The 121,896-nt window shown below is 40.9% G+C and overlaps 5 protein-coding genes across 8 annotated transcripts; 2 read left to right on the top strand and 3 right to left on the bottom strand.

Moving 5' to 3' along the window:
- Nucleotides 1–1,464: 1,464 nt before the first annotated feature.
- tmem236 (transmembrane protein 236) lies at nucleotides 1,465–6,508 on the bottom strand. Its single transcript, XM_054768293.1, has 4 exons — nucleotides 6,255–6,508; nucleotides 4,576–4,648; nucleotides 3,041–3,164; nucleotides 1,465–2,164 (listed from the first exon to the last, which is right to left on the bottom strand). The coding sequence occupies exons 1-4, from the start codon at nucleotides 6,506–6,508 to the stop codon at nucleotides 1,527–1,529; spliced, it is 1,089 nt and encodes a 362-aa protein (XP_054624268.1). The 3' UTR covers nucleotides 1,465–1,526.
- A 2,375-nt stretch (nucleotides 6,509–8,883) lies between these two features.
- On the bottom strand, nucleotides 8,884–51,314 carry LOC129177597 (collectin-12-like). The gene is made up of 23 exons (XM_054768891.1): nucleotides 50,981–51,314; nucleotides 49,292–49,342; nucleotides 34,716–34,838; nucleotides 30,732–30,818; nucleotides 29,206–30,249; nucleotides 28,319–28,822; nucleotides 25,531–25,673; nucleotides 25,345–25,454; nucleotides 25,119–25,261; nucleotides 22,018–22,089; nucleotides 18,807–18,891; nucleotides 18,634–18,709; nucleotides 16,916–17,011; nucleotides 16,694–16,840; nucleotides 16,546–16,636; nucleotides 15,675–15,870; nucleotides 15,516–15,610; nucleotides 15,170–15,258; nucleotides 13,532–13,619; nucleotides 10,983–11,037; nucleotides 10,728–10,881; nucleotides 10,544–10,662; nucleotides 8,884–10,114 (listed from the first exon to the last, which is right to left on the bottom strand). Exons 1-23 carry the CDS (start codon nucleotides 50,985–50,987, stop codon nucleotides 9,877–9,879), a joined length of 3,813 nt encoding a protein of 1,270 aa, XP_054624866.1. The 5' UTR covers nucleotides 50,988–51,314; the 3' UTR covers nucleotides 8,884–9,876.
- A 4,500-nt stretch (nucleotides 51,315–55,814) lies between these two features.
- clul1 (clusterin-like 1 (retinal)) lies at nucleotides 55,815–63,948 on the top strand. Of its 2 annotated transcripts, none has more exons than XM_054758179.1 (9): nucleotides 55,815–55,964; nucleotides 56,984–57,093; nucleotides 58,811–58,959; nucleotides 59,031–59,201; nucleotides 59,270–59,711; nucleotides 60,525–60,644; nucleotides 60,711–60,925; nucleotides 62,883–63,058; nucleotides 63,144–63,948. In XM_054758179.1, exons 2-9 carry the CDS (start codon nucleotides 56,997–56,999, stop codon nucleotides 63,163–63,165), a joined length of 1,392 nt encoding a protein of 463 aa, XP_054614154.1. In that variant the 5' UTR covers nucleotides 55,815–55,964; nucleotides 56,984–56,996; the 3' UTR covers nucleotides 63,166–63,948. The 2 variants fall into 2 exon arrangements, with proteins under 2 accessions (XP_054614154.1, XP_054614143.1); XM_054758168.1 differs by having other exon boundaries at nucleotides 60,498–60,644.
- yes1 (YES proto-oncogene 1, Src family tyrosine kinase) lies at nucleotides 63,308–97,732 on the bottom strand. 2 transcript variants are annotated; one of them, XM_054758146.1, is made up of 12 exons: nucleotides 97,399–97,732; nucleotides 84,396–84,701; nucleotides 81,691–81,790; nucleotides 81,297–81,395; nucleotides 80,614–80,717; nucleotides 79,698–79,847; nucleotides 77,995–78,150; nucleotides 73,275–73,454; nucleotides 73,077–73,153; nucleotides 71,520–71,673; nucleotides 69,717–69,848; nucleotides 63,308–64,577 (listed from the first exon to the last, which is right to left on the bottom strand). In XM_054758146.1, exons 2-12 carry the CDS (start codon nucleotides 84,694–84,696, stop codon nucleotides 64,369–64,371), a joined length of 1,662 nt encoding a protein of 553 aa, XP_054614121.1. In that variant the 5' UTR covers nucleotides 84,697–84,701; nucleotides 97,399–97,732; the 3' UTR covers nucleotides 63,308–64,368. The 2 variants fall into 2 exon arrangements, with proteins under 2 accessions (XP_054614121.1, XP_054614130.1); XM_054758155.1 differs by lacking the exon at nucleotides 97,399–97,732 and adding an exon at nucleotides 89,252–97,358.
- A 6,431-nt stretch (nucleotides 97,733–104,163) lies between these two features.
- Nucleotides 104,164–106,614, top strand: adcyap1b (adenylate cyclase activating polypeptide 1b). Of its 2 annotated transcripts, XM_054769290.1 has the most exons (5): nucleotides 104,164–104,453; nucleotides 104,750–104,854; nucleotides 105,433–105,567; nucleotides 105,804–105,908; nucleotides 106,262–106,614. In XM_054769290.1, exons 2-5 carry the CDS (start codon nucleotides 104,751–104,753, stop codon nucleotides 106,443–106,445), a joined length of 528 nt encoding a protein of 175 aa, XP_054625265.1. In that variant the 5' UTR covers nucleotides 104,164–104,453; nucleotide 104,750; the 3' UTR covers nucleotides 106,446–106,614. The 2 variants fall into 2 exon arrangements, with proteins under 2 accessions (XP_054625265.1, XP_054625266.1); XM_054769291.1 differs by lacking the exon at nucleotides 105,804–105,908 and having other exon boundaries at nucleotides 104,166–104,453.
- The last annotated feature ends 15,282 nt before the right edge of the window (nucleotides 106,615–121,896 follow it).

The raw sequence follows: 121,896 nt of genomic DNA, 5'->3' as shown, positions 1-121,896 counted from the left end.
CTGGGGCAGCCTGACATCTCGGTGGGAGTTGCTGTGGAAGGTATTGTAGTGCAGCTGAGAACTGTGACCAATGCGCTGGCCCCCATGAGAGGATAGCTGCCCTTGCCCTTCAAGATAGCTGTGATGGAAGCCTGTTATGGGTGCACTGGCTCAGGCCTCTAGGGTGTCTCCATCACCGAAGTGGCCTGAGCCAGTGGCAGTCACTGGCAGAGCTACTACGGGGGCCAGCAGCGCAGAGATTTAGAAGATTTCTGCCGCTGCTGTGATGCCTGCTAGGCATAAAATAGCGAGGTTGGAGGTGCTCAGTGAAGCGTTTAAACCCGACATTACTCACCACTGACAAGGCTGGCTCTTTTCTGTTATAGCTAATGACTTTTTGCCGTTCTGTGGGAGAATCCCGTGTGATGCCGCTTCATATTCATGATGAGGTTGGTCGTATTAAACTTCCCCAGTTCTGTGCCAACACGGGAAACTTGTGCATGACAATTTTTGCAGTTAGCTGCAACGTCATTTTACTGGCAGACAGCTGACATCACCCCTCCGCCTTGCTACTTTGTTAGTGTAACCAATGAGTAATTCAGACAGAGTCCTGATAGCAGTTTACTATCAATCCAGGTTTCATTATTTGCTGGACTGAAATGCATCTCTTCTCTTTCCTCACAAACTGACACTAACAACATGAATGGAAAAAAACATTTAGATAAAACACACAAAGAAACAATATGTATATATATATATATATATATAATGATGAATGTCCCTTAAATTGCCCTGAGCACAATTTAAGATTTGCTGGCCAGCATACGAAAATAAAGAGTCTACAGAGCTTTACTGTATGTATGGGCGTTGTATGAAAGAGTGAGTGTGTGCTGAGGTGCCTGGGATGCTCCAGCAGCGGCAGGATGATGACGATGATGAGGAGGTAGATGGTGTCCTCCTCCTCCACTATGGCCAACAAGGAGAAGCAACAGACAGAGTCTGGAATCCACTGATTGTATCGGAGTGCCAATACCAGAGATTTGAGACGCAGGCCAATATAAACCGATATTATTTTTTTTGCTGATCGGAGTCACATCCGTCAAAAATGCATCATGAAGAGGAAAAAACACATATACCGTACGTCACACTGGACTATAAGTCACATTTATATAGAAAGAACAGACATTTCATGTGGAAAGGCAAGTTATTCAACTACACGATAACACACAGAAAAACTGGCTGAATAGGTGTCCGGTATTTTAACGTAACATTCAGCTACACAATAACATAAAGAACATACCTGGGAGGCTGAATAGGCTAAATGAACATAACATGCCAGCGAGTCCAACAATCAAGTTACAGATCAGCAAGTTCACTCAGCTCCCGATCTCATTCCACATCACTGAATATATCGAATTCTTCACAAGCCTATATACCTGACTGCAAGTCGCACGACCAGCCAAATTATCAAAAAAATGTGACATATAGTATTGGCCAATCATTTCAATATTTACACTTTAAGGTTCTACTCCTCCTCCGCGTCCTGATCAAAACATGCTCCGCCTCTTAAACAACTTCATCTTAGTCATGAAGATGAAGTAGAAGAAGGCCAGGCTGACCAGGGCGTTCTTCAGCAGGTACAAGATGGGCGTGACCAGTCCAAAAACCGCCATAAGGGCCACACGCAGAATGAAGAAGGGCACGTCCTGCAGGGCCACACCAGCTGAGGATAACCAGGGGCTGTGAGGGGCCAGGACCATGCGTAGGGTGGACAGGAAGGCCAGAATGAAGATGGGGTACACCCAAGGTGAGTAGAAGACCTCCGGCTTGCCGGACACTCGCACTATCTCCACGGTATCGAACCAGAACAAGAAACAATCCATAAACACCTCTGACCTCCTGTCCCTCCTCCCCAGGAAGCCCAGTGGGTGCGAGAAGTGACGTGAGGACGAGGAGGAGTACAAGTAGGCTACGCTAGACGCTCTGGAGCTGAGTGGCGTGGAGCGGCCAGCCACGTCATGCCCCCTGCGGGGGGCGACGGTCTTGTTCCCGGGCTCCGCTTGTCTCGCTGGGGCGCCATTCTGCTGGGCTTCATCAGAGGGCAGCTGGCTGGAGACGGAGCTGACTGCTTCCAGGTGGGTCAAGACTGGACCTGGCAGGTCAAAGTTCAGGTCCACGCTGTCTGCTTCTAATGACAGCAGATATACGCACTCATCATCAAACTATTGGTTGTCTTTGTCAACATTATTAACAACAAAAGAAGCTTTTTATGCCAAGTGTATTTGTTGCATCATTTGTCATTATCATTACTGATGTACTGATTGGCTGTGCAACATCACATAATTGTAACAGTCAAGGTTTTATTTTATTTCTTACTTTTGTGCCTTTAAATTGTTTTCATCATTATATTTAATAATAATAATAATAATAATTTAGCAATAATTATATAACAGTATAAATAATGTATTTTTTCTAATTATTTTCCTCTTTTCCTTTGTTAAAATTCTATTTATTAGAATGATATGTCAGTGTGGGGCCGCACGGTGGCCTTGTGGTTAGCACACAGTCACAGTCAGGAGATCGGGAAGACCTTGATTTGAATCTCCGTTGGGCATTTCTGTGTGTAGTTTGCATGTTCTCTTCTTCTGCGTGTGTGGGTTTTCTCCGGGTACTCCGGTTTCCTCCCACATTCCAAAAACATGCATGTTAGGTTAATTGGTGACTCTAAATTGTCCATAGGTACGAATGTGAGTGTGAATGGTTGTTTGTCTATATGTGCCCTGCAATTGGCTGGCGACCAGTCCAGGGTGTACCCAGCATACCCCCGCGACCCTAATGAGGATAAGCGGCATAAAGAATGGATGGATGGATATGTCAGTGTAAAGAACTTATTTTTCATTAGCTTTCATGATCATGATCTACTTGCTGATTGGCTGGGAGAAATCACATGATGGCAAATAACAATTATTGACTGTAGCCATTTCACAATTACCCAATCATTTGGACTGCGCTATATTGACATGATATTAGAATCATAATGAAGTGCATGATAATATATGACCTTGTCCGAGCAGCCTGCAGGGTCGTATCCTTTCCACCAGGTCCACACAGATGAGGGAGAACATCACCAAGGAGACGGGCAGCTCATCAAAGTGATCGAGTCTCATGCCCGAGTTGACTTGTACCTGAGATTCAAGAGGAAAGAGAGGTATTTATTATTAGAAATTATGTTTTTAAGCTATGGGTGTGCAAAGTGCAGTCCGGGGGCCATCTGCAGACCACGGCTATTTTTTTATTGGCCCATTCTAAAAATATAATTTAACAAGAAAAAAAAAAGACAGAATTTTATGACAATAACATCATTTTAGTCGCATAAATCTGAAATATTAAAGAAAATCGATGTTTTTTGAAGTCATAATATTATGGGGAAACAAACAAAACAAACATTTCTGGAAAGCTTGCTTGTGGAAAAAGTAATGAGAATAAAGTCAAAATGTTATGACAATAAAGACATGATTACCAGAATAAAATTCATAAGAACTAGGCGGAATTAAAAAAACAAACAAACAAACAAACCCAAAAAAACAGCAGAAGTGGAAAAAACAACTGTAATTGTGCAATAATAAAGATAATAAGAATAACAACAATACTAACAGAAAAAAGTTGTACTCTAACGAGGAAAAAAGTTGCAATTTTATAAGTAAAAACTTGTAATATTATGAGGAAAAATAATAGTAGTAGCATACAATTGAAATTGTAAAAAAATATATAATTTTTTTAAGTCATAAAATATGAGACACAGACAAAACACAATAAAGTTGTAATTTTTAGAAATGTAGGCTGGGGATAGTTATAATATTATAATATTATATTATAATATTATATATAATATTATTATAATATTATAATATTATGGGAATAAAGCCTATATTGTATGGGAATAAAATCATAATAACTATGAGAAGAAAATTTACAAAAATTATTTAAGAAGAAAGAAAATAAAAAAAAAACAGCAAAATGGGAAAAAAGAGAAAATTGAGAAGCTCATACAAATAATAGGGTTTTTCACCTATACCACAAAGCTGAGATGCGTTTTTTTTCTTGAAACATAAATAACTTCTTGGCATATCTACACGTCTCTTTACAAAATAGCACAGTGGCCCTTGCATACTTTCTTTTTCAGTGTGTGGCCCTCGCTGGAAAAAGTTCGGACACCCCTGCTTTAAGCAGTGGAGGCCAAATGCAGTGCAGCCCAGTACTGCACTCCATGGAAAGCTGAGCTCCATCCGTACGCACCTCCAGGCAGCATGAAAGAATAAATATGAATGTAATATGAACTGATGAAGGAAATGTACATGTACCTACATGTAAGATGTGTGAATGACAACAAGTGTGTATGTGCTAAAGTTAATGGACAACATGTCACATGACTTGGTTACTGAATACCTCGCGCAGTCTTGTGACAACTGACTTTCACTTCAAAACGTGACTAAAGTCCTTCTTCCAATGTAAGAAGTGTTAAAGAAGTAGTGACAACTTGTGATGCGGCCAGTGAATCAGCTGTCAAACGTGGACCACTTAAACGGTAAACGTTACCTGTGAGCTGGCTATTAAAATAGCGAAGCACGGTAGTGTGCACAAGATGACATACGCCAGCGCTGTTGGTCTCCTGGTGGACACAAAAATGAAATTGTCAATTCTGTTGTATTTTTTTTTTTAAACATTACCATAGATGAGCTTATAATTACTAATAACTACAGTCGTCCTTTGCCAATTAGTGCTTCAAATTGCGTAGCTTGACTTGTGATTTTTCAAAAATATATGAATAAATCATCCTGTTTTGTGGTTGAATTAGTAAAAGCAAATTTGATGAATATTTTGCCTAAATTAAGCATTTTCAAGCATAAAAATTGATAAATGAAATAAAATACAATATAAGGCATTCAGAAGATGCATTCAAAGATGTTGGGATGACATGTAGTATTCTACAGTGGTCACTAGGTGTCAGTAATGTTACTGTAATGTTTGGTGAGAGACACAAGCACCAGAGTCGATCGCCGGAACAACAGGCTTATATTGCAAATTTGAATTATCTCACAACGGGCACAATAATCCCTAACACAAGCTACTGTTGCAGACGTAACCCACACCAAGCTAAAACTCGACTCTGAACTCTCGACGTCACTTCCTGTCTGTGCCATCTGAACACATTTAAAGCAACACACATGAGTACAAATCTTATTTACAGTATGTCTTCAATGTCTTATTTTCTCTGATTGGGTAATACGAGTGTAAAGGTGACTATATGGGTGATATGCCATGTCTAGAGGGCTCTACTAATGTTAAAAAGTGTATTTAGAAGGTTGTAAACAGGGATTCTAGGCTCTGCTATGAAAATATTCCATTTATAAAAAAGGAATCCTACTTTGCAGAAATTCACTTATCACGGTTGGGTCACACAGTATATACACACACACATTTAATGTTATAAGGCCAGGAACCATATTTGGTAAACATTTGTTTACATTTCTGACACCACAAGCTCACTATCTATGCCGCTTATCCTCGCTAGGGCCGCGGGGAGTCGCCAGCCAATGGCACACACATAGACAAACAACCATTCACACTCACATTCATACCTATGGACAATTTAGAGTCACCAATTAACCTAACATGCATGTTTTTGGAATGTGGGAGGAAACCGGAGTACCCGGAGAAAACCCACACACGCACGGGGAGAACATGCAAACTCCACACAGAAATGCCCGGCGGACATTCGAACCCCATCTCCAGGACTGTGTGGCCTGTGTGCTAACCACTAGACCACCATGCAGCCCACAACAAACCATTATAACATGTACTTTGTATTTTTATTTTTCAAAAATGTACATATATGACACGTTCTCTGAACCAGCTGTGGAATTTAAAGTTGATATGCACTCAAAACACGCTTCTTTTTTGCAGTCTTCAATAACCGCCACATCATAATAAACATGTAAATAAAGATAACTGTACAATGTTAAGCTCATTAAAAATAGTGGCAAATATATCCTCACACTCACCGAAATATATGTCAGTGGTAACATTCGTGATGATTTGTACACCACATGATTTATACATAATCCATAATTAATTTAATAAGGTTTTATTTACGTGGAGTCATAACTAATAGCCTAGTAATTATCTTTTTTCTTTTGTAAAATACATTTCTTAGAAAGTTGTGTGTGTGCTGATAGAAGTACTAACTGCTGTGTCGTCATTTCTTGCGTCCTCACCAGTGTGTGATTTTGTCCGTCAGTCTCCTCCTCTTCAGGATTTGGTACTTGAGGGGCACCCACACAAGCAAGGTCGCAGAGGTCACATAGGCGACCGAGACAGCCACCACCAGCCAGTAGGCCGTGCTGTCGCAGCCTTCCACGTTGCTTATGAGGCGGGCGAACCTCTCCATGATAACGAGCACGGTGGCACAAAGGCCCGTGAACTGCAGCAGCTCGTAGACGGCCAGCTTCAGCGTCTTCCCTGAGGCCATGACGACTGGAGGAGGAGGAAGTGATGGAGGTGATTCTCTCAGCTTGGAGGTCTGACACTCATCGCCCATTCAAGGATCGGGTTAGTGGACTCTGACACTCACACTGCTTACTCTGCATGCAGCAATTCCTGCAATTCTATTGCTTTATGGTTGGACACGCTCACTTTTTATGAGCTCACAAAGACTTCTCTCATCCCATCAGTTCAAAATCTGCATCGAAACAAGCACAAAAACATTTATTCCCTGCAAAGACTTTCAGTCTAAAAAAATGGACATTTCAGATGTTAAATGTCCTTCATGGATTTTTTACACGTAAATGTCGCCATCTAGTGGTAGCTCCGACAACTGCAACTCTAGTGAGAACGCTGTCAAATTACTTCGACTTTTAAAAGCAAATGTTTATCATTATTATCTTTATTTGAATGTAATTCTTCTGTATGGATACAATTTCATTGTTAAATATATTTGTATCATGAAGTTTAAATATCTTTTATAAATTTAATCCATTATATTTTTTTATTTTTACATACACATATACATTTTTCCAAACTGAAAAAAAGTATATTTAAAAAAAAAATTGAAAATAAAACCCCACTGAATACATTCGTATACGTATTTACACGGTATGTTTATGTACTTTAAATAATAAATGTATTTTTTAAATAAGCGTTAATCTACATCTACTAATTTTAAATGACAAACTAAGACCCCACCAAATATATTTTTATACTTATGTATTTCTACTGTATGTCATTTAAAAAAATAAATTCAATACATGTAAAACATTCCGTCAAATTTGACTTTTTTCAACCTATTTTAGAATATAATGTTGAAAACAAGCATCACATGACTGGACGTGTATTCATCAAAGAGTATGACAATTCCTATGATGATTATGATGCTAAAATGCGTGCCTTTCAAATCCTTGATACAGTTTGATACCCTATGTGACACCTACATGACACACCTACAACATGCATTATGTGATGCTAGGTGGTTGTACCGTGTAGACAACGGAAACTAGTACGCGAGTGTCATTGGAACAGGAGAGAAACCCGGAGGGACCATTGGTACGTAACATCTATTGTTGTTCCTCGGATACAACTGTGGTTAGTCGTGAGTAGGAATTTGATGCTATTTGTATTTAATTCAAAGGTTATCAACCTAACCTGACAAGCTCCTGGAAATAGTTGAAGTGCGAAATAAAATGTACTGGAGTTGAGTTGATAAAGTGTCCTCGACGACCTTGTCGGCCTTTTAAAGATTCAAGAGTTTGAACAGCACAACAGGTAGTTATACTACGCAATGAAATTCTTATTCTGTTAATTCTCCCTAAAAAAAAGAAAACACAAGAAAATGAATAAGAACAGAAGAAACATTAATACCAATAAATATTTTAAATAAAGGGCTATGAGTGTGTGCGTGTGTTGCGTGCGGCGTGTGTGAGTGCTTCGTTGAGAAGCCTGATGGCCTGTGGGTAAAAGCTGTTCGCCATCCCTGTGGTCCTCAAACTCCTGTAGCGTCTGCCTGACGGTAGGAGTGTGAATAATGAGTGTTGTGGATGTGTGCTGTCCTTGATGAGGTTGTGTGTTCTTCGTAGGACTCTAGTTTTATAAATGTCTTGCAGTGAGGGGAGGGCTGCCCCAACAATGTTCTGTGAGGTCTTGATCACCCGCTGGAGTGCCTTCCTATCACGTGTTGTACAGTTACCGTACCAAACAGTGATGGAGGCGGTAAGGACACTTTCGATAGTGCATCTGTAGAAGCAACTCAGGATTGTGGTGGGCATGCCAAATTTCCTCAGTCTTCTCAGGAAGTACAGTCTCCTTTGGGACTTCTTCAGAATTTGTTGGGTGTTGTGAGACCAGGTGAGGTCCACGCTGATGTGTGTGCCAAGAAACGAAGGTTTTCACCCTCTCCACCTCAGTCTCATCAATAAACAGGGGTCTATCCCTTGTTCTTGGGTCGATGATCATCTCTTTAGTCTTATCTGTATTGAGAAGGAGATTGTTATCACGACACCAAGCTATGAGGTCCGCCACCTCTCTTCTGTATGATGTTTCAACACCACCAGTGATCAGTCCGATGACTGTAGTGTCATCCGCAAATTTAATGATGCTGGTGTTGTTCTGGGAGGCCACGCAATCGTAGGCGATGAGCGTGTAGAGGAGCGGACTCAGCACACACCCCTGTGGGGTCCCAAAGTGCAGGCTTTCTTATGTCCAAAAGAACTGGTCAGCATTTATACAATTTAAGTTATATTCATAAATAAAATACATTTAAAACACAAGATTCATGAAATTTAAATTAAAAAAAATAAAGTTAATACAGTTCATGTTAAAACATTAGCTACTTAAATCAACGTTAAAAATAGTACGTTTTAAGTTGACAAAATAAGAGCCCAGCTGTGGACAGTTGACCTGTTTTACTTTTATTGTGAATACCAATTGATGATGAATCATGGTTAAAAGAAAGCATTACAAAGAGCAGGGTACACCTTTGAGAATCATGTAGTCAGCACCTTCCCTTGGGCCTTCAGTCCAACACCCCACGTCGCCAATTTGTTAGCCTTGAAAGAAACTTGCACAAACCAAACCAAGGAATGAAACGAAACTGATTTCAAATCATGTTAACGCAGCAAAAAGAAACTGTAGTCTTTCATGTAGTGTCCACTGGTGGAAGCTAACGACAAAGTGGTGTTGGATACACAGGAAGTGACAAAATGTGTCTTTAGAAGATGTTTAGTCAGACCAGGGCAGCTTTGAAATGCACAAGGGAGCTTTCATTTGGGGGTTGACCCTACAGTACCGACGAGCACGGAGAAAAAAGATGTACAACTGGCATCGTCCTCCGGAATACTTACACCCTGCCCTGCTTGTTTGTTTGTTTCAAACAGCAGAACAATTAAGACATACATTAAAATAATCTACAAAACATGAGATGCTTTTTGTTCTGGTTTGGCTCTTGTTGCCATGGTGTGCTCTTGCCCCCGTGAGGTCATCAGGTGGCCTTTATTACGACACACACAAGAGTCATGTGCATGCTTTGCATCCCAAAACAACAAAAAGTGGCGTCAGTTTTCAGTACTTCAACAAAAACAAAAGTTGTCTGCAGAATGTAGCGGACGTTCATTGGAGGTCCTTAAAGCAAGTAAGTCAATGCCACCCTTGTTTGACGTGGTTACACAGTAGTGAGGACAAAGCTGTTGCACGTTGGGAGTGTGTGCACACTGAGCTCATTTATACTTGACATGTTGCTCAACAACACAACAAAAAAGTGCAACTAAGTAAGGACTATTATTCCTTTTATGTTAGAGGCTGTAAAAAACAAAAAAAGAAATGTATGAGGTTGCAGTACTACTGTGTGTCCTATAGCAAGGCCTTCTCCGAGTAGGGGACCTGCGGGGGCGGGGGCTCTGCAGACGTCATCACACTCTGGCCAGAGGGGGCGCTGTAGCTGGGCGCCTGTGTCATGGAGGGTGGGTTCGTCGCATGGTGAGGGCCGGCCGTGCCACCCTGGTAAGTGTGAGCGTCTGCAGGGGCCATGCTGCCTGGGGCCGCGGGGGCAGTGTAGACGGGTGGCTGACCCATGAACATGTGTACATCGCTGCCATAAAGAACACCACAAATATATACATTACTAATATAAATGTACAGCCAATGCTAACGTATAATGCTAGCTAAGCTATATATTACCAATATAAACATACAACTAATGCTAATGTATAACTCTAGCTAAGCTACTTGACATAAGCAGACTGGTCACATCATTAGGTGCACCTGCACAATTTACTAACAGCATCAAAACAGTCAACTAGAAATGCATGGTTTGAGATGATGGCACTGTCCATCGTTAAGTTTAGTTGCTCTACCTAGTGGGCAAGAGTGAATTAGTTTGTTTCCTGTGAGACCAAGTATAAGCGAATGTAAATAAATGAATAAAAGTGAGCTTGCAGGTTTATAATGTTCATGTTTAGCTGAGGTATCTTGCCTTTGTCCATAGTGTATGTTGTTTGAGAGGAAGAAATGTTGTTACCTGGGGGCAGGTTGGCCAGGTATTGGGGTTCCAGCTTGCATCTGCTCCATGGAGATGCTGTAGCCTTGCACCGCGCTACCGCTCAATGCGTAAGAGCCCGATGCAGGACCAGGATACACCTGTGGTGTAACACCATGTACCATTTTTTAACAATTACAACGAATGTGCAATGTTAGCGAGCTACCTGCTGTGCCGAGGCGGGTGGCTGCGGCATGTAGTACTGCTGGCTCTGCAGCTTGGCGTACATGGCATAGACGGGGTCTTCGTTCATCAGCTTGGCGTACAACGACAGAGCTTCCATCACCTTCACGTTGAGCTCAGACAGCTCAGAGTGTTTCCTGTTGACAACATGTAGCGCACACAAACAATGACAATTCTGTGTGTGTGTGTGTGTGTGTGTGTGTGTGTGTGTGTGTGTGTGTTTGAGAGCAGGAAGTACCTGTCTATGTCCTCTAGTTTCTGGTCAATGAGGGGTCCCATTTGATTGCAGGCACCTGGTGCAGGAAAACACTGTACTTTACTCCTGTACTTTATTACTATATTTATCCCCTTCCTGTATTTGAGCATTACATTTATCTACTTGTTGTGTTTTATGTTTATATACACTATGTGTTTCATAATTATTCACTTCCTGTATTTTGTTATATTTATCCACCATTATATTGCATCCACATCCTGTATTTTATCATGTATCCACTTCCTTAACGTAATATTTACAGTGGGGCAAAAAAGTATTTAGTCAGCCACCAATTGCGCACGTTCTCACACTAAAAAGATGAGAGGTCTCCAATTTCCATCATTGTTATACCTCAACTACGAGAGACAAAATGAGAATAAAAAATCCAGAAAAACACATTGATTTTTAAATAATTTATTTGCCAATTATGGTGGAAAATATGTATTTGGTCAATAAGAAAAGTTCAGCTCAACACTTTGTTATATACCCTTTGTTGGCAAAGACAGAGGTCAAACGTTTTCTGTAAGTCTTCACAAGGTTTTCAGTGTTGCTGGTATTTTGGCCCATTCCTCCATGCAGATCTCCTCTAGAGCAGTGATGCTTTGGGGCTGTCGCTGGCAACACAGACTTTCAACTCCCTCCAAAGATTTTCTACAAGGTTGAGATCTGGAGCCTCCAGGCCACTCCAGGACCTTGAAATGCTTCTTACGAAGCCACTCCTTCGTTGCCCGGGCGGTGTGTTTGGGATCATTATCATGCTGAAAGACCCAGCCACGTTTCATCTTCAATGTCACTGCTGATGGAATGATGAGATGACTGACTCGTCCACACCGTGCTGCCGTCCTGCTGCCCGGTTCCCAAACTCTTCTGCATACGGGCGTTGTCCTAGCGGTGCACCGCTGAAGCCGGCGTTGCCTTAGCCGTGATTTAATGGTAGCGAATGTTGGTTTAGCGGTTACGCGAGCGGTGATAGAGTGGCGTTCTGCGCATGCGGCTCAGTTATCCATGTATTGTACATAACACAGCATTGCTTCAGTGTGAATTTGAATAAACTCCAACGTTGTATTGTATTTTACATTGGAAGCTTAGGTTAGCTTCAGTGTATACAGAGATCGTTTCACTGTGTGAAAATACAGACAGCCGTCAGATAAGTTAGTTGCATACACAAGCATTTTCAGCAACTGTACAGCAGAGGGCGGTAAAGTCAAAGCAACTGTCTGACCCACAAACGGCTATTCTAAAATGGTCTTGTAGTCAATTTCTGCATTTGGTCACAGACCTGTCATCGTGTATATACCGCACCCCGATTTTTTGCTTCTTACCAGTGGAAAAAAGTGTGGTTTATACACGGTGCTTTACGGTAGCCAACAGAGAATAACGTATCAAATCGTTTTTAAGGGACGAAGGTTGCATTACTTGAAGGAATGGGAGAATCTCCCCGCTTTTTAATTTAAAATATAGATGTTCTGCGAGCCTCTTCATCTGCTTTGTACACTATGTACGCTGTGTGAATGTAGTCTGCTACGTACGAGATGTGAGTGGTAAGATGGTGTCTCTGTGGCTTCAGCTGCTTGCACAGGCGCGTGCGACGTATGGTCTATCCAGATTTATTAGTACAGATCAGTGGTCCCTCTGTGTGGTTCTGGGATTTTTGCTCACCGTTCTCGTGATCATTTTGACCCCAGATCGAGGGAGATTATCAGTGGTCTTGTATGTCCTCCACTTTCTAATAATAGTTGACTTCTTCACACCAAAATGATTACCTATTGCAGATTCAGTCGTCCCAGCCTGGTGCAGGTCTACAATTTTGTTTCTGGTGTCCTTTGACATCTCTTTGGTCTTGGTCATAGTGGAGTTTGGAAGTCTGACTGTTTGAGGTTGTGGACAGGTGTCTTTTATACTGATGAGTTCAAATATGTGCCATTAATACAGGTAACGAGTGGAGGACAGAGAAACCTCTTGAAGTAGTTACAGATCGGTGACAGCCAGAAATCTTGCTTGTTTGTAGGTGACCAAATACTTATTATCCATCATAATTTGCAAATAAATTCTTTAAAAATCAGACACTGTGATTTCCTGGATTTTTTTTCTCATTTTGTCTGTCATAGTTGAGGTATACCTATGATAAAAACTGGAGAACTCTCATCTTTTAAGTGGGAGAACGTGTTCAATTGGTGGCTGAATACTTTTTTGCCCCACTGTATATCCACTTCGTGTATTATCATTTTGTATCCACTCCATGTAGTCCATCATTTATATTTTATCCACTTACTGTATTTTATCATGTATCCGCTTTATTCCTATATTTTATTTATAGCCACTTCCTGTATTTCATCATATTGATCCATTTCCTGTATTTCATATTTTGTATCTACTTCCTGTGTTTTATCATGTTTACACTTCCTGTATTTCATATTTTTTATCAAACCCTTGCATTTTATAATTAGATTTATCCACTTCCTGTATTTTATATCTCATACCCACTTTATATTTATCCACTTCGTGTTTGAGAATCCTTTTGCGATGTTTACCTTCCAGCTGCAGCAACTCTACAGCGTCTGACTGGTTGTCTGTGGGATCAGCACTCTGAATCATCTGCAGGAGCTGGTCCATTTTGTCCTGAACCATATGGAAATAACAATCAATGATACTACTACTTGCTCTGATGTTTTAATGACTTCATTGAGACATTGACATAGTAAAACAGTAAATAGCAGGAAAGTTAATTGGGGCTCTTTTACATTTAGCTTTCAGAGAAGTATTTTAAGCAGTGTTTCCCATGCATTGATTTACAGTGGTGTGAACAAGTATTTGCCCTCTTTCTGATTTATTTTATTGCATGTTACACTTTCAGATCATCAAATGTAAATATTAGACAATGACAACACAACTAAACACAAAATGCAGATTGAAATGAAACTATTAAGGGAGGAGGAAAATCCAAATCTACATGGGCCTGTATTGGTTCCAGCATGCCCCCACGACCCTAATGAGGAGAAGCGGCATAGGGGATGGATAGATGCCCCTGCGTGAAAGTGATTTCCCCCTAAACCTAATAACTGGTTGGGCCAGCCTTAGCAGCAACAACTGCAATCAAGCATTTGCAATAACTTGAAATGAGTCTCTTACAGAGGAATTTTAGACCACTCATCTTTGCAGAATTGTACTTCAGCCACATTGGAGGACGTTCGAGCATGAACGGCCTTTTTAAAAGGTCATACCACAGAATCAATATGATTCAGGGCAGGACTTTGACTAGGCCACACCAAAGTCTTCATTTTGTTTTTGTTCAGCCATTCAGAGATGGACTGGCTGGTGTGTTTGGCTCATTCTCCTGCTGCAGAACCCAAGTTGGTTTCAGCTTGAGGTCGCAGATGGACAGACATTCTTAAGGATTTTTGTAGTTAACAACAGAATTCATGGTTCCATTTATCACAGCAAGTCTTCCAGGTCCTGATTCAGCAAAACAGCCCCAGACTCACACCACCACATTTTACTGTTGGTATGATTTTCTGAAATGTGCCGTTTTACAACAGCTGTAATGGGACACACACCTTCCAAAAATTTCACCTTTGTATCGTCAGACCACAGTATTTTCCCGAAAGGTCTTGGGGATCATCAAGATATTTTCTGGCAAAACAGACCAGCCCTAATGTTTTGTTCAGCAGTGGGTTCTGCCATGCAGACCGTTTTTGCCCAGTGTCTTATTTATGGTGGAGTCAATAACAGTCCTTAACAAAGACAAGTGAGGCCTGCAGTTCTTTTGATGATGATGTCGGGTCTTTTGTGACCTCTTGGATGAGGAAATCATTTTTTTCCCCACACAGGGCCATGTAGGTTTGGATTTTTTTTCTCCCTTAAAAAGTTTCATTTAAAAACTGCACTTTGTGTTCCCTTGTGTTGCCATTGACTAATATTTTACATTAGTTTGATCTGAAATATTTGTGAAAAACAAGGAATCAGGAAGGGAGCAAACACTTTCACGCCACTGTGTGGCGGGCCACCACAAATACATGTGGCGCTATACCTGCTGGGCCTTGCTGAAAACACACAATGGGACCGTCTTTGAAAGTAGCTCTGTCCAGTAAATGGCATTGTAACTTTGCTTCTGAACACACCTCACACTCACCTGGTCTGCCAGAGAATACTAAGCTACCAGTTTGTCTTACCTCATCAATAAAAACTGGCTCCTGTTCAGGCTCAATGGTCTCCACCTGAATGTCCTCACTGAACTGCACCGTCTTCTTCTCAGTCTTCACTGTAACAGTCAACACGTGTTCAAAAGTACAATTCAGTTACACCTCAAGTGCCAAAATAGGAGATTTAAGGAGATTTGCATTTTCAGATTCTGGTCAAAGTGCTTCACAGGACAAATGAATATTGGTTAAATATTTTTTTTTAAATCCACAAAATCCAAGAGGTTACTAATATTTTACCACTTCTAGTTGTAGAAAAACAAGCAACAGTTTAACGGGAAACTTGAAGCTGAGCAGAAAAATGTGTGTGTGTACATACTCATCTCAGGCTCTGCGGTGAGATCAGCAGTAACAAAGTTGGAGGGAAACAACCCCACCCCCTGGTATGTCTCCCCCTTCCACCAGTTGGGGTCACTGAACAAAAAACGTTTTAGTCAGGTGACAACACATTGGTGCTTGTGTGTGTGTGTGTGTTAACCTGTCATCCAGGATGGTGATGATCTCCCCTGACTTGAAGGTGAGCTCGTTGTCCTCGGCAGCCTCAAAGTCATAGATGGCACGGACCTTCCTTCCGTCAGACTTGTGTGAGGACATTAGGCTGGAGGTGTTCGGGTAGAGGCTGGACAAGGACGTCTGGTTCTGTTGTCTCTGCTCCTTCAATGACAGCTCAATGGCTACATGTGGGTGGGGAGAGAAGACATGTCTTCTAAACAAATATAGCGCATACATCCTATTTATAAATTAACTCGTGATAACAATTTATGAATCTACAATTGTGAACAATTTATGAATCTACAATTGTGACCATAGAAGACTACTGCACATAGGATGAATACATACTATACGATACATACAAATGACTAAACATTGATACTGTTGTCCATTAAAAAGCGCTACAGGACGCCATAGTTAATGTGCATGATTACACTACATCTTTTTAAACCTTTTAATAACAGCACTTACAGGTGTTGGTTTTATTTCGTATGGCGGTATTTGTGCATGCGTGCACACGCACGGGTGTTTTGGGCTTGGATGTAAGTGATCGCTGCTAAAAAAAATAATGCACATGTACTAAACCATGATACTTGAACAGTTGCGTTCTAATGCGCGACCAAGTAGGCTGTGGTCAGTTTTTGAAGCTTCTGATTGAACCAAATGCACAGCTAGTGAATGTGCTTTTATGTGACTTGTTTTTTTTTAAAAACTCATTTGGATAGAAATTTTTTGTAACACCAGAGTGGGATACACATGTCTTTTTGAAAATATCTGGCCCACAGCAGGACTCGCTGCTCGTTGAGAAGAGAGACATGTTCTTTAATGTTAGTCTCCAAAGTGTCCCAATACTTAACCTTTGGCCAAGTCTTCTTCTTCTTTCTTGTTTGTGGAGGTTGCGGGATCCTTGGCCACTAGTGCAGGACTGGCTTTAGCTTGCTCTGCAGCCTGCAAGACAGTGATCATCATATACTGTCCACACCTATTATAATTTTTAAAACCTACCTGCGAGCCCACAGCGGGGAAAGTGACCCCTTGCTCGCGTAGATTTTTTATCATAGCGGAGATCAAACTGAGTTGGGGGTCATTGCGGAAATCCTCTGCCCACTCCACCATCAGTGCCTTCAGCTTCTCACACACTTTAGGATGGCCCTAACAACAAAATATTACAGCAACTTCATGGATTCGACAATAAGGTCACACACGAGTGTGGAGACGAGAGGCTACCTTGTTGAGGACGTTACTGACTTCACTGGCAAACTCTCTGGAGCATACCTCCAGGTGGAATATCTTGCCACAGTTGGAGACACATGCACCCAGAAGCTGCAAGGACACATGAATAGCGCTTGCTCTTTTATTCAGAAGACAAATGCATCAGTGTTTCCCGTACATTAATTTTGTTGTGGTGACCTTCGAATACATTTGGACTGGCAAACCACTGTTCACACTTGCTCATAAACACACATGCACATGGGGCCTCATTTACAAAAAAATTGGCATACGCCTGTTACCGCAAGCACTGGCATTTCCAGTCTCTGCAAATTTCGCCTTCTATAGAGTCACCATCTCCATCTTTCCACCATTTACTGCAGTTAAGATTTATAATGAGAAGACTGTGTACACATATGCACTGCATAGTGTTTTGGATCAGAGTATTTTCTTGCGCACGTAAATTCTGAGGTTTGAGTATTTTATGTTGTGGGCTGGAATCCACAGTTTTATAAATGAAGCCCCTGGTCTGCCAAAGAATGACCCCTCTTTAAAAAAAAAAACAAAAAAAAACATTTTGCACAAAACTAGGAAAAAGAGATTAAGCCGGGATATCTTGGTTAGCCTAGCTCAATTTATCCATGATCCAGTTGCACAAAAGTAGGATAAGGGAAAGTGGAATATGTTCTGACATAGGTTACCATGGAGATTTAGTCTGGAGTTAGCCTGCTCCAGACCAGGCTAAGGTCTAGGATCTGTTTCATCTCATCCCTTATGTCAATCAGTAGTCGCCATAAATGGAAACCAATAATTATTCCACTGCCCATTACACATTATCATATTCAACTACACACACTGTCATTATTACAACATTTGCCATCATTAATTTCAATCATTGAACATAAAGGGTTTTAGGTGATGCTGCAATCATTAGATCATTTACACATACTATACAGTATATAAAATACACATCCCATATAAATATCAATACACATCAAAGCAGTTATACAGTCTGATGGAGTTACACAATTTCACATCTGCACTCAATTTCACCTACAATTTAAACGGATTCATAGTCAGTGTGACTACGTTTTTGGAGATGTTACCCAGAAGCACTTGAGGGGAAACCGGAAGCGAGTAATGGTGATATGCTAATAAAACAAAGCGTTCATAGATGTTAGTGTACACCGCTGTTCTTGATTTGTTAAACAAGCAACAATCAACATGAACTATTTGGATTGTAATGATGATTTCAGTGGTGCAGTGAGTATTTGTGCACTACTTACACAGTATTGTACATAGTCTCTGCAATACTTTGCCATGCTTTCGCTTTGTTTTACGACCGTGGCAGTGTTGCCTCTCCTTTGTATTCCTCGTCAGCCTTCCATTGGGGAAAGTAAGCCGCTATCGTTGCCATGGTGAATCGGTGACACTGTGATCGATTGGCGGGGTCTATTTAAGGATGCCGTGTATGCGCACTGATTCGGGATTGGTTTCACCTAGCTTGAATAATCAGTGTCTACTCATCCTGGCTTGGGCTTTGTGCAACCAATTAAGCCTAGACGCTCTTGCTTTGGGTTGGTTGAGCTCAACTCAGTCATTTATCCTGGATTTCCGAATCCTAGTTTTGTGCAACAGGCCCTGGTCTTCACATGCAACCATGTATCGCTCTTCTCAGCAAGCAGCGGGTGCTATGTATGACAGTGCAGTTGTATGTTGACGACGTGCGTGCTTACAGTGAGCGCCTGCATGGCAACATGAGGGTCTTTGTGATTCACTCTTCTCATGATGGAGCGCAGACATTCTTTAGGCCTGTAACGCATACAATCAAACAATGCAACCATTCAGTACAGTATAAAGTCAAAGGTCATTTGTGGAGAAGCTATGATAAAAAGTATTTCAGACTAACCCTGTGCGCTGCTGTCCTATCTTATCACATATGTCCAAGATGAGGCCCCAGTCCTCGGCTGTGTTCATCTCACTGGTTGCTTTCTCTACAGGCGCAGAACAAATCAGAAGTAGGGAAAAAAATGAAAAGTGTGAGTGACTTAACTAATCACAGTATAAACCTGACATCCCAACTCAGCAAAAATGGAAAAAATAAGCAATAATTTTACAAGAATAAAGTCATATTAAGAGGAAAAAGTTATCTAACTAGAAAACAGTAATCTTACAAGAAAAACATTGTAATATTATTAGGAAGAATGTCATTTTAGTAGCATAGAGTTGAAATATGAAACAAAAAATATGGTAATTTTTTTTTAAGTTGCAATTATATATTAAACTACAAAGGTACTGTGAGAGCGCAAACCTCCGCGAAGCGCCATATTTCCCCCCCCCCCATATTATGGGAATAAAGTCATAATTATGAGAAGGAAATTTAAAATAAAGTTTAAATAGTTGGGGAAAAAAAATTGGAAAAAACAGCTGTTATTTTATAAAAGTCAAAGTATTACGAGAAAAAAAAGTTGTATACCAACAAGAAAAGTTGTAATACTATAAAACAAAATATGGTTGTGATGTTTGTAAAATTAGCCTGGCAAAAAGGTTAAAATATTTAAAATATTATGGGAATAAAAGTCAAAATATTACAAAAAGTAAATTTACAAAGACCTAATGAAAAAAAGTTTCAACATTTGAAAAAAACTGCTGTCACAATTTTACAAGAATAAACTCATAATATTATGAGGAAAATTCATGTCATTTTAGTAGCGCCGAGTTAAAATATTAAAGAAAAATTTCTTAAAAGTTGTAATACTATGACAAACAAAATAGTTTTCATTTTTGAAAAATTAGGTTGGGAAAAAGTTATAATATGGGCAAAAAGTCATATTACGAAAAAGTTTACAAAGATTATTTATGAAGAAAGTTGAAAAAATTTGGGGGAAAAAAAACAGGTGAAATAGAAAAAAGATACAATTTTATGACAAAGTCAAAACATTACAAGAAAAAAAGTTGTATTCTGAGAAAAAAGGATAAATTCTAAAGAATGTACTATTATGAGGAAAAATAATGTCATTTTAGCAGCGTAGCCTGAAAATATTTAGGAAAAATGTTTTTTAAAAGTTTAATATCATGAGAAACAAAACAAAATAAAGTTGTAATTTTTGGAAAATTAGGTTAGTGAAAGTCATAATATTACAAGAAGGAAATTTACTAAGATTATTGATGAAGAAAGTTTGAATATTTGGAAAACTAAAAAAAAAAAAAAAGCAAAAATGGTGGAAAAAAAGAGCTAAGTTCATACTAATATTACGCTTTTTTTTTTTTAAAACCAATATCACAAAGCTGAGATGTAGTTTTCTCTTGAAATATATAATTTCTTAGCATATCTACTGTACCTACATGCATTGCTTCACAAAATATCAAAGTAGGCATCCTTTCATTTTCAGTATGCGGCCCTCACTGGAAAATGAAAATTTGGACACCCCTTTCTGAAAGGAAAACTGCGCTTTTTGGGGAATTTTCCCATCATCTACAATCCTTATGTGAAACATGAGCACACGTCTGCATTCAAAAGAGAAAAAGAGTTTGCATGAGGGAGCTAACAGTGCATGTAATTTCGACTATAAAGCCCTCTAAAAAAACAAACCTTTTATCATTTTCTATACATGCTGTGCCCATGCACAGGTACATTGATGATAACATGCAATACTTACAGTATTTTGCTGTATTTTCATCATAAAAATACTGTATTTTGATCATTTTAGAACATTACCGGAACTTCTCTATTGGGCGCACCGATTCCGTCAACAACAGTAGCATGTCAAGCACGTGTCTGTTTATTACTACTAATCATGGCAGACTTTGTGAGAGCTGCTGCAGACGACGACTACTTTTGGATTAATGAGGATCCAGTACCTTACCTTTTTGCGCCTGAATATACGGAGGATGAGCTACAGGTTTTAGAAACTCAGCCTGCGAGAGAGCAAAACTTGAAAAGGTAGCAAATGAAGGGCAAGTCATTCCACAGGCATGACTTGGCATAAATGTGGAGCTTGTCAAGCCAGGCCCACAGAAATGGAGTGTGGAATACAGTGTTACCATCCATTTTTTCCACCTACCCAAAATAAACTGGAAAAGACACCAGACGGACAACTGTGATACAGGGAGCACATAGCACCCAACACAGTCCATCTAGCCGTGTATTAAAACATGGGCTAATACTTTACAAATAATTTGGTTGTCTATGCATAGTTGTTCATATGCTTGTTCTTGTTTCCAAGTCAGTACAGATTGGTGTCCGATCGCATTATTTTGTTTTAGGGATTTATAGTCAAAGTGCACCGTTGGCTCCCACATGCTAGAGTTTTTTGTTATCTTTAAAACGCACTGACAAGAGAAAGACGCGTGGTCATGTTTCACGTAAAGATTGTGGATGATGGGCAAAATTACAAAAAAGTGCGGTTCTCCTTGAAGAGGTGAATGGAAGACAAGAAGGCCAACGACCACGATGGCCACGACGTGATGTCTGCGTTCACCTTACGCGCAATTATGACCAACACTTGACCTCATTCAGAGCAAAAGTACATGGGTGCGTTTTAGGGGGTTCTAGACTTACAATCAAAATGTCTTTACTACAAAACACTCGCGAGCCAGCTAGCTTCGTTAGCATCACTGAGCAATCTGACCAAACAATCTTACAAGCAAATGTACACGCTCCAATACCACAGCGTGGTTTGTAAATAATACTTTTCATAGAGCGGCTTGAAGGACTGTTTTTGACTTATAGTCATCTGTGCTTTCAGCGGGCAATGTGTTCCTGAGACGTTATGTTTCAGCCGCAAAACAAACTTTTGATTCAAATGCGTCCTTTTTGAAAGGTGTATTTTGTCCGATTTGTTACCTTGTTACAGGTGCTTTCTACTTCGTCGTCATCATAAGGTGATGTGTACAGGTTGCTAGTTAGTTAGCGTCGTACGGTTAGCCAGCTAGGTCGTGTAACTTGCCGAGCTAACAGACGCGTGTGGTTGTTATCATTATTATATTGTGTTGAACGTGCCAACACATTTCAAGTGTAAGGTTAAAAAGTCACGATTGCCACACAAAAACAATGTTGTCAACACAGCACACAGATATTAGCCATGTTGTTAGCATGTAGACAGCTAGCAGCCACTCACCAACATCTTGGTCAAATGGGTTCGTCGTGAAGAGAGGCATCATTGGAGCACACGACACGACGAAAAATGTCACTTTTTATTTATAGCCGTCCCCTGCGCCTTATTTCATGCGATAAAAATGCATATTAGCGACACAATTGGAGACAGCGAACGCCAAACGAACCCGATTCTACACAGTCACTCCTTCGACGCGCAAGGCATGCCGGGTAAGCGAGTCAAAGTCCAGTTTGAGCTCGAAACAACAACCAACAGACTATAATCACTCTTGAATTGATTTCTTATATTCATTTGTAAAACGTGCTGATAGTCTATTAATAGATGACTCGTTCAGACGCTATGACGTAAGCATGGGTCGTCTACTGGCCTTGTCATAAAAATAAGTCATCGTCACATTCACGTGACGTCATTTTTCTCGGTAAAGCAATGCAAAAAAAAGTTTAAAATAATCCCAAACTATCGTTCATTAGGTATAATAATAATACGAAAGATACTAGTGATGTTTTGTTTGCTTTTAAAAAATAATTAAAAAAAACAAATTTACATAAAAGGAAAATTTAGCTGCGAACTAATTTCATAATTATGACAAACACATTTATTCAACTGCCCATTCATTGCATGAAATGGAGTATAGTTTTGCAGAACCAGTCGAGTCGTCCCCAGTGCCCTAAGAATCTTAAGGTAATCAAAAGTCAGTTTATTTATTATTGAAGACTCACACCTTAAAAGACTGTTTTATTGTAATCAATGGTGTGTCTCCCACAAAAAGAAAACAAATGACACAAATGAGCAAATATCAGTCATGCAAATAATAAGGCACTTGCCACATTTTATATGCTATATTTGTCATTGTGAATTCATCATCATATAAAAACAGTACAATCTTACACTCACTTTATTCCTATTGATTGTAGTAGGGGCTATTTTAAGAATCTGATAGTACAAAAATAATTCATTTCTTATTGCATCTTTGGATTAAAAAAAAAGTAAGGTAGTCAAGAAATGGTACAAGGTTAATAAAGTATTATTTACAGATAAACCATGTGTGCACCAATGAATGAAATGTAGTCTAAATACACAGCTACATTCTCAAATTACCTCCACAAGTACCAATACTGCATCAATAATACATACAATGGTGCGCTGTCTAAGCGCATGATCTGTCTTGGGCAAAAGTCAATTTTAAGACAGATATCAGTCCAAAGTCTTCGCCAAGTGAAGCTCCACTTCAGAAACAGTCCGGTCCTGTCTGTCCAGACCTCCTTCATCTTGGCCATCGTAGCATTTGTCTTCGAAACACTCAGGCAGCTCACACCGTCTTTGATGATGCTACGAAACCGGAGCTATCAAACAAAAAAATTGGAAAAAAAAATGTATATTATACTGTATATATATACACACACACACACACATTTCAACAGCGATCACCTCTGGCTCGTACTATTGCAGCATGCAGCCTGTAGCGAGCATCTCCCACCCACTTTCTACTCCTTCACACCGCGCAGGCGTGCCAAACTCAAAACAATCATGTCTCCCGTGTGGGACTTAGCTGTTGTTTCATATAAATTTTGCAACCTGCAAAACATGCCACGGAAAATATCTCGCCGCGGTAGCATGTTAAAAAGCTTTAATTTAATACGGCATTTGAAGAACAAACACTTGACAGAGTATGGTGAGTTTTCGAGGCTCAAAATGTGATCATCAGTCAAACGGCAGCTAATGTAGCCAAAAAGGTGGACACTGGCCCGTTTGTGCGTCTCAGAAGTCTACAGTAAAGCAAATAACCAAAAAAATAATTTAATTCATCGGACGAGATGACCATGCTTCGTCAGCGGTGGAAGACATTGGGGTTCGCCAGCTGTGCTCTCACTTGGAACACACCTACATGCTACTGGACGTCCTGCTAGAGCTCCACCAATGTACTCGATCCCACATCGACAGCCTCCTCAATTAAAGAAGGTGTCCCATCCTCTGTAAGTTTCAGCAGTGACATATGTTCTCTTGAAAACGTAAGTCAAATATGTTTTTGACTAAATGAAGGTGATTTTATGGTTCCCTTTTTCATATCATATAGCCAATAGTAAATTTAAAAATGTACACTTAATCTATGTGATTAGTATCGGCCGATTTCACTTTTGATTTTCACTTTTATCGGAATCGGCAGCATTGATCGGAGCATCCTTAATTTTAGGTATTTTATATTTAATATTTTTTCTATGATTTAATAAATTAATACTCCTGATAAATGTAATATGAAATTTAATTTACAAATTCAATTCTGTTTTATGATATACTTATAAATAAAAATGACTATTGCTGCTGATAATTAATAAATGTAATTGTTGTTCATCATTAGTAATTATTAAATCATTTTAATGTACTATTTTGCATGCAATACTGCATATATTTATATTCATATATTCATATTTGTTATTTAACAAAATGAAATGTATTTTATTAATGCAATTAATAATAATCATTAATGCAATGTATTAATTGTTTAATATTAATAATGAAATCATTTTAATGTATCATTTAGCATGTAAAATATATATGTATATTTTTTGTTATTAAATGCAAATGCATCCAGGAGATGTTTCTTTCAAGTTACTGCAGTATTAACATATTTATTTGTGCAAAATCCCACCTTTTCGTGCTTTTAATCTCCACAATTTGGATGTTTTTTTGGTAGAAAACCCATTCAATTTACCCTAAACTGGTGATAATGTACAAATATATGGTCATAAATTCTACAAAGTCAGCATATTACAGTAGCGGGATATTTATACCCTGACTCACACAACAAAAATCAACAGGAGGTCATCAACTCAAAACGTATACCTCACGGTGCAATCCAAAAATATGGGATACATAATGTAACTGCACCATACAGACTATGCAGGTATCAAAATAAATGCTTACACGCTAACATGTATACTAATACTAATAATATACAACCTGTAAGGCATGCTGGGAAACACACACTTCCCAACAGGAAGCTACCCAGCATGCCTTGCGGGACACTAAAGCTATAACTTATACTGTACTGTATTTCATGGATGGTGTCTTGATGTGATACATCGTGATCGATATGAGATAATGACCGTTGGCGGCGCGTTCACAGATAACCCCGATGCGCTCGGTGCAGTAGAAATCGTTCCAGTTGCCGTTATTGATGATACCCCCGCAGTCCTCGCCGTGTGCCTGACCATGTGTCCAGTTGTCAGGCTGACCCGGATTCCATTTCCTTTGAAAGCAACCACATGAACGGAACAGGTAACATGTTGAACGTCAAGGATTGGAAAGATTTAAAGGACATTTTAAACTCACGTGTAAACAGGCGTGCTTCCATCCACCCACTTCCACACATTCTCCTCCTCCCTGTCCGTGAGGCCTAGCCAGAATAAACCTTTCCCTGTCACGGCATTCTTCACAAACACCTGAGGAGGACACACATGGGCCACTTCATTAGGTACAATGAAAATTTCTGTTTCAAGAATGTGGTTTTTCATTCACTTGTTCCTCATTGTTGTTGACAATTAGCAAATGAGACTCCTTGGCAGAACAAAACATGCTGGCCTCGTCGTAGCTGAGCTTCTGAGAGGCCGAGGAGATGTAATAGCAGCTGTCTCCAAACCTCCTGAACTCTGCTGGACAACCTGAAATAAAAGTAATTCAAAATTCAATCCTTATGACATTCTGAGGTACATTACAGTTTATTTTTTTCACATTATTTTCAAGCTATTTGAAATTAGCCATAGAATATTCATTTTTAAAAAATTAAATGAGCCACAAATGGCAATGCTACATAAAAAGTGGCACATTTGTTCCTCGTGACCAAAATGTCCCATTGAAAGCCATTTGTAAAAAATAAGAAAATATTTATTTGTAAAAATAAACGAATGCAATCTTTTATGGTAAGATCTCAATATAGACTACAGTCGTCCCTCATTTATCGAGGTTAATTGGTTTCAGACTTGACCGCGAAAAGTGAATTTCCACAAAGTAGGATTCCATTTTAATAAATGGAATCTTTTCATATTTATGGCATAGAAAACATGTTTAATATCTTCTAAATATGTTTAACATGATTAGAGCCCTGTAAACATGAAATAACACCCATATAGTCACCTTTACATTTGTATTACCCTATATAGTAGACATAATCATTGAAACTAAGACATACTAGACATGAATAAGATAAAACTCACACGTTACGAGTTACTTGTTTTTTTCCTGGACAGCGTACAGCGTCCTGCGGTGGCTGTCTCATAAATGTACTATTAATGGCGGCTTTAAATGGCTTTACACTCGTATTACCCATTATAATAAGCATAATAAGATTAAATAAGCCATTTAAGACGTAAATAAAACTTCTGTTTGTGTGTGTGTCACAGTAAATGTGTTCCCAACAGCAGCCAGTGTTATCTGATCAGGGCTTTATGTTGCCGATTCTGATACTGATCATCCAGGAGTGAAATCGGCCGATACCAATCACATAAATTCTTAAATTTACTATTGGCTATATGATATGAAAAAGGGAACCCTAAAATCACCTTCATTTAGTCAAAAACATATTTGACTTACGTTTCAAGAGAACATATGTCACTGCTGAAACTTAGAGGATGGGACACCTTCTCTAATTGAGGCTGTGGATGTGAGATCGAGTACATTGGTGGAGCTCCAGCAGGACGTCCAGTAGCATGTAGGTGGGTTCCAAGTGAGAGCACAGCCGGCGAAACCGGTGTCTTCCACTGCTGACCAAGCATGGTCATCTCGTCCATTGAATTCAATTATTTTTTGGGTTATTTACTTTAGACTTCTGACTGTCACGCACATGGGGCCAGTGTCCACATTAGTAGACACACATCAGCGTTCAGTGGCTACATTAGCTGCCGTTTGACTGATGATCACACGGTGCAAAATTTATATCACTGTCACAAACGACAGGTAAGTCCCACACGGCAGACATGATAGTTTTGGGTTTGGTACGCCTGTGCAGTGTGAAGGAAAGGAAAGTGGGCAGGGAACGCTCTCTACAGGCTGCATGCTGCCATAGTACGAGCCAGAGGCGATCGGCTTTTGTGATTGGTGTTGAAAGGCATTTATCGACATATGTCGATCACGTGGTTTTTCACAAAAATCGGCCGATTTTGATCGGTGGCCGATCGATCAGAGCCTCCCTAATCATATCATTATTATTATTGTGCCTGTTGTGAGATAATTTAAACTTGACATCTAGTGGCCAGGCCGCACGGTGGTCTAGTGGTTAGCATGTTGGCCACACAGACACAGTCAGGAGATCAGGAAGACCTGGGTTCGAATCGCTGCTGGGCATTTCTGTGTGCAGTTTGCATGTTCTCCCCGTGCGTGTGTGGGTTTTCTATTGGTACTCCGGTTTCCTCCCACATTCCAAAAACATGCATGTTAGGTTAATTGGCGACTCTAAATTGTCCATAGGTATGAATGTGAGTGTGAATGGTTGTTTGTCTATATGTGCCCTGCCATTGGCTGGCGACCATTCCAGGGTGTACCCCGCCTGCTGCCCGAAGCCAGCTGGGATAGGCTCCAGCATACCCTTGCGACCCTAATGAGGATAAGCGGCTTAGAAAATGGATGGATGGATGGATGGATCTAGTGGCCAATGTATAACACTATGTTCACAATTAGAAAGCTTCTTCTGCCATGTATTTGTATTTTAATTCATTTAGTTAGTTCATTTAGCCATTTTTATGCTTAAATTGAAAATGCTTAATTTAGGCCAAGAATAAGTATAATTTGCTTAAATATGCATTTCTTTTAACCAAGAATAGGCTTTATTTAACCACGAAACAACAATAATTAATACATTTTTGAAAATATGCAATAGATTGAGGACACAATTTTGGAACTGCGATGTAGTGAGGGACAACTGTGCTGGCTTTCAATTTTTCATTTTTAAGTTTGACCACCAGATGGCGTTACTTTTTCATGGTGGTATGTATGGAAAAAAAGTCTTGTTTTTACTTGAGCTGTGTTTCTTTTCCATCAAAAAACAGCACATACAAACATAACATACAGTTTAAAAAGAAATATAATAACAAACTACGTATAATTAATAATTGATCGGTATATCTGAGGCTGAAGTAGGAAAATAATATGAATATATGATAGTTTTACAGCAGTTTTTGGGAAGCTTACATTTTTGGCCATTAGGGTCAAATGTGTGAGTAAATCTTAAGGACCCTTTCAGGGTTATTAAGCTTAATCACATACATGGTAAATATGTGTTACATTGTAATGAAATGGAATGTTTGAAATTGACCAGAAGCTGAAGTCGCAGGCTGCTTGGACCCTTGTGGTTCATCAGCTGCTTTGGAAGCCACAGTAGGCTTGACTGGCAGAGGCACTGGCGCAGGTAAACCAGGAAGCCCAGGAGGACCAGGAGGCCCGATAGGTCCAACAGATCCACGTGGACCCTCCAAGCCAGCGGGCCCCGCAGCTCCTCTGGGGCCCTGCGGTCCTTGTGGCCCTTGCACTCCCGGAAATCCATCTCTGCCAGGGAGCCCTTGGACTCCGGGATCACCTTTGTCTCCGGGGGTCCCAGGTCGACCCCCAGGCCCTCTTGCTCCTTTCGCCCCGGGAAGGCCTCGTGGGCCAGGCCCACCTTTTGGACCTGTCGCACCTTGTGGGCCAAGAGGACCTTTTTCGCCTTTAGGCCCCACCACTCCTGGCATCCCTTTGTCTCCTTTATCACCCTTCTGACCTGGGGAGCCAACTTGCCCTTGGGGTCCCTTGTCCCCCTTGGCACCTCTTGGACCTGGTGGTCCTGAAAGACAATTAGGACATCTTGGTTTGATGCAGCCTTTTTTGGGCCATTTTCACGCTACAAAATTAACTTCTAGATGATTTTTTACAATCGCTACCATTTCTTTTCCCATCCATGCCACACAGACGGCCGGAGGTTAATTGCAAAGCATTTAAGTTTTTGTAAGACTGTGTGAGTGATTCAACTAAACACCCTAAAGTTTCAGTGGGTGTTTTGTAGAATGCACTGAGCTTTGTGAGACATTTCAAGTCAATCCAACTTATGGGGTTCAAGAACAGGGCCACCATGTGGTGTATTTGTCAGACAAATAGCACAGGAAATACAGTAGGGGTGCGTGTTTTGAAGTGTTTCACAAGCTTCCACAAACAAATACGTAACGTTACCCTTGAGGATGGTGAAGTTGGTGATGAGCTGCGAGTGCTTGCTGTCCACCAGCTTCATCTCCTCCATCACCACAGACAGGTCATTGACCTCCTTGTCCAGCCTGGCCACCAGCTCGTTCTGCTGGGCCCGCAGGTCTCCGCTCTCGACCTTGGCCTCACTCACGCTGTTGTTCAAACCCACCAGGAGGTCTGAGTGGCGTAAAACCGTCTCAGCGCACGACCTCAGGCTGTTGAGGTCTGAGCTGATGGCCCCGAGGAGTTGCGTGGTGAAGCTCACGTTGCCCGTCACACGGTCCATGCTGCTTTCATGCTTGTCCAGGCGGGTTTCCATCACATCAAACTTGGACGAGGTGGCGTTATCGTGGTCCCGCTGGTGGTCCATGAGTTCTCTTAGACTCTGATCGTGGCCCTCAGTGAGGATGGAGGTGTTCTGGATCTGGCTCGCCAGCGTGCTCAGCTGTGCCCCTAAATCATCCAAGGCTTCACCATTGGACCGCGCGGATGCAGAGTTGTTTGCAGCCAAAACCTGGAGGTTCTGTACCTTCTCCGTGAGCCAGTCTATATCAGTCTGCGTTTGTCTGGCTGTCTGCTGCAAAGTCTGATAGCCAATCTGGAGTTTTTGCACTGCCTGGCCAGTGTCTTCAACCGTCTTCTGCAGCGATCTGAGAAGATTGCGCTGCTGAGCCTGACTGATGTTGAGAGCACTGATACCGACCTGAGCCTGGCTCTGCTCTTTCACCTGGCCCTGGATCTCAGACTGAAGCCTGGCCGTGTCCGTTTGGAGGTCTCCAATCATGCCGCCGTAAGTGCCCAAGGTCTGGTTGACCCCACGGAGTGAGGCGGCGTTGCCCGTCAGTAAACTCTGCAGGGTAACATGGCCGCCTTGCGTGTCATCTCCGATGACCTGAAGTTCACTCAAGATGTCCCCGTTCCTACTTGTCCTGACGGCGATGTCTTCCAGCTGACCCTGCAGCGCCTCCAGGTCTGACTTAAAGGTCTTGATTTCACTGCTGGCGTTCATGGACTTCTCACCTGTCTGATAGTCTGAGGAATAAAAACACAAAAATGGCTTCAGGTTAGCGGGCATTAAAAGGTTCACTTTGCGTTTTCTTTACACTTATCCCAAAAGAAGGAGCAGCCTTAGCAAGGGTAGCTAAGAGGAAAAAGAACTTGACAAGAGAAGAAGATTCTGTGTCAGGTTTGTTCCGTAAGAGGGAATTTTTCCCTCGCTTCCATTGCCAAAGTGCTTGCTCGTGCAGGAGGCCATAACGCATGGTCACATTTGCACTAAAGAACTTGGCCACAAACGGACTCACGCTCAAAGCAGTTGTTTGTGTAACATTTTAGGTTTTACTGCTATTAGCTGTGGTTTTCTTGTTGTACAGTTTCATGGGGGCCACAGTTTGATCCTGGAACAGATTATTTTCCATAGGGAAAAATGAAGGGAAATTCTCAATTTCAACAAAATGGATGTTGAACCGAATCCTGAAATAGATTTTTCTCCACTTTGAGCGCTGACCACTCACCTAGTTTCTTTAATTTGGTCTCCACTGCGTTGATTTTTCCGCCGTAATTCTGCATACCCTCGCTGACGTTGTCCATTTTCTGGACCACTGACATAAGCAGAAAGGAAGTTCATTCTTTAGTAATGTGGTCACTGATATCATATAAAAAACAGATGCTAATACAATGCAGCGTGCAACAGTTATACAGTAAAGAGCTCTACTAATACGTGCAGGAAATTTCTTCAGAAATCTGTTGATGAACACTAGAGGGCACCACAGTATACAAGCATCTATTGCAGGGGTGTCCCAACTTTTTCCAGTGAGGGCCACATAGTGAAAACTGAAAGAAAGCAAGGGCCACTTTGATATTTTATAAAGCAACACATGTAGATATGCTACGACGTTATATGTATTTCAAGAAAAACTGCATCTCAGTTTTGTGATATAGGTGTTTTGCTGTTTTTTCCAAATATTTTAACTTTCTTCTAGTAACATTGCTTACATTGGGGAAACTAAGCAAATGCTCCAAAAAAGGCTTTATCAACATCGCAGGGACAATTCTAGTGGGCCTCAATCAGCAGTACATCTACACCTTAAAGCAACCAATCACTCTTTTGAAGACAGCGAGGTAAAGATTTTGGCCAAAGAGAACAGATGGTTTGAAAGAGGAGTAAAGGAAGCTATTTTTGTCAAACAACAGAACCCATCATTGAATCGGAATGGTGGTTTGAGGTTTAATTTGGACCCTGTGTTCAGCAGGTTACTGAGACCGAAACCCACAGCTCTTAGTCTTGCAATTGAGGTGAAGCCAGGGCCGAGCCAGAACAATAGATGCTAACGAGCCAGTATCAGAGTCGTTCATACCCAACTCAGGGAGCGACACTTCCCTTTGATCGGAGGTGCTAATGGCAGGAGAGGATTATACCACTACTCCGCCCAGTCTTAGTGTAAGGAAACAATAGCAGGAGGGTGTTGGCACACCAATTCCGCCCACTCTTACTGTATTTAAGGCCTAGGCTACCAGCACTTATTAGTTCGCTGACGAAGCTCTTTGGATGAGGAGCAAAACGTCTGACACTTTCTTCACAGAAGTACAGATGACGTCTCAAGAAGCCTTTCCCTCGTTGGACAACTCCTGTATGACTGAGAGCCTACACAGACGCATTTCTGCTAGTAAATTTTCTTTTTGTAATTATGACTTTATTCCTATAAAGTTAGACCCTTTTCCCCAACCCCATTTTCCAAAACTTACAACTTTATTCTTTCTCATATTACCACGTAAAAAAAATAGTTTATGCTCTAATATTTAAACTTTCTGCTCCTAAAAAGACATCATTTTTCCACATAATAGAGTTTATTCTTGTAAAACTACAACTTTTTTTCTCGTTAGAATACAACTTTTTTCTCTTCATATTTTGACTTTATTCTCGTAAAATTACAGCCGTTTTCATTTCTGCTGTTGTTTTTTTTCATCTTCCAGCTATTTGAACTTTCTTCTTATAAAACATTTTTTTGTCTAATATTTCTGCTTTGTGCTACTAAAATGGCATTATTTTCCCCATAATATTATGAGTTTATTCCCGTAAAGTTACAACTTTGTTTTCTAGTTTATGATTTGTTTCTTCATATTTTGACATTATTCCTGTAAAATTACAGCTGTTTTTTTTCATTTCTGCAGTTTTTTTTTTTTAATTTTCCAACTATTTCAACTTTATAAATTTCTTGGTATTATGACTTTATTCCCAAAATATTTTGACTTAATTCTTGTAACATTACAAGTTTGTCTCCATGGCTATATCATAACATTATGACTTTTAAAAAATAATGACTTTTTTCTTTAATGTTTCAACATTATGCTACTCATAATATGACAGTTTTATACTCGTACTATTTTCTCGTTAGATTGCAAACTTTTTCTCTTAAGATTTTGTCTTTCTTCTTGTAAAATTACTGCTGATTTTTCCATTTTTGCTGTTTTTCTTTTTCTTGTTTAATTATATTTTTACAATGTTCCGCAGGTCATTAAAAAAAATCAGCCGCAGGCCGCAAATGGCCACCAGGCCACACTTTGGAGACCCCTGATCTATTGAAATCTATGGCAAGCTGCATCCTTATTTGTTGTTCTGTTGGGGGGTGTATTTGAAATATGCACTCTTAAATTGGAACTATTTTTTATTATTTGCTCATATTAATCTCCATCCACCTGTCGCCCTTTAGTGGAAGCTATTAAGGTTATACAGGTGTGCTAACCGGATGAGGGCTTATTCAGTGTGTTTTTGTTAGCCATAACTTGAGCTAATGCGCATTCATCTGCAAGTACATGTGAAAACACAAACAGATCAGCCATTTAACGCTCTCACAAACCCTTCCTGACACTTGCTGCTCGGCTTGCGGTGCCTGGCTATACAAATTACCACAGAACCATAAATGAAGGTCAGGCCTCGTTAAGCCAAGTGTGTCGTTTACGGTGGTGGCTGCAGGTTCATCTGGTAGACATTAGAGCCAAAGCAGTACAAACGTACACAAAGGGAGCATCATTCACATTCAAACTCTAAATATCAGCTCAGTAAATCAATTTAAAAAAACACAAAATTAGTGACACAGACCTATTATGCTTGCATTTGCATGCACCTGGGACATAATTTAATTGGTACAAGCACATGAATTAATTCTCCAGTGTGACAAATGTAAACCTCAGTCTGTTTAATGAGGTTTTTTTTTTAATTAACAAAAGTATGATTGTCTGACAAACAAATAAGCAATATAATAACAGTATATATAGTATATACAGTATATATAGTATTATAACACAGTTATACTGTATATAAGCTAAATTTTGTTGGCTTTTTGTCCTCATACCGAATAAAAACTAACTTTGTTATATACTACTATTAAACATGAATCAAATTTCCCTTTAACTTGAGTTCCTATTTATTTAAATGAATTATTATAATTGAAAAAAAGGGGGAAAAAACAGAATCACCTCCCAATCCAACGCACCCATGGCATTAAAAAATAGTACTAATAATAAAAAAGTAGAGTAGAGCGGCTGCTACTTCACATCGAGAGGAGCCAGTTGAGGTGGCTCGGGCATCTTGTCCAGACGCTTCCCTGGTGAGGTGTTCCGGGCATGCCCAGCCGAGAAAACGTACGTGGATTTCCATCCATCCATCCATTTTCTATGCCGCTTCTCCAAAATGCTAAATAAATATTCCCAGTCATTTCATATTAATCCAGACAATAAAATGACGTGAATAAAATAACGTATGAGCGCTACAACTAATTTCCCCAGAGAGACAATAACCTGTGGCACAGCTGGGCCAAAATCATAACACTTGTGTTACGTTCTACTTTTGGAGATGTATCAACAAGTATGAGTGAAGGGGTACTCATGGTATGACAAAAAGGCTCGGGGGGTACACCAGACAAAAAAGGTTGGGAAACACTGGTATAGAGAACCAATTAAAATGTTATTTTTGGTCTTTTATATGCTGGTAATTCCATTCCAAAAACATGCATGTTAGGTTAATTGGAGGCTCTAAATGGTCCATAGGTATGAATGTGAGTGTGAATGGTTGTTTGTCTATATGTGCCCTGCCATTGGCTGGCGACCAGTCCAGGGTGTACCCTGCCTCTCTGCTGGGATAGGCTCCAGCATACCCACGCCACTCTAGTGAGCATAAGAGAAAATAGAAAATAGATGGACGCTATATTTTAGAGTCTTTATTCCCTTTTAAAAATATATTATTTTAAATATCTTGCCGTTACTTGACTTTCTACTTTTTATTGTTTTAATTGGAAGTTCAATGGAGTATAAACTAGTTATTGTTTTTACAATGTTGTGCAGCACTTTGGAAAGGGTCTAAAATGTGCTCCAGAAATAAGGTGGATTGGACTGGACACACACCATTATTGGGTTTGAGGTAAAACAGCTTGGAATGTCACAGACCAAAAAAATAAATGGTGCATCATGTGTACTGGACAAAAGGTCACATGGTGGCTGACCTTTGTACCCAAGGACAGCCACAGCGATGGTGAGCAGCGTGCAAAGAACGTAGAGCAGCGCGATGGCGGCCCGCAGAGCCCAGTCATTTTTACATTTGGTGCACTCCGATCCTTCCTGGATTCCTGCAACACACGACAAAATGTGGGTCAACAAGCAGGACAAAATAAGTCCGTTTCGAGCCATGTGGGACTAGTTGACGACTAAGTATAGTAGCATATGTTTGAAGTGGAACACACCGTGCCTCTCTCACGCCAACTGTCAAGTGGAAACATTTGTCCACGTCAAAAGACAGAGATGTTTACAATAGTGCACACTTGTTTGCCATATGAAAGACAGAGGCTGACGTCCCTTTCGGCTGTCTCCCTGTGACCTCCAATCATGCAGGAGTGAACTTAGTGCAGCTGTCCTGCAGCTCTTCTTCTGTAAAAACCACCAATAAACATTAGAATCTGGCACAGCTGCAAGAAAGAAAGCTGCTGGAATATTTTCAACAAAAAAACAACAAAAACTTGAAAATATTAGCCAAAATTGTGATTTGTAAGGGTTTGGGCTTTATTTCCAGACAAGATAAAACTATCTGAGTTGAATTATTAGACAGGTGCAACATCACATGCTTTATTTCCTCCAATACTAGCAAAGGGCATTTATTACATACTGACCTGCAGAGAGTGCCAGGCTTTTTTCTATAAGTAAGACTTTTTAATTTGTATTTATTTAATTTGATTTTTTTTTAATCATTCCTTTCCACAAATAAATGGTAAAAGTGGCTGCAATCTCAAGCAGCACCTTAAGGCTTATCACACGGATATTCTTTTGAAGGTTAGTTACAAGTTGCGTTAACATGTCATATACAGTCATCCCTCATTTATCGCGGTTAATTGGTTCCAGACCAGACCCTGAAAAGTGAATTTCCGTGAAGTAAAATTCAGTATTAACAGATGTAATATTTCATTTAATATTTTCATAGAGCATAGAAAACCTTTTTATGACTTTCTAAACACAATCTTTACCATTATTAGAGACCTGTCGACATGTTTACATCACATTGCTCAACTGTAATGTGCAGGCTACGGGATCACTGCAGGGACACACGAGACAGCCATGGCTTTGAACATTAGCAAGCTAGCGGGTTAACTAGCTAGCCTCCAATCTATTTACTGTATTTTAAACTTAAGAAAGGTTTTAAAATTAGAAGGACAAAACCTTACCACCTTCACATGGAATGGGAAGAACTATTTTTTACTCTCATGTCGCACATGCCATGGCTGACCATGCCATGCAGTGTTAAGGTAATGTCATGTAACGTCATGTTTCATCAATGGTTTGTGTCCTTACTGACACCTAGTGACCAGAATATCACATATGACTTGTCTTTCAATATTTTTAGACAAATAAATGGCCGTAGTCAACCACGAAACAGCAATTTATTAATTTTGGAAAAACCGCGCCAGAGTGAGGGAGTGATGTTCGAACGTCGATGTAGCGCGAGACGACTGTATTGTGACAGTTTACAGATTAGGGTGGGGCATCGATGAGAACCGGGACTAACATTCCGATTCACCCGGTATCGTTCATTTTTTAACATTTGGATTCCACATTTTGATGACCGACCAGCCCGTCGACCGGAAAAAATGGCACCAACAAATAAGCCGGTGAACACTAACGAAGAATCGTCAGGAAGTGTTTGTGTTCAGCCATTTCAACTATGGCCAGTGTGCAACGGCGCTGGGAAGTTTGGCTGAAATTCTGCAAGAAAAATGAACAGTGCAGTGCAACATTTGCAACGCCATCATATCATGCAAAGGAGGGTGCACCACTAACATGATTGAACACCACCTCCAGAGTGATTTTGACGCGCTACTGGACTTCTTCCAACCAGTCAGGTAAGTAAAACAACAAATGACGTCGATCTGATGCCAACATTGAAGCAGCAAACAAATTATACTTTGTACCATTTGGCCAAATCCAATATCCAGCTAACGTAAGGCTGTGTACTTTTTCATAGACAAACGACCTGACGTTAACGCTAGCTTTAGCCAGGAAGTTGACCAGTCCCCGCGTTACTCCATTTACTGTACTTGTTTAGTATTCTGCACGCAGGTTAGTAGGAACTCAGTAACATGGTTAAGTTATATTTTGTCTATTCTGCATCTTAAGACACTCTCCAACACAAACAACAGGATACATGTCATTGCTTTTTCATGAGCTTTTCAAAAACAAAACTCATTTGTGAATGTGTACGTCTATGTAAAGAGACTTTCAAACATTTATGTTAAGGGTTTGATATTTACAGTATATACTGGTTGAAAATAGGATTGGCTGGTGACCAGTCCAGGGTGTACCCCGCCACTCGCCCAAAGTCAGCTGGGATAGGCTCCAGCACGCGACCCTTATTAGGATGAACGGCAAAGAAAAAGAAAGCATGGTTGAAAATGGCCCTGTGAGAAATTCATAGTGAAGTAATTCATAAAAAGCTCATATAAAAACAACAAAAAAAATCATGGAGCCATTCAGACATTTAATCCAAGAACTTTGATTAGCACCCTAAGTTAAACCAAACTTTTATGACCCTACCTCCAAAAAGAATCGAATTCGAGAATCATTAGGGAGAAGAATTGAAACAAGGAATTGGAATCGGAACCAGAACCAGAACTGCTCAAATTCAAACGATGCCCAATTCTATTACAGATATTAAAATGCTTTCTTTTACATCAAATATATTTATTATTAGTATTCTATGTTATATTACCGTCCTTGTGTCGAAAGTGACTGAAAGATAGAAAAGGTCACGTGGGTGTGGGGTGCAAGCAGCTGAAAATGGTTTCCTCCGCAGGGTGGCTCTCCCTTAGAGATAAGGTGAGAAGCACTGTCACCCAGGTAAAACTGCTGCTCCTCCACATTGAAAGGAGTGAGATGAGGTGGCTCGGGTATCTGGTCAGGATGCCTCCCTGGGGAGGTGTTCAGGGCTCATCCGACCAGTAGAAGGCCTCGGGGAACACCCAAGACACGTTGGAGAGATGTTGGCTGCATTCCAAAAGCAGTCTGAGTTGCCCTCGTTTACTTCCCCTAGGCCAGAGGTTGGGAACCTATGGCTTGAGAGCCAGATAGGCTCTTTTGATGGCTGCATCTGACTCTCAAATATTTCTTAGCATTTTTTTTTTAAATGCTGACATTTTAAAGTAAAACACTACAGAAACCATAGTGTTAAAAATAACATTCAAAATATATATGACCCGATATTTTCCGTGTCAGACACCCAAACTCGGGCCGGGAGGAGCTGGACAAAGAAGCTTGGAGGAGGGAAGTCTGAGCTTTACTGCTTAGGCTGCTGCCCCCGCAACCAGATGGTATAAGTGAAAGAAGATGGATGGATTGATATTACAATTGAAATATCCATGAATATTTATTGTATAAGCATAAAATATAATTGTATTTGTGTTACACAACATGATGCTATACTATAATAAAAAAAAAGTAAAATGTTTGAATTATTATGGATGATAAATAAAAATAAGAATATACAACAAATACTTGCAAAATATTAGATTTTTTTTACAAAAATATTGTAAAGGCAGCCAATTTGTGGCATCACCTTCTACGGGGTAAAAGGAGGCGTTTATTTCTTAAAGGAGTCCTCTATTTGAGGAAACACGTTACTAGTTGTTGTCCTTTCCAATGTAAAAGTACAACACTTAATAAATAGATAGATTGACAGATTGATATATATGATTGCACTTCCTTCCTCTCGAAGTCACACGTTGGGACTGATTTGGGACTGAATTTCAGGAGGGTTGGGGGGGATGAGCGGCTCCGATTAGCAGGTGGTGGGGGGTACAGGCATTTGGATGCTTGCATCTGTCCAAACAACACGTCCGACCACCTCGAAGGTGGCCAGCTGTGGACGCCGACGTGGTCATGCTGTTGTCGTCTTGTTTACAAGGACTCTCCGCAGTGTGTGTGTGTGTGTGTGTAGGGGGGGAGCTACATCAGTGCCTCCCTGTGGGCTGTCTCTTCACTTAAGCACAACATCACAGCATGTAAACAGACAGCTGTGGGGGACCACAGCATATGTTTCTTACACAAACACAACAAGACAAACAGCACAGGAATGCAAACAATATTTAAGAGCACATCATAGCTAAGGACTTGTCTTGAAACTTCGCCCACAGCTCAATTCACTCTACAGAACTGTCCAATTTTTAGCCCAATCGCCACAAAATTTGCTACACACTTCCTGACAAGCACATGTCTGAAAAATTGGAGCAACCTTGGTCGTGATCAAGCAAAATGTCTTGATCATAACACATCTAATTGGCCATACGTCACTGAGCATTTGTTTAATTATTTACTTATATCTGTATTACACGTATGCTTGCATGTCTTCCAAAGCATTTTCACCACAAGCCACAAAGAGTGCCACAAATGACATTTACCGACATGTGAAAAATTAATTCTCGTCCATTGCTTCCAACACAACAGGGCGGAATACACTTTTATGCACGCACTGCCTCCAAAGCTGGAAAATGTGCAGATCGGTGCCATTTCTGCAGAGGCCAGCTTTGAAGTGCGATGTGAAAGGAGCTTATGAGTCTTTACTACCATGTCCAGCAAAAAGACTCCCACTCTGGAAACTTCCACGGCAACACAAAGACAGCTTGTCCAGAGCAGCACTGGTTTTGTGTGAAGCCCCGTTGTGCCCAATTCCACGTTATATACAGTAATACATAGGATACCAAAGCACAGGAATGAGTGCAACCACACCCCTTTTTTTTTACTGGTAATACAGTTGTCCTTTGCCACTTCGAATTCCACGACTTCACTATCACGGTTTTTCAAAAATATATTAATAAATAAATCTTGCTGTTTCGTGATTGAATATGGCCTATTATTAGTAAAAAAAATGTTTAATTTATTTTTTACCTAAATTATTTATAAGCAAAAAATTGGCTGAATAAACAAATGCAAATATAAGGCATTCAGAAGACGCATTTAAATATGTTGTGATCATATGTAGTTCTCTACACTGGTCACTGGGTGCCGGTAATGCTACTGTAATGTGCAGTGAGACACACAAGCACCAGACTTGATTGCCAGAACAACAGGCTTTTATTGCAGGTTTGAATTATCCACAAGTGGCACAATAATCCCTACCACCAGAACACGTTCACAGCGACACACACGAACACGAGTCTTATTTGTCTTAAATGTCTTATTGTCTCTCATTATGTCTACTATATCGGGTAATACGAGTGTAAAGGTGACTATCGGGGTGTTTAATGTTAAAAACCCTTATTTAGAAAGTCATAAACAGGTTTTCTATGCTCTAACTACAAAAATATTCCATTTATAAATAAGGAATCCTACTTTCACTAATCACAGTCGGGTCTGGAACCAATTCACTGCGATAAATGAGGGATCACTGAGTGGCGGCGACATTCACTATCTAACCAAGCATTAGCAGTGGAATGTTAACAAGTAAACAGTCACTTGGGAGTAAAATGAGCATGAAGCCTGGCTGCTGGGATTTGCTGAGCTAGTTAAGCATTCCTCGGCCACTTGCTGCAAATTGGTCCCTGTCAAGCATCTGGACCTGCTTACACTGGAGAAACATTTCACACAAGGCAGAGAGGTCCTTGAAGGTAAGAGACGAGGTTCTGATGTTGGTGTGCTATTAAGTCCTCTGTGATCAGGGTATCCTCAAAATAAGTATCAACACACAGCTTCCTTCATCTGTTTACTTTGTACTAAAAACGACACTTTGCAATCACCACGTACTGCTTTGTTGCATAAACACAGACTTGAGCGTAATCCAGTCATCTGACTTACCAATAACACGCTTACATCATGGAAAGCACAAACAAGTTGTGCAATCCCAAAGGCTCTTGGAAAGTCATCTATTTTGGACAACACGGGAGAGAATAATTGCATCCATCCGTGGAGTTCTACACACTTGTTAGCCTTGAAAGCTGCTGGTTGTGGGCATTAAAAGCCCAAAACAAAGCCGAATCGGATGCCAGAGACAAACTATGATTGACTGTAGTTGCCTGGTTTGTTTAAAACAAGACAACCAACGACACTGAGGTGCACAAAAAGGAACCCAACTGTAAAAACCGAGGCAGAAGCTTAACTTGCTGACGTGTTGGAATGAGGCCATTCTTTAAATTAGCTCCATAGGGGGGTGTCTCATCACTCCATGCAGCTCTGGTTTATCAGAGCCACAGTGACTTCAAATGTTCCACCGTAGCAACATGATGTCATGTGGCTGCACGTACCTAAACGTGTAGACGAAAAAGTCAGACACAACATGGAGGTGATACTTGATTACGGTAACGTAGCCAACACCACAGAACCAGCAGCAGGGGACCAAATGGGTATGATCAGCACTAAAAGTCATGAAACAATGTGACTGGTTGCTGCAACTCTCGTCTTAATGAAGCCATTTAACAACAAAACAATGGTGTACAAATGCAGCTCACAGATAAACTCATAACATTCAAATACACAACTCAACGCCAACAAAATATTATTATTGCGAATAACAGCCGTGAGCGTGTCCCAGTGTACTAAAAAGTAGGGAATGTTTTCCAGCCTGGGGAACCTCACTCCACTCCATGGAGTGGTATTGTAATATTTACACACACTCATCCTGTTTCCATTTCTGCTACTGCCGCTTTAGGCAGCAAAGTAGTTGCCAATAATGTTAACGGGCATATAGCAAACTACAGAATTAACTAGTTCGCCACCAATTTATTTGTTGTAAACTTCTAAACTTGTTCTAAACAAAGTGGGGAAGAAGGACAATGTAAGAAGCCAAAAATGTACCACTTCCACACAGAATGAGAGGAAAACGTTTTTTTCACTCTACCATGACAGACATGCCATGGTTGACTCCATGCTGTGTTCAGGTAATGTAAGCCAATATCTCATCCATGTAACATTACTGATGCCTACTGACCAGAATGCAACATATGTCTTTCAATATTTCTTGACTAATAATCGATCATATTCAACCATGAAACAGCAGTCATGCATTAATTAATTTTTGAAAAACGCGATAGAGCAAGGCACTGTATAGGGTATTGTAATATTTACAACAACAACCTCCACGCTCACCCAATTTACTGTACTTCCCCTGCCTGTTTAAGGAGCAAACTAGTTGCTAACCTTTCCCTGTGCACCTCGCACTGGTTGTGGAGTTGTGAACAACAATTTCCATTTCTACAGCTGCCCCTTTACTCAGCAATCTCTGTGCCTGAGTAGATGAATCAACAACACTGATACAGTTTTACCTTTACATTTGATTGGCCATAATTCTTTACCATCAAATAAATGCCTTCTTTTCCTCCTCAGGACAAAGTACTGTATACATGCTATGACGCAGAACCCCACCAAGACATTCTAGGTCAGCTGATCCTCTCTCCTAGTAGCTTATACAAAGATTGTTTGATGACATTATTTGGCCAAACAGATTATTTTTGCTTGGACTTGTCTCTGCAAACTGAAGACAAAGTGCGAGCGTGTTGAGATGTTTTCTCCTTGGAAGCAGCAGATGTGAACACATGCTCCCCGCTCTTGGAGCGGTCATCCCAAAAACAGAGAGAGAGAGCTGAGTCAATGGAAAACTTCTCTGCACAGCCGTTGTGGAGATTGCTGCTAATAAGACTACAAGTGAAACAAATGCAAGTACAACATCATCACAAGTCGCGTTTGGGGGGGGGTGAAGCTCTCTCGCACTCTGCAGCGGAATTTTGAAATTATACTTCCTGCTCACATTCAAAATATGATGGCTGATGTTGGCAAAGACTTTGGTATGTGATGGCGGTCCATATGCAAGAACCTTCTCACTTTAAATGGAGTCAGACACCTCCATGCTTTTTATTTTTCTTGTCCTTGAGCCCAGAAAGTGCCTCTAAAAAAATCTTAACAAGCATTCATCATATGAAAAATGACACCCTACCAGATGACTAGCATTAGCCGAAAATGTAGCGCAGTAAATTGCATTGCTCCTCAAATTAGGAGCTAACAGTTTCTCCTCTAAAAAAAAACAAAACAGAAGAACTAATTTGGAACACAACAAACCATGTGACAGTGCCCTCTTCTCTTACTGGTCACAAGAATGTAAACGGGAAGTAGGTGTGTTGTATTAACTTGTGAGTGAAAAAACGCTACCAAACACAACATGGAGCAAAATTGTTCGTTGTAGATGTACTATTAAGTGAAACTGCGCTAACACTTGCTGCACACTGTGCTGCTTCACCTGCATCCATGACTATTTCCCCCCACCGCCGCTGTATTTTCAGCCCCTCAACATAATTACGGCCTCTGATTTGTACACCACAGCTGCCATGCCACATAACTAGTGCCCAGATGCTTCCTAGTTGCCTTCCACTTTATATGCTCCCAGATCATGGAATCTGTTGCACCTCTCAAGGTCAAGATTGCCATCTGTGCACCCAATCCATGGCTGAATGACACTGCTCAAGCTTTGAGGCGACAGTGCAGGCAGGCTGAGAGAAAATGGAAGAATGACAGGCTCCCGGTGTCACTGGGCATTTTTAGAGACAGTCTTTCAACTTACCAGAGAGCGGCTATTTCCAAGAATAGTCACCGCCCAAGAGTTTTAATCGGCACTATCAACTTCGTAATCCGATCTCTGCTATTTTCAATGATCAGTCTGAACATGCTTTCAATGCATTTCAGCAGTTCTTCATAGACAAAGTTGCATCTGTCAGACAGGCCATCCCAAAGGTCCCTGCCGTGGTCTCTCCTGTCTCTACTGTGCGGTGTGTTCTGGAGAGGTTTGAGCCGATCATGCTGATGGACCTGAAAAAAACTGTCCAGGAGCTTAAGCCCACCAGCTGCCCCCTAGATGTTGTCCCTGCTGGGTTTACAAAGGAGGTCATTAACACCATAGGCCCCTGCCTTGTCTCCTTTATAAACAGCTGTCTTGGGCTTGGTATGGTACCTACTGTCCTCAAATATGCTGGGGTCAGACCACTCCTCAAAAAAACAAACCTTGTCCCTTCTGTTCTGTCCATCTTCCGCCCGATTTCTCACTTGCCCTTTCTGTCCAAGGTTACGAGAAAATAGTACTTTCGCAGCTTCAGTCTCACCTCCATTTACATGACATTGTAGACAAGTTTCAGGGCCCGCCACAGGACTGAATCCGGACTACTGAGGGTGCAAAATGACATTCTTACAGCCCTCAACACCAAGAACTTGGCAGTGCTGGTGTTATTAGACCTTACAGCCGCCTTTGACACTGCGGATCATGCTGTTCTTATCTCCCGCCTTGAGCACTGTGTTGGACTTTGTGGTGCAGTGCTTGAATGGTTCTCTTCATACCTCACGAACAGGACTTTTGCAGTTATGCTCGATGACATCTCCCTGCATCCCCTCTCTCCTCGGGTGTGCCACAAGGCTCAATCCTCGGACCACTCCCTTTTCTATGTACATGCTGCCACTAGGACAAAACATTTCCAACCACATCATCAGTTTCCATCTCTACGCAGTTGACATTGACAGAACATCATTGGACCCTCTTCATAGTTGCCTTCATGAAATAAAACAGTAGCTTTCACAAAACTTCCTCCATTTAAATGAGGGGAAGACTGAATATGATCTGTTCTGCCCTGACTCTCCCCATAGCACACCCATCTTTTGATCCCATGACACCACAATTCACTCCAGCCGATAGGAACTTGGGTGTTATTTTAGACTCCAGCCTGAAATGTGACAGTTGAATGCTGTTGTGAAAGCAAGTTTCTTCCAGTTTAGGCTCCTGTCAAAAGTGAAACCTTTTCTGTCCCGGGCTGACCTTGAAAAAGCCATTCATGCCTTCATCAGTTCCAGGATCGACTATTGCAAAGCCGTCTATATTGGACTAAATCAATCCCTTCTGCGCAGACATCAGGTGGTACAAAATGCTGCTGCTCGGCTACTCTCCCAACGCCTCAAAACATGCCCATATTACCCCCATTCTCTTCTCTCTACACTGGCTGCCAGTTCAATTCAGGGTGGATTTAAAGGTGTTTTTGTTTGTGTTCAAGGCCATTAATGGTCTTGCTCCATCCTACCTGTCTGACCTGCTGACTGTTTACCAGCCAGTCAGGGCACTATGCTCCTCTGAGCAAGTAACTCTAGTGGTTCCCTGGTCCAGATATAAGAAATGGGGCGATCGCTCATTTGCTGTGTCTGCTCCCAGGCTCTGGAACTCTCTTCCACCGGGTCTGCGCTCTATAACTGAACTATCAGTTTTTAAATCACAGCTAAACACACACCTATTCAAACTGGCTTTTGAAACATCATTTGTGTTTAGAATGATGTTGTCTGTGCTGTTATGTATATGTATCTTATTTCTGTTGTAATGACTGCATGAGTTGTTGCATTGTGTTAAGCACTTTGTAAACTGTTTGGCTGTTGGTAAGGTGCTATACAAATCAATATTGATTGATTGATTGAATAGAACACCACTAGGTGACAGTATCACTCTGAACACCTTCCATTATGTTTCTTTTGGGCAAGTAGTTTTACTTTACTTTTGTTTTATTATACACGTGGTTAACTTCTCTTTGACACTTGTATGACAGTTAATTATGTTAAAATAATGTTACTTAGGCTCCAGCATAGTGACAGTTTGACTCTGGAACAGATTACTTCCGTTAATATTGTTTTCTAGGGGAATATTTATATTTTTTTAATTAAAAAAAAAACAAAAATAGTCAACCAGCATCATGAAATGAACCGTGTTGGACGTCCAAGAGAAGAAATGGGCTACATTGTCCAATATAAGATGCCTTGTTCCATTCGCTCTTTGCCTTTTAGTACTTTGGTATACTTACAAAAAGTAAAAGTTAAAACCTGAGTGGTCTGCTCTGATAAAATGGCCTGTTTCTGACCTAAGTTTGCATGTCTGCTGTCTAACGTCTCTTCCTCTCGGGAGTAATCTTCCCTTTAGGACGACAGAACTCCGTGTATGAGCGCCATGGAGGATGGAGGGGGTGGCTGAGGTAGTCCTGAGGGGCGGCCATAAGTAACAGACAGGCATTGTGAAAGCATTCTTCTCTGCTAATAAAGTTGCCCTAAATTAAAAGCACTTGCTGTTGTGCTCCCAAAATAAGCCGAGCAAGGAATGTGACTCCTCAGCTGGACGGCTGACAAAAAAAAAAGTGCAACCCACCCCCTCCCTCAAAGCACATGCAGAAATAAATAACTTTAAAGCAATATAAACAGAGGAAAATCATCCCCACTAAAGATTGTGTTACAGTAATTTTTCCACAGCCGGGGCACATTGCTGACACAGCACAACCAAGACCTAGACCCGGACCCGGACCACCCTTCACAGCATCCAAGACCCAATACACCCACCAAACTCCACACACACCCTGAATGTTAAAGTGTTTTAAAGTAGCGTGTCGTGTTTGTAATTTTGTTTGGATACTTTTACAGAGCATCCAATTATGGAACATGCAGTTACCTGGAAATAGTACAATTATGAACCAAATATACTGTAGTAGCTTTTGTACAATTTCCTATTAAATTCCCATAAGAATGAAGTGCAAATAAAGTGTGAGAAGATGAGTCCATGTGATTGGTCAAGTGAAATCAGACATGGAGTCCATCAAGGTGGACAACAGGAAGTTAAAAAAAAAAAAGGGCAAGGGCTATTGATTGATTAAACAAAGACAGATATTAAACCCAGCAAACAGGGTAACATGTCAACAAGGAAGCAGGACGTTACAGCGATGGCATGCATTCAAAGTAAAATGAAAAACATTAGGAATAAAAGCAAAGATAGAACTTGGTGGTTTGGACACGGTCGGGTCCAAACGGCGGTAATGCTGTGTGTGGTTTGTACTCATGCTTTTCTTTTGCTTGGATTTGCCTAGAAGGGAAAATCCATCAAGGGGTCCCACATGGAAGAGCCACAAGTATTGCACCTGTGAGTCTAATCCTAAAAACTAGTGATGGACAAGCAAAACCTCTGTTTGGGAGAGACTGGACCAGAACTCTGTCAGTACTGGGTTCATGAAAAGTGACTGAGACAATGTTGTTGTTTTGTTTGTTTATTAGCGGGGACAATTGTTTCCTTTTTAGCCTGAAACACTTGAACACAAGTCTTAAAATGCCTTTTTTCTTTAAAATGATTTTTTTTCCAGCAAAAATGCTGGAAATTTGTGTCACGTCGCTAACTAGTGGCCTGCATGTGAATTACAGCCGTTTTATACTCAAGACTTGCTGTTTACGCAGACTTAAACTGTGCCTTCCAGCATAGGGAAGATTTCAAGCTACATTTCAAAGGAAAAAAAAAAAAAAAACAAGCTCTGTGATTTCTGCACCGATAAGGAAACAATGTTTTGGATTGAAGTGTAAAGGACCTTATAGCAAACATGTGGCTTTTATGAGCATCCATACTGCAAACCGGAAGAAGAAACCTTACCCCCATCAATGTAAAGAAAGGAAGTTTCTGCTGATTTATGCTTAATGTTTCTCAGGTTCTCGTTTAGTAGCAATGTTACAAAACCCGCATTTTAGTGATGCAAAAATCTGACATTGATCGTGCACGCTCTGATAGGAGAGTGCGATAGGCGACAAAAAATGCCCTTAAAAATGCAATTTTTTCATAGGATATCGGGTGTATTTCCATTTTCATTCGTATACATGTTTGTTAGGTAGACTACTTCTGCATCTTCAATTTCGCATCGGATTTATATTGAGTGTTGGACCACATATATGAATGCCTTGATTGTCACTATAAAAGCAAATAAAACATGGATAATTTAGATATCCATCCATCCATCCATCCATCCATTTTCTATGCCGCTTTATTACTATAAAATCATGCTGAAAAACATTGATCTTCTCAAATATCAAGTGGATGTTGGTGGATTTTATATATTCCTGTCACCGATGATGGATAGGTGTATTTCTTGTGGTTAGTGTGGGGTGAAAACCAATGCACAGCGTGCTGCTGCACCGCAGTGCCTACATGAAAAATATGACACTTGATTTTCTTCCCTGGACTTTTTCATTATCAAAAAAATGTAAATGGCTATTCTGTTGACTTTTAAAACAGATTTTCACAGCCTAAGGTATTATATATTTTGCAGTACGGGTGTACTCGCCAAGGTCCGTGGGTCGATCACAGCTTTTGTCTTGACTCAATGTTAAAGCAATGGGGACCAAAGGCACTATTTTCCGTTATAAGATATGCTCTAACTTCTTTAATATTTGGGGTAGGGAAGTTAAATTAAGATAAATTATCACTGTTTCGTGGTTGCCTCTGGTCTGTTATTAGTCAAAACATATTGAAATAAAATTGATATGTAGCATTCTGGTCACTATGCAGCAGTAATGACACAAACATTGAGTCATTACCTTGCATTACATCACCTTAACACTGCACGAAGTCAGCCATGGCATGTCCTACATGATGGAGTGAAAAGAAGTTCTCTTCCCATTCTGTGTGAAAGTGGTAAGTTGTTGGATTCTTAAGTTTAGAAAAAATAAATTTGAGGATAACTGGTTATCTCTGGAGTCCCTGAGGCATAAGAGTTGCAATAATGTGGTGTAAATAAAGAATAAAATGAGTGTAAAGGTGGCTATAGGGATGTTATTTCATGTCTACAGGGCTCTTATAATGTTAAAGTATTTAGAAAGTCACAAACAGCTTTTCTATGCTCTAACTAAAAAATATTCAATTTATTAACATTGAATCCTATATTGCAGAACTGTATTAATTGGAACCAATTAACCACTATAAACAAGAGATGACTGTATAACGCATTCAGAAGACGCATTCAAAGACATTGTGTATCAGTAATGTTACTGTTACTGTAATGTTGGGTGAGACACAACAGGCTTTTATTGCAGGTATGAATGATCTCACAACAGGTGCAATAATCCCCAACACGGGCTACTGTTGCAGCCGTAACCCACACCAAAACTAAAACTCAATTCTGAACCCTCAAAGTCACTTCCTGTCCGCGCCACCGAAACACTTTCACTGCACCACACACCAGTATGAGTCTTATTTATGTCTTAAATGGCTTTTCTCTTATGTCTACTATATTGGGTGACACGAGTGCAAAGGTCAGTATAGGGGTGCTTTTTCATGTCTAATAATGTTAACATATTTAGAAGGGTGTAAACAGGTTTTCTATGCTCCAACTACAAAAATATTCCTTTTATAAATAAGAAATCCTACTTTGTGGAAAGTCACTTATTACTGTAGTGTAAACCCAAACCTCAAGAACCTGAAGGTTCTGCTCAAATGCAGTCTTGATGGCAATATCAATAAATAAAACATGTTTGAAGTACTTTTAAAGTAGTTTTGCATCATATTCTGAAGGTTGTAACCTCCTAAGGGTCACTCTGGGGATGTTTCTGGTTTGCTGCGTCAGGAACACACAGGATGCTGCGGGTTCTCTTTTAGAACGTGGAAATAGAAATGAGGCAGCAGCCAAAAATAAGCTTTTTGTGGATGCTTCTATGGAGGTGGAAGGCAGCCAAAAGGAAAATGCTGTGTTTGAAGAAGGAAAAAAACGAGATGTTTGGATGCACACACGGTACTCACCAAACCTCTTGTACCCGAAGGACTGCACCTCCTCTTCTTCACCGAAGTCGTCTGAAGGGAAAAACATATTTCTTGACATTCAGAAGTGCTTCTGCTTGTGTAGCGTTGACACTTTTACGACTTCAGAACAAAGTCTGCACCTTTTATACCCGGGAAAAGCTACGTGAATGGAGATTAGACACCCAAATCCTCAACTGTGGTGCGTTCAATGACACTATTGATCATCTGAGAGAATATTCTGGCAGAATGACGCTTTCTGCTTTTCTTATTCCTAACAAGCGACTCGGAGGCCCCAGGGAGAACATTCTGGCAACTTTTCTACCGTGTCATCATCCTTGGCGGCTGTGGGTGAAGAAACACTCCCTGTTTTGTGCCAAGTCGCCGTGAGGGGGAGGTGTGTGTGTGTGTGTGTGTGTGTGAAAGAGAGAGAGAGAGAGGGAGAGGGAGAGAAAGAGTCTGGTCAAAATGTCTCCTTTAAGTCGTTTCTTATAGTTGCATAAAAATGAACTTTCAAGTAAATCTGAAACGGAAAGTTGAGCAATACGCCTCGCAAAAAGACCCCCGATGTTTTCCTCCTAATTGTTTCGAGCACCATTACAGTCAAAGTTTGAGGGTGGAAGAATGAAAAAAAGTCATCTTGTGTAATTTGCATGTTTTAGGGGAGTTGTGGGAAAGAAAAAAAAAAAAAAAAAAAAAAGAGTCTTCACCTGTCCCTGCTTACTTGTTGTGTTCACAGACTGACCACTAGGGGGTCTATTAGTTAGTGTTGTGGAATATTAAATGACTGCACTCAAACACAGGTTGACGGTGAGAGAGAACAGGAGTGACCCTTGGTGTATTTCACATTCATTTTCAGCAACAGACACGTGTATGAGTTTTATTTATGTCTTATTTTCTCTTATTATGTCTACTATATTGGGTATTACGAGTGTAAAGGTGACTGTGGGGCGTTATTTCATGTGTAGTGGGCTCTAATGTTAAAAGACATATTTAGAAGGTTGGAAACGGGTTTTCTATGCCCTAAGTATGAAAATATTCTACTTCATTCACTTATCACAGTTGGGTTCGGAAGTAATTAACCACGATAAACAAAGGATTACTGTATTTTAAAAGTAAATTATGTTTATTATGATATATTGTATTACACTAATTTGCCTTGTCAGCTATAACACAAAGCTAAAATGTTGACATTTTGTTTGGATAGTTTGTAATATATTGATTTACACTGGATTAGGTTTAGCATCTATAATCCATAAAATGTTTCAGTGGCCCCCATCCCATCCTTTAATCACTGGAAAAGGTTTGGACACCCCTACCTTACAGTCACATGCCCTGCCATCAAGACGAGAAGTGATATTTGGTACAAACTAGACAAGTAAGTGATGGAAACTTTGAAGCAAGGGTGCAGTCACTGAGTTCCATGGCACCAAAGAAGCAAATAGAAAGGTTCAGTTTAGAGACGTAACATATAATATAGTAAGAGCTGACACAATGCACGTCTCACACAGTCTTTTGTTTTAGATGTGCAGCAGACACACACACACACACACACACACACACACACACACACACACACACACACTGTCCTAAGTGAAAGCAGATGTCAGACGTGGTTGTTGCCCAAGCATTCCACAGGTCTTGCAGTGTGGCGGAGGTGCAGTGTGTGTATTCAATATATGACCATCTTACCTTTCATTGTGCTCCTTTATCTCCACTCACATCCGCTGCATCGCTATGACACTGATAAAAATCCACTTTTAGCAGAACATCTCCATCACATTCACAGCTCCATCACTCTTGCTTTCTCTTCTGGATGCTGCAAGCATGCAAAGAATGCAATAAGAAGCTAGTTTCCCCGCCCACACAAAAAATAACAAATAATGCAACAACTTGCTAAAGAACAGTTTTAGGGAAGGTGTGTGAGCTGCCGAGAGAAAGAAAGAAAGAAAAGAGGAGCGAGAGTGCTCCAGCAGGCAAAGAGGAAGTGGTGGAAGACTATAAGGCTGTTTGGAGAAAGAAACCACGTGTTCCCACATCTGGACGCACCCCCCTCAAGTGTGTGTGTGTGTGTGTGTGTGTGTGTGTGTGTGTGTGTGTGGGTGTCACAGATTGTCCTGTGTGTAAAATTCAATTCTAATGAATAAATCAATGCAGAGTCCGTTTTCCATGGAACGCAATGAAGGCTTGTGTCAGTAAAGAAAAATAAAAGGCAAATAAATAAAAATAAAAATTAATTTAAATAAAACGAAAGACAATATTTGTAAATGTGTTGTGATGACTCCAGTGATCAATACAAGTATGCACAAAGTCAAAAACAATACATATTCATGAACGTGTATACTTATTATCCATCCATGCTTCTTCTATGCCGCTTATCCTCACTAGGGTCACTGGTATGCTGGAGCCTATCCCAGCTGACTTCGGGCAAGAGGCGAGGTACACCCTGGACTGGTCGCCAGGCGATGGCAGGGCACATATAGACAAACAACCATTCACACTCATATTGGACAATTTAGTGACGCCAATTATTTTAACATGCATGTTTTTGGATTGTGGTAGGAAACCGTAGTACCCGGAGAAAACCCCACACAGAGATGCCCAACGAGATTTGAACCCAGATCTTCCAGATCTCCTGACTGTGTGGCCAACATGCTAACCACTCGGCCACCGTGCAGCTCGTATACTCCCTGGTGCTCGTATAGTTTTTATTATAGATATAATACATTGATATAAATATTATATATTGATTAATCCAACCATTTTTTTTTCCTGTTTAATTGTTTGTTTGTTTTTTACAATGTCCTGCACTTTGGACAACCCTGATCTACATCAATACTAAAATTCTGCCTTTACAGACATAATAAGGCTAGCGGAGAGCTATTATTAAAATGTGTATAAGCCCATGTATAAAAAAAAAATGCAATTATTATTGACAGACTGTTTAAATATGAAAATGTCTACTATCATTGCGGTTGCAGTTTGTAGAACTGTAGAATTGCAATGCATCCTGCTTTAGATCTGTCTCTAGTATTTGAGCAGGACAAAAAATTACAAACAGCTGCAAACTTCAAGCACAACAGTAAACATTTGTATATAAAGCCAAGTACATTTTTGAGTTGACTGATGTGTGTGTTAGTTATGCTTACAGTCAATGTGCAGGCTTGAAAAGTCACTAAAACATGAACATACGGTGGTGTGAAAAAGTGTTTGCCCCCTTCCTGATTTCTTTTTTTTTTGCATGTTTGTCACACTTAAATATTTCAGGTCATCCAACAAATGTAAATATTCGTCAATGACAACACAACTGAACACAAAATGCGTTTTTTAAATGAAACATTTTATTATTAATGGAGAAAAAAAATCCAAACCTACATGGCCCTGTGTCAAAAAGTGATTGCTCCCCTACTCCCCCCCTGTGAAAACATAACTGTGGTTTGTTTATCACACCTGAGTTCAAGTGGAAAAGGTTATAAAGCCATTTCTAAAGTTTTGGGACTCCAGCAAACCACAGTGAGAGCCAATATCCACAAATGGCGTGTCTGGCCAACCAAAATTACCCCAAGAGTGCAGCGACGACTCGTCCAAGAGGTCGCAAAAGACCCCACAACAACATCCAAAGAACTGCAGGCCACACTTGCCTCAGTTAAGGTCAGTGTTCATGACTCCACCATAAGAAAGACACTGGGCAAAAACGACCTGCATGGCAGAGTTCCAAGATGAAAACCACTGCTGAACAAAAAGAACATTAAGGGCTCATCTCAATTTTGCCAGAAAACATCTTGATGATCCCCCAAGACCTTTGAGAAAATACTCTGTGGTCTGATGAGACAAAAGTTGAACTTTTTGGAAGGTGTGTGTCCCATTACATCTGGCGTAAAAGTAATGCTGCATTCAGAAAAAGAACATCATAACAACAGTAAAATATGGTGGTAGTGCGATGGTCTGGGTCCGTTTTGCTGCTTCAGGACCTGGAAGACTGTGATAACTTGGGTTCTGCAGCAGGACAATGATCCCAAACACACCAGCAAGTCCCCCGCTGAATGGCTGAAGAAACTCCAAGAACTTTGGAGCAGCCTAATCAAAGTCCTGACCTGAATCCTATTGAGATGCTGTGGCATGACCTTAAAAGGCGGTTCATATTCGAAAACCCTCCAACGTGGCTGAATTACAACAACAATTCTGCAAAGATGAGTGGGATAAAATTCCTCCACAGTGCTGCAAGAGACTCATTGCAAGTTATCGCAAACACTTGCAGTTGCTGCAAAGGGTGGCCCAACCAGTTATTAAGTTTAGGGGGCAATCACTTTTTCACACAGGGACATGTAGGTTTGAGTTTTTTTCTACCTTAATAATAAAAACTTTCATTTTAAAACTGCATTCAGTGTTCAGTTGTGTTTTCCTTGATTAATATTGAAATTTGTTTGATGATCTGAAACACTGTTTCACACCACTGTATCTAACAGCCAAGTCAACTAACCTTGACCCGTTTCCTTCCCCTCTGCACCTGTTGATCTCCTCAGGCTTTGATCAGCAGTCAGAAGAACACATGAGGTTGTCATCAACAGGACCTGCTCCACTCTGGGGTTGGGGGGCAAAAAAAAAACACGTCCATCAACTCATGACTTTAAATGATCTCCTCTATGAATTCTTACATGTGTCTTCTTCTAAAATTGTGGAGGAGAGCTGAGGACTTCAGTGTGAGGCTGTTCATCATTACTCCTAGCCTGGTGACGACTCCATTATCCGGGTCAGAGCGTGCAAGGGTGGGGGGAGCATTCTTGAGTGAGTCAGGGCACTATAGGACAGATGTCAGGACCCGCCCTCCCACCTCACATTCCAGCAGGAAGCAGAGATGCTAGACAGCCTCCAGTAGAGGAGAAAGTTCACTTTGTTGTTACCTCTGCTTCCAGAACCAACAGGAACTGGACAGCCACACGTGGACAAAAAGTACTGGGACACATAGCCAACCCAATTGGCATCTTTTTTCCCCTACAGGTTAGAGATATATACATCCAACACAACAGGTGGCGCCAAACCACTTCTTCTACCCCACGCAAGACAGCGCTTTTCTTCCTGTCACTCACACACCAGTGATGTGCTTTTAACATGTATTATTTATTCATTATTTTATTAATTAATCGCCCCCACCTCCAAAAATGGGTGGTGAAAAAAAGGGGTCTTCTTCAGGCTGAATAATGCTACAGCAACCTCCGTACGCCAGCTCTGCTGACGATGTCTTGATTTATAACTCTCCTGCTGAGCAACCACAGCTCTCTTTTCTCTTTGATTAGCTCGCTTCCGTTGTACAGTCGTCCCTCGCCACTTTGTGCTTTCAATTTCATGGTTTCACTCTATCACGTTTTTTAAAAAATATATTAAAAGGGACAGTTTGGATTTTCCTCCTCTCCGTTCACATGTATGTGATGAATAGGCTCGTATCTTCTTCCGCTGTGGAACACACGTAAACAAGATGGCCGCGGCACTCTGTGGCAGATGAAGATGCGAGCATCAGGAGTATAACAATCACCAGTAAAAACATGGGCTACTTTTGTGGCCTTTACCCACGCAAAGCTGAAACTCAACTCTAAAACTCCAACATCACTTCTTGTCCGCTTCTCTTTCAGGTCCCGTAGGGAAGACATTTACAGCAACACACACGTCTAAAATTGGTTATTTACTCTTATTTTGTCTACTATATTGGGTAATATGAGTGTAGATATGACTATGGGGTGTTATTTCATGTGCAGACCGTTCTAATAATGTGAAAACCAGTATTTTGAAGGTCGCGAACGGGCTCTCTATGCTCTAACTACAAAAATATTCCATTTATAAATAAGGAATCCTACTTTGCAAAAATTCATTTATCACGGCCAGGTGTGGAACCAATTAACTGGAGGGATCACTGTAGTAGTAAGCAATGACATCTACATAAACGGTTGTAACAACCTGTCGGTGTTATCAGATTGATGTTCTGAAATCTGGTGTTCGTGAATGCACCTCGCTCTGAATGTTATTCGTCATGTCGCTGCAAGTATGGAGAGGAACACCTTTTCTGTTCCTGGTGCGCAAAGGAAGGGCCGCAGAGCAATGTTTGCAGAAGTTTGGCATGGAAGAACTCGCCAAAATCTTGTGGAAAATCATCCCTCAATGTAAATTATTGGAGGTATGGAAAAATGGGGTTGCAGCAAATATAGCTTCCACTGTTCTATTCTGGGAGCTGCTGAAGATCTTGATGTTTTCTCAAGTTCATACATACCAAAATCATCCAGGCTCGGCCATATGGACTTTACTGTATGCACTGTAATTTGTGTTTTTTCTTTCGTCCATATTGTCCGGTTCTATTCTTGGTGGTCAGTGGTGTAATAGTTCAAAGTTTAAAGCCTGATCATAAATTCCAACCATTCTTCATCGGATGAAATGGAGCACTTTTCCATCTAAGAAAATGACAAGTGCAAATAGCTGCTATGTTTTTTGTTGACATGACAAAGCCAGTGGTGTTGAAAACAAGTGTGTTGCATGCTGGATTAACAGGCATGGACATCGAGAAAAGACGCTAATAGGATCAAGCTCCAAGTGGAAAGAGCACAAATAGACCTGGGCTGCTACAAACAGTCCACACAGGAACACTTTGTTTTCCTTTTTGTTGTTTCGGCTGTTTCAGTGCAGAATTTGGGTGAGTCCTCTCTGTTTATTATGATGTTTGCTGACCTTAGCATGCATTTGAAGCTATAGTTCCTGTGAAATGATGACAGTGAAAAAGACTTCCATTTTCTACAGATTTTCCTAGAATTAAACCCTACAGGAAAAAGTTGCAATTAGTCATTTCTAATTAGTGACCTAATGAAGGATATGAGGGTGTATATACAGTAGACCACCATTGTTTATCTAGCACAAAGATTTCTGACAATAGCAAGCTACCTCCTCAATTGTTTAAAATTTGTATTTCTTCTATTTAAAATTTCTCAAGGAAATATAGAGGTATTTGTACTGTAAATATGTTGTCATCATTCTTAGTTACCGTACATTATATTTTTTTGAAATGTAGTTTTTAATTTCCTGAATGCAATTCTTGTGTTAATAAAATAAATAATCATAGAAATAGAGATGAATTCTGAACAATCATACATACATAGACACACACACATATTAGGGATGTCCGATATTGACTTTTTTGCCAATAACCGATATGCCAATATTGTCCAACTCTCAATTTCCAATTCCGATATCAACCGATTCTGATATGTGTAACATCACATCTCTTTTTCTTGAGTAAAATTGTTCTAAAGTAACAATACTCTTAAATCACTTATTAGACATCCCTAACATATATGGTGTAAATACGGTATATTTAACAAAGCATAGGTTTTTTTACGGGCTGCACGGTGGTCTAGTGGTTAGCATGATGGTCAACACAGTAGCAGTCTGGAGATCGGGAACACCAGGGTTCGATTCTCCATTGGCGTGCGTGCGTGGCTTTTCTCCGGGTTTCTTCCTCCCACATCTGTCTTTTTTTAACATCCTCATACTTTGGCACCCTCTATTGGCCAAACTTTGCTACGTCACGTTCAAAAACATAAAGACCTATTAGTTCTCGAGCCGTCTTAAATAGACACCAGGTGTTGCATGACTGTAGATCTTCTGTGTTGGCAAACTGACCTTTAAAATGTGTTTTCTGACTTTTTGCCCCGAGAGCAAAAGCAAAGAGATGAAGTTTCTGCAAAGTTTGGTTCTGCTGGTGTCACTGGTTCTCATTGGGAGTGGTGCAGCAGAGCAACAAACAGCCTCACAGGATGCTTTAAAAGGTGACGTTTGGAATTTTAACTTCATTTAGTGTGTTTTTCAACTCAATCTATACTGTACACATTCACAACTATAGTTATCTCAAGGAAGATTATTGACAGAGCAAGTTTTGAGCACACTCTACATAGTGATGATAATAATTTCAGGTTTCAGAAAACTTTATAATGAGTAATTGCAGTATTTTAAAAACAAATGTAATTATATAATAAATAATATAAAATAAATAATACGTCAGCATTACAACGAGCAAGCACATGGACTTGCAATTTCAGAAAATAGTGATGCAAATAAAGCACAATGCATTTATTGATCATTCATCATACAGTACACACACACACACACATATATATATACATATACATGTATATACATGTGCATATACTGTATATATATATATATATATATATATATATATATATATATATATATATATATATATATACACAGTATATATATATATATATATACACAGTACATATATACACACATATATATATATATATATATACACACACACACACATATATACAGTATATACATATATACACACATACTGTATATACAGTATATATATGCATATACATATATACAGTACATATACATATATACATATACATATATATACAGTACATTTCACTGCCGTTGATGTGTTCAGGTCAGAATGAAGTTATTAAATAGCGGCAGACTCTGTGAGTATGTGGAGACGCTACACTGTGCCTGTGTCTGTCGCCATAATAGAAAGATAGATATACAGTGGTGTGAAAAAGTGTTTGCCTCTTTCCTGATTTTACTTTTTTGCATGTTTGTCACATTTAAATGTTTTAGATCATCAAATAAATTTAAATATTAGTCAATGACAACACAACTGAACAAAAAGAACATTAAGGCTCGTCTCAATTTTGCCAGAAAACATCTTTATGATGCCCAAGAACTTGGGGAAAATACTTTGTGGTCTGACGAGACAAAATTTTAAGTTTCTGGAAGGTGTGTGTCCCATTACATCTGGTGTAAAAGTAACATAACATTTCAGAAAAAGAACATCATGCCAACAGTAAAATATGGTGGTGGTTGTGTGATGGTCTGGGACTGTTTTGCTGCTTCAGGACCTGGAAGACTTGCTATGATAAATGGAACCATGAATTCTGCTGTCTACCAAAAAATCCTGAAGGAGAATGTCCGGCCATCTGTTTGTGACCTCAAGCTGAAACCAACTTGGGTTCTGCAGCAGCACAATGATCCAAAACACACCAGCAAGTCCACCTCTGAATGGCTGAAGAAAAATAAAATGGCCTGGTCAAAGTCCTGACCTAAATCCTACTGAGATGCTGTGGGATGATCTTAGAAAGGTGGTTGATGTTTGAAAACCCACCAATGTGGCTGAATTACAACAATTCTGCAAAGATGAGTGGGCCAAAATTCCTCCACAGCGCTGTAAGAGACTCCATTGCAAGTTATCGCAAATTTAAAAAAAGAAAAAAGAATGCTCAAACCCTATGACTACTCTTACAAGTTTTGGCACTTATTTTGTAATTTTTTTTGCTAGAATTTTGCACCTGGGATGTTTTCTGCCACATAAAGGCCTCCTCTCTAATAAATACTGTACTCCTGTATAGACAGCCTGGTACTGTCTGCAGTTGAATAAGCCATCAAAGCTGCTGTATGAGGAGTTGTATATAAAAACACGAGCTCTTGCCTGAGGTTGTCTCCTCTCCTACTCAGAGTTGTCCCAGGCTGGAGAGAAGGTGGTGGGCGAGGAGGTGAAGCGAGCTTTGTACGGCGTCAAGCAGATGGAGGAGGTGATGTGGAGGAACGAGCAGAAGCACGAGCACCTCATGAAGTCTCTGCAACACAGCAGCGACAAGACAAAGGTCAGCTTCTCTCCCGAGAACACAAAGAAAGGGGCAGAAGGGACAGTGAAAATATTCCTTACTTCCACCAGGGGGCGGCACAGCTGGCACAAGACGTGTCGGAGAAGCTGCAGGAGGCTGAGGAGCACTGCAGAACATCCTTACAGTCAGAGTGGGATCAGTGTAGGCCCTGCTTGGAGGAGGCATGCAAAACCTTCTTCAGCACCACTTGTCGTAGAGGTTTTGCCACCTTCAAAACTAAGGTAGGACAAATTATTTGAATGATGCTCCTAAAAACATACGCGGAATCTCTGTTCTTCTTCCCATGTAGGTGGAGAACTTTTTCCGCAGGATGTCCAGACGCTTCAGCTTCAGTGAGCCCGAGCTGGAAGCAGGTGACATCCTGGTGAACCAAGAACCGGACAACCCAGATCTAGAGATGGTCCGCATCCAAGATTCCTTCACCCGCCTGAGCCGGAAAGTGCGGATGCTGGTGAACAACAGTGTGGCCTTGGCCTCCAGGATGAGCGACAAGCTGGACCAAGCTCTCCAGGAGTCTCTGCTGAGCAAGCCCTTTGTCTCGACCACCACAGACCCCAATGACCCAGCCCGCGACTCGGGTTTCCTGCAGGGGGTGGGCTTGGAGGAGGTGTTGGACTCCTTCTTTGACTTTGGCCGCAGTGTGGTGGAGGAGTTTGGGGCGGTGGTGACGCAGGTGTTTGATGACCTCCATGGAACACAGGCGGACGACAAAAAGATGGACACTTCATTAGGTATACCCAATACAATAAAATTCTGCTAATACTCACTTTTGATTGACACGGTCACGAGGGTATGAATTACCTCAGCCAAGTCATTTCCTTGTTCCCCATAAATAATGCATGAATCTTAATGAGACATTTGATTTTCAAGCCATTTGGACTTTTATGGGATTTGCCAAAGGACAATTATTTTGAAAGAACTTTTTATCAAATACTCCTTGAAATGTATTTATGAATATACATACTTGGTTTTCGTTATGAGTTAATTTCCAAACCCAAAATGTGCAAAAACTGAGGAAATTTTTCCCTTCTCACCTTCCTTCACATTGCTAGCACTCACAACTTTCTTTGGCCCGATGGGTTATTTAGCAGGTGCAATCAATAGAAAATGTACAGACAGTGAGTTCGCAACGCGCAAGAAGCTTCGTTTGGGCACTCAATTTCACAGAACAATACAGCACAGGCGAAACGGACTAGTTTGTTACTTGCAAAACACAAAAACCAAAGCAAAATTTTGTCAAAAATCTGACACGAATACTGAATCATACAAAAACTGGGGGAGATGAAAACCAGGGCTTGACTGTATTTTTACATTTTTCGTTTGGGACAAAGAAGTGATGGCTAATGACAAAATTCAGCAATGAAAAGCACAAATCTTACCGTAATGCCTGACAGGTTATAACAAACCTATGAATACCTCTCAGGGTGTGCCAATCAAAAGCGAGCATGTTGATCGATTTGATGCTGCTCTTCCATTGGATCAGTTGTGCATGTGTCAGGTCATGTGCTCTTAAACAGCAACTTCCATCTTTGTGTTGAGAGCAGAGAAAAGCATCCCGCGCTTCTTGCAGAACAGGAAGCTGTGCAGAGACCTCCGCAAACAGTCGTCCGAGTGCTGGCAGCTCCAGAAGCAGTGTGAAGCCTGCCAGGGGGGCTTGCTCACAGGTGATGTCACCCACCTTTCATGACCATCCGACGTCATCACACAGAATCATCTGATCTGGTCTCCAGAGTGTCCGAGCGTGAGGGAGCTGCACGTGGAGCTGGACCAGGTCTCCCAGCTGCTGGGCATGTCCAAGGAGCAGTACGACGAGATCCTGTCCATTGTGCAGCAACATGCCGACGAGACGATCAGCTGGCTTGGCAACATGGCCGGCGAGTTCAGCTGGGTGGCTCGGGTGGTGGGCGACGGCAGCGGACCACAAAACATCTTCCGCGTCACAAGGGTGAGCTGAGGAAAGACGAGCACAAAAAAAAGCAATGAACAGCTGCTGTGCAGAATATTCATGAGGTTCTAAGCATACATTATCATAAATAAACACAGCGCTGTATGAGAGGTAAAAACACATGCGCATGTGCCCACACAGGCTTAATTTTAGAAAAACTATATTGAGGAAACAGATGTTCAGAATTCACAATTCAACTAGATTAATATTAATACAAATTCTGCCTTTGCAAAAGATAATGCCCAGTTTTGACTGACATGGCCCACCAATGTGTATTATTGTGACCTTTGGTGTACAACTGCACTGCATCATATTGAGACCGTTCCGGTCTTTTAACGCCCCACGGTACATTGTAAAAGTATAATTTAACAAAAAAATAAAAAATAATAAAAACAACAAATATGGAAAAATCTGCAGTACTTTTATAAGAATAAGTCAAAATGTTAAGAGAAAAAAGTTCAAATCGAACAAGAAAAAGTCATAATAATGTTGTAATATTTTTTTTTATTAATTTTATTTTAGAAATATTAATGCAAAAACAGACATTTTTTCAAGTCAAGAAACAAAAAAAAACCCAAAACAAATGAAGCTTCTAAATTACTTTTTCACAATGCTTTTTGTCTCACTCCCCCTTTTTCTTTTCGCATATAGTAGTTCTAATTAAAACCTCATTAAGATCCAAAATGCAAATTCTAGCAATTTGTCATTTGGAATTAAGATTTTGCTCAAGAGTGTATATACACATGCGCGGACACACACATACACACACATTCAGTCATGGAAAAAAATTATTAGACCAGCCTTTCTTCAGTTTCCTCAGCTTACTGATCCATTGTAATGCCTGGTACAACTAAAGGTACATTTGTTTGGTCAAATATAACAAATATAGCTCATAAGAGTTTCGTTTAAGAGCTGATATCTAGAAACTTCCATGGTTTTCTTGATAACTAAAATCACTTAATTTCTTACATGAATAGCTATAGCATAGCTATAGCATTGTATAGATTCTCTCATGAGCTAATTTTGTTGTCATTGTTATATTTGTCCAAACAAAGGTAGCTTTAGTTGTATCAGGCATTAAAATGAACAAGAAACTGTGGTTTAATAATTTTTTTCATGACTGTACAGTACAGTGTGTATACATACAGGTACAGTATATACACATTTTCAAGAAATAACACATTGCAAAACAGTGGTGATGTCTGTGTTGATCTCGCTGCCACATCAGCAATCACGTCTTCAGTGAAGGTAAATGTAACCTTAAATGTTCATTTATCCCTTTTATTCATCATTTATATGCATTTCAAATTGTTTTCTGCATGTCACACTATGACTGTAAAACTATAGAGACATGTTTTGTGTTAACTTCTGGCTTTCTGGTACAGATCCATTGGGTTTACTTTATTTATGGGAAAAACTGGTTCAGTCAGCGACCGTTTCAGTTAGAGTCAGACGTTCTGGAACAAATTAACCAAGGTTTCACTGTACAGTATACATATTCGTATTTATCACATACAGTATATATTATTGAAACATATTTCCAGCATAAATGCATTTGTATTGCTCCTGAACAACACTAGGTCAGTGTTGCTAACCTTTACTGCACCAAGGCACGTATTTTACACTAGCAAACAAAAATGTATGAATAGGTGCATACACAGGTTCATTATGTATTTTGGCATCTTGTGGAAGAACACTGAATTGTCGCTATACATCACTGGCATAGATAAATGAACAAGGAAAATGTATTTGTTGTAAATAACTTGGATAATTATGTCACATCAAACCCACAAATTGTCTTACTATATATATATTTTTCCAATTTACTATACTAATTTTTAGATGTTTTTAATTGTTTCCACAACCATTTATTTAATCAGCTTTTTAAAAAAAAATGTACGCATAGCTGAACCTAATGAAGTGTTCGCCTCACCTTTATGAGTCTTCTGCGCTCCAGGTGGCACCAATGAGCCAAGACCTAAACCTGCCAGCAACAGAGACCCAAGTGGAGGTGAACATCCTCAACTCCCCCCCCTATATCCTCTCCGTGCCAGGGGAGCTGAACCTGCAGGAACCGGCCTTCATCCAGTATGTGGTCCAGGAGGCCCTGGGGAAGTACAAGGAGATGGTCAGGTGACAGGAAGTACAAACACAGTAACACCGGTATTAAAGTATTGGCTACAGGTGTGTAAAGTGTTTTATGTTTCGTACTTTACAGGTATGATGAAGATGAGGAGTAGAGGACAACCAATCACAGAGTTCCATAGAGTTGCACAATATTTAACAACAAAATGCTTTGCTTACCTGCTGCCAGCTATACTTAAAGTACATGGAGAAACGTTTCAACAAAACATACATTTCAGCAGAGCAAAACATCAAAAATGCATTTTTAAGTAAAAATTTTTATTTTTTTTCTGTACAAAAATTCTATTAGTTACCATTTTGTGTCATTTCATTATCATCTCCCGCTCCCCCTGACTTACTCAAGTCCTAACTTTAGGAACAATCACTAATTATGTTCTCCAGAGGAGAACAACAGAAACAGAAACGGAGTTAAAAACAAATTAAAATTTTAAAAATGTTCACATCTTTCTCCTAGGCATTCTTATGCAATTTTTCCCATCAAGCACAACTGGACAGACAGAGCAGTAAATATAACAAACACCATTTTCGACTCATTTGAAATTTGCATTGTTAGCTCTGCCATTTAAAAACAATTGTGTTTTGTAGTGTTACACTTGGGAAAAAACAGTGTAGAGTTCATGCAACATGAACTTGCTTTTTTAGTGTTTAACTGACATAACATCATTGTGGAGGCCAAGAATGTATCCATCGCAATCAGGAAATTGTATAAATGTCATGTTTTTGACTGTGTGCTATATTGGACATGATACTGTATATTAACGATGAACGGCTCAACTCATTTGCTGAAAAATGTCACTGAAATGGTGTGATGTGCTTTTCACCCAAAAAAAAAAAGAATACAACAGAAATAAATTCCCTAGCCACAGGAAATTAGGAAATGTTTGCACTTTTTTTTAAGTTAGTGTTTTTGCATTAAAATGCTGTAATGCATCAGAATTATAAAAAGAAAAAAAAAGAACATCATCTTGCCATTCGTCCACCTGGCCACACTTGCTCAAAAACATTTTCTGTACATTTGATCTGCGTACATTCCTGCACCATTTGCTCCATCAGCTTACACACACTCGCAACAAACTACTGTACATATAAAAGATCCCCACTCCCATGGTGGAGATTTATTTTTGCAGTATAGGAAGAAAGGGGAAATGAGAAGAGGATTCATGATAAAAACAGTCAAAATCATCATTAATTTGAAATGAGAGGACTAACTAGTCTGGTATTGATCACAGTGTTGTGGCCACTTTTCGCCTCTTGCACTTTGCTCCTCAGTGAGCTTCACTGAGTCTCGAACTGGTGTACTAGAGATTGTCCCCCGGCTGGTATTGTGGCTCGGTGGCCGTGAAGTAGTCCTCCAGGAAGGACTGGATGTACTCGAAGGTGGGCCTCTCATCGGGCTCCTTCTTCCAGCAATGACGCATCATCTCATGGAGCGAGTCAGGGCAGCCCTGAGGGCACGGCATGCGGTAGCCTCGCTCCACCTGCTCCAGCACCTCCCTGTTCACCATCCCTGAGAAAACCACAAAACGTCCGGGGGTTACGTTAGCTGGTATCACAAGTGGTCACACCGGCAAAATTGAAACAAAATATATACAAGTACAACTGAGAGTTTGAAACACTTCCAAAGTTGAGTTGGAAGTGTTTACAAGTTTTTATTAAGAATAACAACATTAACAATAATAAAGATACTAAAGCCATGTCAGTGTAAACCAGGATATGCAAAACCAGCAGTGTCCAAAGTTTTTCCAGCAAGGGCCACATAATGAAAAAGGAAAGGCCACTTTGATATTTTGTACAGCAACACATTTAGACATGCTAAGTTATAATTATATATATTTATAGTTCTATATATTTAGTTATATATATTTCAAGAAAAAACTGCACCTCAGCTTCGTAATATAGGTAAAAAGCCTACTATTGCGCTCTTTGCTATTTTTTGCACCCTTTTTCTGTTTCATTTTTTTTTTAATTGTCCAAATATTTCAACTTTCTTCTAAAATAGTCATACTATCTTTCATAATATTATTACTGTATTCCCATAATATATTTTTCCCCTTCCTAATTTTCATTATTTCAACTCTACGCCACTAAAATGACATTTTTCTTCGTAATATTATGTGTTTGTATAATAAAATTGCGACCAGTTTTCTTGTTGTAGGACATCCTCATCAGCAGTGTGGTGCATCAACAGTGAATTTTCCCCCACTTCGGCCCGTGAGCAGAGTTCTGGTCGTTTTTTGGTGTTTAAAGTAGTTCCGGCTAGTTGGTGGGGTCACTTAAGTAAAGCGTTTTGCTTCTCAAAACAATATGCTTTCAAAAGAGTAATGCATTTGAATCACAAAACCGTTGTCCACGAAAAAGTTGGACCTCACAAATCGATCAGCGTTATTTCCTCTCCCTTCGTATCACTGCACACGGCCGCCTTCATATGAGTTTGGAAGGGTTTCCATGCGCGGATGACGACCGTTGCGACATGCAAGTTAAAGTGAGAGCTAGAGTGGTATTGTCACAAACAAAAGTATCTTCAAAATGGTGCAAACTTGTAATTATCTGGGCTGCAACAACAAAAATGTGTCTGCATCGGCCTATATATTCAATCGTTTTCCTGTCACAGACATTGCTATTAGACAACTTTGGCTTCTTGCCTTATTGGCTAAAAGTGGGAACCAAAGTAGCTAGGACTAAACAGCTTTGTGTGTAGTGCACACTTCAGCGAGGAGGATTACATTCCTACACACCTAGGACAAAAGGAAGAAACATGCTTTGAGTTCCGCTATTTCAGCACCCCAGGTAGCTATACTAGCTCATTAGATGCCACCTATATACCTTTTTTTTACAAGCAAGTGGTATTACACTCGGAACAGACTATGAAGACTCATCTAGTAACGTCGTGTGCAAATAATCATGGTGTCTAATCAGCATCTCGATATGGCACACCTGTCAGGTGGGATGGATTATCTCAGCAAAGGAGAAGTGCTCACTATCACAGATTTAGACAGATTTGTGAACAATATTTGAGAGAAATGGTGATAGTGTATGTGGAAAAAGTTTTACATCTTTGAGTTCATCTCATCAAAAAATGGGAGCGAAAACAAGTGTTGCGTTTATATTTTTGTTGAGTGTATGTATCAAATATTCCCTGACCAGGATGCCACACTTTGGACACCCAGGCTTTAAAAGATTGAGAACAATCTTTTTCTTTGGCTTTGTGTTCATTAAGATACCAAAACAAAATGGCACCGCCAAATGGAAAAGATTGATGACGACCATGGAACCAGGAAATGAAATATATTACAATATTGTTCAGGCCTCTATCCTGGCGGCTCAGTACAAATGGGCTCATGCAACAATAGCAATACAAGAACAAAGAATGCAAAGTACACGTCTTTAGTCTGACAATGTGAGAGAGACTCACCTTCAAGGCATAATAAGTAATCTCACTTAGCACAAACTAATTTAGTTTTTTCCTTTAACATATTACACATTAAAATGTTACTTTTCAGAGGAAAAATTGAATGATAACCACAGAAGTGGGTATGTAACATACTGAGACAGTATGAACAATACATTTCATGAAATATTTGCATTACCTATAAAAGGCCACAATGTGACCATATACTAGTAGTATTCTGTATTCTGTGTCTTCCGAGGTTGAGTATTTATTTTCATTTTAAGTTGTATTTTGCTTAATTATACAGTGGTTACGTGTATGATAGATGAGTGTTACAATGTTATCTTGCCTATACAATTAATAATAAATGTTTTTTAATGTCTGGAACAGATTATTTATTTTTCCATTAGTGCTTATAGGGAAAACAGGAGGTGAACCAGTGTCCCAGATTGTGTTCAACATGAGGCAGCTTAGCATGTTTTATTTAAATGTGCCCTTATTTTTAGTTCAAGTTAATGGGTCATTTCACTGACGCTTTAAGTTATTAAGTCTGACAGACTAATCATTAGTCTGTTACAAGGAACAAATTAGCTTACATTCGTCACTAATGTAAGCTAATTTGTTCCTTGTTGCAGTATGTTTTGTGGAAATGCAGAAATGCCACATACTGTACGTGACTCAATGCAAAATACATTAGTAGCATCAAGGAGTCCCCATCTGCTTTAGTGTGGGTTATTTTACGGCTATTTAATGTGTAGCTGTCCTATATGGCCGCAACGCTGCAAGGGAAAAGCCGCGACCAAAATATGTCCATACTTTTAACAATGTGGTAAAATGTGATTTATATGGAGTAACGCAGCAGTGCAGAGGGTTTACCATAAAAGGTTTTAAATCTTAAAACTATTTTAGAAATACTTTTACAATACAGAGATATCTGATAATGTTCTCCGGCCATTCATGTAGGCTCATATCAATACTGTTTTTTCTGCCGATAACGACAATTAAGTGATGGCATGTCCCACATGGGACCAGTCCAGGGTGTGCCCGCCTGTCGCCTCAAGTCAGCTGGGATAGGCTACAGCATGCCCCCACAACCCTAAAGAGGAGAAGCGGTATAGAAAATGGATGGATGTTCCACATAGGAACAAGCTTGCTAGTTGAGTACGTCCACGGTGTGGAATTATCTCAGTTTGGCCTCTGGATTGTAAATATGCAACTTGCAATGAAAGCGCTGGTTATATGAGGGGGCAGTAAGGTGTCTTCCGGTAAAGCACGGTGTGCTGAATGAGCCCAATTTATCATTTCACTCGTTGTATTAGTCCAGAGTTTCATACTTTGCAATTCACTTTGTTCTGATACGGATGCTTTTGCCACATAGAAATGTGCAGCTTACCAAATGATATCGTTGTCAGCATTACTTCATTGGATTGTTATTTGTGAATGTGTTAAGACAGCCTCTCTTACTTAAACATAATAAACATAATATTTTAGCAGACTATTTTTTATGACTTTTCTTGAGACAAAATATCCAAAATAAACTTTTTTCTATAACTTGTATTGCTGTATTTGTCTTATTTTGTGTTTATTTATGAAATGCATGCAGTGGCATAACAGTAAAAAAAAAAAAATCATTTGTTCATTCATTGTTAAAGGTTATACAACTTATTAATAATGAATTTCATTTTTAGAATATGTCGCGGGTCAAATGAAACAAGCTGGGGGCCAAAAAAAAAAAAAGTCCAGGGCTGCACTTTTTACACCCGAGCATTGAAACAGCATTGCTGTGTGTTCTTGCTGATGCTGAAGAAAAATCCTTCCTGTTATAAAAATAGAATTCTTTGTCCCAAAGACAGGAACGGAAGCCCCCAGTTTGGCTGCAACAGCCTGAACTGCAACGAGGAGACGTAATGAGTCAGAGCCCAGTGCATTTGTCATATTGTTCTGTGGTAGAGTGGGGGGGGGGTCATATTATCTCACACACTCCGGGAAGAAGGACCATGTTGGAGCCAAGTGCTGAGTGCTGCACAATGGCCGTTCTGGGTGGTGAATCATCATATTCTGCCTCTACTATAGATATTTAAAGTGAAACCCAAAATGTAAGTCTATGTTTCCAAATTGTCCAGCTGTGCTTAGATCCCCATAGAAATAAATCATGGCGGGAGCCGCAAAATTCCAGTTCTTTCACCACTTTGAGCAAGGATCAATTAATTAGAATGAAAGCTTTCCCTGTGGGGCCAGATGGCCTTTATGTGGAGATGGCGGTCAACTCGGCCATATGGCGCTCTGTGATCAGTGAGAATGTGAGACAAGCTGCATTACTGGTCTCAAACAACAGGAGGCAGCATGAGGTGTCAGACTGGATGGATCATTGGAGAATCACATACTTTCCCATGACCTAATAAGTCCTTTGACTTCCCTGTGGACTCAAATCTTGAGTGTGCATTTGTCATACAAATGCATTTAAGAACCAATCACAGAAATGCATTGACATCTAAGAATTCAATATAATAGTGGGATTATTGTTATCTGCAGATCACACGTGAGAGAAAGCAGATCTAAAATGTAAAGGCCACAAAATGTAAGAAGCAACACATTTTCATTATGAAATATTATGATTACTTTTGTTGGATTTTCTTTCATTAAAAAAAGCAAAAAGGTGGATACAAATTCTGAATTCTTGGGAAAAACTGTATTGAATTGAAAAACAATCATTAAAATTACATGGGAGATTTTTCTCATATTTGGAGAAGTGAAAGCACATATTGTTCTGAGCAGTGAGTGTACAGCCAGCTGCAGCGGCACACTACCTGCCTCTCCTGGAGTCACCACCTCGGCGATTAGTGTGTCACGGGCTTCGAGCACATAGCTACAGCTCGCTTCTCGTTATAAAACATACTGCTATGCTCCCGTTAATGAGACGGTTTTGTTTTTGCTGCGCAGGAACTTGCTTCAGACTCAACTCAAAACTCCCACACCTTTTTTTCTCTCCTGCACAGTGAGACTCACTGCATACATTAGCCTACCTCTCCCTCCATTGCTCATCCAATCAGCAGTCAGAACGCAGTCTAGATGTATTCACGGACTTGCTGTGAGTCGGATATTTCAAATTCATTTCGAAAATGCATTTACCCTACTTCCGTCTTAAAAAAAAAATAAAAAATCACTGCACATGGCGAAGGGAGCCACAACAAGGAGGCTGAAGAGCCGCATGCAGTTCCGAAGCCGACCCCTGGCCTAGGCGAAGATATTGAGTCTTACCTGGATAGGGAACTCTGCCTTTGGTGACCAGTTCAGTCAGTAGTATACCAAATGACCACACATCTGACTTGATAGTAAAGCGTCCATATAGAGCTGCTTCCGGTGCTGTCCACTTGATGGGGAACTTAGCACCTGAACAACAGGGAAGATACATTTTGGTAAATTAAACTTTATTTATATAGCGCCAAAGCACAACACCGTTTATCTCATGGCACTACACAAATGAAGGTCACACACATAAATGAAAACAGAGAACCAACTGAAACCCCACAAGCAAGCACTTGGCGACGGACGCAAGGAAAAAGTCCCTCTGGGGAAGAAACTTTGAGCAGAAACCAGGCTTTGTGGGGCGTGTATCTGTCTCGAAAAGTGAGGTTGAGATAGAAAACAGGGGAGTCTTTATCTTAGTCCAAGGAACATTGGACAGTGTCTCTGATACATATTAGCGTATTAGGGGTCAGTTCTAACTACTGTACATGCTTGAGCAAAAAGGTGGGTTTTCAGTTGACTTTTAAATAGAGAGAGGGTGCCTGACCCCCGAATTGAGTCAGTGAGATGGTTCCATAACAAACGAACATCAGATTCGAAATCAGTGCCCCAAATTTAGCCAAGTTTCTTCGTTGTTTCAAAAATTGTCTAAACCAGTGTTTTGTGCTTTTTTTACTGTAATAATAATAAGCTTTTGTTACAAACATGTATTTGTGGAATTTAATATGTAATATGGAATTGAAAATGGCTCTTCATAGCATTAAAAATAACGCAACCAAAGTATTGCTGAAGTGTTACACAGCATGACCAACAATATTGTTTGATTTTTGTAACAAACCTCTGAGAGTCAGGTCCCTAATCCAATAAAAGACCCAATAATAGTCCATCCAAAAGATAAAATTGGGAAAAATGGGTGTGCAAAATACATTTAGGGTAGGACTAATGATTTGGCATGGTTATAGATCAATTTGTGGTGTGTAAATCCATTTATTGCATCAATAAATCCTTACATTTATTGATGCAATACATCATTGGCCCATTTTGTTCAGTAATTGAGAAATGGATGTAGCCTCAGTACATATTGCCAAATCTTCAACAAACTAATGCCCGTGCTTGTGATTAAGGAAGATGTAGTCAAAGATGCAATTCCCATCGCATTATTAATGTAAGATATTTTTATGACATCCTTCTATTGTTTACACAATTAGACAAATGTGAAAAAGAGCGTTCTTATTTTGAAGGCAGGAATGTGTTGTGTGTGTTGAGTATGGCAATTGACGGTTGATACGAGCTGGGTGCAAGAATAAACGTGCCTCTTGTCATCAATGGGCATTATAAAATGGTCCTTACATTAAAGCAGTAAAACACAACATATACTCATCCAGCCTGAGTCGGCCACACACACAGCTGCACTAGCTAAACTAAGCAACCCCCAATAGCTTCCATTCATGCTGCGTAACAGCGGATTTTCCAAGGTCTTTCGCTGCCGTTTCGACATGTTTAGTAGTGTCTGCGCAGTTCCTAGTATAAACAACCAGCGGCTAGAGCAGCACTTCCCGTGAGAGCTCCCTACAACTTCACGCAGCAGTCCTGGCGCAGTGAGGGGGAACTACCGCTGTAGCTACAGAGCCAAATATCCAACGTGAAACTAGCTTCACCACAGTACACCGCGGACATGTCTGCATGGGGGTGTTGCGTTTTCTTCTTCTCATGGGTGGCGGGAGTCAAGTGGCAACCAGCTTTGAGGCGCATTACTGCACCTACCATGTCAGATCCGGACATCCCTATTTTATTGTTTATATCAAATGCACGCACCTTGTCTAGCGGTGTACTCGTTGTCCTCGATGAGTCGGGCTAGGCCAAAGTCCGCAATTTTACAAACCAGGTTGTCGGCCACCAGAATGTTAGCGGCTCTCAGGTCCCTGTGGATGTAGTTCATCCTCTCAATGAAGGCCATGCCATCTGCAATCTGCAGCGGGATTGCACAAGGGAAGACAAGGGCACGGGGGGGGGGGAGGGGGGGGGGGTCAATAAACAGGCAGTGAAACCAAAAGAAAAGGATTGTAGATAAGAAAGACTTGTCTTTTTAAGTCAAATTCATAAAGTTGCACAAAAAGTTGCCATCATGCACATTTTTGTACACCTCATAAGATCTCAGTTCATCTGATATCAAATTATCAACTCGGTGTGATGTTTTTTTTTGTGTGTGTTTTGTGGCATTGAAGGAGACGAGGTCTTTGAATTCCTTTTTTGTTTTTTAAAACCTCATTAAGATCCAAATGTGCAAAATGCAAATTCTAGCAATTTTTCAACTGGTCTCAAGATTTTGATCAGGAGTGTATATATCTCTTGTGAAACTTACAGGGGATGAGAAGACTTCTTTAAAGAGACTTTGGTTGTGACACCACATTGTCTGATGGAGCTCTAGTAGAGCTACGTCTGTGAAATATTTCCTTCTAGGTAGCAGTAGCTAGCATGTGTGTTACTGTGTACGCTGTCTGAGCATTAATAAAATTGTGCTATTTAAAACATTTCATAGTGCTCCTAATTTTTTTAAAATTTAGCAGCACCTGTGCTTCTAGTGAAAAAGCTAAGCATACAGCCCTGCTAGAGGTGTAATGGTACATGTATTTGGAATCTGATTTTTCAGTATTCATTGTTCAGTCCAGTAAAAAGTCATTCCTGTGTGGTTGAGTTAGGGACAGGAAGTGCAACTGCCTCCCAATATAGTCATGTCTACTCTGTAAACAAATACACTGCAGCCATTGGCTCGCGATATTGCCAAGGAGAATCAGAGCTTGGAAGGCCTCTTCCGTTATTGAAGTCTCCTGTTTGGGAACACGTGGTCTTCCTGGTGAAATACATAAGTGAGCAAAACAAGTAGATAATAGGAAAGCAGTGTGCTACCATTGTTTAGTAAAGATGAAGAATGGGACTACAAGCTGGAACTATTTATACTACACTTCAACCAATAAGAAACGTTACTTTACACCCTTAGTAGCAGCCCTAATCAAGTTCACGCATGCTTGTTCATTTCCAAAATCTTCAAATCATAAGCAACGCCTCCTCACTCTGGCTGCCAAATCCCTCATAGGCGTCTTGGAAGTTTGTTGTAGATGCTCCTCCTCTACATAATTTTCAATTTTGACTGGGCCGAGAGGAGGCTGCGGCGACGCAAAGTAAGAGTGTATAACAGCATGTGACGGAGGCGTGAGTTTTAAGTGGCCTCTGATAAGAGAAGCGTTTAGGCGCCGCAGGGAGCCAAGTGTGACAGAGCCAGGGGACGCACATAGAGCAGGCAGCTGGAAGCTGCAGATGTGATATTCCATACAAGGCCTGTGCTGTTATTCAAACACTGGGAGTGGATCCTACCTGTGCAGCCATGTCCACCAGCTGGGGCAGCTTCAGGTATTTGCCATCTCCCTCCTTCAAAAAGTCCAGTAGACTCCCTGATAAAAATAAAAGTTTAAAAGTCAAGAGATGCAAAATGCTAGAACTCTATCACTACCTGGGTGCATTCGGAGGCCTTGATTGCTACTTGTAGACACTTTTCACACAATCAGGACTAACCTTTGCCCATGAACTCAGTGACAATGTAGATGGGCTCTTCAGACACCACGGCATAGAGAGGCACCAGCTTGTCATGCCGCAGTTTCTTCATGATCTGAGCCTCTTGCAGGAAGGCTTCTGGCGACATGGTGCCCGGCTTCAGGGTCTTGATTGCCACTTTGGTGGTGCCGTTCCACGTGCCTGAATAGAGAAGAAAAAAGCAAAACAGTTAAGCAAGTTTCAGACATATTGTCCTGCAACACGAGAAAATATGGATCCTCCGATCGATCCGACACTGATCAGTAAAATCACAAAAGCCGATCACCTGTGGCTAGTACTATTGCAGCTTGCAGCGATCCATGCGTGCAGTTTAGTGTCTTGCTCTAACTAACGTCTTGGGCATCTTGGGCACTTCCCCACAGTGCATAGGCGTATCAAAACAAAAACCTAAATTTCTGCCGCTTAACTACCAACACATGCCACAAAAACTAGCTTACGGGTGTAGCACATTTAAAAGCTTTAATTTAATAATTAATTTGAAAAACAAACACTTGACGGAGTATGGTGAATTTTGGAGGCTCACGGTATGATAATCAGTCAAATGGCAGCTAACGCAACCATGTGAACACACCCGTTTGTGCATGACAGGCTACCGAAAAATTATTGAATTCATCGGACGAGGTGACCAGCCTTTCTCAGCGCTGGAAGACAGGGTTCGCAGAGTGCTCTCTCACTCACCTGGAAGTCCTGTTAGACCTCCACCAATGTACTCTCACATCCAAAGTCTCTTTAAAGAAGGCGTCTCATCCTCCTGTAAGTTTTCTGTAAGTTTTATGGTTCCTTTTTTCATATGGCGAATAGCACAAATAAATTGAAATAATGTATAATTAATCCATGTGATCGGTATTGGACGATTTCAGTCCTGGATGATCGTGTCAGAATCGGCAGCATAAAACCCTGATCGGAGCATCTCTACTAAAAACGTATGATTGTCGACGACCACAATGAATCCTGCCGCCTCCAATTGTGCACAATTATTTGGCAAGTGACTATGTTGAACATATCATAGTTTTTAACACTCTATATCAAGGCAAAATGCGTGAAAAAAAAATACATCAAGCCGATGCTAAAAAGGAAAATGATTAAGTTATAGTGATGTAATTTATTTATAAGTAAAAAAGTTTGATGAATGTAGCACTCTTGCCAGGCACCATTCCTAAGATATTGGGGCAGTATGGTACGTTTAGGACATAAAAGTACATAAAAGTCTCAAACACTCGAAATGTATGATTGATTGTTGACAACCACAATGTATCCCACCAGCCTCCAATGTGCACAAATACTAGACAAATGAGTATATTTTGAGCATTATTATGGTATGCATATTTTCCATCTCCAAGCTGTGTGAGCATATCAGGTGATGTGTAGAGATCAACATCATATATATCAAGGTGTGCATAATTATTCAATAGATTTAGTATTTCCCACAGTACTGCAATGTATTTGCAATCATCTAATTTGCATATGACGCATGTGCAACTAATTTTCATGGACACTGGAAGACAAAAAGGGGGAAAAAAAACCCATGAAAAACAAAACAAATATCTTTAGTAATTCTAATTAACTGTCTTCTGTCGCTTCTGTTTTCCTTATTGTCACAAACAAGTGCTTACACTATAAAAATTGAACTGACTCTGAAAACTCTAGAGGAAAGGGAAAAGTATTTCAGATGGATATACATTTACAGATGGAAAGCTTTCCTTTTTGGCATTTCATATTGAATTCATGTCAAAAACTGTCCTAAACATGTAAGATTAGGATGGGCTAGAATGGGTAGCCCACAAACAATGTGGACATGTCACAATTAATACTGCTGGGGCAGAGAAAACAACTATAAATGTGCTATATCTCTCCGGTAGGACACAATAAAACAAGGCAGGCAGGCAGGCAAGCCAGATAACATGAATTCCAGCGCTAAGTGCTCATGTTTAAAACACGACGGCCGCCCAAATAATCTTGCACTTCCTGGTGGAGAGCCACTTACTCACGCCTTGCTTACATTCAATGAGCTGTGGCTCAGAGACAGCCAGCATTTCCGTCATGAGGCTGACCTCCATGAATGAATCTCGCGCACGCACGCACGCACGCACGCGCACACACGCGCGCGCGCGCGCGCACACACACACACACACACACACACAAGCTGAAGGACAAAGTAGGGCAATGATGACAATGAATGCAGAAGAATGGAGGTCATGAAGAATGCATTAACAAATTCAGTATTAAAAGTAAGTCACTGGACAAATGCAGGAAGGAGGACGTCGGGAAGAAGATGTTTGCTGGAGGAATAAACTATCAGGAAGAAACAGCAAAGTAGGAAGAAGACAGAGAAGGAATTCCTGGGATTGCGGGGAGGACGCTTGCAGGTCGAGGCTTGCTGCAGGCCTAATGAGGGAGTGAGCGATAAAGATGCACGCTGAGGAAGTGAAGCGTAGGAGGGCAAACTCCTGCCATTAGCGTACATGTGTATGTGTGCCTTTCGGTCTAAACAGACTGCAGACGTCAGCGCTTTTATCGATAAGTAGGCCAGCTCTTTGCCGAGATCCATATTGTATGTCAGTCACCCTATAAGCCAATGGTGTCCAAAGACTGGCCCGGGGGCCATTTGTGACCGCAGCTTGTTATTTTTTGGCAAATTTTTAAAAAAGTTAAAGTTAACACGGCCTGCATCAGAACATTAAGAAGGATGATTAGGGCCATGCTAAATACAAAATATTTATAAAGTTAAAGCAAAGAAGCTGCTGGGTTACAAAAAAAAAAATAATACAGTGAAACAACCGTCATTTCCAGTGTAGAAGCCGATACTTGTTTCTCATGCTTTGAACCCTGCGGCTTGTACAGTGATGCAGCTAATTTATGGCTAAAACCTAAATTTCCTATGATGTTTACAGTGCAGCTTCAGGAAGTATTGACGTGGAACAGTGAAGTGGAAGCTAACATCACATTTGGAAGTCCTATGCAGCGATCTTTGACACATCTTAAGTAAGTTGGATCAAGTGTAGAATTACAATAGCTTCTGTTTGGACGACTCGGACCGCCAACCGTCCACTATCACAGGTTTTGAAAGGCTGGGCTTCTGATGAAGCGCTTTAGCAGGCTCTTTAATTGTGATGCTGAAGAAGACAACATGAGAGGCTTTACTTCCAACGAAAAAGGACGAGGAGAGGAGGATGAATAACCTTTCTGGTAGGCTACTGTTTAACTAGCCACGTTACACGCATTTAGGGTTGAGCATCAAGTCTCGAGCATTGGTGGGAACCGGGACTAACACTCCAATTTCGGGATTGTTCAAATTTTTTTATTTTGATTTTTAGTTTCGATAACCTGTCCGCAAGAAATAGCCATGAACACCAACAAAGAATAAGCGGCTACAAAGTTTGGCTTAACTTCAGGGAAAAAAAGAACGGTCGGCTCAGTGTAACATTTGCAACACAACGATATCACGTAAAGGAGGGCGCACGATCAACATGAATAACCACCTCCAGATTCATGGTGTAGAAATAACAGAGTGCCCTGTTTTGATGTGCTACGTCAGACTTCTTCTAAGCATTAAGAATTGTGGAAGTCAAACAATAAAGCATTGGAATTGAGAATTGTTAGAAACCGGAATCGAAATGAGGAATCGAAACTAGAATCGTTCAAATTCAAATTCAACCTTACAAGCACTGTTTGGCACTGTTTAACTTGCTGTGTTACACGCACTGTTCTGTTTATTTTATCAAAAGTTAAAAGGATCTTTCTGTGTACTAAATATCCCATGTTATGACATGGACACCTGCAGCTTATAGACCGGTGCAGCCTATACAGTATATGTACAGATCTTTTTTTCTCTTTAAATTTAGTGGGTGCAGCTTACATACCGATGCGCTCTATAGTCCGGAAATTACTGTTAGTTATTCAAAAATATTATTTGTTGTTACTTTACTTTTTTTTCTTAAAATTGTAGATTAAAAAAAAACCTTTAAGTAACCCATGGTCTTCTAATATATTTGACTTAACTGTCAAAGTTACGAGGGTTGCGGGAGTATGCTGGAGCCTATCCCTGCAGACTTCGGACGAGAAGTGGGGTACAACCTGGACTGGTCACTCAATCAGTCAATAAAATGAAATACAAATCTGAGAACAATGTATTGGCCTATATACGATAAAAAAAAATCAGTACTAATTTATTAATTATATTAATTTAATTTATTAATAATAAACTTTTTTAAACAGTACAGATCTACAGATTTTGGGAATTCTTTTATAATTATCACCAAAATAATGCATTGACTTGATCACATTTGGTTTGAAAAAAAAAAAAAAAGCCGAAAAAACAACGATGTACTGGTGTCTATTTTTGTATGTAGTCAACTATATTGAACTACTTGACATGTCTGGACCTCCACTAGATTTTAGCGTGCTTTAAAACCACAAATGTGAAGAATATCAAACTGGCCCCCTCGCATCCTTTCATTTTTCCGCGTGCAGCCCGTGGTGCAAAAAGTCTGGACAGCCCTGCTATAAAGTAGTCTCTCCATGAAATATGCACGAGTTATAAATGATGCAAAAATGGATGCCTGATTTGTGTATGTAAGCTGTTTGTGTATTTATGGCATTGACTAAATCATGACCAGTGCTCATGTCAACTAGCAGGTCTACAAAATTTACACGCCTTGTGGACATTATGCGAGCGCCTTACCCATCCAGACCTCCCCGAAGCAGCCCTGGCCCAGTTTCACTTCCAGTCGCAGAGACTCTCTGGGGATCTCCCAGGCATCCTTGGCCAGGCCCTGAGTCTGCGGCTTCACCGTGGGGCACACTGTCGTCAGCCTGTAGCACAGACCATCGGCATGTTCTGGACAGGAGAGGACAAGTACACAGTACAGGGAAAATGTCAAGTGGGAGTCCATGAGCATGTGAAGGTATAGTTTTGTCCTTCGTTCAAAACTACAACTTGTCTTATTTAGTGCCAAAATGTTTTATACCCTATGTTGCTTACAGACTAAATACATTTTATCTGGAAATGACACAAATGTTGCTATTTATATATTTTTTTCCATGTCCAAAATTGTACATGTATAACAAAATGTATAGATGAATAGAATGTTGCAGGGCAGGCTGGAAGTAACTTGGATCCTTTAAAATAGTGCATAAAATACAGTTTTCCTCAAAATTGTCAGGAAAGATAAGTACAGTACTAACTTTCAAAATGTAAAAAGAACAATGAAAACAAAAAAAATAAAATTGTCAGACCACCTAAGTCGCTTAGATAATAACTATAAAACCAATCTTTACTCGCTAAATGTATAGCAAAAAAGATCAGTGAGGTTAATTCATAATGCAGCGTATAGAGAACATACAAATCCCTTATTTTTAAAAAAAATATCAAAATTCGCTGATTTAGTACATTTTCAAACAGCTAAAATAATGCATAAAGCTAACAATACACTGCCACCCAAAAATGTTATACAATACTTTTCTACAAGAGATGAGAAATATGATCTTAGGGAAAAAATAAACTTAAACCCACAGCATTTCAGTATGTGATATCTAATAATGGAACGGACTGAGTAAGGAACTTAAAGCACCAAGATGAGTGAATTCAAAAAACAATACAAGAAGTTGATGTTTGCAAGATACAAGGAAGAAGAGTCATGAACTTGTTTTGTTATGTTTGTCTCTACTGATTTTTATGTATTTAATATTACACTGATTATTTTATATGATTTCTATTTATTATGAAAAAAATCTTAATTACATCATCATATTGTTACATTACCTTATCACTCTTCTATGTATTAAAAAATCACGTAAGAAATACAGGAAGTAAATAAATGTACTGCAATAGATGTGGAACGGATGGGGGGTAGGATTAAATATGCTTTGCTTCTGCCTACTCCTTTTTGACATGTGGAACTGTGAATTTAATTATCTGATGTATTCCATTCTAACTTGTATGCATGTTCAAATAAAATTAAACCATTACCGTCACCATAGATTTTGGTGCAGATCTGGACATACTGTAGGTGTAAAGGTATTTTAACTGTATTTTTGCCATTTGTGTCACAAACACATGGATGCTACAGTTCATGCACGTCAGTAACGATTAAACGAAGTAACCCGTTTTCATGGTGCCGGAGTCACAAACAGACAGAGTTCTGCACCCAGTGGAGGGCTTGCAGGCATGACGAGATTACAAATCTGTAAAGCATGATTTAATGAATATCCCATCAGCAGATCTGCAGCTGAATAATTCATTTGCTGTACAAGTGCCGCATTAACAGCTAAATAGAGAAAAGGCTACAATTAAATACCGTATTATGTTAGTATGAGACAACATCTGAAAAACCCGTCCAGTGTGTCCAGTGTGTCCCGTCCAGCAATCTGCTAGTGGATGCACACCTGTGTAGTGTTTCACCAGCTTCTGTAGTGTCTCAAACTGAGCTCGGGTGGTGATGTAATAACCGCCGCTGTCCAGCTTTCGAATTTTGTAGTGTTTCACGTTGTCTCCCTTTACTTCATCCCAGTCCCGGATGGACAGAGAGTAGGCACCTTGGGGGGGGGAAAAAAACAGACTTACAGTCCACTTCATATATACTGTAAGATTGCGGAACCTTGGTTATTAATCCGTTCCAGAAGGAACATACTCAAAACGTTCTCTAACCGGATACATTTTTCCCATAAGAAATCATGTAAATCCAATTAATCTGTTCAGGAAAGGCAAAAATATTAACACAAAAGACATTATTATATTATGTGCCCTGTGATTGGCTGGTGAGCAGTCCAGGGTGTACCCTGCCTCTCACCCAAAGTCAGCTGCGATAAGCTCCAGCATACCCCCACAACCCTAATGAGGATTAAGCGGCATAGAAAAAGAATGAATGAAAATTAACATATCTTTACAATTATAGTGTTACATGACATGCAGAAAACACTTTGAAATGCATATTAAATGGCGAATTAAAGGGATAAATGAACAAATGACAAAGACAAAGACGGCAATGAAGCAGTGAGACCTACTCGGACACCAACTTCATGTTTTGCTATAAATTTTTTCTTGAATTCTTAAGTGTTTCTCACCTGCTTTAGCAAAAGCACTTGCAACTTTCTTTGGCTCCATTTTGAATTATTTTGCAGCCTTGATCAATAAAAAAAGCAGAGATTTGTGGCGGAGCTGTGTTAGTTAGCAAAGAACTACAGTCAACCGCTGATTACATGACAGACGGGCAACGGAGCTGACTTCCAGTTCCTACTTGCATGTATTAGCAATGTAATGTAAAAAACTAAGGCTGACCTGCAAAGAAAAACAAAATCTAACCTTTGGTCGTCTCGCTTTCTCGGGCCAAGAAAGTACCTCGCTGGTTTCCCGGAAGCAATAAAAGTCTTTCAGCGTCTTTACGGCCCATTTTGCCAAAATACCATCTGCAAAAGAATAGGAAGGGAGAAGCTGTCAGGAGTGGGATGTCATGCAATAAACAATCTGACATGTAGGGGTGTAACTGTACGACATAATCACAGTTCGGTAAGTACTTTGGCTTTAAGGTCACGGTTTGGTTCATTGTGGGTACAGTAAGGGAACAAAATGCAAGACCTACATGTGCGAAACTTTTGTGTAAACAGCTTTAATGATTTTGAAAATGAAACTGCTAGCAAGCAATTAGTAGCATTAATAGTTCTAGCTTGTATCCCCGTTCCCCATCTCTACTGAAAAATGGCAGCGCACTGCTTTCATCTTATCCACTTGTCTTTGTCATTTTATGTATTTCACCAGGAAGACCAAGTGTTCCCAAACAGGAGACTTGAAATCAGGGTTTTCAAGCTTGGGCTTCTTCTTGGCACTCTCGCCAGCCATGACTCCTTCTAACCACTGCCACTGCCACGGTTTGATTACTAATTTGCACTGTGTGGGAACTCAGTACTCCTCTGGACCATTCCGAATGTTCTTACTAAACCAGTGGTGATGTTTGAATTGTTTCTGATGTTTAGAAAATGAGTCCTCACTCTTCAGCCTGTATGGAGTCCGCTGGGGCCACATAGTTGCTGGGGATGTAACCCTTCTGTCCGGTGTTGATGGAACGAGCCTCCCACCAGTCTCCTTCCCTATGCGGAGAGGAGCGCATTTAAAATACAAACAGCCGTAAAAAAAACAACATTCGAGGGCACTGTGAATAGCAACAACCTCCAATGTAATACATCCGCAACAAACGTAGTGAACACTGAATATTTGAAGATGATGACTGGCTGAAGTCGGGAAAAGTGATGAGAACAGATGGCCCGACAGAGGAGCCATTAACCCAGACAGATTTCAGCCTTAAGAGCAGACCCCAATACAAAGAGGGATTAAACACACACACACGCATGCACGCACACAGCAGGAGAACGTGTCTGCACTCACGTGTTGTTGATAATTTGGAAGCGATCCCCTTTTTTGAATGACAGATCGTCCGACGTCCTCGCTTCGTAGTCGTACAGTGCCACAAAGAATGTGACGCCGCCTAAAGACAAGCACAGCATAGGAACATAACTATATATAAAATTAGGGATGCTCCAATCGATTGGCCACTGATTAGCATTGGCCGATTTCCGTAAAAAAACGTGATCGGCACATGCCAATAAATGCCTTTCAAAACCGATCACAAAAAACGATCGCCGTGACAATTCATGTCATGACAACACAAACATAACATAAATGTGCATGTCTGCTGTGTCACACAGGGTTGCCAACACCTGTATTGAGCCGACAAGAGACACACTTGGTCCGTATTGCCGCAAGAATCAACACTAGTCTGTAAAACCCCAATGGTTTCAGTTTGACCACTTGACACAAGCTACGCCAATCAATGCCAGCGTGTTTGATTACTCCTTTGTCAAACCTGTTGGTGTTCGACTTTTCTTGCATCTTTCTTTCTTTTGCTCATTTTTGTCCCACAGGGAAGTGGATCTCACGTTCATGGGGTATGTACTAACTTTTCATGTGTGACTGAACAACTTTGTCTTGTTGTGATTATAGCAAAATTAACAGAATAAAAATAATACAAAATATGTATTTTATTAAATACTAGAAACCTGTCCTGCTTAACTTGAAACTGAAGAAATTCAGTGTCCAGGTTGTAGGGGCCCCCAACTTTCATCACTATTATAACTGTCAACTATTTGTGTTTTATTTATGACAAGCAACATTTATATTAAATAAACACTACTTTATTTACCAAGCAGAGGTCCGCTCAAACAGTGTGGCCATCATCTTTAGTGTACCACAGGCCGTGTGGTACAACGTCTCAATAATATGAAGGCATAAATAACGTCTGAACTGAATAGTTATAATACAAAACTACGGAGAGTTGAAGCAAATATTCTTTGACCCTTTGGTGAGCTACTCAAAGTCAACTGGCGAGCTAAGAGACCCCTGTCACAGTATCACTATCATAAGGCTGGACACACTATGTGTTTATGTTCATTTAACAACCACACACAAATAGTGTTTTGAAGACAAGACATAATTAAGTAAATTATTGAACAATTTATTTCCCTTGTATTCGTATTACTCTGGAACATGCATCAAATTGTCAAACAGTACAAAAATCGTTACACAAAAATAAAGGCAAAAAACAACAACAAAAACTTATCCGCCCAACCTATTTTCCAGGGGCCCTTGGAATTGTCTAACAGCGGTCCTGACCAACAGCATTCTTCAAAAATAATTTGAAAAATGTACAGTTAATCCATGTAATTGTATCGGTCGATCTCACTCATGGATGATCGGTATCAGAATCAGCAGCATAAAACGCTGATCGGAGCATCCCTAATAAAAAAATAATAACAGCCTCCAATGTTTGCTTATTTTCCGAATATAACAATGTTACCGTGACCACTAAACATATAGAAATATTGTCTTTGCTGGACTGTTGCAACATTTAGTATATCTCAGTATTCAGTACAACCACTGCCTGCATCATATATATATTCAACTGATTAACACAATAGTTTGGTTTTGTGTAATCCCATGCCATGCCACACGCTGGTCAAGTGGTTAGCATGCTGGCAGCACATTCAGTAGATTGAGGGTTCAAATCTCATCTGTGTCAAGTTTAAATGTTCTCCCCATGCATACAGGTACCACGGCTTCACCGATTTTTTACAAAACACTTTCTTGGCACATGCACCACTCTACCTCAGCGTTTTGGGAGATATAAAGTAGTTATAGCATACTCCCATGTCTTACTCATTGAGAAATTACCAAATATGTTGTTTTTAAAAAATGCAGTGTTAAATCCATCAATCTAATTTTGTTAAGTATGTCTGAAACAAATAAACCATACCATACCAATTAAAACAACTTCCCTGGCAGAGGTAACTAGGTGTTTTTGAAAGGAGTGCTTTTGAAAAATGAAGGATAATTTAATAATAATTAACAACTTTACACTTACTAAAGCAGGGCTGACATACGTACCTAGAGTAAATATGCTTCAAAAACAAATGATGAAACTACGATTGTGTGTTATTAGAATACATGTTTGTGTTATTGGCGATTATGTCACATGACCAGCCTGACGGCTGCAGTAAATGGTGTGAAGCGACAACAGGACTCGGATGTGTTTATCTTCAAGAGGAAATTGAGCGGGCCGGATTACATCGGTGCCAGCGTTCCCTCAGGTCAGATTATCGTCCTTGGGAGAAAGAGAGCGAGACATGGACACGCGTGCATGTGTGTATGTCGTGTGCATGCGTGTGTGTGTGTGTGTGTGAGAGAGAGAGTACATAAACTGTGCCAGACGTGGAGTCTATCCCAGCTGCGAACAGGCGAGGTCTTGCTAGTCAAGCACTGACATGAGCACTTGCAACTATTATCTTTGGCTGCCTGCTGCATCGTTTCCCACATCTTTGATCAAATTTTGTTAGCTTTATTTGGTCATTCCGCGTGTAGTCTACATAATATCTGCTGCTTATAGAGCAACTGGTCTATGCTACAGTTTCTGCACATTCAGAGAAAGGCTTGCAGAGGGAAAATAGTCAAAGTTGTACTTTCTGACACTTTAAGATAAGAAATGTAATGAGTTTGCAATTAGTTTGCAAATATCTCATAATGTTGTATAAACTGACCTGTGATGACGCCGGGAAAGGGACTACTCACAGCCACCGACGTGAAGGAGGTGGAGGCGCCGCCGAAGGGCGTCATGGCAGACGACGCCCCGCCAAAGGGGGTGATAGCAGCAGCGGCAGCAGCGGCATGGCTGTTGTAGCTATTATTGAGGTTCTTTGCTGCCGGTGAGTAGCCCATCATGGTGGGCTCAGGGCCGTAATGGCCCAGGTGGGCATTGGCTGGACTGCTAGTGGCACTGTTATCCGGTCGGTACTTCAGCGCCGGGCCTTTGTCCTCTTTACTCCTGACGCAACCCATCATCAAGCCTGTGGGGAAGATGTGTGATGGTCAGACTAATTGTTGGTTACACGTCAGTCAACCAAGGCTGACATGCGTTCTCCAAACCTGCTCGCTAAAAAACAAACAAGGGAGTCTAAATTTAAAGTTGAGGTGCACTTTAAACATGCTTTTTTTTTTTTGCAATGTTCAATTGTCACCACATCATAAAAAACATGTAAAAAAAGTGACTGTACAATGTTAAGTAGCGGTAAATAAAACCTTGCACTCATAAAACATTCATGTCAGTGATAACTAGGGTTGGCATTGTTTCAATTTGAACGAGTCCAGTTCCGATTTCTGGTTTCGATTCCGGTTCCTAACGATTGTCGATTCCAATGCTTTTTAGAGGCAGGGTCATAAAGGTTTGCACGGTTTAAATGAGGGTGCTAACCAGAGTTCTTTTTGGTGGACTGTCTGAACTTCTGCCCAACCCTAGTGATAACATTTGTGATGATTTGACACCAGGTGATTTGTAGACGTCAGTACATAATTGAGAAACGTGAGTAACTGCCACGGGACGGAAAGAAAAAGAGACAGCCCCTGTTGGAGGCGAGTAATGTTAGCTTTAAACGCTTCATTATGCATAACACTCAGTATGTTGAGCCTCGCTACATTATGCCTATTGTGAATAAAACCACCGGAATTTCCGGTGTATAGAGTGCACCGGTGTAGCAGCACCCACTAAGTTTAGAGAGGAAAAAAGATTTGTACATATATGAGGGTGACAAAATCCTGCAAGATTAAAATGTGACAAGATTTCTTGTTTGGAGAAAAGCTGTATCGCATGCAAAGGGTAGCCAAAAGCCAATCAGACTGTGAAATTTGGCATCGCTATTATGAATGGTAATACAGTAATATGGAAGTGGTAGTGTGTGAGTACTCCCTGCCTCTCACGCCCTCCCTGACAGTTCACCGTGCCCCCTCCAGGAGGCCCGCTACACCTTTCGCGGATTCGCTGTTCTGCGGATTTTTTTTAGTGCTTCTTTTTTTTTTGTTACATCGTATGAACGCTGTTACAGGCTGAGCCTGGCCCTTTAAGAACTGCATTGTGGGAAGTTGAGTGTCTATCTCTTCCCTCTCTCATCTGTCTGCACCACCCATTGTTTTCTGCATCCTGATTGACTGACAATGGTCTACAGCCAATCTTCTATGCCGTCCTGCATATGTTTAGGATACAAGGCTACAAAAACACTACAGTACAGCGGAACGGCGCCAGGACAAAAATACACGGTCACAGGAGTGAAAAATGCATGAGTCACTTAATAATTTCTTGTGTTGATCATTAAGGTTGATCGTTAAAATTCAAATGAAGGTTTGAACTTTTTTGAGAGTGTTTAAACAAGACAGAAATGTGAGAAAATGTTATTGTCTGTCTGAGAAAAGCGTATAACGTGTATGGTGAGGGGTTTTACAGTCTTAAAACATATATAATAATCGTAAAAAAAAAAAAAAGTTTGCTACTTTGCATATTTCACCGATTGTGGGCTATTTTGGGAACCTATCCCCCGCGATAAACGAGGGAACACCGTATTTGCAAAGCAATGTCTTAGTCAAGATGGCCCCTTTGCTTCAAAATCATCTCAGACAAGCAAACAATGCAAGCATTGTGCGCTCTCGTGAAATGTGAGGCCAATTTAGAGTAGATAAAGACGCAAGCATTGGATTGCTGGCATATCAATACACAAGGTGATTACACATTAACTCAAGATTATCACTGCAGCTGATGGCGTAAAAGGTGGAAAAACAAACAAATGCACACCATACTTCTGCCAGTGTATTAGAACAGCAAGGTGTGACTTGAACATGGAAGAGCTCCCGTGACTTCATAATTCCAAACAAAAGCCTGCACAGCCATCCGAGCTGGAAACAAGATCCTGACACAGCCTGTGGCCGTTTCACTGACACAGATTTAATAGAAACAGGGAAAAAAAAAACTACTGCCCCTCCCCATTTATATATGAGACCGCTGCATTAGCCTGAACTTCAAGGACGGTGACCAAGTGACTCAAAGAGAAGATGTAATGCTACCCTGAGTTCGGGCTGGGCGGTATATCGATATATTTCTTTTAAGCACAATATCAAAAACAAGCATATCGTTCATATCGATATAGACTGGATTTGATGCGGAGGGCTCATGTTTCAAAATGGCGCCGCCCGAGTGGCAGCTAGTTACAGCAGCTCTGTATTTTCCGGCATTTAGTGTTTAACAGTGCTTTATTCGTACTTTGTTATTGTTTTTGTGCCATATCGACCCCTTAAGCAAGTGGGCAGCTTTTGTTGTTCATCTTGTTACGTTTGTAGCTTGCCTGTTGCTTGTTGCGGGAGCTGCATTAATTCACGGCTCCATTGTTCACACTCCGGAGTAGCTGTTAGATTTGAGCCTCACACCCCTTCGCTACGCCGAGCGACCGGATATCCCCGCGGTGATACGAAGAATGAGTGGTTGCATAGCGGGAGTGAACAGCAGAAAGACAGTATAAAGGTTGCTGTATAAACATTTTTCCATCAATTATATGGCATAAAATGCCTGTCACAATAACAAATTTTGCTGGTAGATAATTGTTCGATAAATTATTGTCGATAATCAATTTTATTGACATTTTTTGAGACCATCTTTTCATTATTTATATGGCATAATAATGCAAGTACATCGTATCAAATGCAATAAGCTTAAATTTCTCAAGAGTATTTAACATTATAATCGGAATGTCAAGAGGTTTTAATTACAATACATTAAAGAAACAGTAAGCGTTGGCTCCCGGGACGAAGGCTCTGCTGCAACCTCCAGCAGTAGTCCCCCCCCCCCCCCCCCAGTTGGGAAAACTGAAAAGGATGGTTGTGTTTTCAGGTGTGCGGCTGGTTGGGTTCCCCTGCTTCCTTGTCACTACTTTCAAACAAATGCGACATATCGGTTTGTCGGTATTCATGTGCTCACCTTGTTCATTCTGTTTAAAACCTGCTGTTGCAGTCGTCTTAGAAACCATCACTTCTGCGCCTTCATTCATGTTAGCATATGCGTTCTGACAAGGCTAATTTGGTGGTAGCATTGTGTCAACTCATTAGTAGCCCCGCCTCCACAAAGAGGTTGAATGAGAGGAGATGAGGGTTCACTCTCCGTTCATTCCACTATAGAACCAATTCGCACAGACAGACGCAGAGTGAACCCTCTTGTCATCCTGCCTGTGTGATACAGAGAAACGAGCAGATGAAACATACACGCATACATACACATATCAATCAAAGCATCATAACTGTTGACCTGTTTTGTTATTTTTTTTGCGTTTGATTCATCGATTTATTCATTATCGTGACAGGCCTTCCCATGTCTGTGTTTGACAGCTGGCTTAAACTGTTTAAAGTGGAAAACATACAGTGATGGCTATGAAAAGACAGACGTATGTTTGTTTAGCGTGCTAAACCAATATATGCTCCTTAATAAAAACAGAAAAAAGTGACAATATGTACTTTTTATTAGCAGAAAAGAAATAGCTTCCATGGCATACGACTTTAAATAATGTTATTGATTTGGCAGACTGTGATCTAATCCCAGTGTTACAAATAACGATAATAATAATTTGATTTCTATTCCCAGTACAGCTGAGAACAGTGAAGGACAGCGCAATATCCAAACCTAAGGAGGTGTATTGATCTTCTCATTTTGAGATGGATGCTATATTGACTGCCTTCTTTACACAAACAAGATTGAGTGAAAGCCAATGCTGAAGCGAGTGGGATGAATGACTAATGAGACGTTTGACATTAAATTGTGCAAGTAAACACAACAATGGCATTACCCGAGTTAAGCCCAGCGCTTTCACAGAGCTACTTCTACTTGTGGAGCATGTCCAGACAGGCTAGACCATAACCCACAATAAAGGTAAGCGTACGAGTTCAAACCTGATCATTAGAGGATCAGGTGACATCAGAACAGAGGCAAAGAGACAAATGACTAACCTTTGACCTCAACTTCAACCACTCTGTGGTGTGACCAAACGGAAGCAAAGCAACATCACCATGGTGACGGCGCAGTCAGTAGGCAGTGTATAGCCGACGGATTATATTGATATTGTCTCAATTTGAGACCATAAAAACCACTGTTATGATATATATATACAGTGTATATATATATACAGTGTATATATATATATATATATATACACACAAACATACATATATATACATACATATATATACACACACACACACACACACACACACACACACACACACCACCCTTGTTTCTTCACTTTATTGATCCATTTTAATGCCTGGTACAACTTAAGATACATTTGTTTGGACAAATATAATGATAACAAATGTAGCTAAGAGTTTTCCTGCATTGCTCCTCACAAGGCTCCACTCTTTTGCTGTGTGTCTGCTAGCGGCCCCGCATCCCCCCACAGAGACAACGCGACTGTATGACTGTCAAGAGGTCTCACAACGTCTCAAGCCGTTCTATGAAAAATCTAGGTGCTGAACCAATGCACAGAGTGAATCCTCTATGATGAGGAAAACACTGGATCAAGGTTTGCCTCACCTGAACACGGGTCACCGGGGTGCCCCTCTGAAGCCAGGCCTGGAGGTGGGGCACCATGGCGAGCATCTGGTAGCCGGTCCTACACCCATGGGGCCCGGGGACAGTCGGTCACAGCCCGAAGAGGCAAAATGGGCCTCAATAAGCTCACCACTAATGTGAGCTGCCAAAGGGGTCGAGTGCAGAATGAGTTGGGTGGCAGCCGAAAGCGTGGACCTTGGTGGTCCGATCCTCGGCTGTAGAAGCTAGCTCTCGGTACGTGAAATGTCACCTCTGTGGTGGGGAAGGAGCATGAGCTGGTGCACCAGGTGGAGAAGTTCCAACTAGATATAGTCGGATTTACCTTGATGCACGGCAAGGGGTCTGGAACCAGTCTTCTGGACAATTAACTCATTAGGCTATTAATGCTGACTCAGCAGTTTTCTCCTTACCGCTACTACAACATTGGTTCTGTTGCATCCAAACTGCTACTAAATGACCATTCGGTCAAGGAGAACTATGTTTTCCTTTTTCATATACTCTAAATCATTACTTCTTCTTTTCCTTTCGACTTTTCCCTTCAGGGGTCGCCACAGCGAATCAATTGCCTCCATCTAACCCTGTCTTCTGCATCCTCTTCTCTCACACCAACTACCTTCATGTCCTCTTTCACTACATCCATAAACTTCCTCTTTGGTCTTCCTCTAGGCCTCCTGCCTGGCAGTTCAAAACTCAGCATCCTTCTACCTATATATTCCCTATCTCTCCTCTGGACATGTCCAAACCATCTCAGTCTGGCCTCTCTGACTTTATCTCCAAAACCTCTAACATTTGCTGTCCCTCTGATGTACTCATTCCTGATCCTATCCTTCCTGGTCACTCCCAGAGAAAACTTCAGCATCTTCATCTCTGCTACCTCCAGCTCTGTCTCCTGTCTTTTCCTCATTGACATTGTCTCTAGACCAGGGGTCACCAACGTTTTTTTCCTTGTGAGAGCTACTTTTACAAAATGAAAATGGCCAAGAGCCACTCATTTTTGTAACATTTATTTTCAGAGCTTATTTTAAACCCAAACAAAGCGAATATGCTTGTTTTACCAGAACATTAACAAAATGCTGGTGTCTACAACTCACATTTTGTATTTCAGAATGCATTTCTTTCTACTGTTCTTTCATTATTAACTGAAAAGCAGGCTTGCGGGCACCTCATGTGGTCGTGGGGGGCTACGTGGTGCCCGTGGGCACCACGTTGGTGACCCCTGCTCCAGACCAAACAACATTGCTGGTCTCACCACAGTTTTGTACACCTTTCCTTTCATTTTAGCTCAAACGCTATCACACATCACACCTGACACTTTTCTCCACCCGTACAATCCTGCCTGTACACGCTTCTTCACCTCTTTTCCAGATCCTCCATTGCTGTGGACTGTTGACCCTAAGTACTTAAAATCCTCCACCTTGTTGTTCTCTTCTCCCTGTAACCTCACTCTTCCACTTGGGTCCCTCTCATTCACACACATGTACTCTGTCTTACTGCGCTAACCTTCATTCCTCTCCTTTCCAGGGCAAACCTCCACCTCTCTAGCTTCTCCTCCACCTGTTCTCTGCTCTCACTGCAGATCACAATGTCATCTGTAAACATCATAGTCCATGGAGATTCCTGTCTAACCTCATCTGTCAATCTGTCCATCACCATAGCAAACAAGAAGGGGCTCAGAGCTGATCCCTGATGCAGTCCCACCTCCACCTTGAACTCCTCTGTCACACCTACAGCACACCTCACCAATGTCTTACAGTCCTCATACATGTCCTGCACTGCTCTAACATACTTACTCTGCTCTACTCTAAATACTCTAAATTATTACTAAAGTTTCAAAAAATAAAGCTGAGTTTTTACATTTTGGAAATAGCAACCTCTATCCAATTATGCCTGCTTCCAGTTAAAACCCAGTCCTCTTTCCGCTTTAGGTAAACAAATGTCCCGGCTATAATTGGAGAATTTACGGTCGTTTTTATTCAATAGCAAATACGCTATATTACAACATTTACACACAAACACTAGAAAGTTATTTGGTAAAGGATTTTACATTTACTTTAGCAATTAGTTAGTTCCAAATAGTCTATTTATTCATGTAAGGTGACGAAAAGCTACAAAACAGAAGGATGCTCCTTAGGACAAAAGACACACTAAGCTAACCCTTGCAGTTTTTTCTTTCAAGAGTGTCACCATGTATCTTTTGTTATGGCCAAAATATTTGGTAGTGGTCCTAAATGGTGCAAAGCATGCTGGCTTTGCAAGCTCATACACATGCGAACTGAGGGCCATATAAATGCTAATAAGGGCACAGGCGCTGGGAGGAGCCGAGTGGCCACACCATCCATCAAAAACATTTAAAAGAAGGGACAATGACCAGAGGGGGTCTAACACATTTTCAGGTCAGGCTATTTAACATATCCATACATTAGCAGACAATACCGATACAGTCTTTGAATTTCATCATACACAACTGTGCCTAATGTTGTTCCCAGTGACCGAGTGTTATATCTAGGGATTTCCCGAGCCGATCTTCAGGATCGGGATCGGCTGCTGATCTGCTGTATTGTGAAGATCAGATATCGGCCTCCGCCACGAGATCAGGCCGATCCGGTAACGTTCGTAACTCTGGGCCACACTCCAACATGCTAGGTGCCGTAGTGCGCCTCTGGTTGAGCTGGTTGCCACTCGACTCCCACGACCCACAAGAAAAGGAAAACGCAACACCACCATGTAGACATGTCCGCAGTGTACCGTGGTGAAGTGAGTTTCACGTTGGATGTTGAATATTCGGCTCCGTAGCTACAGCGGTAGTTCCCCCTCACTGTGCCCAGACTGCTGTGTGATTGTGTGACACATCTACTTCCGCGACGGAGCGCCGCGGCCATCTTGTTTACGTATCTGTTCCACAGCGGAAGAATATGCAAGTGTCTTTGTCACATTCAGATGAACGCACAGACGACAGTGCATAGGGATACGGCGGGAGACAGATATAACGCTGAACGTTTTGTGAGGTTTCAGTTTTTGAGAAAGCATTTTTGTGATGCAAATGTTTTAATCTTTTGAATGCATATTGTTTTTAGAAGCCAAACTCTTTCCTTAATTGTCCCCAGCAACTAAGCGGAACTATGTTCTTCATCACAGGAATCTGACCAGAACTGGACCAAGAGGGGGGTAAGTCACTGTTATTGGACTACAATGCTGATCGGGATGTCATACAACTTCATGTCAAAGAATCCGCACGATCCCTTTAATATAAAATCCAAACAAAACAAAGCCCCCTGGAATGGCTTGTTTTTCAGTTCTAGTTGAGTATTGAGCTGACAGTAAATGATTCAGATAAGACGCAAGTGTAAGACAAGATCCGGGAGTGGCTCGTCGTCGTGGCAGAACACTCTTAAAACCTGTTTTTTTGTTTTTTTACAAATGTTATGGCTAGTATGACTGTACAGACTATTAGCATCCTTACATTCTCAATGGCATCACAAGTGGACAACCACGCCTCCTCAGATGGATAGGCCAACGCTTGTGTCGGAAATCTAAGCTGACAGAGACGACTGGAAGCTCGCAGAGGCTACAGAGAGCATCGCTTGAAGCAGTAATCGCCCTGGCACACGCTCTGAAGCGTCTTCTCTCCGCCTGCCAATCACCCAGAAAAGTGGTGGGGGTCTCTTGGGTGAGGAACTTCCTTCCGACTCACCCATTCACACCATCGAGGCCACCTGCTGTGTCGCTTGAAAGCCTGATAAGAGTGTGAGGAAAGCGTCCTCACGGCGTAAAGCACCCCTTGTTGCACCCAGTGAGAGTGAAGAGGCATCGTGGCACTTTGGGCATACTCACACTACTCGGCCATTCGCAGCATGGTGGACTTGGCCTGCGCACTTGTGAATACATCTGTATTCTGCTGTATTACTGCAATTTCCCTGACTGTGGATTATTTCCAGTCTTATTTGGAGTCCAGCTGACTATTTGTATTGTGCAGTAATGGTACTAATGTAGAGTCGCAATGATTAATCCATGATTAATCAATTATCCAATTAATCAACAACTATTTTGGTAATCGATGGATCGTTTCATTAAAAAATGTACTGTAAATATCCTGATTTCAGCCTCTCAAATGTGACTTTTTAAATTTCCTTAGTCTTCCATGAAAGCACACCTGTTATCTTTGTGTTTCAGGCAAAACACACATCAGATTAACTTTGGAAAAGAGCATTAGACATTTTTGCCTCTTTCGGATACCTTGCAAAGCCAACCATTGCAGATACAGTATGTATACGTAGAGCGTGCATAACATTCCCACGCAAAGTATGGGATTCATCCACTTGTACTTGTGTGTAGGAAAATGTGTAGATTTATGCTCACCTCTTACCACGCATACACACAAAACGTAGTTGTAGAACAGTAAAACTACAAATAGTTATGGCTCCGCCTGCACCATAGCTATTTAGCTACATAGTGTGTGATGTTGGTGTGTTGATTGTTTATACTACTCTGCTTCAATTTCGGTGTCCATTCATGCATTCTTAAAGGGATTGCTGCTAAGAGGCGGAAATTAAAAATGTGTGTTTTTTTTATATCCAATTCATCGATTAATCGGAAAAATAATAGACCGATTAATCGGTTATTAAAATAATCGTTAATTGCAGCACTACTGTAATGTTCAGTGAGACACAGAAGTACCAAACATGATTGCCGCCGGAACAACAGGCTTTTATTGCAGGTTTGAATTATCTCATAACAGCACAATAATCCCTAACACAAGCTACTGCTGTGGTCATAACGCACATCAAGATAAAACTGAACTCTGAACCCTGATGTCACTTCCTGTCCCGTAACACCGGAACATATTTATAGCAACACACGAGTACAGGTCTCATTTATGTCTTAAATGACTTATCTTCAGTTATAACATCTACTATATAGGGTAATACGAGTGTAAAGGTTAATATAGGGGTGTTATAATGTTAAAAAATGTACAGTCAAACTTGTCTATAGCGGCCACTGGAGGGAGTCTGCAAAAGTGGCCGCTATAGACAGGTTGGCGTCCAGTTTGAATGTTGACCAGTAGAGGGAAAAAAAGGGAAAAAAAATAATAATAATAATGTTGACCAGTAGAGGGCACTGCGGACTGCGGATAAAAGTTGTACAGCACTACTCGGCTTGTTATTATCATGGTTCATGGTTAATGGTTTTAATTCATCCTGAACATGCATATGAGTCAAACAGTAGCACATCACATAGTACAATTCACAATTTTGCATGTCCAAAAAAAGAGTAGGAAGAAGCAAAGCTTATTTAATCCTACCCCTCATCAGTTTCACATCAGTTGCAATACATTTATTCACGTCTTGTTCTTCCAAGTGTACTTTGTAGGTCTACTGTACATGACAATGTAGTGCAATCATAGCCAAGGTTTTTACTTACTAAAAGGAAGCTAGAGGCTTAATAATAACTGATAGAATATATCCACGGCCCACAGAACAAAGCTGTGCTAGTAATGTCTTACGCTTGTTTTTAATATTTTACTTTTTATACGGCAGAGTGTCATTACAGCTTTAGTTCATCAGGAAGTGACGGGAAGTGACGGTGGGCGTCCCGAGCAGGATAGCTAAGCTCAGTGCTAGCTGTGAATTTCGAGAGAGTTGGGAAGTGTGTTTATGTTGGCGTGGATGTAAAGTCCTGCAGTGTTCTCCGCTGTTAATAAAGCCATTAAAGTGCATCGGCGACGTGAGTCTCTCCTTCCCCACAACAAGCGGCATTACAGTATTGACCAGTGCACACCAGGAAATAAACGGTGTAATTTCTTACAGGCATTGGCTGGACAGCTATGTAGTGGGGCTTGTTTAACCTTTGCCTTGTGGGCAAGCAGGAAGGAGAGACGATGCTGAGAGATGTGTGTGTGTTCTGAGCTGCTGTCTGGTGACCGCGTTCAATAAATAAAGTTGGCAGAAGCAACAGGAGAAGTTTCCTTCTTTGCTTCGGAGCTGAATAACACTGACAAGTTAACAGACTAGTAGCGAACGGAAAAGAAGACGCCTTTTTTGTGTCGAATACAGAAGATGAGGACTTTGATGGATTTGTGGATGAGGATTGATCAAAAATAACATGAATACATTCTAAAATACTTCAATTAAGTACAACCGAACTCAGTTTTGCTCCCGCTGACTTTTTAAAAACATATGATAGCATGCATGCTAGCGTATGTTTTTTTTTTTTTTATTGTAGCGTCGCTGGGAGCACGTCCTGTTCCCAGCCTAATTTGCGGTAATGTTTTGGTGCAAATGCTATTAAAGTTACATGTTTGACCAGGAAATAGCAAGCTCAAAAGAAGACGGCTTTTTTATGTGGAACAACTCACAGTTTGTGTGGATCTTGTGAATGATTGTGACTGAGCTAGGACTCAGTAATTAAAGTCTACACACGACGGCTTCATTGATTGAAAAACGAAACATTTCGTGCATGAAGCTTCTACTTGAGTCGGTAATTTGGCCGCTATATGCGGTCAGATATTGACCAAGGGAGACAAAATGGGCGTCCGCTGGCCGCGTTGGACAGGTGACTGCTATACACAGGGTCTATAACATGTAAATTTGCTGCGGGGGATTTTTCAGTGGCTGCTATAGGCAGGTGGCCGTTCTATAAAGGTAGCCGCTAAGACAGGTTTGACTGTTTAGAAGGTTGTGAACAGGATTTCTATGCTTTAACTACAAAAACATTCAATATATGAATAAGGAATCGTACTTTGCAGAAATTCACTTATCATGGTCCGGTCCGGAACCAATTAACCACAAGGGATTACTGTACTTGGGAAAGAAGCAATCATGTTCATTCAGTTCATGAAATGGCATGTCTACGTAGCAGTTGGTGAGCGAAGTTGCGTGGGTTTTTACTTTTGAATTATTTTGAGTCTTTTGATTTATGTCCATTTTGAAATGTGTCGGTTATCATCAAGAGCATGCAAGAAGCAATCGCATTACAGCCATTGTGCCATTCCCTGACCACCTCTTCTGGAACTGCCAAAAGGAGAAGTGTACCGGACTAGACCGCGGATCAGAGGATGCTCACTCGCCAAACTTGCAGGACTTTAGGCACGAAGTGGGCCCAAGCGCGATATGATTGTCCGAGTGTGAGTACACTCTATAAGTGTGTGATGCACATCATACCGAAGAAAAATCTGCATTCCTGCCGATTTTGCGCATGCGCTAAAATCAGCGGTGCATATTTTATGCGTTTCTCCTTGCTACTATGGTGATGATTTTCAACTGCACAAACTATCACACGGGAAACAGAGTGATTATAAATGCTGTAACACTAAAATATAATCAATGACAACAATCTTAACCATGAAGCACAGATGACTATTTCACAAATGAGATAACTTCATAACTCCACACACTAGGCATACAACTAATAACAACTAAATGGCGCATGCGCCAATACCAGATGGATACAAATTTCACAAGGTCCGTTTTTTATGCCACACCTGCTTTAAATCCATGATACTGGGCCACCTGTTAGAGCTCCTCACAGTCCAGCTGTGTGTGTGTGAGTGTCTCGTGGTCCAAGTGGGACTGTACTAACACTAACAGAGGGATTAGCATGCATGAGGATTACTGTGGCAGTGGAGCATCCAAACACAGGAACAGTGACTACAGTATTACAGTAGACAGACATGCTCACCCTTAGAAACATTTGTTTGGGTGCTTTACGCATGCGTAAAACACGCAAATGCAGTGCAACTACATGAAAAGAAAGCAAAGGGCTTCTACTCGAGGTCTCCGGGTGGGTGAGGCACAAATAAATGTGCTTTTAAAGTTTTAAAGCGTTAAGAACATGTAAAGTTGCAACAAATATTAGGCTCGTGGCTGCACAAACGTACATCTGACGAACAACTTTTTTCATTTGCAAATAAACTAGCATTCAACATATTAGCTCATCCTAGCATTGTTTGGAGATCCTTGGTGGACCAAATCACTGATTCAGGCAAAGGTGTCGCTCACACACACACTTTCCTCACAATGCAACAAAAAAAAGGCCAACTACCAATTCCCAACTTTCTTTGCAGCGAAACAAAACTACCAGGCCTCGCTCTTGCGCCACTTTCTTTTTTCCAGAGGGCACCTTTAAAACCTCACCTTTAAAAGCGACCTCTGCAGCGTCGTAGTCAGGCTACATGCGTCTTTTTGCCTCTTCCTCTTTTGTTTGTCCACCTTTTGTTGTTGTTTTTGTCCAAAGTGGAGACGCACACACAATCAAATGTCAGTTGTCCGCCCCATGCCGACTAACTACTCCGCCGGGAGCTCGAAGTCATCCGCCAGGCCCTCGGATAGTCCTTCACAGAGGGGGTAAAATGTAAACTGGTGTTGGTTATTTATTGTAGGGGCATAAAAAGGGCCAAAATCCGTCTTAAATGTCCTAAAAATGTGTGACTGCTCGTGAGTTGTCCCTGCACGACAATAGCCGGGCTAGCAGCCGAGGCCGGAGAGGGAAGCGCGATGCATTTATGGACTAGCTATAACTCGTACATTTCGGAGTTTGCATCCATAAATCAATCGAATTCACGAACTCTACATCATATGAAAGTCTCTTAGCGAGAAACTCTAAATGTTGTCGTCCACACACCGCAAACAGATTCTAACACCATGTGTAACCAATTAAAAGTGGACATTTCTATGTCTACATTCATAGTAGCTTTCTTAGAGAATATTGTAATTCACCATTACATTTGAACGTCTCACCCATCGATTCTCCCTTGCGCCAAATATGGCCGCCAGCTCTTGTGTGGACATTGGCGTGAATTTAACTAAATAAAAATACATAAACACATCTAACTGTGACAACTAGATCAAGTAGTTGTACTATAACTCATTAAACTGGACATGTGAAAACAGTGAAGCTACATGTTTTTGGACCCTTTTACAGTCTATGTTCAAACATTTGGTGCCCCCTAGTGGTACGATTCGGAGGTGGTGGCAGTTATTTATCAGAAGGGTTTCTATGGGGACGGTTGTTTGTACCTCGCAAAAGGAAAAGATTGTGAAAAATCTAATATAAAATTAAAAAAAAAATAGGAAAAAGTGTGTACAATACAATTCAATTGTATTATACATATTTAAAATAGTAACAAAGAAAAAAAATCCCAAATATATATACAGTACAGAAATAGAGATAAGTATAAATGAATGGGACCATGTACCACAGAATCTTGGATGTGAACCTCCTGGCCTCAGCCAGAACACTCAAGATGGGTCGGCTGGGTCATCCAACATGAAAATAACCCACAACTTACGGCCAAGGCAACAAAGGGGTGTCTCAAAAAGAATAACATTAAAATCCTGGAATGGCCAGGCCAGTCTACAGACCTTAATCCCATAGAAAATCTGTGGAGAGAGTTGACACTTTGAGTTGCAAAGCAACAGCCAAGAAACCTCCTCTGAAAAGATGCAGTCCATGCCTCTTAAGATCCTGAATTATACAATTCTTAATAATATTGGTTCAGGGCCACAATGATTTATGAGATGTATTCCATTGTAACCTTCATGTTCAAATAAACTAAACCAAACCAAACCAATAACGATGGCGATGGCGAGTGTCTGGTGGCCGGGTCTACGCCCATGGGGCCAGGGCGGGCACAGCTCAAAGACACAACATGGGTCCCCACTCCAATGAGCTCACAATCATGGGAGGGGCCAAAAGGGTCAGGTGCAGAGTGAGCTGGGTGGCAGCCGAAAACAGGGACCGTGGCGCCGATCCTCGGCTGCAGAAGCTAGCTCTTGGTACATGGAATATCACCTCTCTGGTGGGGAAGGAGCCTGAGCTGGTGATGTGGAGAAGTTCCGGCCAGATAGAGTTGGACTCATCTCAACGCACAGCAAGGGCTCTGGAACCAGTCCTCCCGAGAGGGGCTGGACTTTATTCCACTCATTGCCGGCAGTGAGAAGTGACGGGCAGGAATGGCAATTCTTGTTACGCCCCGGCTTGTGGCCTGTATGTTGGAGTTTAACCCGGTTAACGAGAGGGTAGTTTGCCTCCGCTTTCAGTTAGTGCTTATGCGCCAAACAGCAGTTCAGAATACCCGCTCGTTTTGGAGTGCCTACAGAGGAAGTACTGGAGAGTGCTCCCTCGGGGGATTTCCTTGTTCTTCTGGGGGACTGCAGTGCTCACATTGGCAGCGTCAATGAGACCTGGAGAGGCGTGAATGGGAGGAACGACTGGACACTCAGGTGAAGAGAGTGGCGGAGCTGTCAACCGATCACCACCTGGTGGTGACTTGGCTCTGATGGTGGGAGAGAATGCCGGTCAGACCTGGCAGGCCCAAACCCATTGTGAGGGTCTGCTGGGAACATCATGCAGAGTCCCCTGTCAGAAGGCGTTTCACCTCTGGGAGAGCTTCGAGCATGTTCCAAGGGAGTTGGTGGACATTGAGTCCGAATGGGCGATGTTCCGTGCCTCCATTGGCAAGGCGGCTGATCGGAGCTGTGGCCGTAAGGTGGTCGGTGCCTGTCATGGCGCTAATTCCAGAACCCGTTGGTGGACACTAGTGGTGAGGGATGCAGTCAAGCTGAAGAAGGAGTGCTATCGGGCCTTTTTGGCCCATGACAGTCCAGAGACAGCTGACAGGTACCGCCAGGCCATGCAGGCTGCGGCTCTGGCGGTCCCCAAGGCAAGAACTCTTCTTACATGAGAAGAGTTCAGAGAAGCCATGGAGAACGACTTCCGGACAGCTTGAAGAGATTCTGGACCACCAACCACCATCTCAGGATGGGGAAGCGGTGCACAATCAACACCGTGTATGGTAGGGGTGGTGTCCTGCTAAACTCGACTCGAGTTGTTGTGGACTCGTGGAAGGAATACTTCGAAGACCTCCTCAATCCCACCGACACATCTTCCAATGAGGAAGCAGTGCCTGGACCCTCCACCGTGGGCTCTCCTATCACTGGGACTGAGCTTGTCGTGGTTGTCAAAAAGCTCCTCGGTGGCAGGGCCCCGGGGGTGGACGAGACTCTGCAGCATCGTGTGGACATCCCCTGGAACTGTGGACCAAATCTACACTGTTGGTAGCGTCCTTGAGGGTGCATGGGAGTTTGCCCAACCAGTTCACATGTGTTCTGTGGACTTGGAGAAAACATTCTCCATTCAAAATGTCATCAGTTATTAGGATTATATCCTTCATCAGTTATTAGGATTATACTGTATATTTATTGTTTATGATTGTTATATAATTTATTTACAGCGACTGCAAACTTTGACTCCTATTTGACTACACTGCCTCAGCATTTTCTCATGTATTTTGGCAAGGAGTATATTTAAAGGAGTGAATTAATGTACTGTGAATTAGTGTAGCGTAATTGATGTGAAATGGATGGGGTAGGATTGAATAAGGTTTGCTTCTTCCTACTCCGTTTGAACATGTGGAATTGTGAATTGTGTCATATGACGCATTATAATGTAACTTGTATGCATGTTCCAAAGTAATTAAACCAGAATCAGAATTCTGTGAGTAGTACTCTGGGAATATGGGGTACCGGCCCACCTAATTCAGGCTATTCATTGCCTGTATGACCGTGTCAGAGTTTGGCTTGCATTGCCCGCAATAAGTCAGACCTGTTTCGAGAGAGGATTGGACTCCGCCATTGCTGCCCTTTGTCACCAATTCTGTTCATTATGGACAGAATTTCTAGGAACAGCCAGGACATTGAGGAGCTCTGGTTTGGTGGCTGCAGGATTGGGTCTCTGCTTTTTGGAGACGATGTGGCCTTGCTGGCTTCATCGAGCGGTGACCTGCAACTCTCACTGGATTGGTTCGCAGCTGAGTGTGATCAATCAGCACCTCCAAGTCCGAGTCCATGATTCTCGCTGGAAAAGGGTGGAGTGCCATCTCCGGGTCGGCGATGAGATCCTCAAGCCAAGTTGAGGAATTTAAGTACCTCGGGTACCACGAGTGAGGGAAGGATGGAATGCGAGCTCGACAGGCGAATTGACTGGCATCTGCAATGATGTGGGCTCTGCATTGGTCCGTTGCGGTCAAGAGGGAGCTGAGCCGAAAGGCAAACCTCTCAATTTAGTGGTCAATCTACGTTCCTACCCTCACCTATGGTCATGACCTTTGGGTAGTGACCGAAAGGTATAGATCGCGGGTACAAACGGCAGAAATGAGTTTTCTCTGTAGGGTGGCAGGGCTCTCCCTTAGAGATAAGGTGAGAAGCACTGTCACCTGGGAGAAACTCTGAGTAGAACCGCTGCTCCTCCGCATTGAGAGGAGCCAGATGAGGTGGCTGGGGCATCTGGTCAGGATGCCTCCCGGACGCCTCCCTGGGGAGGTGTTCAGGGCACGTCCGACCGGTAGGAGGCCTTGTGGAAGACCCAGGACACATTGGAGATACTATGTCTCTCAACTGGCCTGGGAACGCCTCGGAATCCGCCGGGAGGAGCTGGCCGGGTAGAGGGAAGTCTGTGCTTCCCTGCTTAGGCTGCTGCCCCCGCGACCTGACCTCAGATAAGCTTAGCGGTAGAAGATGGATGGATGCAATCTACTGTATATATTGAATATGGACACATATATCTATCTCTCCATAAGTCAAAGTCCGTACACTAATGTTAACCTCAATTTGCATGCGCTACAATTGCAATAATTCTCCAATCAGGTACTCTGGTACAAAATTAACACAATAAATCAATAATACTGACAAGATGTGCTTTTGTTTATCTGCCATTTCCTTCTATTTCGAAACATATGCACAGCTACAATATCCAAATGGTCATGTTCAAAAGATACTAAAATGGGGTAAAACTATCTTAAACATGATATTTTGTTATAAATATGACATATATAATAAAAAGGAAAAAAGGCCATAGATTGCATTAAAAGTGAAACATTAAATTAAGCTGAATTTCTCAAACCAGGTACTATGGCGCAACAACAATGGGCGCAATAAAGCCATTATACTTGCTAAATTGGATCCATCCAGCCGCCATCACTTTCTGTTCCACATGGTGGCGCCATGTCCTCATTCCACGCGCGCTTGCGGTCATGTTTCCTCAACTCCCCTTCAGGAATCATGCATCCCAGCAAACCAGTTGTGAGGGGATGGGGGTGGCGATAAAGGGGTGTGGATATCAGGCTGCTCTGCTACTGACTGCTCCATTCGTCATATTGCGTCAGAGTCGACACAGCCGTGATGACTTGAAGAGGCTGGCCTGCTCTGCAAAGTGAGCTTATTTGAGTCCCAGGTGTGATTCAGTGAGGCATCATGTATGGATTCTGGACAGTTATTGTATGCATGGCCTTGTTTTTTTATTTGCTGCAGTCGCGTCAAGCAGCCCGTTTGGATGATTCACACAACTTGAAGGAGTTTATTTTAAAGCCACTCTGCGTCACTCGACCGCACCAATCCGATTACTTGGCAGATAGTGTGATGGCTTGATTGATGAATGGTTGCCGCATCCCTCCTTCAAGCCCCCCACACCTTGGGCCTCATCACTATTAGATGAGGCATCTGCAAGGGGGCAATTATTGGAAAAGATTAGGAAAAAGTGACCGTAAATTTAATGAAATAAGAGCGAAACGACTCCCAGGAGAGGCCTTTGGTTTTGGGTGCAGGCTTTTAGTCCCTCACACAAGCATGGACGCAATTCCCATTGTTATGGCGCTTAATTGGACTTACTGGTGATAATGATGACGTGTGTGGTTATTGACTGGAACATGAAACATAACATAATAATTTTTATGGATGAGTGATTGCACAATTTTGTTTGTACCTCTCTATAAATGACAGTAAAGTTCCTACGTTCCTTCCTTAACCATCGATGCAACGTTGGGGGACCAAACGTGTACTGTACTGCTTCATGGACTGTTTTAATTCTCATTTATGATAATGGTAATGTTTTAACTTATAACCAATGTAACTTACAAGTTACATTGGAATACATCACAGGTCACATGTCACAGTTCTACATGTACAAAAAGGAGAAGTAAGACGCAAAGCTTTCCTCCATTTTCTATGATGCTTGTCCTCATTAAGGTCATGGGTGAGTTGGAGCCTATCCCAGCTGACTTCAGGCAAGTGGCAGCGTACACCCTGAACTGGTCATAAACTTTCATTCACTCTAAAAGCAACAACGCATCAACTTGCTAAAGCGTCTGAGAAGGACCATTTTGGGATGGAAGGGTAAAAAGTGCAACTTAAAGCGGCCTCAAGGTCCATGTCGCCTGGATTTGTAAATATCACCATTCTGTAAAAATCTATGATCTTCTCTAAGGAGAGATTTGCATATACACTACATGATGCCTACACTCTACCCATGGGACTCATTTTGTCCCATTGACTCCCATTACATGCACATACTGTACCTGTATTTTATGACATACATACATTACAGTTATATACTATAGTTTCCCCACAAAAATCTACTAAATGTATGTCTTTGTCTTCAAAATAAAGGGAAAGCATAAAACCTAAGCCGTTTTCTAGCGTTCTTGAGATGGAGCCAATCCCAGCTGACATCAGGCAGACAGATCGTAAATTTTCATTTGCTCCAAAAATCCAAATATTATTAATTATTGACCAAGTCAAGAGAGGGACCATTTTGAGACCTCGGGGTAAAAAGTGTAATTTAAAGGGTTGGCCTGGGTAAAAAAAATAAAAATAATAAGTGAATGTGCTCACTATGTACTCTGTAAAAAGAAGTTTGCAAGAAAACTTCCAGAGGCTGTGTTGCGGGGTGGGTGGGGGTCTGACGAATGCAATGCATGAGGAAGCAACTCTAGTATTATATTCCAGGAGGAAGGCTTGATGACGTCCATGGCATCCTTAACGTGAGTTATCGGAGGGAGGGAGGAGGAGGGGGAGGAGATGAGGAAGGCGACAGGCTTGGCCATACTTAAAGATAAAATCCAAGGCGTTCAGGGCAAAAAAAAGTTTGGAGCAGGAGCGCAAAGATATGTAGAAGAGGAGGCGCGGCTTTCTATAAAAAAATTCTTCTTGGACACAGCACAGCGATTCATTGTGCATTTGTTTGTGTGGAAGAAGGGGGGAAAGCGCTTACGGGGGGGCCATTAAAGGAGGCAGGAGACAAGTGCCGTGAGGAAGATCTCGCTCACTCACTCACTCGCTCACCCACTCGAGCACCAGGCAAGGCGAGCCGCGCCCGGATCACATCCCAGCAGCACCCTCCGCTCCCCGGCTTAGAGGTAGGTGCTTTGCCGCTCTCCTGTACGGATCCTCGAGAACAAACCAAGAAACTTCATAAAATTAAATAAAATAAAATAAAATTAAATGGTCAGAGTATTCACCAATGGAAGGAAGTTCCTATCTTTTTCTGCATGCCAAAGTGTATTTTGAATAGAATTTAAGAATAGTTATGACTAAAAACAACCTTTTTATTATTATTTATAATAATTTGACGATTATGAAAGCTAAAAGTGTTCATTACTGACCTTATTATTAACAATAAATATCAATTGTGCTTGTTTTGCTCCCATGACAGCATGGCCAGTTCGAGTAAAGCCACTTTAATCTTGCTCATCTACGGGATCTTAATGCACTACAGCGTCTTCTGCACACCTCTCGGACTAAGTTACCCCAAAATTAGGTATGCATCTTTATGTTCTTTTTTTTGCACTCTATATCATAATTTTTTGGCACTTTTAATTTATGCATTAGAATGTGCAGTAAGAGTGGATTTTAAGAGGCGGAATCCTCATTTTGGGAGGATGGCGCAAAAATAACACAATGTTGACATCTCAGTGGCTAATTTGGTGGTGTGGTGGGGGAGAAACGGCAGTGGAAAGAAATTGCGTGGAGGTATCTGTCCAGTGAGAACCCCCCCCCCCCTTCCCTTATTAAAAAATGAAAGTGCAATGGATAACCCTGGGGGGAAGGAGAAGGGGGGGGAAAGGAGGAGGAGGAGCAGACTGCGTCACCAAGGAGAGAGGAGAGGAAGCGAATAGGAGCTTAAGATGTATTTCTTTTTTATTTCTTCCTGTGACTTTTTGGGGCGTGGTTCTTTTATATATGAATTGTTTAAATCATTTTTGCCGGTATATATCTTAAAAAGTCACATTTTTATCGTTAAATTCCCTTAAATGTATTTCATCATTTGAAATAATACGCCTCAGCTTTGCTGAAGTTTTTTGTGTGAAAGAATATAAAATCTTTTGTCTTGTGCAGGCTGGACAACGACGCCTTCGACGAGGACGGTAATTCTTTAGGCGACTTGGGCTTCGATGGCGACCACATTGCATTACGCAGCGCGGCGTCCTTGAACGACGACGGCTACGCTCTCTACTACCCCTCCGAGAAGAGGTACGCCAAAATGCATTTATATTTTTCATACACATATAAACATATGCTGCCTGCTCCCTTTCATGTTACTCGTTTCACACCCAGAGGAAAAAGAGCCCGAAATGTGCATTCTTGAAATGAAATCTACATTTTAAGTTGGCCATGTGTGTCCGCACCTCTTATTATTTGTTTTTTTTTGTGTGTGTTTTATTTTACGCCACTGATGATGTATGTGTTTTGGCGTTCTATCACCTCAGAGCAGAAAGGCATGCTGAGGAGGAATTAGATAGAGCCTTGAGGGAGATCCTGGGTCAGTTAACAACGAGACATTATCTGCATTCTCTGATGACAATTCATGCAGGGTAAGGGAATCTCTTGTTCAGTTCAGGCTGCTGCATCCACCTGTCTGTCTCATTATTCTTTTTTTTCTTCATTTATGCTCTTAAAAAGTCATTTGTGCGTCCACATTGTCCTAAAGGGGAGTCTTTTTTTACATACTTAAATATTTACCTGTAATTAATCCATACATTGATTTTTTTCTTACCCAAGTAAAAAAAAAAAAACATGCGTCAGAATACAAAATGGCCTATAAATGAATTATTTATACGGATTAAATCACAGAATAAGAATAAAAAAAAGGCCAGGGAATGCATTATTAAAGCAGTTTTTTTTCTTGCAGTTTAAATTTGATGATATTTCTCCGTATTTTCTGCAGTGAGGATAGCAGCATGGATGAAGAAGCAGAGCCCCTATCCAAGAGACATTCAGACGGGATATTCACCGACAGCTACAGCCGCTACAGGAAGCAGATGGCCGTGCAGAAGTACCTGGCAGCGGTTCTGGGACGAAGGTACAGACAGAGAGTTCGGAGTAAAGGACGCCGCCTCGCATATTTGTAGTGCTGCCACCAGGCTGTGTACAGTATATTGTTATTATTATGATTGTTATTATCATTACGATGATGATTCCCCCATCATTCAGATATAGCTGACAACCAGTGGATTGCGCCTGTGTTCTTTCAACATGTATTTATGTATGAAGCCATTAAAATGAATATTTTATTAATAATATGGTTTTCCCCCCCTTCCTTTTTTGTACAAAAGGCACTTGATGATGATGATAACGCACAGTCATGATGGACCAACATTTGATTTGTTTCAAGATGTTAAAAAAAACGTTAAAAAAACCAAAAAAAACCATAAGTGTGCAACTTCGACGTTATGCGCTTGAGAACAACAAAATATATATATCGTAAAAAAGTCATCATATGCAGAAAAATAAATAGATTAAAAAAGACAATCAAAGTATTGAATGTTACACTTATTTTTGTAAGCTATTTTTTTAAGTGTTGTTGACAAAAAAAAGGCCCAAAGAAGCGGTGAGCATGCTACATATTTTATGTACGTATGTGTGTGTAGATGAGATGACGTCCACCTGTGTCCTCTAATCATGTTGCTGCACCCTGCAGGGCTTGGCTCTCACATGGGCCTCCTCTGCACTGCTGCTTCATTAAAAAAGATCACCCATGGCTTTTATTTGCCTCCAATGCAACGCTGCTGCTGCTTGCACACATTGTGTGGGCAAGGTGCCAGACGTGTGTCGCTATTGTTGACTTACAAGTGTTTTTTTTAAACTAGTAAATGTACCTTGTGGACGCTAACTGTGCTTACAAGCTGCATGCTGCTGTGTTGATGTTGCAAGATTAAGGGACGAGGCATTTTATGTCTGTATGTCTAAGATGATGCTTATAGGGAAGGGGTTACAAAAGATAGACGACTTGCTTGAGCAAATGCAGCTTTATGCCATCTTGCAAGATTAAGGGAAGAGACATTTGATTTGTCTTGATAGTTAGGTTGATTTTGGGGGTAGCTGCTTGGACACAGAGAAGGGGTTACATAAGAGAAAATACGTGCTCCCGTCGCGCAAAAGCAGCTTTTCTGCCTGAAAACCGTGCAGCGAGGCTTCCATCCTCTACAGTGTGAATGTCTTGAGTGCATGAGGTGTTTATCGTGTATCGGACTTGAATGTGATGTGTTGATGGCGGAGGTGGCTTCTGGCTTTGATGTAAAACAAAAAAAAAAAGAAAGAAAAAAAGAAATCGCCACAAGTGACAGATGGCAATTTTAGTGGCCCTCCAATGCTGCAAGTCCATTAGCTTACATTGAAAGTTCTGTTGGCCCAAGAGTGCTAGAATTAGGCCTTCTTTTTATCCAAGCATGATCAATGACTCATTCAGTTAAATATATATATATATATATATATATATATATATATATATATATAGTAGAATGTATATGCCAACAGAGCAGGCAATGTGTGTATGTGTGCGTGTGTGTGCATGATTATGAGATGTTCAGTGTCTGTGACAGTTGTGCACAATGGCTAGTGTTTGTTGATAATATAAAAATGTGATATATTTTTTGCTCTATATTAAATCACAATATGATCATCATTTCTATGTGCATCACTATATAGAAAAAAAAACCGAGAGGGTGTGCAGGGGTTGTAAGACAAAAATGTCTGTTGTTCTGAAAAAGCGCCAAACGCCTTACTTGACATCATTGTTGGATTTAATCTTATGTGTTTGCAAAGTGAACCTTAGTACAAGTGACATCCACCACAGGCGGAGGAGGATCTTACATTTGCTCAATGTTAATGGAAAAAAAAAAAGTGTTGTAAGATTTGTATGAATAAATTTTTGTAAACAACATTTCTCAATCAATGTCTAATCTTTGCAGTAAATAACAAGTAGTGTGTGTGTGTGTGTATATACAGTATGTGTGTGTGGTTCAGTTTGTTTCAGACATGCTTAAAAAAAGCTGCATTCAAGCACATCACACGTTTGCATAACATGTCTGAAAAGGAGCAGGAAGAAGCCAAGTTGATTTAATTTTGATCCATGACTCAGCAGTTCCTGATAGTCTATTCACTTCCTGTGTCCAACATGTGCTTTGTAAGAGAAAGAGCAGCACACACACATGAAGACATGTTGGGATGACGCTCTGAAACACAATACCTGAAAAGCAGCCAAGTATACTGGAGCCTGCTGCCATCCTGCCTTGGCCTTGGTGCTGCAGCAGAGCCCCGTGGGAGAGCAGGAAGGGTGTGGCAAAGTGTTTGTGATCCCAGCCTCATCAACCGACTGTGTGTGTGCGCGCATGTGTGTGTGTGCAGCAGAGCTCAACTAACCCAATCAGAGAAATGTTGCGTGGCAACGGTGCACAAAGGAGACATGCTCATGTGTACGCACGTGTCGAGCATCAACATGTTTCCACACCAAGAGGACTCTTCGGAGGTCTGCTCGCGTCTTCCGACCTGAGCGTTCCACACGTGACCTCTGACCTGGGAGGATGCAGCAGCAGCAGCAACAGGTGGAAAATGTGATCTAAGGGACATTCAAGAAAATTAGCTTTGTTTACCCCCTTGAAGATACTGACTGGAGTGTGAGAGGGTGACAGATTGTCCACTGTCAAGGTTTGTGCTTTCTGTGTGATGTATGGCATGTTTACCTCCTTTATTTATTGCCCACCACCGCCCACCTCCTTCCTTTCTCTTCTTGTAAGGCCACGCACATGTTGTGCATGGGCCCACTTAACGCCAAAAGTCCGTCGCGTTTGGTGGGTACTGGGTACACTCTACTGGAAGAGGCGTGCGATGTAGCCCAGTCATACAACGACGCCAATGCGGTCGCCCTTCACAAGTTCTTAACAATAACCAATATTTTTCATCACAGAAATAAACAGCATGTTTATTTAGGCAATGTAGGCTTCCTTATTTAGAAACGGAATATTTTTGCATAAACCTGTTTACAACCTTCTAAATAGAATTTTTAACATTATTAGGCATGAAATAACACCCCTGTAGTCACCTCTACAGTTGTATTACCCAATATAGTAGACATAATAAGAGAAAATAAGCCATTTACGACCCAAATAAGACTCCTGCTGGTGTGTGATGCTTTAAATGTGCTCCGGTACTAAAGGAGCTGAGTGGGGGGCAGACCTGAAGTGACGTCCGGGGTTCAGAGTTGAGTTTAATCTTGGCCTGGGTTATTTCTGCAACAGTAGTCGTGTTTTTATTAGGGATTATTGTGCCTGTTGTGAGATCATTCAAACCTACAATAAAAGCCATCGTTCCGACAGTAACATTACTGACACCTAGTGACCAATGTAGAATACTACATATCGACGCGTTTGAATGTGTCTTCTGAATGTGGTATATTTGTATTTTAGTACAGTTAACTATTTTTATGCTTGAAAATGCTTTATTTAGGCAAAAAAAATTACATTCGCTGAAATGTGCTTATGGTTTGACTAACAATAGGCCGTATTCAACCACAAAACAGCATGATTAATTCATATATTTTTGAAAAACGTGATAGAGTAAAGCTGCGAAATTCAAAGCGCAAAGAGCAAAACGCTTTGAATTTAAATTGGATTGCAATAATCCCTTGCAATCCAATTCAAATTCAAAGCGCTTTGCAAATACAAATACAAATACAAACCCACGGCACGCTCACTCACGCTTACTGTTATTTAAGTCATGCGATCGCTCCTCTCGCAGGTAATTAATAACAACAGAAGTAATCAGAATGACCAGAAATAAGACTGGAAATATTGTGGATTGCAGCATATTTACAGATTTATGCTTTTTCGACGCTTTTTCTCTCCATTAGCAGGCCAAACACATCTCATTCCCCCTAATTGAGTAAAAATGTATAAATATGTCATAAAAAGCATAAAATGTACAGCATAATAATATAGCATACGTAGATTTAAGATGGCGGTGCTAGTGCTGCTACAGCCACACAGGGCGTGGCTGCAGAACAAATTTTGCTTTATTCAATATTGAGGTACTTCTTGCCACTTTATGTTGTATATTTTTAATGTGAGATTTCCAGCTCATCTTATCATCTATTTTGACCCCGATAAATGTATTTTCTTTCAACCTGCCAATGTCCACACCATCAATTTGTATTCGCTTGTAAGTATCCTTTCTGCTGTTATCAAATAGCATTATTTTAGTTTTACTTAGGTTTAGGGATAACGTGTTTTTATCAAACCATCTTTTTAGTGTAGTCAATTCATTTTTTTATTAGCTCGTGTGTGCTTTCTCCAGAATAAAATGCAGGAGTAACGTCTGCAAATAATACTAGCTTTAGATATTGTTGGGTTTAATGAAATCCATACAGTCCTGGTCATGATTATTGGCAACCAAGAAATGTAAGTAAATCTTGTAGAATATCTTCTGAAAAAATGAATCTATTGAAACAGCTTTTGGGCTGTAGACAACTCATGTTTGATACAGAACAGCAAATGATAAAACAACAATTTAAAAAAAAACAACAGGAGAAAAAAATTGAAAAAACGAAAGATTGCTGTGACACAGGTATTGGCACCTTTTAAATCAGTGTGGGAAAAAAATCAATTTGACTCGCTGGAATCGGAAAATTAAAACCACCTGTGTTAAACTGTCAGCGCCCACATGACATGAATTAGGCAATTAATTATGACCTAATTGTTTTAAAAAGCCACATATTTTTTGTTTGTTGGTCACAATGGTGATGAGAAAGGAACTGTCTGAAGACATCAGAAGTGATATTATTAGAAAACACAGGACCTCTGAAGGATACAAGGCCATCTCCAAGGACCTTGGTATCCCTGTTTCAACAGTGTGTCATGTTATTAAGAAGTTTTCCAAGCAGGGAACTGTCAAGAACCTCCCTGGATGTGGCGGGAAGAGGAAAATCAATGAGAGAAGTCTTCGAAGGTTGGTGCGAACTGTGGAAAAAACACCACATAAAACACCCAAAGACCAGCAAGCTGACCTGGAACAATCTGGGCTAATGGTTTCAACTCGCACGATACGCCTCGCTCTAAACCAAGCAGGACTCTATGGGCGAAGAAAACACCAGCTGAGAAGCGCAAGAAGCTTCTAGATGGCTAGAAGACACGTTTGGAGGCCGTCATCGCTGCCAAAGGGTGTGCAACTAAATATTAAGGAGGGGTGCCTTTATTACTATCCATGTCATTGTTTAGGTTTCCTCTTTGAAATTGGAACATGTAACTTCAAATATTATTTTTTGTTGTTAAATACTTTGGAAATCCATTCATAAAACTGATGATATTAATTTGGTATTGTACATTGTCATTTATTTCTGAAGATATGGTACAGGTTGTGCAAAAAAAATCAAAGGGTGCCAATAAGGGTGACCAGGACTGTAAATACCGCAGCTGTGCACTTTCTGCGGTCTATGGCGTTAGTCATTTTCTTAGTCATTTCGATTTGAAAAATTTATTTGGGGGGAAAAGTTATAATATTATTGAAATAAGGTCGTACTATTATGGTTATAAATTCATAATTAGGAAAAGGAAGGAAATTTCCAAGAAGAAAGTTGGAATAGTTGGAATTGGAAGTTGTCATTTTTGAAAAAATAGGTTGGGGCGAAAAGCTACAGTATAATATCATGAGAATTAAAGTCATAATGTTACAAGAAGAAAATGTATGAAGATTATTAGCAAAAATAGCAAAAAAAACAATAAGGAGTGATGTTCATACCACACTTTTTCACCAATATTATAAAGCTGAGATACTGAAATACACCCCTGCTCAAAATTTTAAGACCAGCTGAAATATTGCAAGACGTTACATTTTGCACTGTTGGATTTTAAAGAGGTTCTAAGTACAGCTTTTAAATGCAAAAAGAAGAAATGGGAGCCAGACAAAAAAATGAGTAAGCAATTTACTGCAAACAACCACTAAACTGAAATAGGCTGTTCACTAGCTGATCACAAGTTTAAGACCAGAGCTAAAAAAACCTGAAACCCCCCTGAAATATAAAAAAAAAAGATCAAAAGAGGATTCAGTAATGAGTAGCTGCGCCACTCTTGTTAATCACCTCAAAAATTGGTTGGGTCATGCTTGATGCCAGTGTTTTCAGGAGGCTAGTGGGAATGTTGAAGATGGCTTCACGAAGGGCATCCACTGTCTGGAACTAATGTCCATTTTTGTAAACTTTCCTTGCCATCCATCACCAAATGTTCTCAACTGGATTTAGATCAGGGGAACACATAGGATGGTCCCAAAGAGTGATGTTATTCCTCTGGAAGAAGGGCATTGTGAACTGGAGCATTGTCCTGTTGAAAAAGCCAGTCATTACCACACAGACGAGGGCCTTCAGTCATGAGGGAAGCCCCCTGCAACATCTCCACATCGCCAGTTGCTGTTTGGAGGATTGGAGATTGGTATACTTTGTAGATCCAGACAATAACAAAGGAAAACCCTTTTTTTGTTTAAAAACAACTGCTTCTATTTTATGGAAGAACAGCTGCGAAGATGTCACACTATTTCTGTAATGTTTGGGTAGCCATTATGCAGGGGAAACGCACACCTGATCACCATAAATAACTTCTCAGCTTGCTACTGCGACCAACGCATATTGATGTATTTACGTCTAATTTTAAACTTACATAAATGTGAACAAAGAAATGACCCTGCGGCAGGGATCTCCAACCACTCCCGTATGACCAGTCCTCCATGTAAATATTTACATCAAATTAAAATATTTTGCTCATGCAATGGCATGAGTAACATTTAAAGTGCTCATGACGCCAAAAAAAAACAATTACAAAATAAAAGTACTGATTTAAAACAGCACTTTTGTGTGTTTTCACCACCAGTCTGGACATCATCAACAAGACAATGCTGCCAGGGAAGCTCAAACTCTGGTGCCTCCAATTTGGACTTCTCCCTAGGGTAACGTGGCCACTCACGATCTACGAGTACCAATAACAATGGTGGAAGAGATGGAGCGAAACATAACTTCGTATGTGAAGAAGTGGCTTGGCGTCTCACGCTGTCTGACCAACATCAGCATCTATGGCAAAGGAGTCCTTGAACTACCTATCACGAGCCTTACTGAAGAGTACAAGTGCTCTAAAGTGAGACTACAGATGACATTGAAGGACTCCAGAGATCAGACCGTCAGCAATGCTGCACCACCTCTGTTAACGGGAAGGAAATGGACACCATCCCACGCAGTACAGCACGCGACGTCAGCCCTGAAGCACAATGAAATTGTGGGACATGTGGGACACAGGAAGAGGGGGATTTGGCGTTGCAGTGAATAAACCAACTTAACACAAAGCCTCAGCTTCACAAAGGAGGAAAATGGTAGTAGAGGAGGTGTCCCGATAGGAGGAGGCTGAAAGAAGCGCAAAGGCTGTCTCTCTTGCCAAGCAGGGACAATGGATGAGGTGGAAGGCATGGAGAAGAGAAAACTCACCTGGAGGCAGCTCTGGGAAATGGAACCAAGAAACATCAGCTGCATCATGAGAGCTACATATGATGTGCTCTCATCCCAAAAACACCTTCACCAGTGGTATGGCGAGGACCCAACTTGCACCCTCTGCCCAAATTCTGCGACTCTCAAACACATCTTAACCAGTTGTAGGACCAGCCTCACACAAGGCCTCTACACCTGGAGGCACAATCAGGTCCTCAAGAGTCTGGCAACAGCCCCTGAGAGCAAGAGGGACACCATCAACTCCTTGCCCTTGAGAGCTGCCAATTCCATCTCTGTGCCAGCATTTGTTTGAGAGGGACAGAAACAGCCTAACCACCCAACTACCAAACCAGAAACTGGACAGCTAGCCATGGCTCGGGATTGGAAGGTGCTAGTTGATATTGAGAAGCAACTAATCTTTCCCCCAGAGATTGCAACCACCACCCTCAGGCCAGAGTTGACGCTATGGCCCCCTTCACTAAAGGTGGTCTACATCATAGAGCTCATGGTCCCATGGGAGGATTCCACCGAAGAGGCCTACGAACGAAAGAAACTGCGCTACACAGATCTGGCAGCAGATGCACAACGAGGATGGAAGGCCAAGGTCTATCCAGCTAAAGTAGGATGCAGAGGTTTTGTGGCTTCCTCTACCATCACGCTTATGAAAGACTTTGGCTATCTTGACAGGCTCTGCGACAGCCAATAAGATCAGTCCCTGAAGCGGCCAAAAGAAGCAGCCAGTGGCTATGGATCAAGTGCAATGACCCTTGCTGGGCTCAAAGCAGAGGGGGGCAGACACCTGGGATGCCAGGTGTTGCTGAGGAGCTCTCTGGAGGTGTCATGGGCTTGTCATGGGCCTATCAGTGGGCCTATCATCGAAACACCAATGAAGGAGGGTACCCAACTGACAACCCTAAAGAAGTTTTAAATGGCACTCCCTTCCTTCCTGCCCTTACTCAAGGGTGGGGCGTGGGGGAAGGGAGGAGGCTGAGCGATGACCCGGTTAGCGTGGCCGTTTTTTTCTATCCCAGGTCGGGATCTTACTGCCTAGCTCATCTCCCTCCACTTTCCAGGCACTACTTTACTCATGATTGGGCATGGGACAGGCTCAGCCTTGATCACCCTGTAGTTGGCTACCTTTGATGAGGGTGTCTCGTGTTGAAACACCCGCTGATTCAAACGTACACTACTGATGATGAGTCCCAAAATTTTCATCCTTCCCATGGCTTAGATAAGGATAAAGTTCCTACGCTACTCTCAACATCCACGCCTCATGTGATTACCATCCATTGGCACAAAGGACTTTTTGAACCAAACTCAAACACATGCAGCCATGAACTCACAGCAAAGTCAAGAAAGTGACATATTCAAAACAATATCACAATAACTACATTCACTGATATTGTGTTGTGGTAGCTATGATATAACACACACAAACAATGGCCACATGTATGTTTTTTTGACTGCCAGAAAGTGACACTGACAGCTGTATGCACACAGTGAGCAGCATATTTAGCCCTGGAATGAAAAGCCGATACAATTATTCTAAGATTTGTAGAACAGATCTAGAAAAACAAATATGTATTCACTTACTGTAACTGACAGGTCGAACGCAAAATAGGCTAGAAAGACAAGTGACAGCAATCCATGTTTTGCTAGCAATTCACGTAGAGTACACTTACGGATGACAAACACAGCCACGAACGCACGCAAAGGATGTACGGGACATCCGGTTCATCATTTAAACGCATTTTGCTTTGTTTTCCTCTTGTAAAACTATAATAATTATAGTAATTGTTAGAATTATTCTCTATAAAATAAAAAAAATTCAAATCCAAAGGCCAAACATGACAATAACTTGCTAGCTAACTGAGCTAGCAAGCCTGTTGCTGTGTGTGGAGCACGTCTTTATCGCGTCGGCATCATTATCAGCAGAAAAGCCAATACCGATATGAACCAACATATCACATTTTTATGTCAATACGGACAATCCTTAATTTATGGGAGTCGGATTAATTGGATCTACATTATTTCTTAAGGAAAAATTGCCTCGGTTATCGACTGACTTTTTGGAACCAATTAATGACACCAACCAAGGTTCCACTGTACAGTGATCCCTCGTTTATCGCGATCAATTGGTTCCAGACCCAAACGTGATCAGTGAATTTTTGGAAAGTTGGATTCCTTAATTATAAAGGGAATATTTTTGTAGTTAGGGCATAGAGAATCTGTTTACAACCTTCTAAATATGGTTTTTAACATTACTAGAGCCCTCTAGACATGAAATAACACCCCTATAGTCACCTTTACAATCCTATTTACCAATTTAGTAGACATAATAATAGAACATAATCCATTTAAGACATAAATAAGACTGGTGCTTGTGTGGCTTGTGAATGCGTTCCAGCAGCTTAAAAACTTGATAACATGCCAAGAAAAGCTTGTTTCAGCTGAGATATGACTCAAAACAAGTCCCTTTGACTTACTGTAACAAGATTTTCTATTGTCTAAAAGCAAGTTCTTAATGTCTCACTGAAAAATCACTCTTTAGGTGACTTTGTCTTGCATTCAGTGCGATGCGATATTTTGACTAGAAATTAGAAAAATATACTTGGTAAGATTTTTCTTGCGGTGTATGCTTGAAAATGAGCAAGAAGGTTTTTATCAAAACCATTGAGACCAGAGACGGTCAGGCAGAAGACACACAAAAGAAAAACCTCTAAAATTGTAAAATGACTTGAATGTATTTTCCTTTGTTGTTAAGGTGACTAATAATAAGCCGTATTCAACCACAAAACAGCATGATTTATTAATTCATATATTTAAAAATAACATGATAGTGTGACGCCGCGAAATTCGAAGCACCCCCAAGCAGATGTGTTGCTTCGCTGTAACATTGCCAACTAGTGGCCCAGCATGCACATGACAGCGTGTTTAATCCTTACTAAGTGGTTTTGTAAACCTTCCCTCCTTTCCCTGACCAAAAAACATTAAGTCGTGTGGAAGCATGGCGTCATCAATAAACTGAGCGATCGGTTGATATTCACGGCAGGTAGAAATGCAGACAAACTCTTTGTGCAGCATTTGGCGTCATGAGACGGCCAGCCCTGAGCCAATTTGTAAATGATGTACGTTAATGCCCGAGTTAATAAAAGCGAGCTCCGCCTTCCTTTTGCTCCTCTCTGCCACACGCCACTCTACATTTACATTAGTGTCCGCAAGCTGTTTCAGCCATTGATCATAATTGCTCAGCATCCTAAGCGATGGAGCGGGGATTTGAGAGGCTTCTCTAAAGAGTTTGCTTATGAAGCATCTCAATTATGTGGAAGGTGTAGCTGGCCATGGCGAGGAGGAGGGAGATGTCGTGTTCGTGGAGGGAATGGGGAGGCAGCCACACCCAGCCTTCTTTGTTCAGTGTGTCTGATGACAACAATCTTGTGTGTGTGTGTGCGTGTTTAACTCATTTATGACTTAGATGGCTCATCAACCATGCTGCATTCACTTACTGAGTCACTACACCCCCCACAACCTCAACCTCATTCGGAAAAAAAATGGTGGACTTAAACACTTAAACGAGACAAAGACAAGACAAAAACAAAGAAAAAACATTATATTAAATTATAGAATGAGAAGGAAAATGGAATAATACAAAGTGGAAACAATCGGAATTGTTTTTTGGGAGCTGAATTTGAATTAAAAATCTGTTCCAGCGACCAGCCTTTCACCATCATCAAACGTTTGAGCTTTTTGGTTTTGTAAGTGAAAAAAGAAGCTCTGCAAGGGACTGCTGTTAATAGGAAAATATAAAAAGCCTGTAATTGAGTGCCATTTTTGGAGCTATGTAGGTATTATTTATTTTTAGTTCCATGGTTGTGAACTTATTGGTATGCAATAAAAAAAACACACTGAAATGATACATAGGTTTGTTATATTTTCCAGAATTGACTGTATTACAAAAAAAAAAAATCCTAACTCCATTAAAACGAGCAATATTACAGAAAAAAGTGAGAATCTTGTAGGGATAAAGACATTCTTATGCTAAAAAAATGTATGCGATAATAAAAGATAAGATTTTGAAGACAGCTGCATATGTTTAAAAAAAGTTAAGTTCATTAAAAATGAAATAAAAATAATGCTACCCTAGTAATATTTATAAGAAAAAATATTATTCATATATATTTTTAAAAATGAATAATCCATTTTTTTAAACTTAGAAATTATTTTATTCTTGGACACCAGAAACTGTATTTTTTATGAGAAAAGGAAGACATAAAATATGACATTTTGAAGCCGAGTTCTATTAAAAAATTTCAATACATTTTATTAAAAAAATAAATAATTATTTGGATGAAATAAAAAAAAATGTACTCTTGTGATAAGAGTTCTATTAAAAAATGTCAACAAATTTAATTACAAAATAAATAATTAATTCTATGAAATAAAAAAATTTACTCTTGTAATATTTATAAGAAAAAATATTGTTAATATACTGTATATTTAAAAAATATTTTTTTCTCGTAGGGATGACTTTATTCTTGGATAACAAAGCATACTTCTTTATGAGAAAAATGTACAACATAAAAGATGACATTTTGAAGTTAGCTATATAAAAATAGTTAAAAAAATGAAAGGAATTGAAAAGATGAAATAAAAAATGTTACTCTTGTAATACTGTATATATAATCGTCCCTCGTTTATAGAGGTTATAGCGGTTCTAACCGTGATAAATAAATTTTCGCGATATAAGATTCAGTGTTAATAAATGGAATATTTTCCTAGTTAGAGCATTTAGCTAGCAAGCTAGTGAGCTAATAAGCTATCAAGCTAGCGAGTTAGACAGGTAGCCCGAATTTATTTCTTCGAAACTTAAGAAGCCAAAAACTTACCACTTTTACACAGAATGGGAGGAGAGGCTGACATCATGACTTCATTCAGTGTTAAGGTAATGTAATGTAAGGTAATGTCTCAGTGTTTTGTGTCACCTAGTGACCAGAATACTACATATAACTTGTATTTCAATATGTTTAGACTAATTCGTAATAAACCATAGCCTACCACAAAACAGTGATCATTTATTAATTAATTTCTGAAAAACCGAGATACAGTATAGCGAAGGAACGTCAATCAAACCTCGATATTGCGAGGGATGGCTGTATTTACAAAAATAATTCAAATGTTTTTTCCCCTTTTATAATGTTTTCTTTTCAATGTCGCCCATTTCCCCTCAATACTACCCAAATGAATCAATCAGGGGTCATGTTTTAGGAAATGAAAAGATGCTGGCCTCGACCTGGGGGCTGGGGGGTTGTTCCTTTCCCTAAAGTCCCATCTAGTAGCAGGTTGTGTGGCATGTTTCATTAAGCAGGAGACACTGGGCCGTCCCACTGGGAGAAGCAATAGAGGCGGGCAGACACGCCAAGCCTTTTTGGACACGGACCACCGCTCACTAAGGAGGAGGAGGGATGGTTGATGAAGGGCGAGGAGGGGAAAAACAAACCTCAGCCGGTCTGTTTGTTGACAGGACCCACTCAACCTCACTGCAGACACCGTCAATGAGAAAGATGTCTAATTAAACAGGAAGTAGCAATAAAACATTCATTTGTTTGTATTATGTTTCTTACCTGGCAGCCTTCTTCCTGGTTTGCTGAGAGGGTAAGGAGGTTACAGACAAAACCATCTAATTCCCATAAATTTGGTTCATGGTGACTCAATGTCAAGTTCTTTCGGACTTTAGCCAGCCTGAACTTGAAAAGATGAACGAGGAGTGGTTCAAGAGGGGTTTCTTATCCCGAGCACGTGAAAATATCTTCAGATTGTCAGGGTTTTATGCAAACCTGATGAATAACTAATAGACAGTCAATACATAAACTCCTTGAAGGAAACTGACATGAACAATCGAGGAAAAGGCTTCTTGAGACGTCATCTGTACTTCTGTGTAGAAGGTGTCGGACGTTTCACTCCTCATCCGAAGAGCTTCGTCAGCAAACTAATAAGTGCTGGTAGCTTAGGCCTTAAATACAGTAAGAGTGGGCGGAATTGGTGTGCCAACACCCTCCTCCTATTGGTTCGTTACACTAAGCCTGGGCGGAGCAGTGGTATAATCCTATCCTGTTATTCACACCTACGATAAAAGGGAAGTGTCGCTCCCTGAATTGGGTATGAACGACTCTGATACTGGCTTGTTAGCATCTATTGTTCTGGCTCGGCCCTGCCTTCACCTCATTTGCAAGACTAAGAGCTGTGGGTTTTGGTCTCAGTAACCTGCTGAACACAGGGTCCAAATTAAACCTCAAACCACCATTCCGATTCAATGATGGGTTCTGTTGTTTGACAAAAATAGCTTCCTTAACTCCTCTTTCAAACCATCTGTTTTCTTTGGCCAAAATCTTAACCTCGCTGTCCTGAAAAGAGTGATTGGTAGCTTTCAGGTGTAGATGTACTGCTGATTGAGGACCACTAGCATTGTCCCTGCGATGTTGATAAAGCCTTTTTTGGAGCATTTGCTTAGTTTCCCCAATGTAGTGCTCTTTGCATTCCTCATCTTTACAGTGGATGGAATAGACCACATTGCTCTGTTTCTGGTTTGGAGCCTTGTCTTTAGGATGCACTAATTTTTGTCTCAGGGTATTTACTGGTTTGAAATAGGTAGGAATTTTGTGTTGCCATAAGATCCTCTGGAGTTTTTCGGAGACCCCCGCTACATAAGGGACTACCACTCCTCTCCTTTTTGCTTCTGTGGGCTTTTGGGTTTCTTTCCCTACTCTCTTCTTTTGACATTTGTTAAAAGCCCACCGTGGGTACCCACAGGTTGAGAGCGCTCTCTGGACATGTTGTGTCTCCTTTTTCTTTCCCTCAGCACTAGTTGGTATTTGTTCCGCTCTATGTTGGAGGCATGAACAATACGTGACCAACCCCACACCACTCAAATAAGAAAGTTTGAAAATAAGTTTCTTTGTGTTTTTGTATAGACAAGTTTTACATTTCTCCCCATTGAAACGTAGCAACAAAAACATTATAACTCCAGCGTTTAACATTTTTTTTCCACATTCAAACCTGTTCTCCATCTTTAAAGCGATGCACTTTTTTTGATCTGTACCTCCGACAAAAATATGTCACAGAAAATGAACTGTGGCCAACGTTCCCACGTGTGCAATTGTGCACTGATCTTGTGTTCTTAGTGCACAACAAATCCTTGCTGCGCAACAAAATAAAATCCAACCAGGGGCCCACTGGACAAAAGTGGGATTCAGACATCCAGGATAAATGACTGAGCTCAGCTCAACCAACCCAAAACAAGAGCGTTGAGGCTTAATTGGTTGCACAAAGCCAAAGCCAGGATGCATAGGCACTGATTAATCAAGCTACGTGAAACCAATCCTGGAGCAGTGTGCGTATGTGGCTTCCTTAAATAGACCCCGCCTATCGATCACAGAGTCACCGATTCACCATGGCAACCAGAGCGGCGTATTTTCCCCTGACGGAAGACGAAATCCTCAAGGAGGCAAAAGAGCAAATAAAAAGGAGGCAACACCCGCCACAGTCATAAAACAAAGAGAGAAAACGTGACAAAGTGTTGCAGAGACTATCTGCAATACTTTGTGTGTAAGTAGTGCACAAATACTCACTGCTCCACTGAAACTATCATAATTACAATCCAAATAGTTCATGTTGATTGTTGCTTGTTTAACAAATCAAGAACAGCGATGTACACTAACATCTATGAACGCTTTGTTTTATTAGCATATCACCATTACTCGCTTCCGGTTTCCCCTCAAGTGCTTCTGGGTAACATCTCCAAAAACGTAGTCACACTGACTATGAATCCGTTTAAATTGTAGGTGAAATTGAGTGCAGATGTGAAATTGTGTAACTCCATCAGACTGTATAACTGCTTTGATGTGTATTGATATTTATATGGGATGTGTATTTTATATACTGTATAGTATGTGTAAATGATCTAATGATTGCAGCATCACCTAAAACCCTTTATGTTCAATGATTGAAATTAATGATGGCAAATGTTGTAATAATGACAGTGTGTGTAGTTGAATATGATAATGTGTAAT

Source organism: Dunckerocampus dactyliophorus, chromosome 2, assembly GCF_027744805.1.
Source record: "Dunckerocampus dactyliophorus isolate RoL2022-P2 chromosome 2, RoL_Ddac_1.1, whole genome shotgun sequence".
NCBI lineage: Eukaryota > Metazoa > Chordata > Actinopteri > Syngnathiformes > Syngnathidae > Dunckerocampus > Dunckerocampus dactyliophorus.
Note: the sequence above shows the minus strand (reverse complement) of the source record. Positions and strands in the feature narration are given on the sequence as shown.

What these genes read in the sequence shown, in the direction of transcription:
- tmem236 (XM_054768293.1), bottom strand. Translation starts at nt 6,508, where the DNA reads ATGGCCTCAGGGAAGACGCTGAAGCTGGCCGTCTACGAGCTGCTGCAG. An exon ending in ACGGACAAAATCACACACTG is followed by an intron (nt 4,649 to 6,254) that starts GTGAGGACGCAA and finishes TGTGTCCACCAG; the next exon opens with GAGACCAACAGCGCTGGCGT. An exon ending in CTGCAGGCTGCTCGGACAAG is followed by an intron (nt 2,165 to 3,040) that starts GTCATATATTAT and finishes TGTCATTAGAAG; the next exon opens with CAGACAGCGTGGACCTGAAC.
- LOC129177597 (XM_054768891.1), bottom strand. An exon ending in TCAACAACAATGAGGAACAA is followed by an intron (nt 25,455 to 25,530) that starts GTGAATGAAAAA and finishes TGTCCTCCTCAG; the next exon opens with GTGTTTGTGAAGAATGCCGT. An exon ending in CACCGCAGAGCCTGAGATGA is followed by an intron (nt 15,259 to 15,515) that starts GTATGTACACAC and finishes TGACTGTTACAG; the next exon opens with TGAAGACTGAGAAGAAGACG.
- clul1 (XM_054758168.1), top strand. Translation starts at nt 56,997, where the DNA reads ATGAAGTTTCTGCAAAGTTTGGTTCTGCTGGTGTCACTGGTTCTCATT. An exon ending in ACAGCAGCGACAAGACAAAG is followed by an intron (nt 58,960 to 59,030) that starts GTCAGCTTCTCT and finishes TACTTCCACCAG; the next exon opens with GGGGCGGCACAGCTGGCACA. An exon ending in AAGTACAAGGAGATGGTCAG is followed by an intron (nt 63,059 to 63,143) that starts GTGACAGGAAGT and finishes CGTACTTTACAG; the next exon opens with GTATGATGAAGATGAGGAGT.
- yes1 (XM_054758146.1), bottom strand. Translation starts at nt 84,696, where the DNA reads ATGATGGGTTGCGTCAGGAGTAAAGAGGACAAAGGCCCGGCGCTGAAG. An exon ending in TTCCAAATTATCAACAACAC is followed by an intron (nt 81,396 to 81,690) that starts GTGAGTGCAGAC and finishes CTCTCCGCATAG; the next exon opens with GGAAGGAGACTGGTGGGAGG. An exon ending in TGGTGGACATGGCTGCACAG is followed by an intron (nt 71,674 to 73,076) that starts GTAGGATCCACT and finishes ATCCCGCTGCAG; the next exon opens with ATTGCAGATGGCATGGCCTT.
- adcyap1b (XM_054769290.1), top strand. Translation starts at nt 104,751, where the DNA reads ATGGCCAGTTCGAGTAAAGCCACTTTAATCTTGCTCATCTACGGGATC. An exon ending in TACTACCCCTCCGAGAAGAG is followed by an intron (nt 105,568 to 105,803) that starts GTACGCCAAAAT and finishes CTATCACCTCAG; the next exon opens with AGCAGAAAGGCATGCTGAGG. An exon ending in CTGATGACAATTCATGCAGG is followed by an intron (nt 105,909 to 106,261) that starts GTAAGGGAATCT and finishes TATTTTCTGCAG; the next exon opens with TGAGGATAGCAGCATGGATG.